Consider the following 142301-nt stretch of genomic DNA (forward strand, 5'->3'; position numbering starts at 1 on the left):
CGGAGTAGGTAGACTGGCTTTGGGGGCGCATTGCAAAACGCCAAACCAGGGAGTACAAGGAGACATGGGATGGGCATCATTTGAGAGCAGGGAAGCGGTGAGCAAGGTAGAATTTGAGGATAGGTTGAGGCTAATGGATGGGGAGCAATGGGCACGAAAGGTTTTCAGCTATTTATACATGAGGAGTGTAGACACAAAGTGGAGACAGCGCACTAGGAAATTAAGAGGAAGGTTTTTGAGCTATAGCGAAGATACGGAAGAGCAAGTCTCAGTTAAGAAGAAAGTTAAGGCCACAGAAAGAGATCGGTGGCTAGAGGGAATGCAGACAAAGACTGCTCTGGAAAGCTATAGATTAAACAAAAGAGTTATTGCCAAAGAAAGCATTTATGACAATTCTAGGGGAAGCTCATTGCTGTTTGAGGCAAGAACGGGTGTTCTGCGAACCAGAACATACAGAGTGAAGTACCAGGAAATTGATACAGTGTGCACTGCTTGTGGAGAGGAGGACGAGACGGCTGAGCACTTGATACTCTACTGTAAAGGGCTTCACCCTATGCTTACCGAAGACAACATAGATTTAATAAAGTCATTGGGTTTTAGAGACAGCGAAGGGAGAGTGGATTTCAAGACTGTAGAGATTACCAAGCAAAGATTAAGTGAATGGTGGCAGAAATCGAGAGAAAACTAGGTATTTTCTTAATCACTGATGGCAAGGGGGTTTCATAGCCTCACTTTCTTTGCACTGCGGAGTGAATATAGATTTCACATTTAAATATTCTAAGCTTAAATGGTAAAACAAAATGGCTAGGTGGCGTAAGCTACCGCCCGATCCAAAGGGCTCAGCCGTATTCATCCATCCATCCATCCATCCGCTTTAGGCGTCCCAACTTCCGGCTGTCCTAACTTCCGTGAACTGTCACAATGGAAAGCGACCTGCAGCAGAACAGGCGTCTGCCGTACTTACCACAACTATTGGGACACCGCCAGGGTCGCAACCGGCGACAGCATGACACTTCTATGACGTCATCAGGCGGAAATCGAGGGACCACTTTTTTGGCCGCGGTAAACACACCAGTCGGAGACGCGTTCCAGGCACCATAGTCCTTCCGACACAAGCGTTTCGGAGCAGTAAAACTGGAAACGCTGATTGGCTGAAAAAAAATGACGTCACTTCCGGTTTTGTTATTTTGTTGATTTTTAGATGACGTTTTAAAGTAAAAATATATAAAAAAGTACTTTTCTTGTTTTTGTTTGTACTTACTTTTTTTTTTTTTTTTTTTTCCTTGCTTGATTTTTTAATTTTGGCTGGTACGGTTCCGTTCTGTTCCGCCTTGGCGCCCTTGGCCGCGGGGGCAATGTTTTTGTTTTCGTTCTACGTTCAGGTGTTAAGTGGCGACGTATTAACCGTCGATAACCAGCTGAAGCAGCTCAAGTTCTCTAGTGGAACGAGGTTGACCGTGCGCAGTGGCAGCCGTTGACAACAAAAACAATGTATGCACTCAGCTTCGCCGGATGAGTGCCGGCGTCGATCGCGAACCGCCAGAGCCGCCAAATACCTCTCGTACATCTCCAAGAACACCAAGAACAGGAGGTATTCATAAAGGTGAGTGTTCACCGCACTTTAGTGCTTCAGTTCCGTTTGGAGTCGTTTGACATAATTTAGTCCGGTGCGTCCGGGAACAAAGGCGCTACCAGAAATGGCGGGAATGGTCGGTCGGTGCTGAATGCTGATGCCATCCAAGCGGATTTGAATTGGGTTTCGTGCGCTCAACGTGTCGATTTGTTTCTTGAGCTGCCTTTACCAACCGCTCGCCCGAAATCGTTCGGTAGAACATGCGGACGTGACGGCTAGCAGAGCCCTCCGCAAAGGCTTAGGAGCGCGCTCACAATTTTGGAAGCTTCCGTATGACCGCAAGTGCTCAATAAGTCGCTATAGCAATGATTGCATGCCATCGACACAGACTTCGATCCAGTTTTTCAACGAGACAGGAAGGCCCAACGAAGCAAGCGTAGAATCTGATGCTTCGCCTGTCACTGTCTGCGCGGGAACACGCCGAGAGGCGCTTAACCTTTTGGGGTCATGTGAGTTTTCCCCTTGTCGGCCCCTCAGGTCAGAATTAGTTTATGCAAAAGTGAAGCAACAAGTGACTTGAAATTTAACGTTTTTATTTTAATATAGTAATATGTTCAATTGAAAATAACTCTGCATTTTCCTGGGTGCTTTCAGTTCTTGAAATGCTAGCGGCACTTGCGCAGCGTGTGGTACTTTTCAAAGCAAGCGCCAGGGTGCAGGCCAGGTTGACAAGTGCAGGTTTTGCAGTAGAACACTGTTTCGCGCCGTTGCCCCTTGGTTTTTCTGTTCTTGCAGATGGCGCAGTCCTTGTTTTTGCTTCCATCGAGTTTATAAATAAAGTGGTTCTTTCCACTCAGTCTCTCTTCACAGTCTCCATCAGAAGAGCGCCCCCGTTTCTTTGGCTGGTTGCGGACATTTCCAACAAGGTCCTTTATCAATGCCTTCCAAAACGTGAGGTGCTGCGGTGCTTGCTCGCCTTGGCTGAGTTTTTCGAGGCAGAAGTGGATGGTAGCTGTTGACTACTCCCACTTCCAGCAACCAAAAAAGTAGGCATGCGCGGTGGCGGCGGCGCATGTCTCCTCATCACTCTCGGTGCTGTCACCATCACTCTCTGAGGACTCATCAGAGACTATCTCAGAGGCCTCCTTTACATCATAGGTGTCTTCTCCACTAAAATCACATTCACTGTCACTTGAGTCACAAGCCTTTCCGTAAAATGCGGACAGAGTAAAGGCTGCCATGATGAACTCGTAAAAGGGCGCGCAACATTCCCGCCCGCGCATTTCGCAAAAAAAAAAAAAAAATGTGTAGCGTCACTTGCAGCACCTTTCGAAGGGCGAAGAAGTCTAGTTTACATTCCCGATGACAGATGGCGCAAGTTGAAATTGTCGGGGCGCGCCCGACACCTGACCGCAAAGGAGAAATGGGCCTGTCGGGGGAGCCCCGACATTTGACCAGAACCTGAATATTTTTTTGTCGGGGGTCACCCGACACATGACTCCAAAGGGTTAAGCGAGCTGCCAGGGCGTAATTAAAAAAAAAAAGAAAATCTAACGCAGGTCTGAACCACGCGAGGATCGTCTCGAAGCATGGTAGCCTCAACAGACGCTTGCCGCCACACGCGAGGAGAAAGCAGGAGGCCCGAAGTTTGAATGTGAAGGTAAAACGTGCTTTAATAATAATGATCTTTATCTGCACGTTCCTTTGTATGACTAAGGTGATCGTGCTGAGACACAATATAGCAGCGATTGCTCTCGAACAAAGGACAGGACAGCAGAAAGGCAATGAGAGGCAGGGAGATAACTGACCTCTCTGTTGTAAAACATTTTTCAGAGGAGGTGCGAAGAGCTGGCCCTCACTTTTTCAAGGCAGCCGCAGAACACTACGAGCCCCGAATCACTGCCACGGCTGACTCACGCGGATGCTGTGCTGCACCCTGCACTGCACATGGTTCGAAGCACACTTCAGGGGACCAGTGCATGCCCCTGATGCATCGTCGCGGTATGTTTTGTACTGCTTTTCCTAGCGGTGCACTGAGCAGTCCAATCTTGAAGGGAGCACGCGAGTGCGTAGCCAGTGCTCCATGCAGCAAGGACCGCAAGCACCCGCGGAAGCTTGGAGCACACGCAGTGACACCAGCAGCCGTGCACGCTGGCGTCGTCTGCTACTGTACCGTCCTTTCGTTCGGTGCGCAGAAAAAAAAAGGAGTGACCGCTCTGTTAAAAGTCTGATGGTGAAGGCATCCTTTACAGAAGCACTGTATGGCTCTCTGCACGCTAGAATGGGGGCTGTCGTTGATGCTCGCAGAGGCGTCGCCCACAACTAAGCAGACGATCAAAGTCCTGAGCAGGTGACTAATCGTTTCATTGTTCTTTGGTAGGGAAAGGTAGATAATGTGCTTCTACTCCCAGCTTTGTTTTTTTTTTTTTGTTTTTATCACCATTTAGTATGTTACCATCAAAACAGCATCCTGGTGTTCACATAAATATGTGTTAACAATACCTATCGTCAAATATGTGACTCAAAGAGCCAACTGCGGCCGAGGATATCTTTTAAGTGTTCTTTTTCTCACAAAGATCCCTGGCATTGACTTTTTAGCCACGTACCTTGAGTCCAGAAAAACAATGTGCTTCAGCTAAATGGTATTCACACAAAATACATCCTGACAAGCTGCTTTCACTCTCGAGCCTCGAAGAAATTTTGCAGTTTGATTTGAACTATGTTGCAGGTTAAGGAGGTAGGGTCAGGGAAAAGAAGGTGGGAGAGCAGGAAGCGGGCACAATGCTGGTCAAACCCTCTCCCTTCGCCGGCGTTGCATCCATCTCGTCCTCTCCCACCTTCCTTTTTTTTCCCCTACCTTCTTGAGTTGTCACCGACCATATAAAAGGCATGCATTGATATCACTTGTTCGTTTTGTGGCCATGGCGCCAGCAAGGTTTGAGAAACGTATCCTGCTTCACAGGAATTCAGCACTCAACATGGAGAAACTATTGGCAGTGCTGCTGTAATGTCTTTGTCCTCGTCTTTTGCAGCCATCTAAAAAAGAGAAATATAATACTAGGAACACAGAGCAACGTCACGCGCCAGTACATAGTGTACTACGAAGGGCAGGTAAATTGACTGCGGAACACGATTTTCTCAATGTCCTCACGGTTCTTTCGGCCAAGTACATACAGATAAGACGATTATTATTAGAAATGTTGAACGCCAATCCGAAATGTTTTTTGGCGGTGTGCCGAGCAAAAGGACATTGCTGCAACAGAAAACATGTGCCATCCTCCGCCTTTGGTGCTTCTGTGTCTGCGCCGAGCTTCCGCAGCCACCAACAGTCAACGCTGCATGGACTGCCCGCCATGCTTTCATGCGTTCCATGTATGATTGGCACGGCATGTGGATGTATCATGCAAGTGACATCAGCGCTGTTGGCAGTGCCATGCTGGTGGTGGTTGAGCTTTGCTAGACTCTGACCATTGACAAGCTGTTTTATGCAATAATCGCTCTTGGAAGTCCCCAAACTGTTTTTAGCAATTCAAGTGTCAGATTTTTTTTTAGCTATGGTTATACAGGTTTTCTTTTTTAACATTTACAGATTTCAAAGAAAAAGTGAAAGTTATGACAGTTATAAGTTATACGGCCAGGCGGACATTAGATTCATGGAAGAATGCAGCTAAAAGTCCGTGTAGATCATGTGTATCATGCTTCTCTACAGTGCAGCTACATACTTGCGTAGGACAACCCCCATGAAGTGGGGTGGGGGGGCTGCATGCGTGTGTTGGGTAGCCCCTCTTGGTTTTACAACTCTACCCTGTTGTAAAATTTTAGATTTTAATGCGAACAAGTTGATAACAAAAAAGAACTTGGTCAACATTGATCTTACAACTAGAGATGTAAAAGGAACAAAAATAGAGAACAGCAAAATGTGGAAGAAGACATCTCGCTTCTTTCATTTTCATTTGACTAAGTGACATTGGTCGGCGACTGTAAGACTTTTAATCACAATAGTTATACACCACAGGTCCCGGGGATCATGGCATCGATGAGCTCGCTTTCGCCTTGTCCAAGGTAGCAGCGGAACACTACGGGCAGGCCCGGAGTCACCGCACCGGCTGGCTCACGGGCGTCGTCCTGTACTCTGCACGGCACTGCGTGTGGCTTAACCGGCCAAGCAGAGGGTCACTGCATGACCTTTATGAGGCGTCGCTAGCCATTGTAAGTATATTTTGGACGCTCGTGTCAGGGGATGTACTTTTGTGTTCTACAACAGAACATGTTTGGTGGCGGTTCAGTCTTGCCAATTCAGCCATTTCGAAACATAATTTTGTGGCGACTCGGCTTAGGTTTTCTGGCTCGGCCGTCTTTTGCACCAGTGTCTAGGCTCGGCGTAAGCCTCTTTGTTCTTTATTGTCAAGGCTAGTGTAATTTCTGCTACGCCGTCGAAGCAACTTCTGCATGCGAACAAGATGCAAGACGAAGCTACATGCTCGTGCACAGTGCATGACCACATGTGAAAACTAATAGCGAGTTTGTTTCGCTGCACTCGTGCGTATGCGCACCCACTCGCAACATGAAGTGAGTTTGTTTCGCCGCCGGCACTCCACACGTGCATGCGCTCGCTGCACCCTGAGAATTAAGTGTGTACCTGAATGCACTCCCGTCATGCATCACTTAGGCAGGGAACAAGAGCAGATGACTGGTTTGTCCACCATGCGGGACAGTAGAACTGCAGAAAAAGTGAACTTTCTGCTAAAAAAATGACGTCCCACGAGCAACAAAATCGGACACGAGCTTGAATTGTGTGTCTGCTATTCTATAAAGCAAGCAATCCACAACCTGTGCTTAACTTGCAAGTTTTCAGTCATTTTGTTGCCGTACAGACGTCCAAATACACCGGTGGATAAAGAAAGGTTCAGAACGAACATCAGCCACCGCGAGATATCTCTCACCATCCGTGCGGGGCTAAAGAGTTGGGACGTTAGTTGACAAAGCTTGCCCGGCAGAAACCTGCGACGCGTCCAATCGGGAGCCGAGAAAGCTAAACTGTTTTTACCCGAGGCTTGGATAAAATCACAGTGTTTAAAAAGGAGCCATGGAATTTATTTTGGGTGGGATAAATTAATTTAGATTCGTATTTTGCTAATACAGTTGAACCTTTCAAGAACGAAATTCTCGCGGCAACGAAGAAATCTGGCGGGCCCCAGCGAACGTCCATAGGGTTCAATGCATTTGCACCCTCTCAACAGCAAAGAGTTTTAAAAAACAGTCCCGCATTAACGAAAGTTTGAGGTAGTGATCTGCCATAGAGTTATTCAATGTGTCTACCAAGTTGGCATTTTCAAATTCCCTGAGTTTTTCAGGTTTCCTCTGAGTACTTTTGTGAAATTCCCTGAGTGACACAGAACTTTGTTTTAGGTCAAGATGGGCGGACACCATGTCGCCAGATGCTGTCACTCTCTAAAAAGCATGTCATAAAATAAAATAACAACACAATACAGTTTTGATGATAGCGAGTAACTTTTATTAGATTTAAAAAGAAAACAGAACGAAGTGGTTAGTAAAATTGATAGCGAATAAAGTATAAAAAAAGGTAAACTGAGGTTTACGTGACCCCCCCAGGTCTGGTCATGTGACCTCGGGGGGGGGGGGGGGGTGTCGAGACCTGAAGGCGACGCCGCTCAAGCCGGAAACGGGAGCAATAACGGGGAAAGGAAAGGGTAAACAAACATAAGGCGTTCAAAGTGCGATTGCTCAACCCTTGTTGTCAAAACACTCCACCTAACAAAATCTTTTTTTTTTTTTTTATTTTGGGGCTAAGGAGGTCGCACAGTGACAGCGGTGTTTGGGAAAATGAGCGCACGCGACCGTTCCAACAGCGGGCACTCCCTGCCCTCCCCACGCGCGCAGGTGCCCTTCCCCTTGCTTTTGCCATCCTCCACTTCTTTTGTTTTTATTGGTTGCTTTTTTTATTTTTTATACAATTGCTTTTTCGCTGCGCATCGCATCCCCGCGTGCGCGTATGCTGGGTTGGCGGTCTGCCAGCCTTGCAACCCGAGCTGTGTGCTCCCGGCCTGCGCAATCCGACCTATAGGGAGAAGCGAAGAACGGCCTTGGTTCGCTACATCGAGTGTCCCCTCCATGGGAGTTATGGGCATTCGATACAGAAAAACAATGCAATTTTCTAGGGGATGTTTGGACTGTTTCATATAAACAATAATTCGAAATACGGGTGTGATATAACCGGGTTCGACAGTATGTTTGGCCGTCTCCCTTAATTTCCAGATACCTTCGTTCGTTTGGCACGTATATCCCCGATGCTAGAAAGCGCCGACGTTGTGTTCGCGCTGAGAGTGTCCGACAGTGCACATAAATACACGTGCGAAGCCGTTTTTGCACCGTTTTTTTTTTTCCCCATAGAAATGCATTACCGGAAGTCAATTTTCGACTGGTTGCTGTCTGCTTCAACTTGCGTCGGCACACTAGCACCACTTGAACCTCTAGCGTACATTACAATAACCCTACGTGATCTGCAACATTTTTTCGTCAAATGAGCCAGTTTGGAACCCAGAATTGTGAAAAATGGAGCAGTACACTCGTCCGACAAGTTGGGCACATACGTTTCCGACAAGCATCGGCGGGGCCATTGCTGTTTACATTCGGTCAAATAATGATGACAATGGCAACTAGATGCTTTTTTTTGGGGGTTGGTGAAAACAGCGTTTTGCTAGCCCATCTGTTGGCAACTACCTAGGTACGTGACGACACCGCCTGCTGCTATTTTGCCGTCCGCCGCGTGCACGCCGAGATCGCTCGCGCCTTGTTTACTACCTTTCGTTTGGCCTGTCGGAAAGATGCCGCCTCCCATTAAAAAGTTTAAGTTTTTTGCACTTCAGGAGAACTCTGCGATCACTGCCAAAGCCAGAAAGAAGTCTGATATTACAGAGGAGTTCAGTATCCTTTGCTTCTCGCTTTCTACGATTCTGAAATCCAAGGACAGCATCATGAAAAGTAATAGGTGTGCTTAGTTGTCCATTTCTGCAGCAGCGAAATTCTCGCGAGAACAAAAAACGTTTCCTTCCCCCGCGGTTTGGTTATTACGGGTGTGATGATGTGACTTAATGTGGAAAAGAAGAAGTGCAAGTCAACCCATGGATCGGCCTGGAGGGAGAAACGAAGAAGAGGGATTTTGGAGTGCGTGCTCAGAGGGCGTGAAAAGGACTGGCCGGGAGATTGTGCAGAGAGCGGAACGACACGATCGGCCAGGGCAATCGGCGGCCAGGGCAATCGGCGGCCTCCTACTGTCTGACCAGCAGCCTGTTCCAGCGAGGGCAGCGAATAGAAACCTACGCTGCCCCCGGCTTCCTACAGCGGGAGCGCTTGGTGCGGTAACTCTGGGGCCGCCGACGGAAGCCAACCGCTCCCGCTCCTGACTTCCAGCCACAACCGTGGGCCGACAACGACAGCACAAGACACACTGCTGCACAGGGACTTAAAGACATGGTGACTGATGCGTTTTCCTTTCTTTCATTTCTTTAACTAAGTTTTCTTTTTTGGTATAAGCATATGAACCCTTCGATTTTTTTTTTGTAAATACAAGTTTTCATGAAAAACGAAGGACATTGTATTTTGTCAATTATTAACCACAAAGAACCCTGTGACAACGGGGTTCAACTGTAACATATTGTTCAGCGGGCCGAGAGTCAAAAGTCTGCTTTTCGGTACGAAAATTTGAAAACATGACGGACTATTTTGTACTTCCTTTCCCTCAAAAGCTTTCCGCATTTTCAGTGCGACACATCCGTGGTACCCAAAGCACGTGAGCCGGCCCTAGCTCACATGTTAGACTCGACCACTGTGTCACCATTGGCGACGAGATGTTTTGCTGGTTTCATCTCGCGGACGCCTTCCTGTAGCGGTGCTGGTAGGATCGAGCAGACGACGCGCTACGTCAAAGCGCCGAGTGGCTAGTTAGTTCGCCTCTATGTCGATTAAAAATGGATTATTAACCCTTTGCAGTCAGATACTCTGACCAACTTAAAGGGCAACTCCGGCCAAAACTCAAAATGAAATAAATTACTGGTATCGTTGTAGACACACAAAATACGACCTCAGCCAAAATATTACGTCCGTGGGACGCCGCATTCTCAACTAATGCCGATAATAAAAATGTGACCTGCCGCAAGCCGCTGCTTCTTAGCGGGCGGCCAGCGGGTTGGCGATCGCTAAAGCAACATTGCGCCGTGACGTCAGTATCTTTCCCTTTTCCTCCGGCCCGGGCGTTGCGCGGAGTGCGTTTCTTCGAGCCGCTACCACCGGTACTTCGGCTTGTGATTGGCGTGTTTAGCCGTTGATTTTATCTGTAGCCCATGTAGCTTCGCTATAGCCTTTTGTTTGTCTGCTTGTGAGGACTCCAAGACTCGTTTTAGCGAGCAACTTGGTGCGCCCAAGACTGCCCAGCTGTTCCTCAAAAGATGCCGAGTACAACTTGTAGCGCTGTGGGCTGCTCAAACAACCCGCTGTGCAACACGGAGGTGCTTTTTCACTAGTTTCCAACGGACCAAAAACTGGAGAAGGTGTGGGTGAACGCTGTTCGACGAGTAGACTTTGGACTTCGGCTTTTAAGCGCCCGAGGAAAAAAAAAAGAACGAAAAAACAGACATGTACAGCCCAGCACACATGTGTTGGGGTGCCGCAGCCCGCGCCGGAGAACCTCAAAGCTTCGTGTCTGGGACTGCCCCGCAGCGCGAAAGCGAGGGGGCCCTCAGGGCGTCGCCCATCCCTCCGTATCCTTTCATCCTCCTCCTCAAGAGCTGCGCTCTAATCCGGCGTTACAAAAAATCGTAAACGGCTTTTTTTTTTTTTTTTTTTTTTTTTTTTTTTTTTTTTTTTTTAAGTTTTGAATATTGCTTATTTTACTGTAGGTAGATGTGGGAGTTGTTTACGAAAATATTTTTGGAGACCGCAGAAGCAGACCACACGAGTCACCCCCCTCGCCCAAGTGAGGGGTGACCTGCAGTCTGTTTGGAAAGATACTGTGTCTGTAGCTTTGATACAAAGATATCTTTCAAAGATACTTTGAAAGATACTGTGTCTGTAGCTGGCTTCAGTTGCTGCGTTCGAATGTGCATCTATTGACATTTGGTGACCGTGGCAGTCAATTTATTGTGCAGGAGGAGACTGGTGGGGCGAGATCAGGAGCACACTTGGGCTCTCTTGCAGTACTTTTCAATGCGGCCGCAGAACATGAACATAGGGTTCTAAATAAGGACTGAACGCAGATGGCCGTTACTCTCTGGCGCCTATTATTTTGACAAGCCTTCCATGAAAGGCACTTTTTTTTTTCTCACCTGGAACATAGGGTTGAAGTATCAAACCGCCCGTGATGTTGCGAGCGAAATAGGATATCACCAGAACATCTCGGTGCTAATAATCGCAGGGAAGATGAGAAATGCAGGGCATGTCTTATAGCTCAGCCTCCAGCGAGCACTCATCGCATTTCCTCATGCTTTGGCTGTGCGTGCATTCTTGAGGTTTGCAAGATGCCTAAGCATTGCTGAATGGAATGCGAATGGCTGGGTGTGTCTTACAAATGTCCCGCCTCTACGCGTTGCCGAAGGTAGGAAGCTCTCTTGCTGGAGGCAGGGCAACTGAGGCTTCTCATAGCCATTCTCATCTTGTGAGGGACTTAGTCATTAAACCATTTTAAAAGTGGCAGTGCTACACCATACAATAAAGGTTTTTACAAAAGCAATTCGTAATTGATCTTGTCAAAAGCTAGTTATAAATAGAAAGAAAAAATATCAACTTGCTTCAGTGAGAAAAACGGATGGTGCCTTGTATTCAAGTTTACAAAAACATTTCTACTGACAACCTAAAAAAATTCCATTGAATGGTGCTGTTTTTAACTGGAGTAAAGAGACCCATGTCTGTGTACAACTATCTATAGTCCGTTGCAACCTAAGGGCGAGGGTAAGATGGGCCGGGGAGGAGGAAGCAGACGGAACGCTGGAGAAGAGAGGGGGAAACCTCCTTCTCTCTTTAGTGTTCCGCCTGCTTCCTCCTCCCCAACACGTCTTACCCACGCCCTTCGTTCTTAGGTTGCAACTGACTATAGACTCTTTCAAAGCTTATATTAAAGACCCAGGCAGTGACTGTCTACCCTAGACATATCACCATCGTCCTTCACTGGTGCTACGAGACCTCTTCCACAACAATGAAAAATCACAACTTCTCGGAGATTAAATGCATGCTTTAAAGGGGCCCTGCAAGGGCTTTTTGACTGGTTTTTCATTTGCACCGAACCTGAGCGCACTGAACGTAGTCAGTGCAACTTAATTAAACTTTTCTTTTCTCGAATTTCGCTTTATTTTAAAAGTTATAGGCACATTAAAGTTACAAGAACAAGCAAAACATAACCTTTTTCATGACGTCCTTGGTCGCTCGAGTGGCCATGAACTAGAAGAGGGCTAAGTGAGCTCAGCGAGCGCTCCGTGTCAACAGCTCGAGAGGGCGCCATATAGCATGTTCTGGAAAGGCTGTATGAAGCGGGCAGCCAGGGGGGCTCGCATTGCATTTGCTGCACGATTAAACACTAATTCGGCATGACACTTCATTGGTCACAAACGACAGCAAACACGGGGTAAAGATCAGTTCAGAACGGGAGCCACTTCGCACTGCCATACCGCCAAAGGGCCAAACCGCAAGCCAAAGCTGCTCGCCGAAGGCCTTTGGAATGCTCGGAACCGGTCGGATTTTCGACTGCAGCGCCGCCGCATACACCCGAGACCTTTCTACGCTTGCCCTCGTCATTGCCTGATCCCACTACACCTTTCTAGTATGCGCCGCCTTTTCCACCGCTTGGGTGGCGGGGCGGGTATGTCGAAGGGTCGTTTCTTGTTTCCGTACTTTATAAACTGCATTTGTTTCTTTTCTGGTCTAAAATACTGAACAAAAACTACTTTCACAAATAATTGAAACGGTTCTTTTAGCTTTTAGCGGCTCCGACCACTAGTAAGCCCAGGACCAAAGACGTCGCATTTCGCGCGCTTTCAGCAATGCGGGTCGCCCCCGTAGGTAAAGGAGGTTTCTGCGTCGGCCGGTTAAAATATGACGCACTGACATTTAGTTACTTTCTCCGTGCCCGCTGGCTTGCCTGAACGCCAAGAGACGTGGAAACCGCAAAAAAGGTAGACGCTTAAATATGGTTGCAGGGCCCCTTTAATGAAGGGGCAAACAAATCAGTGCAGCCCTTAAAATAAAGCAAGATATAAAATCTGCACTCGCAGAACAGCCGGGCTTTAATTTCTTTATTGCTTTTAACATTTCGGTGTTAACTTGTTTGATTGTTGCAATCTTGTTAGTCAATATTACTAAAAAAAAAAGATGTGCTTGCATTGACCAAAGTGTGAACATTGTTCACACTCTAACAATCTCCAGTCCTGCTTGGCAACGGTAGCAATACATGTACCAACGTTCTCAGATCTAGGTCAGTTGACAAACTTCGGAAAACGCCCGACGCCTTTTTGCAGTGTGTCCGCTCAGTGGCGTCTGCCGCAGTATCAGCCTGCCCTTCGGACAGATCCAGTGGAACGTTGGATGCACATTACCTGCAGTGGAAAGTGATTTTTTTGTTGTTGTTGTTCTTATAGTAAACTTAAGGCCTGCACAATACTTAAAACAGAAAGAGCGTTGTTCAAAAAGCGTTTTTCGTTGACCGCAAAGGAATTGGCACTAGGAATGCTATCCGCCCTTACCTGCTTGTGCACCGGCAACAGAGAAAAACTGGTTTAGGGTGCAGCTCCTAGGTGCCCATTTCCACGCTTCATTGCGTCGCCGTCTGCATGATCACCTTGCTGAATTTAGTGAGAAATTGAATTTGTGTTGAGGTCACGCAATGTCAATTTTTCTGCTAAATCTAGCTGAGGAACTGAATTTGTTTGTGAGTGACGTGGCATGAAGTCATGTGCCATTTAGCAGGGTTGTTTCCTGAACACCAATTCAGTTTCCCTGCTAAATATAGCGGGGAAACTGAATTGGTGTTGAGGTTGTGTGACATGAATTTCCCCACAAGATTTAGAGAGGAAACTTAAACCGCTAAATTTAGCGGGGAAATTCTTGCTAAATTTAGCAGGAAATTTAGCGAAAATTGCCTGCTAAATGGGAGGGGGAGGAGAGGGTATGGAGGGATAGGAGAGGCATAACCTCCCCTCCTCCTACTCAAGCGCTGCGCTCTAATTTCATGTTACAAAGAATTGTAAACGTCTCAATTTTTTTTTTTTTTTTTTTTTTTTTTTTTTTTTTTTTTACTGCTGCTCTTTTATGGAGCTTGTCAACCGACAGATCTAAGAAAGTTGATGTGTACGGCCCGAGCAGAGGCATCTATTTTTCCAAGCACAAGTTTTGAAACCCCCTTTTTTATTGAATTCTTTCAAGAAGGCACTCCGTTTAGAGGAAATGGCAACGAATCTCCTTTTAGCAAATTTGTTTTTAGAAAAACAAAATTCACCGAACTTGACTGCTTGCTCTAGCATTTGCTTGTCCTGCCTTGGCTGATGGCAAAGCCGAGCCAGTCAGTCAGTGAGTCGCTCGCTTGGGCGGCCAGCATATTCAGAGCATGATCGACAAGTTTTTATGCATGCCACATCCCTGCTGTTTTCGCAAGAATAATTTTACATTTTGCCTGGTTTACAGCCCAAGAGAGGAGAGTGGGTGCTCAAGCATAGGTCAACATGCCTCAGTGCATCATGCTCTAGTCTTTAGCATCTTCCAGACTTGCTTATGTTAATCGAATGGATTCACTAAACGGTGCTCCTTTGCAACTGATTGTTGTAGGCTGCACCTACAACAAGCGGTTGTAAGTGCAGTACATTCTATTAGCAAAAAAATAAAGGCACACAGCCAAATCACCTCAATGATGCCTAGCAAGTGGCGAAATAAACTTCCCTTTAACAAAGCATGTGTAGCTACCGAGACATCACATTATTCAGAGTGCAGATGCAGAGTAGCTTTCTTTTGGCCTTTGCATCATCTTCCATTGTCCAGGCACAAGTGGCACTGCCGAAAAAGACCAATAAATAAATATTCAACACGGTGTATTATTCACTTTTGTACCTGCAACATTACCGTCCTATTAGATAGTCGACAGCTGCCCCGGCAACTTTCCGGACATGTGGAATCAAAACATCTCATCAACACAAGTGCTATTCGCCACTGCCGTAAGTTAAAGAATATTTTTCAAAAAAATAAAAGTGCATCTTTCAACGCAGTGTCTAGCGTAACCTTACCCCAAGATTTCGAGTTACATCTAAGGTACCCAATATGAAAAATAAAGTTTGGTCCGACGTAACCTAATATGAAAATTAAAGCTATGACAAACAGAACCCGAAATAAAAGTTAGTTACGTCCTATGTAACCTACGCAACGTAAGTTTCGCTTTACGGCCGATGCACGACATAAATACAAAAATGTCATGACTTACTACTGCATAACATCCGATGCAGCATTCATTAGTCAGTTGAAATCTCAACTCTATCCGCACCTCCAGCTTTGTTGAGGGGGCTGGAGTGTTCCTCGCACATTGAAGCTGCTGAAGCTGGGCATCCCCTCCTCTAAAACAATTTACTCAATTGTAGGTACTGGAAACAGAAAATGAACCAGTGTGTGATGGGTCTGGGAGGGAAATAAACGTGGACAAAAGGCAACCAAGCAATTTAGAAGAGACTAGACCCGCCGAGCTAACGTTCTGTACGAACAATCTGAACCTTAAATACTAGTTCTTGTACAAATACAAGATACCCACGACATTCCGCGATAAGTAGCCACCAAAATTAACATACCAATTAGGCAGTTCTGTTCGTAAGTCACGCAAGTCGCCGAACTCTCCTCGCAGAACGTTCGCGAAACAAAAACGGCCATCTTGGAAAAATCAAAATAGTGATGGTGATAGCGATGGGGCTTCTATAAAAACTCGGAGAACAAATGTAATCCCTTTATCCGATATATAAAAGAAAAAAAAAAACTTATGGAAAACATTTACCCTAGCAAAAACTTCTTAAAATAATGGTAAAGTTTAAAATAAAGATCTAAAGTTTAAACATTTAGTTATGTTCAAATACACTTGGTAAAGTCTATAAATCTTGTTTCAGTAATTAAATGCAAACAGAACACAGACTTCGTAACCCTTCTTGCCGATAGCCTTTCCTTGCAAGCGTGAATGGTCAAAAGCCGATGCCATGATAGGCAGAAATACTGCGTAGATAGCACGCTTAGAGTGTCCAGAAAAAATTAATGGGGGATGTATCTTCTTTCCATAAACCTTTTCGGAGTTTACCCTTCCTGCACGTTTCACAGTAATCTGCGGCATGGATTCACCACACTGTTTTTGTGAAGTGTGGCAAAACGTATGCACCACCATAAGAAAAAAATATGACAATTTATTTAAGTACAACAGGAAGCCACGAGAGGGGAAGATGGCAAGATCCGATCCACCAAAAAGGACTGGGGCTAAGAGTGCAGTCTTGAAAGGCTTGGCCCATGAATCAGGACGATTTGAAACCTATGATGAATGCAGAGAACAAAGGGGTCGATCAGGTGAACAGCAACTAATATCTGACCCTAACATGCAGGGCAAGATCTGTTTTGTTTACCTAATATTTGTTATGCCACCAAAAACCAACGTTACTAAAACACTCAGCTAGGAAACTCAACCTTGGAACCTGGACTGCTGGAGTCCACCGAGACCAAACTAAATATGATAACAGTGCCACTCTTTAGCAACAAGTCAAAACATGAAAGTTGCCTTGCATAGCTACTCCAAGATGGCCCTGCGAGATGACACCAGTGGCCCTTCCGAGAATCTACGGAACCAGTCAGTGCAGCAGTGTAGTTCACGGAGTGGCCACCGCGGGAGAAACAGTGGCATTGCGATTGCGTTTAGTTTGATTCTCTCATATGGATTGAAGCCACTTTTTCAAAGGAGGCTCCTATAGCAGTTTTCCAACCGAGTGTACTAGTCACGTTGTCAAAAACTTAATTTCTTCCTAACAAAAGCCGGCATAAGTCCATTTTTTTAGAAAAAGTTAACCTCGAAGGCTTCAAAGGGGGCCGTCCCCCCCCCCCCCCCCCCCTTCCCCCACCCACACAGTTTCCCCTAAAATCTGCCAAGAAACTGAGGGAAAAGTGAGGACGAGAGCAGGTGTGGATGTCAGGACACCCGAGCTCTGGTTCGAATGATTAGTGGGTACACCTAAAGCTAGGTGCCTTTGTCTTTACTGCACTCGTCAAAGACGTTCGAATGCGAGAGCCCAAAGCTGGATACCGGCGTTCTGCATTCGAATGTGTTCGACGAGTGCAGCAGAAACAAAGGCTGCCTTTGTCTCCACTGCACTCGTCGAACGTATTGGGATGCCAATGCCAAAGGCCACCCCCGGCGTTTGGCTCTCGCACTCGAACGTCTTTGACAAGTGCAGTGAAGACAAAGGCACCTAGGTTTAGGTGCCTCTGCGTTCTGATGTCCCTGCACTCTCGTCTCCCCCTCTCCATCAATTTCTCGGCTCATAGAGTTCTGAAAGTTTAACACTGGCAGTGTGCGACTGTAGGCCAGCAGGATGGCATACTCTCCCCTACATGATACGGAATGAGCAGGATCGAAGACAGACAACTCCGGACGGAACGTCCGCAGTTTACAACTCTTTGGCGGCATGCGCTAACTAGCTATCATCATCGTCGTTTTTGACGTTACGGGTAGGGCACACTGGGACAGACTGCGCAGATCTTGGAACCTTCGGCTCGACAGTCAGCGTTATGCGCTGTATCGCGCAGCAAAGCCCATTTCGCGCATTGTTTTTATTTGGTGAAGTTATACTTGAAACCGTGCCACGCGTAGTCATGCTAACAAACACTTTTGGCACTAAGGTGTCGAAATGCTGGGATGGTGATGTACTGTTCTCCACCCCAGTACAAAAAGATGGATTAAAATAGAATATCCAGCGCTTTACCCCACTACAACATTTAGCTAGCATGGCGAATAGGGTGTATTTATTTTATTATTATTCAGACAAAATAAAGCTGAGAAAGAAATGTCTCATTAAATTGAAAATAGGAAAGCGAAATTCGGGAATCTCTAACCTGTGTAGTAAACACTTCAGTGAAAGCGACTCCGTGTATCTTGGTGGTTCCGTTGTGTTTTGTAAGTGCTGATTTCTTATTAGTCCCAAGTTGATTCATTTTTGGTCTTTTTAAACCAGTAAACAAACATTTCCTCAAAACAACTGGCATTGACGGTGGCTGGCTTCCAGAGTCGTCTCAATGAAATCCCTGCTTGTTCACTCGATCGACGTGAAGCATGCGAGACCCCCTCGCGACCGAAGCCTTAAATTTAGTAAGTCGGTGACAATTAGCATCCCAAAAAATTAGGTATACACCTGCTATGAATTCCTATTGTTTGTATGTTTAATTTTTCGGTCCCAATTGCGCATAATGTGTGATGCGCTTTTCAGCGAGCAATTTTACATTTGTAAACAATTCTTAGTAAAAATTGGATAGAACTAATTAATCGATCGCCTGAAATTGCCGCGATGTGACAAACTTCTTTGCCGCGTATTCGATGCGGGAGGAGCTAATCCGTCAGTTGCTGAAGAGCATTAGCTCGTCAGCAACTGCGGTGTCAGCGAAATAGCAGCGGGCGGTGTCGTCACGTGAAACGTCACATACCTTGGTAGTTGCCAACAGATGGGCTTGCAAAACGCTGTTTTCACCAACCAAAAAAAAAAAAAGAATCTAGTTGCTATTGTCATTATTTTTTGACCGAATGTAAACAGCAATGGCCGCGCTGATGCTTGTTGGAAACGCATGTGCCCAACTTGCCGGACGAGTGTACTGCTCCACTTTTCGTAATTCTGGGTTCCAAACTGGCTCATGTGACGAAAAAATGTTGCAGATCACATAGGGTTATTACAATGTACGCTAGAGGTTCAAGTGGCGCTAGTGTGCCGACGCAAGTTGAAGCAGACAGCAACCAGTCGAAAATTGACTTCCGGTAATGCATTTCTATGGGGGAAAAAAAAACTGGTGCAAAAACGGCTTCGCACGTGTATTTATGTGCACTGTCGGACACTCTCAGCGCGAACACGACGTCGGCGCTTTCTAGCATCGGTGATATATGTGCCAAACGAACGAAGGTATCTGGAAATTAAGGGAGACGGCCAAACATACTGTCGAACCCGGTTATATCACACCCGTATTTCGAATTATTGTTTATATGAAACAGTCCAAACATCCCCTAGAAAATTGCATTGTTTTTCTGTATCGAATGCCCATAACTCCCATGGAGGGGACACTCGATGTAGGGAACGAAGACGAAGGCGGTTCTTCGCTTCTCCCTATAGGTCGGATTGCGCCGGCCGGGAGCACATAGCTCGGGTTGCGGGGCTGGCAGACCGCCAAGCCAGCATACGCGCACCCGGGAATGCGCACGCGGGGATGCGCAGCGAAAAAGCAATTGTATAAAAAATGAAAAAAGCAACCAATAAAAACAAAAGAAGTGGAGGATGGCAAAAGCAAGGGGAAGGGCACCTGCGCGCGTGGGGAGGGCAGGGAGTGCTCGCTGTTAGAACGGTCGCGTGCGCTCATTTTCCCAAACACCGCTGTCACTGTGCAACTCCTTAGCCCCCCCCCCCCCCCCCCCCCCAAAAAAAAAAAAAAAAAAAAGATTTTGTCAGGTGGAGTGTTTTGACAACAAGGGTTGAGCAATCACACTTTGAACGCCTTATGTTTGTTTACCCTTTCCTTTCCCCGTTATTGCTCCCGTTTCCGGCTTGAGCGGCGTCACCGTCAGGTCTCGACACCCCCCCCCTGAGGTCACATGACCAGACCTGGGGGGGTCACGTAAACCTCAGTTTACCTTTTTTTATACTTTATTCACTATCAATTTTACTAACCACTTCGCTCTGTTTTCTTTTTAAATCTAATAAAAGTTACTCGCTATCATCAAAACTGTATTGTGTTGTTATTTTATTTTATGACATGCTTTTTAGAGAGTGACAGCATCTGGCGACATGGTGTCCGCCCATCTTGACCTAAAACAAAGTTCTGTGTCACTCAGGGAATTTCACAAAAGTACTCAGAGGAAACCTGAAAAACTCAGGGAATTTGAAAATGCCAACTTGGTAGACACATTGAATAACTCTATGGCAGATCACTACCTCAAACTTTCGTTAATGCGGGACTGCTTTTTAAAAACTCTTTGCTGCTGAGAGGGTGCAAATGCATTGAACCCTATGGACGTTCGCTGGGGCCGCCAGATTTCTTCGTTGCCGCGAGAATTTCGTTCTTGAAAGGTTCAACTGTATTAGCAAAATACGAATCTAAATTAATTTATCCCACCCAAAATAAATTCCATGGCTCCTTTTTAAACACTGTGATTTTATCCAAGCCTCGGGTAAAAGCAGTTTAGCTTTCTCGGCTCTCGATTGGACGCGTCGCAGGTTTCTGCGGGGCAAGCTTTGTCAACTAACGTCCCAACTCTTTAGCCCCGCACGGATGGTGAGAGATATCTCGCAGTGGCTGATGTTCGTTCTGAACCTTTCTTTATCCACCGGTGTATTTGGACGTCTGTACGGCAACAAAATGACTGAAAACTTGCAAATTAAGCACAGGTTGTGGATTGCTTGCTTTATAGAATAGCAGACACACAATTCAAGCTCGTGTCCGATTTTGTTGCTCGTGGGACGTCATTTTTTTAGCAGAAAGTTCACTTTTTCTGCAGTTCTACTGTCCCGCATGGTGGACAAACCAGTCATCTGCTCTTGTTCCCTGCCTAAGTGATGCATGACGGGAGTGCATTCAGGTACACACTTAATTCTCAGGGTGCAGCGAGCGCATGCACGTGTGGAGTGCCGGCGGCGAAACAAACTCACTTCATGTTGCGAGTGGGTGCGCATACGCACGAGTGCAGCGAAACAAACTCGCTATTAGTTTTCACATGTGGTCATGCACTGTGCACGAGCATGTAGCTTCGTCTTGCATCTTGTTCGCATGCAGAAGTTGCTTCGACGGCGTAGCAGAAATTACACTAGCCTTGACAATAAAGAACAAAGAGGCTTACGCCGAGCCTAGACACTGGTGCAAAAGACGGCCGAGCCAGAAAACCTAAGCCGAGTCGCCACAAAATTATGTTTCGAAATGGCTGAATTGGCAAGACTGAACCGCCACCAAACATGTTCTGTTGTAGAACACAAAAGTACATCCCCTGACACGAGCGTCCAAAATATACTTACAATGGCTAGCGACGCCTCATAAAGGTCATGCAGTGACCCTCTGCTTGGCCGGTTAAGCCACACGCAGTGCCGTGCAGAGTACAGGACGACGCCCGTGAGCCAGCCGGTGCGGTGACTCCGGGCCTGCCCGTAGTGTTCCGCTGCTACCTTGGACAAGGCGAAAGCGAGCTCATCGATGCCATGATCCCCGGGACCTGTGGTGTATAACTATTGTGATTAAAAGTCTTACAGTCGCCGACCAATGTCACTTAGTCAAATGAAAATGAAAGAAGCGAGATGTCTTCTTCCACATTTTGCTGTTCTCTATTTTTGTTCCTTTTACATCTCTAGTTGTAAGATCAATGTTGACCAAGTTCTTTTTTGTTATCAACTTGTTCGCATTAAAATCTAAAATTTTACAACAGGGTAGAGTTGTAAAACCAAGAGGGGCTACCCAACACACGCATGCAGCCCCCCCACCCCACTTCATGGGGGTTGTCCTACGCAAGTATGTAGCTGCGCTGTAGAGAAGCATGATACACATGATCTACACGGACTTTTAGCTGCATTCTTCCATGAATCTAATGTCCGCCTGGCCGTATAACTTATAACTGTCATAACTTTCACTTTTTCTTTGAAATCTGTAAATGTTAAAAAAGAAAACCTGTATAACCATAGCTAAAAAAAAATCTGACACTTGAATTGCTAAAAACAGTTTGGGGACTTCCAAGAGCGATTATTGCATAAAACAGCTTGTCAATGGTCAGAGTCTAGCAAAGCTCAACCACCACCAGCATGGCACTGCCAACAGCGCTGATGTCACTTGCATGATACATCCACATGCCGTGCCAATCATACATGGAACGCATGAAAGCATGGCGGGCAGTCCATGCAGCGTTGACTGTTGGTGGCTGCGGAAGCTCGGCGCAGACACAGAAGCACCAAAGGCGGAGGATGGCACATGTTTTCTGTTGCAGCAATGTCCTTTTGCTCGGCACACCGCCAAAAAACATTTCGGATTGGCGTTCAACATTTCTAATAATAATCGTCTTATCTGTATGTACTTGGCCGAAAGAACCGTGAGGACATTGAGAAAATCGTGTTCCGCAGTCAATTTACCTGCCCTTCGTAGTACACTATGTACTGGCGCGTGACGTTGCTCTGTGTTCCTAGTATTATATTTCTCTTTTTTAGATGGCTGCAAAAGACGAGGACAAAGACATTACAGCAGCACTGCCAATAGTTTCTCCATGTTGAGTGCTGAATTCCTGTGAAGCAGGATACGTTTCTCAAACCTTGCTGGCGCCATGGCCACAAAACGAACAAGTGATATCAATGCATGCCTTTTATATGGTCGGTGACAACTCAAGAAGGTAGGGGAAAAAAAAGGAAGGTGGGAGAGGACGAGATGGATGCAACGCCGGCGAAGGGAGAGGGTTTGACCAGCATTGTGCCCGCTTCCTGCTCTCCCACCTTCTTTTCCCTGACCCTACCTCCTTAACCTGCAACATAGTTCAAATCAAACTGCAAAATTTCTTCGAGGCTCGAGAGTGAAAGCAGCTTGTCAGGATGTATTTTGTGTGAATACCATTTAGCTGAAGCACATTGTTTTTCTGGACTCAAGGTACGTGGCTAAAAAGTCAATGCCAGGGATCTTTGTGAGAAAAAGAACACTTAAAAGATATCCTCGGCCGCAGTTGGCTCTTTGAGTCACATATTTGACGATAGGTATTGTTAACACATATTTATGTGAACACCAGGATGCTGTTTTGATGGTAACATACTAAATGGTGATAAAAACAAAAAAAAAAAAAACAAAGCTGGGAGTAGAAGCACATTATCTACCTTTCCCTACCAAAGAACAATGAAACGATTAGTCACCTGCTCAGGACTTTGATCGTCTGCTTAGTTGTGGGCGACGCCTCTGCGAGCATCAACGACAGCCCCCATTCTAGCGTGCAGAGAGCCATACAGTGCTTCTGTAAAGGATGCCTTCACCATCAGACTTTTAACAGAGCGGTCACTCCTTTTTTTTTCTGCGCACCGAACGAAAGGACGGTACAGTAGCAGACGACGCCAGCGTGCACGGCTGCTGGTGTCACTGCGTGTGCTCCAAGCTTCCGCGGGTGCTTGCGGTCCTTGCTGCATGGAGCACTGGCTACGCACTCGCGTGCTCCCTTCAAGATTGGACTGCTCAGTGCACCGCTAGGAAAAGCAGTACAAAACATACCGCGACGATGCATCAGGGGCATGCACTGGTCCCCTGAAGTGTGCTTCGAACCATGTGCAGTGCAGGGTGCAGCACAGCATCCGCGTGAGTCAGCCGTGGCAGTGATTCGGGGCTCGTAGTGTTCTGCGGCTGCCTTGAAAAAGTGAGGGCCAGCTCTTCGCACCTCCTCTGAAAAATGTTTTACAACAGAGAGGTCAGTTATCTCCCTGCCTCTCATTGCCTTTCTGCTGTCCTGTCCTTTGTTCGAGAGCAATCGCTGCTATATTGTGTCTCAGCACGATCACCTTAGTCATACAAAGGAACGTGCAGATAAAGATCATTATTATTAAAGCACGTTTTACCTTCACATTCAAACTTCGGGCCTCCTGCTTTCTCCTCGCGTGTGGCGGCAAGCGTCTGTTGAGGCTACCATGCTTCGAGACGATCCTCGCGTGGTTCAGACCTGCGTTAGATTTTTTTTTTTTTTTTAATTACGCCCTGGCAGCTCGCTTAAGCGCCTCTCGGCGTGTTCCCGCGCAGACAGTGACAGGCGAAGCATCAGATTCTACGCTTGCTTCGTTGGGCCTTCCTGTCTCGTTGAAAAACTGGATCGAAGTCTGTGTCGATGGCATGCAATCATTGCTATAGCGACTTATTGAGCACTTGCGGTCATACGGAAGCTTCCAAAATTGTGAGCGCGCTCCTAAGCCTTTGCGGAGGGCTCTGCTAGCCGTCACGTCCGCATGTTCTACCGAACGATTTCGGGCGAGCGGTTGGTAAAGGCAGCTCAAGAAACAAATCGACACGTTGAGCGCACGAAACCCAATTCAAATCCGCTTGGATGGCATCAGCATTCAGCACCGACCGACCATTCCCGCCATTTCTGGTAGCGCCTTTGTTCCCGGACGCACCGGACTAAATTATGTCAAACGACTCCAAACGGAACTGAAGCACTAAAGTGCGGTGAACACTCACCTTTATGAATACCTCCTGTTCTTGGTGTTCTTGGAGATGTACGAGAGGTATTTGGCGGCTCTGGCGGTTCGCGATCGACGCCGGCACTCATCCGGCGAAGCTGAGTGCATACATTGTTTTTGTTGTCAACGGCTGCCACTGCGCACGGTCAACCTCGTTCCACTAGAGAACTTGAGCTGCTTCAGCTGGTTATCGACGGTTAATACGTCGCCACTCAACACCTGAACGTAGAACGAAAACAAAAACATTGCCCCCGCGGCCAAGGGCGCCAAGGCGGAACAGAACGGAACCGTACCAGCCAAAATTAAAAAATCAAGCAAGAAAAAAAAAAAAAAAAAAAGTAAGAACAAACAAAAACAAGAAAAGTACTTTTTTATATATTTTTACTTTAAAACGTCATCTAAAAATCAACAAAACCGGAAGTGACGTCATTTTTTTTCAGCCAATCGGCGTTTCCAGTTTTACTGCCCCGAAACGCTTGTCTACCGACGACGTCAGAGTTTGAATGGATAGACAAATACAAACCTATCCAATTTTTAGACGGTAGCTTACGCCATCTATACTAATCTTAAAAATGTAAATTTTTCGCTCCCTGTGCAGCAGCGCGCTAGTGTAGTATAACGAAGATAGGTGGCGTCGCTAGAAGTGCTCGTTCGTGGTGATTTTCCTGGAATTATTGCTCTCAGGCGTCCAGACAACCGCGATGGCAAAAACGGCAAGCAGACTGCTTTGTTCCCAGATGCATCACGCGGTATATTTCTGTAAGGAAGGAGGAGAACAATCCCTCACCAGGCCTCCCACTTTCCGAGGACGACGAGCGCCGTCAGGTTCGGCAGCGCTCAATCCCATGAGCGGACAAACCGCCCGCAGATAACTCCGTTGTCCGTGAAGCACATTTCGATGAAAGATTCATTTTCGCAACTGCGCGCAGGTAATCAATTGTGAAACAGTGGAAATTCGCCGGAGTTTCCGTAATCCTTGAAGTCCCGGACGTCGTAGCGTTCGCCGTTTGTCCGCCGTTTGTTCGCCGAGTGGCGAGACTTCGTGTTTTCAGAAGTTACTTTTGTATTGTGTGAAGTTGACACTTCACACTTGTGTGAAGTGTCGACAGCATTGTTGGAGACGGATGTCATGATTCCTCGTGAAGGGTTTCAAACTGTGGCGGGCATTGACAGGAGCGAGTAACGCACGCGATAGTTACTCGCGGAGCAAGAATGCACCGGCCGAATCGCAGCTGACGCGAGCAGACGACACATTATCGATAGCATCGCCTCCGCAGCATCCTGACCTGACCCCCTCTGTTTTATTTTTCAGTTTTCATAGTTATTTTGTTTTTAGCAAATCGGGCACACGGGCATTACCCCTGTCTTTGAGGTGTTTATTCTTCGGTACCAACTTGCCCAACTTTCCATTTTGCCTTTTTTAGGCCAGTGGTAAATAAGCTTACGACTCCCTGCCTGTTCCGAGCGTTGAGCATTGAGCACACATGCACATTTCTTCTGCATTCCCCCTGACAGAGCAAAATGAAGAGTGCAGGCATTTTGTCCTCTGAGGGAGGAGCTGGTCACCTAGCTGTCTTCTTCCCACGGCCACCTTTCTGCATCCATTCTTGTGAAAAAAAAGGCAAGCTCCTTTTTCACATTCTGCAGGCAGTGACGTCACTAGGGCCAGTGGCACCCTGGGCCCCGGGGCGGTGGGCCTCCGCGACCCTCCTTGTTCATTGCCCGCTGCAACACTACCCCCCTCCCCCTTGTGACCCGACCCCCCTCCCCCCACCCCACCCCACCCAAGGTGGTATGTCCCCTGCCCTAGCGACACGACTGTCTGCAGTTCTGGGCGTTGAAGAAGGAGCACAATGCATTTCAGTGCAGCTATCCGTCTTTCAGGTTATTTTCTGAATGCTCCTTGCACAGTTCATTCTGTGGATGAGAAATACAGAAAAGTTAGCTGCCTTGTAACAAAAGGCAGCTAACTTTTCTTTTGGTGGTTCTGTTTTATTGAGCTGTAGTTCAACGTTGTTCTGACTAACGACTATGGGTCTGTTTCTGACTTGACTCAAAACATTTGTGTACTGTCTTTGTCAACAGAACCAGAGGATATACTGCCTACCTCAGCAGATATAGGTGTGCACTCGAATGATTATAGCAAGATGTCCCCATTTCCACAAAAAATGGACGCACATGAAGCTGTTGTCATCAAAAAAGGTAAGTAAAGCCCCTTGAATAAGGCACTTTTTACAAGTCCGCCAATCATTGTTGTGGAAACAAGCAGTGCACGTGGCATGAGCGGGTGCTTTGCCGCCATTCGCATTCCATTTGCTAACATCATGCCATGTTTGCAAATGGACAAACAGCTATTGCAGTAGAAATTTGCAAGTTCTATTTTGTGTATTGCATTCACATTATTTTATTAGAAACTGATCGCTTAAAAATCATATTGTGGCGAACAAAATTCAATATATAATATCCAAAAGTCAAGAAAATATTTTTGACTCAATGCTACATGGCTGGCCCCCAGCAGTTCTTCGTAACATACTTGTGTAATGCATTCACATTATTTGATTAGAAACTGATCGCTTAAAAATTATATTGCGGCAAACAAAATTCAATATATAGTATCCAGAAGTCAAGGAAATATTTTTGACGCAATGCTACATGGCTGGCTTCGAGCAGTTCTTCGTAACGCACTTCTGGTAACGAAAAAACATCTCGCGAAAGTGTATTGGCCATGAGTACTGCGTCGGCGTTCAGCGGGAACTCGTCTTTTCGGTACCGAACACAAGTTCTGGCCGAACGAGGATGCAGCACTCATGCTTAGTCTGTGTCCCACACTGGCCGTTATTTAGGGACAGAAAATTAAGCACTGTTATGGTGCCTGCGTCTCCGACTGGTACATGTTTACCGCTTTCCGAAAAAGTGGTCCCTCGATTTTCGCCTGATGACGTTGTAGAAGCATCATGTTGTCGCGGTCATAACGGCGTCTCAGCAGTGGTGGTGAACATGGCAGACGCCTGTTCTGCTGCAAGTCGCTTTTCACTGTGACAGTCCATGGAAGATACAGCAGTAGGAAGTTGGGACGCCGCGACAACAGGGACACTTGCGTTCGCTTGTGCTTTTCGCCGGCATTTCTACTACCAACCGCCAGGACCGCAACATCCACACCCCGGCTTCAGGGACGTCATTCGTTGCCACTCCGGAACCACTTTTGATGTATGGGCGGGATGGAACGCTAAATGCACTGCGTTTAGCGTCCCATCGCTAAACACAGGACGCACCATGCACAGCAATGATCATTCTTTTGAGGCACAAAACGTGTACAAGTTTATGTGCAACATCACTGCAAAGCAGTTTACACAATGCATTCGGTGTTACTACGACCTTTGCCACAATAGTGCGGGACAGGGCAAGTTTTCTTGTTAGATGCAGGCTACGATTATGAAGGAATGGTGCAATTTTTCGTTTTGACCAGCGACTATGGCTCTGCTTCTGACCTCAGTTGCCGCAACCTTGGTGTCCTGTCTTCTTTGACAGAGCCTGAGGATGCACCTCCTACTTCGACAGATCAAAGCATGGAGCCTGACGATTGCGGCAATATGTCTATGTATCCACTGCAGCTAGAGGAACACGGGAACAATGCCGTCTCAGTCAAGATAGGTGAGCCATCGAGACCCGTGTGGCGAATTTTGCACGTAAAGCATCTGTGTCCAAGGACGCTCTCATAGCCGCAGGCAGTGATGATGGGCAAAATTTCCAGGTCCACCACTACACTTAAAGGGGCCCTGCAAACACTTTTTACTGGTTTTTAATTTGCACCGAACCTGAGCGCGCTGACCGCAGTAACTTAATGCAACTTTTCTTTTCTCGAATTTTGCTTTATTTTAAAAGTTGTAGGCAAATTAAAATTACAAAAACAAGCAAAAAATAACCTCCCTCGTGACGTCCTTGGTTGCTTCCGTGGCCGTGAACTAGAGGAGGGATAGTGAGCTCAGCGAGCGCAAACGGCTGCCGCACTCCGTGTCGACGGCGCGAGAGGGCGCCACTAAAGCGTGTTCTGGATAGGCTGTATACAGCGGGCAGCCAGAGCGGCTCTCATTGCATTTGCTACGTTATTAAACACTAATTCGGCATGACACTTCATTGGCCACAAACAACAGCAAATACGGTGTAAAGATCAGTTCAAAATGGGAGCCACTTCGCGCTGCCCTACCGCAAAACGGCCAAAACGCAAGACAAAGCTGCTCACTGAAGGCCTTTGGAACGCTCGGAGCCGGTCGGATCCTCCAGTCCGTAAACGACCGCAGCGCCGCCGCATACATCCGAGACCTTTCCGTGTTGGCGCGTGATCCCACTACTCCTTTCTAGTATGCGCCCCCTTTTCCACCGCTTGGTGGCGGGTATGTCGACGGGTCATTTCTTGCTTCCGTACTTTAGAAACCGCATTTGCTTCTTTTCTGATCTAAAATACTGAACGGAAACTACTTTTATAAATAATTGAAACGGTTTGCACCACTTATATTTTGTATTTTGACTAAAAAGAAGCTTTTAGCGGCTCTGACCAGTAGTAAGCCCAGGGCCAAAGACGTCACATTTCGCGCGCTTTCGGTACCGCTGGTCGCCCCCGTCGGTGGAGGAGGTTTTCGCGTCGTCTGGTTAAAATATGATGCACTGATTTTTAGTTACTCTCTCCGTGCCCGCTGGCTTGCCCGAACCCCAAGAGACGTGGAAACCGCAAAAAAGGCACACACTTAAAATATGATTGCAGGGCATGTTGACATTGTAAGCTATACCCGCCGTCAATTTTCCTGTGCGACTTTGTCGGTGCAATACGCCGTCTTACTGTAATTTGGCAAATAGTGAAGGCTATGTTTGCAGTGAGCCAATCAGTGCGCTGAAGGGGAAGACATGACCGTACATCATCTTACTGGTTGCACGAAGTGCCGTCGAAGCCACGGACGGAAGAGAAAGGAAAAACAGCTTTCTATGAATTTTGAGTGACAGGCCAATTTCCGACGGAGACAAAAGGGACGTCTGGAACACACAAAGGAGGGACCGGGTAAGAGGGACGTTCCTTCTCCACTTCTCAAACTGCTTGGGTTACACCCTCGCTCCTGTACCTTTGGTAAGGGCTATCATGCAGTTTGTCTTCATCGCTCCGATTGGCTCGAACATTTGCTCTTTGCTAAGTTATGGTGAAACAAATCATAGCATAGTTTCCACACTGCGGCTGCAGTGCGAACACATGGCTTCGCTTACATCACATTCACGTGCAATCCCACGCGAAGAAGAAACCAAATAAGGCCACATGCTCGCGCAGCAGCAGGAATTTGTTCAAGACATACAGTTCTTATGAGACATTTTCAGGACATGACTTGTCCTTGCACAATTTGGGACTGAGTCACCCTTTAGTTCCTTTGAAGTTTTAGAGTACTGGCATATCTGTATGTGAGAGTAAATCAAATGATTCAGCTGGGAATGTATCAAGGAGGGTTTGCTCTGTGCAGGTCAGGTGGCACCACAACTGACTTCATTTTAGTTCTAATGAAGAGTTAAATGGTTTGATGGCGGCGTACGCCTTTCATCTATTGAACCTCATAGTAGTAAAAAGTGACCATGTGACAAGCATCTGCAGGCTGTTGCTTTCATGCTTGTGGTATCCTTGGGGTAGGATGTCAGTCTGCTTGCAGAGGCCTGGCATAGCAGTTGCAGGTCACAAGGTTGAGAAAAGGTGGACAGCAATTGTGAAAGCTAAATCAGGGCATAATGATTCTCCTTACTTACGTTTCAATCCCCTTCTTCAACAGAACCGGGCGAGTCGGCCTTCCTTCAGACCGACGAGGGCTTGTGCTCTGGGGCCTCTGACAATGCGTCGTCGTTGCAAGTTCACCTGGGCGAGCCCTGGAAAGATGGTCATATCGGGATTGAAGGCAAGCTCCTGTGCTCTCTTTATCCGTGTTGATTGTTTCAAGAAGGATAAAAGTCAATTTTTTTTACAGCTTTATGCAGGTTGTGGTACTAATATCAATGAAACCATTGTGCTTGTTTGGCAGGTAACCAAGAGATACTCTTTGTCCCGAGTACTTTCGCTTGTCAGTAGTGTTGGGAATATAGAAATATTTAGCAGGTTTCTTGGTGCGAAACTAGAGATGTCAGACTTAGTGGATGATGGTTTCTAGTAGGCGTTTGAGTCGGCTTGTGCAGATATTGTTCTACCGGGTTTCCCAACTTGCAGCCAGGCTCTTTAAAATTTACTGCAAAATTCGGTTTCTTAGCCTATCGCGCTACGATTTTGTGCAGCGTTGCCCACAGATGGTGCGTCCTTTTTGCAATATTTGCAAAGAGTGAATTTACCTGAGGAAAAAGTAAAGAAAGAAAAAGGTTTAACTCCTATGGAAACACAGCGAAGCCACCGGTCTTTAAACAATAGGGCACCCTATGGTTTGAAGACTGGTGGCTTCGCTGCATTGTTCATAGCAGTTAAGCCTTTTGCTTTCTTTACTTTTTCCTCAGACAAATTCACTCTTTACAAATTTTACAAAAAAAAAAAATGCACCATCTGTGCGCAACACTGCACAAAATCGTAGCGCGATTGGTTAGGAAACTGAATTTTGCGGTCGATTTAAAGAGCCTGGCCGCTATTTCGGACACCCGGTAGATCAATGCTCAGCCTGTTGAAAAATTGTGAATGATATTAGTTGTGCTGTCTTTCATGGTAGGTGGAGAGAAAGGGAATTAAATTATCATATCATGTTTGTGCATGTATCTGCTGGATTTGTTGTTTGGATATACCCTTCATTACTAATTTCTCAAATTTTTTGTTCATATCCGTGTACAGTCAAACCCGTTTATAACGAACAGCAGGAAACGCTGCGATCAGTTCGATATAGCAGGTAGTTTGATATAGCAAAAACCATTTACAACAAACTTTCACGATGCGTTCGTTGTAAGGCGAGTGCTTCTCTTTCTCATCTCTTCGCTTCCACCTTGTAACAAAGCGCTAAAAAGTTTTTTTGCATGCGTGCAATGTTTGTTCTTTTAGCTTATCTCATCTACTGAATCACTTCTCTTCGTGGGCACCCACTTTGGGATGAAGTCTTTTTTTTTTTTTTTTTGTGCTTGGGTGTAGTGTTTTTTTAGCTACTCCCATTCTGAATCGCTTCTCTTTGTAAATTTTTTTGGCGGCTCGAGCTTTTAATTTTTTTTCTTTCCTACTTTATTTTGGGGGGGGGGGGGGGGGGGGAAGGTTAGAAGACGGTTGTTTGCGCATTTTTGGAAGCATTCCCGGGGGAAACGGTTCGATATAGCCAATATCTTGTTCTTTATAAAAAGTACTTTTTACATGCATTTTTATTTAAATATTCCGTGAGTTTGATATTGACAATAGTTCGCTGTACGTGGGTTCGTTCTAAACAGGCTTCACTGTATGTCAGAGTTCCAGTCTATGCATTCATATTTTAAATTGGGTCAAACAATCTTGTTTTACTCAATAAAAATTTTTGCAAAGGACTGCAAAGGACCAGACTCTTTCACTTGGTACTTGTTCACTCCCTGAGCACAATTCCCGTTTTTACTGTGGTGCTCATGCAAACTGCTGTCGCAAGTATTGTTTTTCACACTAGCCAGCAGAAAGAGGCTATGATTTTTTCTAGACGCAACAGGCAATTTTTCGTATGGGTTATGAAAATTGCCCGTGATAAATTCTTCAAAATCATAATACAGCTCCAGGGAACACTAGCTTGATGTGGGTGCAATGTCATTTCCTGTATCATGTGAGTTCTTTGTAGGTACCAGCATGTTTATAGATTGTTCTTGTATAAAATTGTGCTGTCTCATCCTCAAAGATGTCTCACGTGATATTTCCTCCCCCCCTTCCATTGGTCCCTAAACTCTAGGTAAGCATTCATTTGGGATTTTGCAGTACCTTGTTTTCTTTAGTTTTGTCGAGATTAGAACATTCTCAATGAAAGAAAGCACAGCTTTCATTTTACCGCAGCGAACAGATACATGTTTCTCTTTTTCCTGAAATATTGACAAAATTTGTGTCCTTTACCCTCTAACAGTTCCATACAAGATACTGGCCATGCCAGCGAGAGCCGACTTTCGCTCTGAAGACAGCGACAAAGTGTTGCCCTCTCGTCTGGACCTAGAGGGACACTGGAACAACAGCTGTGCGGTGAAAGAAGGCAAGTTCAAATACAGCTGCAGCCTCTGCTTTTTAGACATTTGCAGAAATCCTAATGATCTCAGTTGTCTGGCTCACATAACCCTTTTGTCATCATATGCAAGGATGATGTTAAAAGTTCTGTTCGAGGGAAAATGCAATTGTGGCGAAGCTCCATGTGTAGCCCCGAACAGCATAAACCGGTGCCTGGAAGATGTTTTTTGTTCTGCAGTTTATTATTTTCCTTTATTTAGTTAATCATACAACTAGAAATAATCCAGTCGCCCGTGGCTCAAAGTACAGTGCTGTTGGATGGTCGCAAGCATGGTTGACAGTGTGCCTGTCAATCGTGCTTGTGCGCAACAAGCAAGGCTGGCTTTGCTGCCATTGCAGTCGCTACTTCGGCAGCTCATGCAAGAGCCTTCTCATTTAGTAAAGAGTGGTTTGAAGGACTCCTTTGTTACTCTCATGCCAGAGAAGGACAAAACAAGATTTTTGAGATCATGAAAGGACTCAACAGAGTGAAATGGGAAGCCAACCAGTGGGGGTTGTAATGGGATCGGCCTCCTTGTTTTATATGCTTTTACCTTGCCTGTTTCAAGGATATTTTTCTTTTCACATTTGTTTTGGCAGAGGTGGATGGGGCGAGTGCCACTTCGACCTGTGGGGACTTGGACAGTAAAGACGCTTGCAGGCTTTCCGTTTCCCTCGAGCCTGTGGACGTAGTCCACAGGGCCACTGTCGTTGTAAAGGAAGGCAAGTTTCTCTTGAAGTCCCACTCTATTATTTATTTATTTATTTATTTATTTATTAATACTGCTCACCTCGTGGAGGCGATAGCAGGAGTAAAACTGTACATATTTGAAAAAAAGAAAAAAGAAAAAAGTGCCGTTATACACAGTTCAAAATCTCGGCAGCGCCCTGCTGCAACGCGACACAGACAAGCAAAGTGACTCGCTCATCCAATCCCATCGGAAAACACTCGCGAATATAGAATGCGTAATATACAATCAAGATGCAACTCACACGTACAACAACTATTTACTTTTCTAACCGATTTGGGAAAGGAATGAAGACAAGGTTGAACTATGCACAACGTCAGCTGGCAGGGAATTCCATTCTCTAACAGTGCGTGGAAAAAATGAATAATAAAATACATTGTTTTTAGCAGAAAATTCCCTTATTGACAGTTGATGGGATCGTCTTGTTAATCGTGGCTGAAAAAATGAGATATACTTGTTTTTGTTAATCTTTAGCTGGTCATTAATGATTAGATAGAAGAATTTTAATCGATCTCTCCGTCGTCTATTTTCAAGACTCTCGAAGTTGGCATTTTGCAGGAGCTGGCTGGGAGACACAGACCAGCTATAGGAGTTGTAGATAAACCTTTCCGCCCTCCTTTGTATTTTTTCCAGTTTATTTTTGTTTACTTCGGTGTGCGGATCCCAGACCACTCCGGCATATTCCAGAATAGGTCGCACGTAGGTCTGGAATGCAGTCAGCTTCGCTGAAACACTGGTGCGCCCCAGGGATCGTCTCAGGTACCCTAGCTTTTGGAAAGCACGTCTTGAGATGTAGTCAATGTGATCGTTCCATCGTAGATCCGATGTAATGATCACCCCTAGGTACTTAAATGATTCAACTTTTTGCAGAGGTACGCCGCCTATTGAGTAAGAAAAATGTGAAATGGTTTTTTAGAAACTACGCATGCCGTCTCCAGCAGTCAGCCTCAGCTTAAAGGAGAACAAAGTGCAGTCCCTTCAAGCACGAAGTTGCGCTCAACGTTGTTGTACAACAAACAATAACAATGGTTGTATTGACCAAAACAATACACACAAGCTCAGGCAAGGCAGCAAAATCAAGCACACAGTTGTTTCGAACAGATGCGTGTAGGCTCAGTGTTAACTAAAATAAATGAAAAGAAGAAACGAATTTCAGATAGATGTCACTGTCGCTAAGGCGTGCTCTCCAGAAATTACCAGCGAGAACTTTAGTGTGTGGAGCTCTCCTTCCGTGGGCCTTTCAAACCAGCCAAACAAGTCAGGCTTTTTCTTCATACTCTAATACTAACAAACAAAGGGGATTCCAGTGTCTTCCTTATCAGAATGCCTCTGTCATCTGTACAACTGTCTCTCCTGTAAGGGATATGTATAGGATTTCTTACTCCTGCTCCGGTTCGAGAAAACAAAATTACCTGGTGCGTCTTCCCAACAGAGCCAGCTGATGTGGAATGCCAGAGCTCCGACTCTAAGGAAAACAGAGGCAGCTCGCTCTCTTCCCAAGAGCAATGGGACCAAGCACAGCAGGAGAGACAAGATAGGCACAGGGGCCATGACTGCTCCTTCTGCCCCTTCTCTGGTAGCTCCAAGAGCGAACTCGCCGTGCATGAAAGCACACACACACATAGAAAGAAAGGACGCTACAAATGCCCCGCTTGCTCTCAAGTATTTCGGCAGAAGGACTGCTTGCTTGCTCACAGTAAGTTTCATGCACGTGAAAAGCCCTACAAATGTGACACTTGTGGCAAAAGATTTTCGTGGGAAAGCACCTTCAGTCGTCACCAAAACGTACACGTCGACCTAAAACCCTTCAAGTGCGCCTCATGTCCACGGACATTTAAGCTGAAGCATAACTTGACAAAGCACCTCAGACGCGACGACTGCAATAAGGCAGATGTTTCGGAGAGCACTGACGGAGATGAAAGGCCCTTTAAGTGCCCCTCATGCCCTAAGGCATTTCGAGGATTCCACCATTTGACAGCTCACAAGATAACTCACTCGGATAAGAGGCCCTTTAAATGCTCTACCTGCCCTAAAACATTTCATTTTAGAAATGACTTGTCAGAACATGAAAGGGTTCACAGTGGTGAAAAGCCCTTTAAATGTACTCTCTGCGGTAAAGCCTTTCGAACATCAGGTCACTTAACATCTCACAGACTAGTTCACACAGGTGAAAAACCCTTTAAATGCCCCACCTGCCCTAAGGCCTTTGGAATGCAGTGGCGATTGACTATGCATAAAAAGAATCATCACATAGATGCTCAAACTTCCCTAAGAAATCTCAGAATTTCCAGGTGTCTCTCTCCAGAAATTTCAGGAAAGGGGTCACCTGACTTGTCATATGGAAGCACATTTCTATCAAAAGGCCAGTGGACTGCTCATGCAAGACTGCATGAATGAAGGGCTCTCTATTTCCTACCAGTACAAATGCTTATAAATTAGTCTAGTTTCAGTATTCATCAAGGAATTCAAAACAGCATAACCTGTGACACTGTCTTCACAGAGAGATGGAGCTTCAACAAGCACAACCGTGACTGACATGGGCCTGAAACGATTGATACCTTCTTCCCAAATGTGTTCAGTTTGAAATTGAGCATGAATATTCATAAGGAATTAGAAATGTGGAATGGCCCAGAAATGTGAAAGCTGTGGCATAGCATTCTTTCAAAAATGGGATCTGTGTTAACACCAGAATATTGAAATGGGCCAAAAGCCATTTAAGTACCTCACCTCCCCCAGTATGTTTTAGTATACTTGGATAGTCACAAGACAGTTTACAAAGGTGAAGATGGAAACAGGAAATGAACAGGCAACAAATCGTTCACAGTGGCGAAAGGTCCTTCAAATGTTCATCCTGCCCGAATGCCTTCTCTTCAATAGCTTGAATTCATGACTTCACAAATTTTTAAGTTTGAAGTTTGTTTTTGTCTAGCCCTTAGAGGCACTAGCATGAATGAATATAAAGTTGTTGCTGCCTGAAAAAAAGCAAGGTCTAAAGGATACATATAAGTCTCGATGGGATCAAGACACAATAATTGCCTCTTTTTCTGTCGATTTTCTGTTTTGTTTTGTGGGAGCTTGTATGTTCAGCTGTCGAATAAAGTTTTGTTCATGTCACCTTTGGCAAGTCTCTGGCTTTCTAGGGTGTTGCAGTACCTTACATCTCTTCTTTAGAATATGATTAGAGAGGGAATATAAATATCCCGACGATTTACATAGAGCCCTTTCCCAAAGGTTTGTATAGATGTCACATTTCCACCAATAAACTAGATCATCTCCGAGCTTTCTTCCGTAAGATGTTTGTGGAGTCTACATAAAGACTATCAAGGGACACAGAAAAAAGCAATGGGGAGTGTGTGACAACTAGTGTGTGCGCACCACTCCACCTTTAGGTCCGACAGATTTTTGCGCAACTCTAACAACATTATTTTGGAATACCCAGACTTTACTCTCTCCGAAATGCTATTTATTATCCCTAAATTCAAAATACCTACTGAGAAAACGGCAAACAAGGGTAATGCCAAAACCAACATACAGATGTTCCTGCACTTTTCAGGGGGCAGAACATCATGTTTCTTTTTTTAAGTTTTAATTTCAGTGTTGCCAGTAGAGCTTTTACAACCAAATTGGGAACTCCAGTAACTTTACAAAAAAAAAAAAAAAGGTATTCAACTCGTAATTTGGGTTACTAGTTCAGATGTGCATTAATGTGTTGAACCAAAAGGTTCATTGTGGTTGATCAAACTCCATTCTATCTAAACATGTTTTAGAGACTGGGCACGTTTTATTGAAGCATGGTTTGAAGACAGCGGAGTCTCCATTTAGAGGAATGCCGTTTATTGAAAAAGGAACGCTGTTTAAAGGAGCTGTGCACTGATTTTAACATTAAAAGAATTAGCATCTTCTACTTTTGACATTGTTTATCTTGTCACAAAGGACAGAAAACACATCACCTTCCTTCGAAATGTTGCCATTCCGCCGCGTAATCGCGAGGCGAAAATTAGAATATTCCCCCGACCTGCAGCTGCGAGCAGCGGCATGATAACCACGCGGCACAAAGTCAATGGGGGTCTTGTAGAAAGATAGCAAGTTGTGCGAATACCTGCTCGATAAAATCTAACTTTTCTATAAATCTTGTCGTTCCAACATAAATATAAATGTGTTAAAAACCTGGCATTATCGATAAAACTAGTATTATACGGAGTTTTAGTGGCACCATCAATCCTAGATCCACAAAACCGTCGGCCCTATCTGCTACCGCGAACAGCCGCCAGAAGCCAAAGGGGGAAGGGGACAGGGCTGGACGGGGATGGCAGAATCCGGCTGAGACTTTCCTCCTTTCACCAGCGCCAGCACGTGGTCACGCAGTCATGAGCAAATGAGTTCTTGCTGCTCACTGATGGCTCTAGAGAGACAGCCTCTCTCTCTAGAGCCATACAGACAAGGCAAGCTTTCGACTTTCTCTGTTGGTGCACTTACTGGCGCTGACGGACACGCAGCGCCATGAGGTGGCCGGTTGCTGAAACTGGCGCTGGGCATCAGTTTCAACGACTGACCACCCCATGGCGCTGAGTGTCCGTCGAGTGGGTGCCTGGTCGGCGCTGGCTAGCCAATGGGATCGCAGCAATGTAAAAGGTGCCATTGGCTGTGGACGTGTGCTAGCCAATGGGATCTTACGCTCCATGAAACAGTTAATGCCTTTCGCATTAATATATACACTTCCGCAGACCGCAGACCCCCCGTCTGCTGATCCCGCCGGCAGCGCGGAAAGCAGCGCAAAGTATTTGCAGGCCTCGAGTGACCTGTACGCCTGCACCGTGTCGGCCGGGAACTGGCTTAGCGAAAAAACTAAATAAACGATGACGTGAGCCATCGACGTCGGTGGCAGCAGCTTCATATCAGAACTCAAGCAGTCCTTGTTTACGGCATACAGCTCAACGAAGGCAACGCCGTCCATGCAGTTTGCCTTGATACTGCTGCCGCTCAGGCTCGGGTAGCGAGCTCAAATAGTCTGGCATAACGTATGAGATACGTTGGCAGGAAATACGGTGCACGAATAGATCTAGAAACGTCCGTACAACGTCAACAGCGAGCGCGCACCAAACAATGCAATGGCGAAAACACGGAGAGCCTGGCTGCTTCTGTGCATGCACAGCTTTCTGGCCGTGTTGATAAGCAGAGCCGTGCCGTGTCGGTCTATATGCATACCACTCAATGGACTCGGGTCCACATGCGTAATGTCTGGATCGCAGCAGACGCTACGATGGAGCCAAATGAGCATCGTCATGGCTCCCTTTGTCTGTGCGTTTGCTATCAACGGCCAAACCAATCGCGCACATAGAAAGCACCAGGTCGTGGCGCATTGGCCGTGCATACAGTTAGGTACGACCCAAACAAGAAAAGCGATTCATGTTATTTTCCGGCGAAGAGACAAAATGCACTTGCATTTTCCCATAGGAATCCGCAGGAGTACCGCAAAAGTAGACTGGTTGCCATCTGCTTCAATTTGCACCTTGGAAGTCGCATAGACACTAGCACCTGCAATTGAACCTCTAGCGTACATTATGAAACCATGCTTGCCCCCAAGGGTGTCCTCTCCGTTTGATAGCATCTTTTTGGTTTTGTTTGTTTTTGGCTACCGCGTTAGTTTTTGGGCATTGTTAAGGGTGTATCCCCCAGCTTCACCTCTGGTGGAATCGTGTCGCCTCCAAAAGCTTCCCACCTCCGTGCTTGCTACAGCACGTAAACCGTCGAAGTAAACATGTAAACTTAACGCTTCTAAGGCATTTTAGACAGCCAGTGGCATAGCCAGCAGGGGAGCTTATGGGTCTTCAGAGCCTCCTCCCCCCCGAAATTGAGTCGACCCTAAATATACAGATGCATATTGACCCCCCCCCCCTCCCCTAAGTCATGGACATCCAACCACCTCAGCCCCCCCCCCCCCCCCCCCCCCCAAACCAAAAAAAGGAAGAACAAAATCCTGGTTATGTTTATGTAGATAGCCAGAAAAAGTCAATTACTCAACATATGGCACTGCAATTTACTACAGAGGTGCAAACTGGTGGTGGAAGTTTACTGTGAAAACATCAAGGAATGAACTTGCCACATTCAAAAGAAAAACAACAAAAACTTGTGGGCAACCTATGCCACCAGTTTGCAGACGGTGCATACATAAACAGAAGTGCTGCCGACAAGGGATTGTCTGCTATCAACCGAAATCGGCCGGCACTCGCTCAATGCGGCATACGTCATCTGTTGGCAGCACTTCTCTCAACGCATGCATCGTCGGCAAAGTGGCAGCGTAGATTGTCCAGAACAGGTTTTGTTGTTTTTCTTTTGATAGAGGCAAGTTAATTTCTTGATTTTTTCACTGTAAACTTTCCCGACCTGTTTTGCACCTCCGATACCGATTTTTGCAGGCCGTCTAAAGTGCCTTAGAAGTGTTAGTTTACCTGCTGTATAATAGATTTATTAAAAAAAAAATATTCAACAGAAAACGTGAATGTGATTTGCTAGCTACCAACAGAGCCACATTTCTCAAACCCACAGTGTGGTTCGGCCAACGAGCTCATTGGGTTCGGCCAGTTCCACTTTCGTTATTGTTCAACAAGTTCAGCAGGTTCAACAGCGATACATGCTTTCTGCGCTTTCGCCATGCAGTCTCCGTTTAGCAGACAACCATTGCCTTTTGCCAGGCTGTAGATGCGCGTACGACAAAGTGTTGTAAAAGACGAAAAGCATCTGTCACCAATAATCCAACCTTCGCCAGGTTTTGGAAGGTCATATCATTATATATACATTTCGTGAAAAAATAATTTCTTTCTAATGTCTAACTGAAGAGAACCATGCAATTTGAAAGACTGCAAATTAAATATAGGCCATCTTGGTTCATGCAATGTGGATAAATGAAGGGCATGCACTGCTGTGCATCAGCCTAATAACAAGCCTCGAGTGACAACAGCTCCAGGATGGCACGTGCCATCCTGGTACCGAGATTTGCCAATCGTTAAGCATGTTCCATGTATGACGATTTCGTCAGGTCTAAAATATATGCCACCTTGGTTCATACAGTGTGGATAAATGAAGGACATGCTCTGATGCATCGGCCTAGTAACTATCAAGCCTCGAGTGCCAACTAGTGATGCAAAATTATCGATAGTATCGATAGTTGCCAGAAATTTGACTTTTGATAGTACTATCCATAGTTGACTATCGAAAAACTATCAATGGTACTATCGATAGTCGACTAAAAAAACTATCGATACTCAATTTATCAATAGTTTTGCATCACTAGTGCCAACAGCTTCAGGATGGCACATGCCATTTTGGTACCGAGATTTACCAACCCCAAAACATGTTCAATGCGTGATGATTTCGTCAGGTATAAAATATATGCAGTCCTGGTTCATTGAATGTGCATAAATGAAGGGCACAGCACAATATATGCTTGAGCAGTCAAAAAGAAAAAGAGAGGGTCTGCCCAAGAAACATGTAACTAATAATAATAATAATAATAATAATAATAATAATAAAAAAGCCACACAGAGCATGTGCACAAAACAGACAAGTCAAGAAACAAGGAAATCAATCCCTTTGCTTGTCAGCACAATCAAGGGTCTGCTGACATTCGCAGGGCCTAGTCTTGCTTGCCTCAAGAATTTCCCGTGTCAGCTGTTCTCGCTAACGTTTAATTCTCAAGTAATTTGCCCAAGCTTCAACTTTAGTACCATATTGTGTCCTGCAATCTTTGAGCTGCAAATATTCTTTAACCTTACCTTTTTTATTGCAGCAAACATTTTTTGTTTTTTCAAGTTCAGTTTTAGCAACAAAGTGCATCTGAGAGATAAAATTAAACTGTCAGAGACTAATAAATCATGCTTGAGGTATAAATTCTCGTACAAATAGGGATCAATACTGAACATTTTTTTTCCACTTCCAGATGCCCTTTACAGCAGATAGCTGTAAAAATCTGCAAGAGGCTGTAAAAAAGCGTTCTTAACGAATTCACTCAATCACATCTTGGATTTTTTTAAAGATTACAAAGAATGCAAGGGTAATCCTGACACATGCGAGCACTACACAAATCATGACTACTGATACACATCTATAAAAAAAGTTGTATAAAGTCATTCGAACCTAATCTGTAATGCGGGTACCTAGAAGTTCCAATCTTCAGAACCACATTTATGAAAGGACTGTAAACATGGGTATTGCTCGAGAATTTTCGTTAACAGTTTACAATTGATAAATGATGCCAGAGCAGGTGTTGCCTCGACTGTAACGCACTTATCGACGTCGAACCAACATCCAGAGACGAAATTTCTCACCTCGATGTAAAAACGTAAACACGTTGCTCGTTTTGAATACCCGAAACAAAACAGATTGCCAAAGGACAGGATCGAGATAACAAGCAAAGGGTAACCAACTCAGGTGTACAGAAAACAAGTTGTAACAAAATATCCATTCTCTATGGGCACGTTTACAGAAAACGAACAAAACAAGGAATATATTTTGTAGACAAAAGTAACTATGTGCCAGTAATTGTAAGACTAAATTCTTAAAATTAGAGTGCCGATTCAGTTTTTTTACTTGATATATAATACAGAAAGTGCAACCCGATCTCTCCAAATTCACAATTAAAAAAATGTACTGTTTCCATATCCAGCTCCTTCGAACTTCGCATAGACATTACAAAGGATCTTTTAAGGCAGCATTTACAGTGCCCTTTCTTCACTACTGTCCAAGGCTATAGGAATATCTGGGCCCGAGTCGTAAGACTTGTCCCCTAAACCAGCAAGCGCTCCTTTGTTACCTCTTTGTTACAAGAGTCGCATTCACCTTTGTGACAATGATTACAATTAATTAGACAGACACCCCAGTAAACACTTGGGCCACAAAGGAAATTAGGCAAGCACCGATGGTACAAAATGCCTCGTGCATTCCCGACACTGCGAGATTTTCTCTTGGCACAATTTAGTAGCTTTTGTTTTTGTGAATGACAAATTTCGCATTTGCAGGGCATTTCACCTTTCGTGAAATGTTTAATGATCATTTATGCAAGACCTCCATCGAAACCTTTTTTTTTTAGGGCATGCGGGCTATTTGGATTGGTTCAAGTCTCTAAACACTATCAAGAGAAATACTAGTATTTTCATTCTGAAAACGATTAGGGTAAGCAGGAAATTTTAAAGGGACATTCATTTGTGTGATCTTATGAGCAGTCAATAGAAAATTTGAAGCATTTGAGAGAAGGGGTTTGCTTTTTAAATAACCATTATTATTTTGATCGCTTGCATGAGCAGTCATGAGACACTTTTATTGAAAAATGACAGGGTAGGTGGTGCACTTAGAAAACCTTTTGTTCTTGGGCTCTGCTGCCTTTCAAATGTTTTAGATGATGCAGTAAATTTAAAGGGTATTCCAGCAATGTGAATCTTGTTGTGAACAGATTGTTGAACCTTTGATTGAAACACCATTGGGCAGACAGAATTTAAAGAGAGATTTGCAACTCTGTGTTGTTTCGTGTTCCTTCAAAAGCCACTTTAAATGAAATGCTATAGAGCAGGTGGTGCATTTAAAATTCCCTTCCTCAATGTGGGTTCTTTCGTGCTGAGTAAAAAAAGCTCTGCTTTAAAATGCACTTTGGCAATTCTGGCCTTCTGCTGATGTCAGTGCTTTCGTGAGAAGTTCAGTCAACCTTCATACAGAACGCTCCAAGACAGGGCTGTTTGACACCATCGGTGGTTGTGTTGGCATGAAAACCAGACACACTTGCATCGAAAGAGTGGTTCAAGTCGGGCGTGAAGGATTCAGTTGCAGTGGGGCATTTGGGTGACCTTTAATTTCTGGGCTCTGCTTCCTTTCAAATGATCTAGACGAGGCAGGGAACTTAAAGGGTGGTTCACCAGTGTAAGTCGCTTCATGAACAAATCTTTCACTTTTCCATCGAAACACCTTAAGGGCAGCTGGAGCATTTAAATATAGGTCTGCAATTGTGGGTTTTTTCGTGATGTCTCAAGTGCGATTTCGATTGAAGTGCTTTAGAACATGCGGGGCATCTAAAAGCCCTCTCCTCACTGTGAGTTGTTTCATGCTGAGTCAATTAAGTCCTCGATAAATATGCTTTTGAGCAGATGGGGCACCTAAAGGGTCCTTTGTTTGTGTGTGTTTCCATGAGAGGTTAACTGAACCTTCGTGTAAAATGCTTTAGGACAGATTGAGCATTTAAAGGGCCTTTCAACATCGTCTGTGGTTGCATGGGCATTCAAACCAGATCTAGAGCTAGATGCTTTTTTGCAGACGTTAGTTACAGCACCATTTTCCCACAAGGACTTTGTCTGTGTGAATATCTGCATGTAAATACAAAGCACTCCTGGTGGCGAATGTCATCTAGCAGATATTGCAACTGAAGGGATGTTCTCTGATGTGCGTTCTTTTGTGCCTGGTGGTGGAACTTCTGAAGACACAGGGGAAAGGACAGAAGGAGCAGCTGTCACTATGTCACTAGGCTTGTCCTGTTGACCCTTTTGTCTTGCCAAAGTGTTCTCGGGAAGAGGATGGGTCGGTCTCTTCTTCGTTCCAGCTCTCCTCTGCATCGACCGGCTCTGTTAGAGACATGCCAGAAAAACTTTCTTCTGATCAAATTGGAATGAGTGGGAGCAGTGTCTCTAATGTAAGTTACACCAAAGTTAAAAAAATAGTTTAAACCAACAATTTAAACACTATTTCTTAACGATAAAACAGTGAGCATGCAGGCGAGTGGGGATAATTATACATAATGTAACACCTGAGAGATAGAGTCTTTTGTTGTGCCCCAAAAGTACCATGATGCATTGTAAGAAATCTTGACGAGATAAATGGTAAGTGCCCTTTTGTCAATAATCCTAGATTTATAAGAAAACTGGAGTGGCTTCTTCTCAGGGCCACTGAGCCTGTGCTCTGTGGTCCAAACTAATTAGTGAAATATTGCTGTTTTTTTCTGTTTGTTTTGGCCATCGTGACCTCGAAACAGTTTTCTGAATAAATCTGAATTGACGAAAATTTTACCGCCGAGTGCGTTTTTGATTATTAAGGATTTATACGAAAACACTGAACTCTAATTATACCTTTTTTATGAATAATTTAAAATTTTGATAATTTTTCTTTTTGCACTCTTTATTTGTAGAATATGTAGGCATACTTTTTACTATAGCAATGGATATGGTAATGTAAGACAGTAGTGCAGACAATTTCAGAGTTGTGATTTTTTCTGTAAGTAGTACAAATATAGAAAGGCTCTTTCCAGATAAAAATTACAGATGTAAAAATTGAAACATTATTATTGTTATTATTAAACTGAAATCGGTCTGCCTTTCAGGTACGGCAACACTGGTTTACACTGTAGATGCGAAGAGAAATTTAGCCAGTGCAACGCCACTGCTAGCCAGGGGTCTTTAACGCGCTTCACGCAGTAGTGATACTCGACTGCACGCCGGTACAATATTCGTCCAGATCGAAACAGGCACGGGTGGAGAATGAACACAGGATCCCCAGGTTCTGGAATGTGAGCCTTCGCTCCTTGGTTCTCCGAGCTATGGCGCGTTAACACACTTGGACCTTTAGCCCCGAAAATGCCAAACAACAACTGCAATGGCAACAGAACTTGCCTTGTTTGATGCACACAGTGATGTGCCCCCCTTGCCCAACACATCTGCTCTCCGTGTCATCCAAAACATACGGAATATTCAGATTTATTGCGGACTTGTCAGAAACAGATGGGCTGCCAGCATTCTTAGAGTCTAAGCCCTCGCATATCGAAGCGGCTTCTACATACATTCTCAAAATGGCTTCTTAGGAACCCAGGGGCGATTCGCTAGAGAATGCAGGTATCTCTCCTAGCAACTAAAATACCTGCAAAAGGGATTTTTTGGTCATGGGGACAATAGGTACACCTAAAAGACTCCACATCAACTATTTTCTGAGAGGTTGTCAAGGCTAGCATCACTTCCGCAGAGCTGCAGTTCAGCACTGCTGCGAGAGCATGTGGCTTCGTCTTGCGTCCGATACGCTCTCTCACGCGAAGGGGATGCCAAAAGAAGCGACGTGGTTGCGCAAGTAGCTTTGACAGCGTTGGAGCACCGTGCAAGCTGCGCCAGCCTCGACTATGCGGCACAAAATAGTAGATGCCGAGATGGGCAAAAGTCTTTCGCAAATCTGTCCTCGCTTCCATTACTCAAGTTCACGCGCAGAAAAAGGGTGAACAGGCAGGGCTTATGTCTGCTGAGCGGAATCGGCTGGAATGCTAAGTACTTCCTGTCCTGTGGGCCGGTCCCGTGACCATAAAATCCCCCTCACAGGAATTTTTGCCACCGGGACAGATACCTGCATTCACCAGCAAACCGCCCCTAGCACTTTCCCAAAGTACCCTTCAAGGTTCCTTGACCTTTGGAATTCCCTCCATTGTCCCTGCCCCCAAGTAAAGCATTTTTAGGAGCACAGCTCTTAAGTGCCCGTTTTCGGTTAAGCGGCGTCAGCGTCGGTGTAACCATGTGTTGCATTATGAGACGTTTTCCCACTAAAGTTAGAGGGGAAATTTTCCCGCTAAATTTAGCGGGGAAATTTTTCTGCTAAATCTAGCAGGGAAATTTTCTGCTAAATCTAGCAGGAAAATTTTCTGCTGAATTTAGAGGGAAATTCTCACGCCAAGTTTAGCGTGGAACTTTGCCTGGCGGAAAAATTTCCCCGCTAAATTGAATGAAAACATTTTCCCGCTAAATTAAGCGGGTTAAGTTTCCCCTCTAAGTTTAGCGGAAAAATTGACGTCACGTGACCTCGATACCAATTAAGTTTCCCTGCTAAATTTAGCAAGGAAAATGACACCACGGCATTGTGTCACGTCACCTATGAATGAATTCAGCAGCAGGAGGAGAGGAGGAAAGGATGAGCAGGGGAGAGGAGGAGGGAAGGGTACAGAGGAAGAGGAGGGGCATACCCTCCTCTCCGTACCCTCCCCTCCTCCTCCTCCTCAAGAGCTGCGCTCTAGTTTAGCATTACAGAGATTTGTAAGCGTCTTTACTTTTTTTTTGTGTGCATGCTACTACAGTGGAGTCATCCATTGATGCATAACCATGAGCTAAACACTGCCTAATATATGTGCACCACTGCTTCACAGGGCCCGAGAGCTTTTGAATCGCTTTACAGGATTAGTGCTGAGACTGGGAACGGTTTCGCAGTCATCACAAAGGAAGAGAGGGGAGTTCAACGTTCAAAACGGGCAGTCAGTCGCATGCACATTTCAACATTAAATTAAAGAAACACTAATACCCAAAAAGAATTTTTTTAATTTTTTGCTAGGCGATTTATTGAGGTGCTTGAAGATTACCCAATAAATATTTTGCCACAGCGTCCTGTATATTTTTAATAAAGCCAAAATATGCAACTGCTCGAAACCGAAGGAGGTTACCAAAAATTTACGTGGCTGTGCAACTTTTTTTTTTTTGTTTAATTAACGTATTTGCAGTTTTTAGAAGCCACAAAAAATGGGTATAATATTTTTTTTTTTTTTAGTATTGAGTTGTACCTTTGATGACCCATGGCTTTGGTGGTTGTGTCTAAACCATAGAAAATGGCACATGACCACGGAGAAAAGAGTGAGCACGACTCAAACCAGCCAGTTCTCAATCGGCGGTTTTTGGGTAAAAAGAAAATTAATTTCGAGCTGCCAATTGTGTTCTGGGTGGTTGGGCTCTTATATGTCATGTACAAAGAAAATCCTGGCCACCATAAATACCCAGTCAGTGTCCCTTTAAGCAAAAGAAAAATCTTCCTCTTTCATCTGTCTATTTATTAGTTCCGAGTTTCCTCAAGTATGGCAACATCACCGTTTCCTCCGCTTTCCATTTTGCCAATTCCTATGAAGGTCCCTCGAGCCACTGCAACAGCCCAGACCCTTTTCAAAAGCCCATCGAGCAACAATGGGGGTCACCATTCCTCGGGCACGCAGCGCACGATTGGATCCGAGCTTTCGCCTAATGCCGACGCAGCTCGTTTTTTATACAAGCCGAGCCGAGTTTGTACATAAAACTCTCTTTGCCAATACATGCTCGCAGTATGTGCCTAAAAAATGGCGGATTCGGGTAATTCGTGCAGCAGCCACTAGATGGCGTGCACTTTTGAAGAGGGTCTATGCACCGAGAAACTGAGGAAGAGCAGGCGACGAGAGGGTGCAGAGATTTCAGAACGCCGAGCTTTGGTTGGAACGATTAGTGCATAAACCTAAAGCTAGCAGCCTTTCTCCACTGCACTCATCGAACCCGCTACGCTGGCACTTGGAGCTTGGCTTTCACATTTGAATGCGTTCGACGACTGCAATGGAGATAAAGGCAGCTAGCTTTAGGTCCACCCACCAATCGTTCTATGTGGAGCTCGGCATTCTGATGTCCCCCCGTACTCTCGCCTCCTCCTCTCCTGCAGTTTCTTTGTGCATTGCCGTTGCAATTGCCCTTGCAATTGAGTCTCCTGGATAGATAACGGTAATTGTGACAAAAACGTATGGCGAGCTTACCTTCTTTAACTGCAGGGGTGTCGCTCCACTGCCCTCCTGTATGCAGGCTGGGAGGAGGCATTCTGCCTTTCTCCTCAAACTGTGCATTTTCATCCATTAAAGTGGGTAGTATCTCCTCTGGTTCTGTTAAGCGAGGCAGCACAGAGAGACGTTGCCCGAGCGGTTCGGTGGAAGTTTTCGCAATAGCTTCGCCACAAAATCTAGTGCTTTGCACGAAAAGACAGTTTCTACGACAGCTTGAGCCATACGATTGCAATAAAGCCTTCTAGATTACAGTGACTGCGACAAAAATGTTTGACGAGCTTACCTTTTTTAACTGTGGGAGTGTCGCTCCACTGCCCTCCTGTATACAGGTTGGAAGGGGGCATTCTGCCATCGTCCTCGAACCGTGCACTCTCATTCACTGAAGTGGGTAGTATCTCTTCTGGTTCTGTTAAGTGAGGCAGCACAGAGGCATTTACAAAAGCATCTTAGTGGGAAATTTTTTGTGGAGGTTTCACAGCAAAATTTAGTACTTCATATGAAAATAATTTATTATTTTTATAGTATTAGTCTCAACTTACCTCCATCTATGAATATTTATCTGACTAAATATGGTTGCTTGCAAGTTGCATGCTTTTAGTTTTTTTTTTTTTTTTCCAATTCGAAGTTCACGAAAATTTTGACAAGAGTGACTGACAATTATATCGTGGCGAAGCGCAACTACGAGTAAAATACTTTGCTATCACGCTCAGTCAAGCCCGACTATAGTGAATAGTACTGTCAGTGCAGACTCTTTAGATTGCGACAACATCTGATGGCAGCCTTTTAATCCTAAGAAAAGAACGGAGGAAAAAAACTGTGACCGCTTGCCAGTACTAATACTGTCTCGCTTTATACAGACAAAGAAACAAATGCGACTCCCTCGCCAAATTGTACAACTAAAATTTCTAAGATATGCTTCTTGCAAATTACTCTCTCCTGGAGGCTAAACTGGTGTCATGGCTAAATACCTAAAGACTTTTGCATAGGCCAACTCTGGACCTAAATAAACCCACCCCCCAAAATCTGACCAATTTTTTTTTTTTTTTTTTGCAACAATATTTTTTTTTTAATTTCTTTTTGAGATATTCTAATTTGAGGACCTATTTCTGGGTAAAAAGAGGTAGACTTAAATGGAGCAATATACAAAGTAAGTTTTGACGATTGCCGCCATCTGTGACTTGAAGAGGACTTTGGGCACCGACAACTTAAAGAATCAAGCTTGGCGCAGTATGGCCATAGTAGCTTTGCGCCATAAAGCCCGTATTCAACAACAACTTAAAGAATGATTATTTTTTTTGTGGCTTTTGGATAGACAGTGAGCATTGATGATCATCACACTCAAATCAAACATTTTTACTCATATATCAGAAACTCTGTATTCATGATGATAGCGTCCCATCTCCATGGCCACGGCCGTACCTACGTCTGCAATTATGTCATGCACAATGCATCACGAAAAAAGATCTATGAAACCGATCAACACTAAGTGCAATATTGCAAATAAATATTCATGCTGGTTCGATAAAACTGCACCTCCAAGTACCTAAGAAATATTTAACAAGTATATAATTCACTGCTGATTTGTTCACCAAAATAAACTGCTTCACTTCTGATGCTGAAAAGCTTTTTTGCGTGAATTACGGGTCACGTCTTTGCTGTTAAAGCAGAACTTGGCAGGAAATGTTCTTTAAGTTTGCCTTTTTTGACTGCAGCAGCATTGTCCCATCCTCTCTCCAGGTACAGCGAAGCAACGAACACTCTTCCACAGTCGTTGGAGTGAACACTTTCGCCCATTGAAGTAGGTAGTGTATCCTCTGGTTCTGTGTCATTGGAATGCATGGTCTCCCCAATTGGAGTTGGCAGTATCTCCTCGGGTTCTGTTGAGGAAGACAGCACACAAATGTTGCTATAAGTCAGGTCAGAAACAAAGCCACAGTGAACTGTGAAAATGAGAAATGACTTGTAATTATTCAGATGAATGAACTGTACTGACCGAATGGAGCAAAAGTTACAAAGCTGTCGAAAGGCAAAATCCCCGGCGGTGCTGAGATTCAAACTCCAGGACTCTCAATTACTGGACAGACATGCTAACTGCTACACCACACCGCCTTTACTTTTCGGCGCTTCCTATCTGTCTTATTAATGCACCAAAATGAAATGTATCCAATCAGAGGTGTTCAGGAAGAGCATGCCGTTGCGTGAAATGTGGTAAGGTTCTTGCTGGCATGTGGTATGTGCTTCTGCTCTAGAATGCCTCTTACTGTTTGTACCATCACTGCATATGTAGTGTTTAGCATGCCCGTCCGGAAATTGGGAGACCCGAAGTTTGAATGCTAGCACTACCAAGGATTTTCATTCCGCAGCATTGAAACCTTTGTTTGATTTGATTAGTATAGATCATTCATTGTGTCCGACCATAAATTCGGAGGTCCAGAATTCGAATCCGAGCACCGCCAAAGCTTTTGTCTTTTGGCAGCTTCGTAACCTTTGTTCTATTGGAACAGTGTTGTTCATTCATCTGTATATTTTCAAACATTTCCTCTTTGGAAAGAGCTAAAGATGAAAGTGCTCCGTGATAAAATAAAAAACTTATGCTGCAGATTGGTCACCATAGCACGTATCTACAAAAAGGCAAAACTCAAAACTTTAAGACGAGACAGCTGAGGGCCTGCGTTCTTTGCCAAGCTGTATTTGGGACAGAAATAAGAGCGTGGGTCATCAGAAAATGATTTGGAAGGGGAGAGCAGCACTATATTCTGTTGAAGGAATATATAAAAAAAAGCCCCCCCCCCCCCCCCTTTCCCTCAAAGCTCCACGTCATGATTAGTGGTTTCCCCCTCTCCAGCGTTCACTCTGCTAACGTGGAAAGAGTCTACGCTTTCTGGGAGGAGCTTACCCTGCTATCCTTAACCCACAACAGACCATAAAGTAGACTATTGCTTCCTGGTTTTCCAAGTGTCCAGCTGTTACACTGTGGGTTATTTAGAAATTAAATAAATCAATGTGTCACAGGACCGAAAAGAATGGGATACGAGCTGCTGCGTCAGTGAGCCAGTTGCCAGCAGAAACAGGAACGGTGCATAGGGTGTGGACCAAACTAATGTTGCGGGTCTCAGCACTTTTAATAAAAGGTGATCAAGTCCAATTGGAACAGAGTGGTTATTTGGGCAAGGTGGTTCATATTCAAAGGTTTAAAAGCTCCAAAAATATGCAAGCACCGAGACAAGGGTAAATAAAAAGAAGGAGCAGAAAGAAGCCTGTAGTACAAGAAATGAACTGAAGCAAAATGGTCATTTGTTTTCCATCGTCTGGGTGGTTGTGTATTTTGGGCGTATTTGAACACTCAATAGGGACACCAGCCTACTGCCGTTCATTGTCAATGCAACCTGCACGGCAGAAAGAATGCCATTGCAAGTGGAGCTTGCCTTCCTTTAGAGTGATGGAAACTACTTGGTATGCATCCAGGAGCTTATCGGAAGAGGACACGGCACCAGCGTCTCCACAACGCGGGCCCTCGGAAGTGGCAAAGACAGGTTCTTTCTCGTGCCCCGTTGGGGGACATTACAGAAACTTGCCAGTCAGCTCGACACTCTCAACATGAGCCAACGCACAGAGTTCATATTTTCTTTTCATGCAGAACTACATTCTAAAAAAAGCTATAGCTGTAAAGTACCAGCTTTGCTATCAGAACAATGCGTCCTCTCTTAGGCCTTGGTCAGGCAACAAGTGCCCTAGCTCTCTTTTGCACACTATCTCTGGAAGCTTGCGGCAGCAAATGTATAGTCCTCCTCACTGGCAGCGTGAGGTACATAACACTAACTGAAATTTTGTGACCACATGAGGTGCATATCACATGGCATAGTAGAGAGCAGCACAGTTGGCCAGCTGCCAAGAGCTTTCAGAAACAACAGCCAAAAGGAAAAGGCAGGCAAAGAGTTAGAAGAGATGTTTCAGAAAGATGCCACCCGCCCCGAAACTACATGAAAATGTCGGTTGCGCTCCTCATCTAACAGATTCTGCATATGACTGTTTGACTGACGGATCGAAATGCAGCCAGTGGAGTCACAAGGGGGGGAGGAGGGGGGGGGGGGGGGGGGGGGGAGGACCGCCCCGGGTGCAGGGCTCAGGGGGGTGTCGCAGTGAGTCACGCGAGAGCAGGGGAAGGGGGGGGGGGGGGGGGGGGGGGGGGGGGTCGCGGCGGACTATCGCCCCGGGTGCCGCTGACCCTTGTGACGCCACTGAATGCAGCTGCAAATTTTTTGTTTCAATCCCCAAAACACACCATCATAGAGCTTTCCCAACTTTCCATCCTGTCAGTGCCAATGAAGGTTCCGTGAGCCAAGCTATTGCAATTAGAAGGTCCTCTGGATAAGTTGCAGCGGTTGTGAAAAAACTCTTAAATCGGCTTACCTATTTTAATTGTAACATTCCTGTTCCACTCTCTCTTGAGATACTGTACAGACTGGAGACCACTACAATTGGTAGCATCTCCTCTGGCATTGTAGAGCAAAACCACACAAGGAAGCTGCCCAGCAATTAGGTGAGGAACAAATGTTTCTTTGTCCGACAGTAGAAACAAATCATGTTATAGCCTTAAAAATATCTACAAACAAGATTGCGCAATGCCGTGTTAGACAATAAGACAAAAAAAACACTTCGTATTGCTTGGTAGGCCAAACACCATAGAAGTAACAGCCAACAAAGCGAGGAAGGGCTGTGAAAGAGATTGAAAATCAGCAGAAAACAGGGATGGTGCTCTCTTATCTATCTGAGGAAAAACAATTATCTGGTGCTGTGTTGCACGAGGCATTGATGGAGTTCTTAAACTGCAATTCCCCAGCGAATCAATTGTTCGAAATATCCTGGTTCTCGTTTGACTCACTTAAATTATGAGTACATAACCTGTGCTTCCAAGTGGAGGATTTTGAAATCCTTACAAATTAGTCGGATTCGTGTAAGAAAGCAGAACTCCAGCAAAAAATGCATTGATTGTTTTAGCAGTTTCCAAATTTGGTTACCTACACTTGCAACGTAAAAAAAACAAAAAACCATTGGCTTGTATAAGAAGGGACGTAAAAGTTACAGCGCAGCTCTGTGGTAACGCGCCAGCTTCACAAGGTGCGGACCCAGGATCGAATCCTGAGGGCTGCGGGCATTTAAGTTTTTCTCGTTTTTATTCCGAGCATTTGGCAATACTGACAATAGACGCCCTACACTATTGACAACATATATTTAAAACAAGTTGTCAAAGAAATTGTGCAGGACGATAGGGAGCCGAAATCCACCACTTAATGGACTAAATAGTGTGAGCTCTCTGCCCTGTGTGTATAGCATTACTCTTAGGCAAAAGTTTGAGTGATGGAAGCGGCATTTGTTCTTTTGAAGCAGGTTCTGAAGCAGGCAAAATATGGGTTTGGAGCAGCCACTGATGCTTGTGAAGCAGATACCAACATCTGTTAACACATCTGTTGTGCTAGTCATTGCATCACTAAATGAGCTCATCTTTGACCATGACTGAGGGTGTCTCTTTGACACTGGAGCATATTACTTATTACCTTTTGTAATAAGAACAGATGGGGCACAAAAGGAACACAGAGTCTTCTTTTTAGAAATAAGGCTCTGGTCAGAAAGGACTCCATTTACAATGGGTACTAAACAAATGCGCAGCCCATCAGTTGGGATAAAGCTTCTCTCCCCTCCCACTTTTACAGCCGGTAGTTCATTTAGCCTGTAAACATATTTTCTGTAAAATGCAAGCAAAAACCAGCAGACCAACACGTCTACCTATGAAAAATCGTTCCTCAAATTTTATGAACCTACCAAACTCGAGAATTGAATATTATGAAGTGCGAAAACCACCACCCACAAATATTAGGGAAACATACACTTTTGCTTTAAAAGTAACACTGCTCCTTAGCGGTTTTGGAACCAGTGTGAAGTCAAAGTTTGCTGCCCTTTTGACCGACAGCTGCACGTAGACTACCTTGACTTAGTCGGCTACCGTATTCATTCAAATATATATACTCGCATTTCTTCCTCTTTCTTGGTGCAGCTTTTTAAAATCAGATATCAACCTACAATCAAGACAAAAACTACAGACCTGTACTAATAGTACCGGACATAATTTTGGAGCCCATCGCGGTGGCGCAAGCACTCACCCACGTCAGCCGCCACTCCTAGAACTCCCGTGCAAAGCGGTGAAGCTCGAAAAGCATGCGCTGGTGAGAGCTGGCACGAAGCTATGTGGTTGACATGATAATAAAGTGGTCTTATCAGGAGAACAAGACCCTGATTTAGTCTCATCACAGTACCTGTTATTCTACTACTTTGAAATGTTTTCTCGCGATTTTTAGCTCCTGACATCACCCATATCCTCTGAAACTTTAGACACCGTTGACGATCAAGCTGACAGCGCATTAAGCGGCCAACGCAGTTGCCGAGCATTATCAATACTTTTTTTCACCTCACATTAAAGCGCAGCTGTTGCTATGAGCCAATGGACCAACCAAACAGTGCAAAGGTGCGACATCATGACAATGGGCCTTTTCTGCAAATGTTGGGCGCCATCTATCAGCAAGCAGGAGAGGCGTTTTTGATGGCCTTCCTTGCTTCCGGTTCTGCCTTCTCCGAGCTATGTTGGCTGTCTGAACGCGTTCGGGAAATGCGCTCACTGCTCAGCGTTTGTTTTTCCTCTATCCAACACAATCGACGAGCAGATTTGTTTTCAATTAATGCGTTAACTATGGACGACTTCGTCCGTTTGTACATTTTTTTTCCCGAATGAATGGACGACTGACTTCGCCGTGGCGCCCATTGTGACTGACGACACAGTTGAAGGTCTCTTTGACCTATGACTGAGAAAGTACAAACGGTTACATTAAACTATGATCCATGCTATATGCAGTACCGGCAGTCAATTCAGAAAATATTCCAGACCAAGTTACAGTTAAGGAAAGCCTTTTTTTTTTTAATTGCAAGCTATTTGTTTAATTTGCTCGAAAATTTTAATTGGCAAGATGTATTCTCATAAATGTGAAAGCTTACTCTAAACTTCCGAAAAACACCGGCGTCTGAACGTACCAATGTAATTCTCATCAAAGGTGGATTTTAGTGGTGGATTTCACCTTGTGAAATTTCAACGCATAGCTCCATTTCTATTATAAAATGAGACCAACAAACTTAGCCGGGTCAACGGCAGACTTGTTCAGCAACTATACTAAATGTTGTTTGAAAGCGCCGCTGACCCTGGCAAGTCTGTTGGTTTCGTGTTTTACTGGAAAGAAGCACCACTTTGAAATTTCACAAGGTCAAATTCACCACTAAAATACATGTTTAATAAATATCTAAGATTAATACGTGCAGCCACCGATTTCTGAGTGAGCCTCATCATAGATGTCACCCCACTTCAGGCTACAGCTGAGTGTGACTGTAGGTCCTGAAGAAAAACAAAAAATCGGTCGTACCTGTTTGCTCTTTTTTCTTCATTTTTAGTTTAGCGCCTGTAGACAATGTTGCAAACTTATTTTTTGTTTACTCTATACATACACGAGGACAACACATCAAGATGATTCTTTCCTCTTTCTTATTTAACCACAAGACCAGCAGATGCGGTCGTGGTAGCGATAGATCTGCCCCCATTTCACTTTCTGGGTGTGCACATAGCAACAAACTGCAGCATAGCCACTTTACCTCAATGATTTATAAATATTTGAAAACTGTGGGTTATTCCAATGTTTAAGACAACCAAAAAGCAGACAGGCAGTTTGCGTAGCAACGCGAGACCGTCACATTTGTAAACAAAAAAGTGTGCCAGTGAAACGCACTATCCTAGAAACGCCAACTCCGAGGCGCTCGCTCTGCGTGGCACATAAACGACACGACAGCATACCTAACCAATCTGCTGACTTGTATTCACACACAAATAAAAAATGAAGGAACAAAAACATGAACCTTCCTTCAAATGGCAACTGCAAACGCGGGAGTGCTTTGAAGGCTGCCATTACGAGCTGTCCGCATTGTTTCGCTGGATCGCCCGAATCCAGAGCTGCCGCTTCGTCGAATGCTGGCTAGTAGAAGGAAACCCAAAGAAGCTTAAACCGCAACAATGCTTGCTGTCATTACTGCAGTTAACAACGAAGCAGTGCTAGGGCCTATCGGAAAGCTTCGAAACGCGCGACCACTGCAGCCTCCTGCAGTCCCGAGCCGGACGTAGCACGGCACCAAAAATGGCGGACTCCTGTCTGCTGCTGCCGCGCATGCGCCGTAGAAACCCCGCAAAAGGCCCATTGTCCATCTTCCTGTATGTGTTCTTTCATCGGCTAAACCAATGAAGGGCAGCGAATGTCTAGGGACTTTTCTTTTTTTGCATGTGTTAGAGCCTTCAAATGTGCTCCGACCTGAAATTAAAAAAGCTATTGGGATCCGGTGAGTAGAGGTGCTGTGAAATACATATTTGTACCAATTTTATTTTTTCCCACTTCCCTAAACACTAAAGTTGACTCAAAATAATTTTTTTTTTTTTGTTTTGCCTAGAGGTTGAAGTACAACCTCGGTTTTCTGTAGGGGAGCCAAGTTGGGGCAAGGGAAAAAGTAGAGAGGACATAAGAAAGAGAAGGTGGGCAAAAGTGGAAAGTGTACGTCGGCAATGGGCGCAGGTGTGGCGCAATTTCGAGAAAAAATTGCACTTCGGCGCAATATGTTTGGCACAGCACTTCAATCACTCTTAATTCAATTAGTCGACCGGGTTAATTAGACTATTTTTTTACGCTTCATAGACTCGATCTTGCCGAGAATTGTGCACCATACTCCCTGAATAAACTTCTGGGTTTGAGAAAAGGGAAACACGAACGATCGCAAACCGTACCAGACGCTGAAGCGTCACGGATTCCGGCTCTTGCAGGCTCCAATCGCGGACGTGATCGCGCACGTTTCCCGTCGGCCGAGCGATCAGGCAAGCATTTAGTTGGAACAGTGCCAGGTGCCAGCCATCGCCTCTTCCAACCTGCATTGTTTCGGGAGAAACATTTCTTTACTCGTTCTGTGAAGGCACACACGTACTCACTCACTGTCACTGCACTCACCAAACACTGTGTGGCCTAGAGGATAGACGAAGTCGCTCTCAGTGAAATGTTTGCTACACACGCGAGAGCTCCTCGAGTTCGGTTTGCCCATTTTGAGCTTGATGAGCCATTCTTTTCTTAGTTTCTCGTCGGTTGGATAGTAATAGAAGCTCACACCTTGTTCACCATGGTAGGTGTTACATTGGGGAACGGAACAGTATGTTACCATCTTGGGCCCCTCGAGCAGCGCGCGCTTGGCGCCTCCCAGGCCGTCAAGCTGCGATGAAGTGACTAACCACAAATAAAGCACTGTTGCGTTGCCAAATAACGCACGAAACGATTCGAGATGCAGCTGACAACCTAGCGTAAACACTGAGCAACTTTAAAACCGACAGAAACAATCACATATCCTACCGACGACGTCATTACGTCAGACAGTTGGAATCGCTAGACATGTGCTTGTGCTAACGGCTACACGGGCATTTGGATGTTAGATTGCGCCATCTACAACAATTTTGATACGCGCTCATCGGCTCAGAGACGATGAGTCATGGTGCCTGGCTTGACTTTTGGAAACGCAGTGCTATGCTTGATATCCGAAGTGCATGCAAGACCAGAAATAAAACAGCGCGGAGTAGGTAGGCTGGCTCTGGGGGCGCATTGCAAAACGCCAAACCAAGGAGTACAAGGAGACATGGGATGAGCGTCTTTTGAGAGCAGGGAAGCGGTGAGCAAGATAGAATTTGAGGATCGGTTGAGGCAAATGGATGGGGACCAATGGGCACGAGTTTTCAGCTATTCATACATGAGGAGTATAGACAGTATAGACACAAAGTGGAGACAGCGCACTACGAAATTAAGAGGAAAGTTGAGCGGTCTCAGTTAAGAAAGGGATCGGTGGCTAGACGGAATGCAGACAAAGATGGCTCTGGAAAGCTATACATTAAACAAAACAGTTATTGCCAAAGAAAGCATTTATGACAATTCCAGGGGAAGCTCATTGTTGTTTGGGGCGAGGACGGGTGTTCTGCGGACCAGAACATACAGAGTGAAGTACCAGGAAATGGATACAGTGTGCACCAGTGGTGTGCACTGCTTGTAGAGGGGAAGACGAGACGGTTGAGCACTTGATACTCTACTGTAAAGGGCTTCACTGGCTTCACCCTATGCCCACCGAAGACAACACAGATTTAATAAAGTCATTGGATTTTAGAGACAGCGAAGGGAGAGTGGATTTCAAGACTAAAGATTACCAAGCAAAGATTAAGTGAATGGTGGCAGAAAGCGAGAGAAAACTAGGTATTTTCTTATTAACTGATGGTAAGGGGGTTTTGTAGCCTCATTGTCTTTTCAATTAATTCCGCATCTTCCTCTTTAGTCTCAAACGTTAGGAAGAAGATAGCACTATTGAAGGAGACACCAGTAAATGTGTGTTGCTAGTTGAAAGAACTGTGCTGTCTGTCCTTGTCCTTAAGTGTTTTTATTCTTTCTTTGACTCCCGTATTTTCACCAACACGCTCTTTCATCTTTGTCTTTTCAAGGCGGAGTGAATATAGATTCTAAACTTAAATGATAAAACAAAATGGTTAGGTGGCGCAAGCTACCGCCCGATCCAAATGGCTCAGCCGGATTCATCCATTCATCCAGACGACGCCGCGCCGCCGCGCTTCCGCGCGCTTGTTCGCGTCGCTAGAAGCCTAGAAGTGCTCGTTTGTTGTGATCACGGTGGTGGTGATCTTCCTGTGGGAAGATTGTGCCCTTGCGTCCAGACTACCGCGATGTCAAAACGTCAGACACAGTGCCGACACTGCTTTGTTCCCGGCTGCACCACGGGGTACGTCTCTGTGAGAAAGAACGAGAGGAAAGCCTCCCTCTTCGCCGTTCCCGACGACGACGAGCGTCGTCAGGTTTGGCAGCGCTCAATCCCACAAGCGGACAAGCCACTCGCAAAGAACTCCGTAGTCTGTGAAGCCCATTTCGATGAAAGATTCATTGTTCGCAACTACACGCACGTAATCAATCGTGAAACAGTGGAAATTCCCCGGGGACGCCCTTACCTGACTGCCGATGCGATCCCAACTTTGTTTCCGAATGTCCTCGGGTATCTCTCGAAGAAACTGCCATCAAAAGGAGGGTCGACTACGTCGAACAGCGGCGTGCCGCGCGAACGAAAACGGAATCTCAATCAGGAAGACGACCACACTGTTTCAACTCCGCCAGTGACGCAGTGCGACAGCCACGAAACATTGGAGAGCATGGGCGAAGGTAATCTCCCAAGCAAGTAATGAGAAATGCACGTAGTCCCGAACGTCGTAGCGTTCGCTGTCTGTGCGCCGAGTGTCGAAACTCTGTGATTTCAGAAGTTACTTTTGTGTGAAGGCCGTAAATGTCAACAGCATTCTTAGAGACGGATGCCACCGCTGCATCCTGACCTGACCCTCTCAGCTTTATTTTTCAGTTTTTCTAGTATTTTTGTTTCTGGCAAATCGGGCACACGGTCATGACGATAATAATTTCTGAAAAGGGGAACGAGGAAGACAAAGGACAAACACAAATCTCCAAACACAAATAGGTGACTGGTGCGCGACCGAAAAAAATCTGCCTGGTCCTGGTATCGAAATGGGGACATCTCCATTTCCAGTTGAGCAAATGGGTTTTATCAGCTGCCACCATTCTAACACCAACTAGGATGAACGGCTTTAATTTTTTAAGGTTATGATGATAATGGCAAAGGTGCAAGCGAGCTGGACAAGAATGACGATAATAATCCCTGGAAAAGGGCGACAAAGGACAAACACAAATCTCTAAATACAGCTTATTACCAGGTCCAGGCGGATCTTTTTAGGTTGTGCACCAGTTGGCCTGGCTGTGTTTGGAGATTTGTGTTCTTTGTTCCCGCTCTCCAGGGATTATTATCGTCATTCTTATCAAGCTCGCTTGCAGCTTTGCATTAATTGCATTATCAACATGGGTATTGTCCCTGTCTTTGAGGCGCTTGTTCTTTGGTACCAACCAGTCCAACTTTCCATTTTGCCTTTGCTTAGGCCAGTGGTAAATAAGCTTATGGTTCCCTGCTTGTTCCGAGTGTTGAGCATTGAGCACACATGCGCATTTCTTTTGCATACACCCTGACAGAAAAAAATGAAGAGTCTGCCATTTTGCCCTCTGAGGAGGGTGCTGGTCATCTGTATTCTTCCCACGGCTACCTTTATGCTTCCATTCTTCTGAAGAAAGGCAAGCTCCCTCAGCACCACCTGCAGGCACTGGTGTCACTAGGGTCAGCGACACCCAGGGTAAAGGGCTGCCGCGACCAGGGCCGGCCCTAGAGGTGGGCGACCTGTGCCCACCTCTAGGGCCGGCCATCAATAGGAAGCGGCGCCCCCTATTGATGGTCCAGGGCACCATCAATAGGGGGCGCCGCCACACCCCCTTTTGAAATTATTTTAACTTTTTTATTGATTTGAACACAGTGCCCTTTCTTTTTGGAATGTGGTTATCGTCTGACGAAACGCTCGTGTTGGGCCATTACTCGCGTGTTTGCTAACAACGTGATTTCGCACCTAGTAGATAGGGGCGTATAAAAAGGGGGGGGGGGGGGGGGGGCACGACGGCCAAAGTTTGTCCAGAGCGCGACCCCTCTTTTTCGGGCCCCGCAGCAACACTCCCCTCCGCCTTCCCCTCTTAACCCGCCGCCACACCCCCCTGAGCACAGCACCCGGGGCAACCTGCACTCCTCCCCCTAGTGATGCACTGCCTGCATGTTTGGACATTGAGGAAGGAGCATGGTGCGTGTTAGTGCAGCAATCTATCTTTCAGGTTATTTTCTGAATGCCCCTTGAACAGTTCATTCTGTGTCTTGCCTAGGAATACAAAACAGTTAGCTGCCTTGTAATACAAAAGGGGTATTTTACTTTTTTTGGTAGTTGCGTTTTAGTGAGCTGTAGTTCAACGGTGCAATGCTTTGTTTTGACTGATGTTTCTGACTTGACTCAAAACATTTGTGCGCTGTCTTTGTCAACAGAACCAGAGGATATACTGCCCACCTCAGCAGATGAAGGCGTGCACTCGGATGATTATGGCAAGATGTCCCCATTTCCACTAAAACTGGACGGACACGAAGCTGTTGTCATCAAAGAAGGTAGGTAAAGCCCCTTGATTAATGCACTTTTTACAAGTACCGCCAACCATTGTTGTGGAAACGAACAATACACATGCCACGAGCGGGTGCTTTGCCTCCATTCGGTGACCTTGTGTACTGGCGTATTTGATGCTATTTGCAAGACAAATGCAAACACGTCGAAGGGCTTCATGCTCAAGTTTTGAGCAGCGCCCGAGGCGAGCAAAATAGAATATTTGTGGCTCTCCTTTCAAACCTGCATTATTACGCTTCGCCACATTTTTTTATACTCCGTTCCATTGTAAGTGCCAGCGTAGCAAAGACTACAAAAGAGTACTCCAAGCCTTCAGTGTCCCTGTCAAGCACACGCGCTCATTCAGTTGAGCATCGTTCAGAGGAACATGCTTTTGCAAGTGGGTTGGGCTTCACTATTACGTAAAGTATAACTAGGGTGTGTACTTTCCGGTGTTTATTTGTGAGAAAAATCGGCGGATGTTTTTCGGTGTTTATTTATTTTCAAAACACCGGTGTATTTCGATGGAACGTCTCATGACGAGGCTAAAATCGGTGATTATCGGTGAAAAAAAGCGATTGATCACAGACAGAGAGTTCCAATTTTATTCACATAGTTCATACACTTCTTCTCTAGGAAGCAACTATTTCTCACACTTGGTTATTATAGTAGATGCAAGCATACTTTCATGCTTGCATCTACACGCAAGGAACGTGCTGCCATCATGGCAGCACGTTCCTTGCGGTTCGCAACCCGCAATTATGAAAACGCACGCTCTTGTACGACACGGGCGTTGGCATTCTCTTCCAGGAACCACAGCAACCTCTGAATACATGGCTTGCACCGACATCACTTGGCCAGACACAATGAGAAAAAGGCACGTGAGAGCCTACCCTCCACTGCGTTAATTTTTCCCCAAAAGGGGCCATGGGAGACACAATGGGGGAAAGGCGTTTGAGAGCTTAGCTTCTACTGCGTTCACCAGACGCTTTTGACCCCCAGAAAGGAGGGCGGACTTACGCCACCTGCAAGCCATGTATAAACACTGGAAGAATGCAGGATCCACGAGATAACACGTTTCACGAACCTCTACGGGGAAAGGGTTTCGCTAGGTCGGAAACTAGCAATGACCGGTGTTTTTCGGTTTTAACCAGGGCGAAAATATCCAACCACCGGTGTTTTTCGGTTTTAACCGATTTTATATTTTCGTCACCGACGGATGTTTATCGGTGTTTTTCGGTTAAAACCGGAAAATGCACACCCTAAGTATAACATACCTGCTCAATAAAGCTCAGAGGAATGTTTATTGGGACGTTGCGAGATACATATATATTTTTTGTTTCCCTACGTCTTGGTGTTGCGCATTTACAGATGTTGACAGATGCTTGTATTCGAACGTGGCACGTGCATAATCGAGCGCTACAGTGCCGCTCTTATGGTCGCATCGCATGGATGGTGCAGCCATTGTAACATGGTCACATCCACTGAATTCAATGACAAAAGTCTTATTCCTAAACTTGAAGCACCTCATGGCCTGCGTAATGTCGCTTTATGCATTGTGGAAATCAGTGAGCAGCAAAATCCATACGCGCTGTGCACCTGGGCCACAGGTTCCCAGAATGCAATGAGTGCAGTGTCGGATTTATGGAAGTTCTGTAAAACCCCGAGAGATAGCCCACCTAACCTCAACAACAAATCGGCTGAAAATATGGAGTGGGCTAACTTAGAATGAACAATCAAAAAAAGGGTTTTTCAAAAATTGTGATTTTTAGGTTGTGTCCCTTCCAAGCTTGTTATGGTGGCAAGGGTCAACAAAGGAAAGGTGACTTCACTTCCAAGTCAGCAACGTTCGCTTATATTCCGTCATAGCAAACTAGCCGTATTTATGCCAATGCCATCATTAATCCCAACACTACTATTACTTGGAGTGAGCTATCTTTCAGTGTTTAAAAAAAGTATAGCAAATCAAGCCAAAAATAGGGTGGGCTATCTTTCGGGGGTAGAGCATCTCAGGATTTTACGGTAGCCTATTGCGGGATCACGCTTCCCCGCTCTCCGAATGCGGCCACCGGATGGACATCTTACGCCATCCCGAAGTCAGCCTATTGGAGCATTGCAGAGGCTGGGCGACAGCGTGCTGAAGACACGTTTTCTGTTTGTTTGCTGTCATTCACCAAAGAAGTTTCTTTAAAACCTTGTGTAAACGGTTGTAATTGTCTTTGAGAACACGTGGAAGTTTTTACGAAAGCGCAACGCCGCAGGAAAGAGGTGCAACTCGTCGAACGCAGTTCTGGCCAGTCTCATGGCGAGATCAAAGCTTCCTTGGCAACGCGAAGTGCTGCGTCTCTGTGCCTTCGGATGCTTGAATAACTAACAAGAATATATGCCGTGGCAGAGTTCTGAAGGTGTGGCGAGTGTAGACGTCTTTGCATCAGTGGCGTCACTAGGGTCAGCAGCACCCGGAGCGGTGGCCTGCTGCGATCCCCCCCCCCCCCCCCCCCCCTCTCGCTTTCACTGCCTAGCTGCATTCCCCTGAGCGGTGCACCTGGTGCGATCCCCCCCCCCCCCCCCCCCCCCCCCAGCTTCTTTTCTAGTGACAGCTGTTCCAGCAAATTGCTATCAATAAAGAAGGTATGCACAGTTGACCATTTCAGCTCACTGTGCTTGCACCCCATTGCATTGCACGTATATGCAGAGCATCAGTATGCACTCCCTTACATTCGCACCTTTTTCGAAGGACCTAACGGCCTTGATGTCATCTTAGGGGTCCTCCCAAACGTCGTCCTTGAGCTCATCCGAGAGGTCGTCCTTGAGATCATCCTGGAGGTTGTTCTAGACGTTGTCCTAGAGGTCTTCCTAAAGGTCGTCCTTAACCCTTTAACCACCAAGTGATTTTCGAAAAAAATGAACAAACTTTCCCAAATTTTTTTATTTGCACATATTTTTTCTTTATTCGTTCTGATTTTGCAAATACATTACTTGATTGGTTTCTGATCGGTATTAACACAAAACTTTTAAAAGAAAAAGTTGATTTTTATGGATGCTTTCCCTCAGTGCATGTAAGAGTAATAGAATAACACGTGCTGAAATGCGCAGTATTTATTTGAACATACCGTAACAAAAGATCAAGTGCCTAGACTTTTCTCCGTACTAGCTCAAACAAAGTTCCGTAAGTTTAGAAGTCAACTTTTGTGTGGTAGATTTCAAAGCAGGGCGTCGCACAAAGTCCTACTTTGCAGTCCTTGCACCATGTCCTGTTTCTTTCCGTGGCTTCTTTCCAGAGTTTTTAAATAGGCATGTATGCACACAACGCATCTTCATGTCACCTCCTGCTTTTTTGGAGTTGGCGGGATTCTTCTAGGGAATAGACAGCCCTTGAGTCTCGTCAGGGCGCAGTCAGATCTGCGGCCTGGTCTTGGTTGTCCTTCATTGTCGAGGTATAGCGTTGAGGCAGTAACTCTACAAGTCGGACGCGGAAATCCAGATGGCTCAATGTTCCACCTTGCATTTTGTATAGGCAAAAGGCATTGAAGATGGAAATGTCAAGAAGGTGGCAAAACAGTTTCTTGTCTTAAACCTTTTGCCCTTTGCGTGGTGATGGATAGTAAGACATGTTCTGGTCTGAGCGGTTGACGCCAGTTATTCTGTTGTTGTAGTCTAGAGCGATTGTAAACTTTGAAACTTGCTCATTCTTTGAGTTGACAACATTTTGCATTGTGGGTGAGTGAACCGTGCTTAGAAAGGTTACAAGCTTTTTGTCTCTCCATTGCATAGCGAGACATTTCCCGCGTTGAAAGGCGGCAACCTTCCCTTTGTTCAACTTTATCTTTTTGAACTTGGGCATTTCCTTTCTTCCAGAACGAGCTGTTCCATTGACATTAGTCTTTTTTGTTTGACGAGCATGTCGGCTAGCTCGGGCGAGTTGTAGTAATTGTCAATCGTCAAGGTGTACCCCTTGTCAAGAAAGGGCTTCATGGGTTACCACCATTACCACCTTAGTGTCCATCGCTTCTTTGCCATCCACATCTACCGTCCCCTTTCCAGTGTAGAGAATCAAATTGCAGACGTAACCGCTGCAGGATTTGCACAGTAGGAAGAATTTCAGACCAAACCTTGCACGTTTGAGTGGTACATATTGCTTCCACGCCAGTCTTCCTTTGAATAGCAGGAGACTCTCATCGACAGCCACATCCTGCTCCGGCGCATAGGTTGCAAGGAAGGCCTCATTCAGCCTTGAAAGCACAGGCCATAGCTTTCACAGCTTCGGGTTTGGGTGGATTGCTTTGTCCATAGTCTTCATGCTGGTAAAGTGAAGGCGGTGCATCAGAGCCTGAAAGCGGTTCCTGCTCATCGCTCTGCTAAACACCAGCGTCGCCAAGACTTCTTTTGTTGACCAATACATCTCAACTTGCGGTTTGCCAACGATTCCTTGCAAAATTATTAGCGCAAGGGACACCATTATCTCTTCGCTGTCCACCGGTTTCGATGAAGAACCCCGCGCTGCGAAATGCGGGACCGCGTAGTGGTTTGTCTCTGTCACAATGAGGTCGACAAGGTGCCAATAAAAAAAAAAACCTCGAATCAGCCGAGAATATCTTTTTCGTCAGTGGGTTGCCGCAGAATCCTAGGCACTGCACAAAACGGAAACCTCAGAGGCGCGGGTGGCGGGTTTTCAGTGTTTACGCTTTGCCACACTTAAACACTACCCAGCCCGTCGTCTTCTTCGTCACTGTGGTCGTCGTCTTAGTCCATTTCATATTCAAAAATCCATGTCCGACTCACCTTTGGAGACAAATTAGATGTCTTTATCGTCGCTACTGTTCGAACTGCCGCAAGAGAGAGCCTGTTTTTGGGGGCCGTCACCTGCATCACTCAAGCATGCTGCCATTTCTGATCACTGTTGCAAGGCTAGATACGTGCCAAAGGCCAAAACACGCTATATTTGTGCAACCTTTCCTGCCCTTTAGCGTTAAAAACTGAAACTAATGCAGATGGACAAACCTGTCTCGTGTTTGGCAGTGAAAGCAAACCATCATTTTGGCTGGACGAGTGTGACTCGTCATCGGCGATATTGGTACAACCTTCCATGACGAGTACAGCTCGGGCCGGGAGGTTAAAGGGTTAAGGTTGCCCTAAAGGTTCTAGATGTTGTCCTAGATGGTGTCTAGGACGACGCTTTAAAGTATGACGTTAATGGCATCTAGGGCGATCTCTAGGGTGATCTTAAGGACAACAAGGATTTAGCGTCGTCCTAGAGGACGACAAAAAATTTAGTGGTGAGTTTCCCCGTTAAATGTAGCAGATAAATTGACGTCGCAACCTATGCACCAATTCAGTTTCCTCACTAAATTTGGTGGCGTGCAACGATAAATGCTATCGCATTCATAGATAATCACCCCTGTGGTTTCTACAAATTTGACTGAACCATCAATTTGTTGCCCTGAGATTATGCGCTATTAGGTAACCATAGCTATGTTCCAAATCTACCCGAATGGAGCACATGGCAGGGCAACTAAAGCACGGCGGGATGGGACATTTTTGAAACGCGGCCCATATGATGGTTTGCAATCTGTCACTACCACTGTACCCCCTCTTTCTTCTCCGTCACCACTGGATCAAGCTCGTTGGGGTCGTGAGTGCTGCAAACTTAGTCGTCAAGGTAAAGTAAGACACCGCTCCAGAGACCCATACGTTTTCATGCACGTTGTGCTCTCGAAACACATCCCCACGGCGCCGATTTGACAGGTATCCAACTGTGCGAAGGCGCAGAGACGTAGCTCTTCGGCATGCCAAGGAAGTTTTGATCACGCCGCGAGCCCGGCGAGACTTGCGTTCGACAAGCTGCGCGTTTTTCGTGCGGCGCTGCTCTTCCGTAAAAATTTCCACGTGTTCTCAAAGGCAATTACCATCCTTTACACAAGGTTTTAAAAAAATCTTTCGGCAAATGATGACAAGCAAGTAGAAAATGTGTCTTCAGCACGCTGCAGCCCAGCCTCTGCAATGCTCCAAAAGGTCGATTTCAGGAGGGCACAAGATGGCAATTGGGTGGCTGCAGCTACCAAGCGGAGATGTGCGATCCAGCAAATTGTCAGGGATCAGTGGTTGCGTCTTACACATGCACTTGCGCCCCCTGCTTGAGAACAACGGACAATTGAAATATGTGCTGTATAAGCATTTTTTTAGCTTTCTTTATTAGTCTAATCTTTATTGCGAATAATTAACTCAGTGCCAATCCATACTGTGTTTTATTTTTTATTCTTTCTTACGCAGTGCACACTTCATGCGGTGTTTGCAAACGGACAAACAGCTACCGCAGTAGAAATTTGGAATTTCTATTTTGAATAACGAATTCACATTATTTTATTGGAAACTGAACGTGCTGTTGAGGCACAAAATGTGTACAAGCTTATGTGCAACATCACTGCGAAGCGTTTTACACAATGCATTCTGTGTTACTACGACTATTGCCACGATGGCACGGGACAAAGCAAGTTTTTTTGTTAGATGCAGGCTACGATTATGAAGGAATGGTGCAATTTTTCGTTTTGACCAGCGACCGTGGCTCTGCTTCTGACCTCAGTCGCCGCAACCTTTGTTTGCCGTCTTCTTCGACAGAGCCTGAGGATGCACCTCCTACTCTGACAGATCAAAGCGTGCAGTCTGACCATTCCGGCAACATGTCCATGTATCCACTGCACCTAGAGGGACACGAGGACAATGCCGTCTCAGTCAAGATAGGTGAGCTATTAAAACCTGTGTGGAAAAATATGACAGTGCAGGAAAAGGCTAAATTTTGCATGTAAAGCATCTGTGTCTAAGGAAGCTCTCATAGCCACAGGCAGTGATGATGGGCCAAATTTCCTGGTCTGCCACTACACTTAAAGGCATGTTGGCAGTGTAAACTATACCCGCCATCAACTTTCCTCTGCAACTTCATCGGGGCTATGTTCCGTCCTACCGTAATTTGGCAAATGCTGAAGGCTACAATTGCAAACTGCCAGTCAGTGCGTCGAAGGGAGAGACATGACTGTACTTCATCTTACTAGTTGCACGAAGTGCCGTCGAAGCGACAGGTGGAGGAAAGAGGCAAGCCGCCTTTGTACGAATTTTGAGTGACAGGCTAATCTCCGAGGGCGACAAAAGTGACTTCTGGAACACACAAAGCAGGGACTGGGTAAGAGGGACATTCTTTCTACTCCACTTCTCGAACTGCGTGGGTTACGTCCTCGCCCCTGTACCTTTGGTAAGGGCTGTCAGGCGGTTCGTCTTCGTCACTCTGATTGACTCCAGGGGTCATAGGATTTGCTCCTTGCTAAGTTACGATGAAACAAAGCATAGCATGGTTTCCACACTGCCGCTGCTACACGCGGGCACACGACTTTGCCTACCTACATCACAGCCACCTGCACTCCCACGCGAAGGAGACATCAAACAGAGCCACACGCTCGCGCAAACAGCTTCGACAGTGCTGTGGAAACTATGCTGGCCTTGACATATTGCCATGTGGAGCACCTTTTGTAGACGTGTGGGCTTCTGAAACATTCGGCCTAGAACATTCAGCGCGTAGAACATTCGTAACTCGATTAGGCGAGAAGGTTCTCGAACTTACGAGAACGCCAAGCTGAAAGAAGAATTAAAAGAACATTCTGCACACTGGAATGAAACTTGGATCCTCCACGCGAGAGCCAAGCACAGTAACCATTCGGCCAGGCACGCGCTTGCTTGGCGACACGCGTGGCAATATCACCTCAGCAGTTGGTGTAGGGTATGAAGTTTATAAAAATTTGCTCAAAACATACATCTCTTATGAGACATTTTCAGGGCCTCACTTGTTTTTGCACAATTTGGGACCGAGTCACTCTTCGCTTCTTTTGGATTCTCGGTACTGGCATCTCTGTATGTGAGAGTAAATCAAGTGCTTCAACTGGGAATGTGTCAAGAAGGGTTTGCTCTGTGTGGCTCAGGTGGCACCATATCTGGCTTCATTTTAGTTCTAATGGAGAGGGAAATGGTTCTATGGCGCCGTACGCTCTCATTTGTTGAGCCTCGTAGTAGTAGAAAGCGACCATGTGACAAGCATCTGCAGGATGTCGCTTTCATGCTTGTGGTATCCTTGGGGTAGGATGTCAGTCTGCTTGCAGAGGCCTGGCATAGCAGTTGCAGGTGACAAGGTTGAGAAAAGGTGGACAGCAATTGTGAAAGCTAAATCAGGACATAGTGATTCTCCTTATTTAGATTTCAATCCTCTTCTTTAACAGAACCAGGCTTGTCGGCCTTCCTTCAGACCGACGAGGGCTTGTGCTCTGGGGCCTCCGACAGCGCGTCATCAGTGCAAGTTCACCTGGGTGAGCCCTGGAAAGATGGTCATCTCCTTGGGATTGAAGGCAAGCTCTTGTGCTCTCTTTATCCCTGTTGATTGTCCCAAGAAGGATAAAAGTCAATTTTTCTTACAGCTTTATGCAGGTTGTGGTACTAATATCAATGAAACAATTGTGCTTGTTTGGCAAGTAACCAAGAGATGCTCTTTGTCCTGAGCACTTCTGCTTGTCAATAGTGTTGGGAATATAGAGATATTTTGCAGGTTTCTTGGTGCAAAACTGGGGATGCCAAACTTAGTGGATGATAGTTTTTAGTTGGCGTTTGAGTCGGCTTGTGCACATATTGTTCTAGGTCAATGCTCTGCCTGCTGAAAAATCTGCTTATTTGTTGTTTAGTTATACATACCATTACTAATTTCTCAAATTTTTTGTTCTAGTTCGTTCATATCTATGTATGTCAGAGTTTCAGTCTATGCATTCATATTTTAAATTGGGTCAAACAATCTTGTTTTACTCAATAAAAATTATTGCATTCGGCTGTTGCGTCATTTGGAGCTTTCTTCGAAGGACCAGACTCTTTCGCTTGGTAGGTACTTGTTCACCCCCTGAGCACAATTCCTGTTTTTACTGTGGTGCTCATGCAAACTGCTGTCGCAAGTATTGTTTTTCACACTAGCCAGCAGAAAGAGGCTGTGATTTCTTCTAGATGCAACAGACAATTTTTTGTATGGGTTATGAAAATTGCCTGTGATAAATTCTTCAAATCATAATACAGCTCCAGGGAACACTTGCTTGATGTGGGTGCAATGTCAGTTCCTGTATCATGCGAGTTCTCAGCAGGTACCGGCATGTTTACAGGTCATCCTTATATAAAATTGTGCTGTCTCATTCTAGAAGAGCACCCCATTGATCCCTTTACCCTTGGTAGGCATTAGTTATGGGTTTTACAGCACTTCTTTTTTTTTATTTTTGTAGAGATTAGAAGATCCTCATTAAAAAAACACACTACATCTACAAATTACTACATTTTCCCTATTTCATGTTTTGCCCTTTTCACACCTAAGTTCTCATTTTACATAGCAAACAGACATATGCTCCTCTTTTTCCTAAAATATCGACAGAATTTCTGTCCTTTACCCTCCAACAGTGCCGTACGAGAAACTGGCCATGCCAGCGAGAGCCGACTTTCGCTCTGAAGACAGCGACAGAGTGTTGCCCTCTCGTCTGGACCTTGAGGGACACTGGAACAACAGCTGTGCGGTGAAAGAAGGCAAGCTCAAATACAGCTGCAGCCTCTGCTTTTTAGACATTTGCAGAAATCCTAATGATCTCAGTTGTCTGGCTCACATAACCCTTCTGTCATCATATGCGAGGTTGATGTTAAAAGTTGTGTTCAAGGGAAGGTGCAATTGTGGCAAAGCTCCATGTGTAGCCCTGAACAGCATAAACCAGTGCCTGGAAGATGTTTTAGAGCGCAACTCTTAGGTGCCCGTTTCTGGATTGAGGGGCGGCGCCGTTGGAGTACCACAGGTTGCATTATGGGACGTTTTCCCGCTAAAGTTAGCAAGGAAAATTTCTCTGCTAAATTTAGCGGGAAAACTGAACCCACTAAATTTAGCGGGAAAATTTTCCTGCTAAATATAGCGGAAAATTTCCCAGCTAAATTTAGTGGGAAAATATAGCAGGAAGTTTCCGTGCAAATTTAGTGGAAAAATTTCCCTACTAAATTTAGCGGAAAAATTTCTCTGATAAATTTAGCAGAAGAAATTCCCTCTAAATTAGTGGAAAAAAATTATTTGCTAAATTTACTGAAAAAAAAGAAATTAGCAGAAAAAATCCCCCTCTAAATTCAGCGGGAAAATTTCCCCGCTAAATTTAGCGGAACCAATTCCCTGTAAATTTAGTGGAAAAATTTTCCCGCTAAATTTAGCGGAAAGATTTTCCCTCTCAGTTTAGGGAATGAAATTACCTGCTAAATTTAGCAAGAAAATTGACCTCAAACTTTAGCAGAAAAAATTCCCCGCTAAATTTAGCAAAAACATTTCCCCACAAAACTTAGCGGAAACATGTCCCCGCTAAATTTAGCGGAAAAAATTCTCTGCTAAATTTCGTGGAAAATTGTCCGGCTCAATTTAGCGAAAAAAAATTCCCTGCTAGATTTGAGCGGAAAAATTCCCTGCTAAATTTAGAGGGACAAATGCCCGTTAAATTTAGCGGGAAAAAATCCCTGCTACATTTAGCAGAAAAATGCCCCGCGAAATATAGTGGAAATAATTTCTCACTGAATTTAGTGGAAAAAAAATTGTGCTAAATTTACTGGGGAAGTTTAGCGAAAATTTCAAGCTAAATTGGGGGGGTGAAGGTACAGAGAGGGAGGGAGGGGCATACCTTCCCTTTCTCCTCCTCCTCAGAAGCTGCACTCTAATTCAGCATTACAGAAAATCTTAAACATCTTTCATTTTTTTTATGTGCACTTTAATATTTTACTTTATTGAGTCATCTGTGGCTCAAAGAACAAAGCTGTTGGATGGTGGTAATTTTTAATTTACTATACTTTATTCCCCGTCTGGTAGCAGGGCGGTCGCTTCTAAAGAAATGTCGCAAGCATGGTTAACAGTGTGCCTGTCAATCATGCTTGTGCTCATCTAACAAGGCTAGCTTTGCTGCCATTGCAGTCGCTACTGTGACAGCTCGTGCAGGAGCCCTTTCAATTAGTGAAGAATGGCTTAAAGGACCCCTTTATTACTCTCTTAACAGTGAAGGAGAAAAGAAGAACTTTGAGATAATGAAAGGGCTCAACAGAGGGAAATGGGAAGCCAACCAGTGAGGGTGGTAATGGGATCAGCCTCCTTGTTTTATACGCTTTTTACCTTGCCTGTTTCAAGGATATTTTTCTTTTCCCATTTGTTTCGGCAGAGGCGGATGAGGCGAGTGCCACTTCGACCTGTGGGGACTTGGATGGTAAAGACGCTCGCAGGCTTTCCGTTTCCCTCGAGCCTGTGGACGTAGTCCACAGGGCCACGGTTGTCGTAAAGGAAGGCAAGTTTCTCTTGAAGCCCCACTCTAGAAACTATGCATGTCGTCTTCAGTAGTCTGCCTCAGCTTAAAGGAGAACAAAGTGCAGTCCCTTCAGGCACGAAGTTGCGCTCAACGTTGTTGTAACACAAAACAATGATTGCATTTAGCAAAACAATATACGGTATTTGCATGAATATAACGTAACCGCAAATATAACACAAAAACAAGTTTTAATACCCCCCCCCCCCCCAAAAAAAAATTATTACTATTATAATGCAAGCTGAGGCTGTGTAAATTTACTGCACTTGGGTGCATAGCAGAAGTGAAAAGGCAATGGAAATCAAAGAAATATTGGTTTATGCTTTCACTGCACTCATCCTCACTGCTCAGGTCCTTCCATTAGCAACCCGCTCGGCGACTTCACAGATATGCAGCAGCACGGTGCCGCTTGTCTCGTAGTTTATTTTCTTCCACGTGAACTCCTCGGCAGCCCACAAGCAAAGCAAGCCACTAAGCAGAAGCACCAACACACAAATACCGCAACACTCTGGGGCAGAAACTAAAAATTGCGCAGGCAGGAAAAAGACTGCTGGACTCGATGCACGATAATGTGCATTCTTGTTCTGGCCCGACCACAGACCGTGTTTATGCATGATTGCATAAACACGGTCTGTGGTCTTGGCTTGGCTTGTGTTGACTTGACTTGGCTTGAATTGGCCAGTGCCCGCATGGCGCGCTACATTTCTGCGGCATGCTTTTCGCCATGCGTTGTACGAACACATAAGCGGTAAAATGCTTTTTATGTTCTCTGTTCCTCCCTTCACGTGGCCCAATAGCTAATAAATTCCCTCCCAGACCCCCACTTCTTTTCCCACCCGGTCCCCTGCATTGAGCCGGGGAGATGGCTTTCTCCAGATTCGCGCACCTCGTGGCTGAACTCAATTCTGAATATAACGCGGTGTGTGTTTTGTAGCACGCAATTTCGATACAAATCTTGCGTTATATTCGTGCAACTATGGTACACGACTGTGGACAAGGCAGAACGACCGAGCACACAGTTCCTTCTAATAGATGCATAGATTCAGCCTGAACTAACCTACCATAAAGTTCGGAAAGAACGCAAAGAAGAAGCTAATTTCAGATGTTGCTGTTACTAAGGCCTGCTCTCCACAAATTACCAGCAAGGACTTAAGTGTGTGGAGCTCTCCTTCCGTGGCCCCTCCAAACCTGCCAAACAAGTCATGCTTGCTTTCTCTTCATACTCTTGTACCATATTTTCCGGTGTATAGACCTTTTCATCTCAGTAGTTACCCGACCGGCGGATAGAGGGCGTTGGCGCACTCGCCACCATTGGGTGGCTTCAATTTGATTGGTTTTGGTTTCAGCGCGCTCGTGGCTGTGTTTGTGTTATGTCAGTTTCTCATAATTTTGTGATACAAATGTGCCAGTTATAGCACACAATTAATAAAACTGCGGTACTGAGCCAATTTAAGAACCACGAAGTGGTTTCGGGTCATATTCACGGACTTTTCTAGGGACACTTTACAATGCGTCGTTAATTTCGATCAAGTTCGGCGGCGAAACGACTATGATGCACAAGGAAGATTATAATTGTTTATGGCCGTACCCACTGACCCTAGTTTTCATAAAAATGAACTAATAAAGAGACTATCGAGTAGATGTATAGTAAAAATGCAGGTCCAAAATCTGATTGAAAACCTCCTGAATCGCGAAAAACACACGAAGTCGCCAGTTCACTGCTCACTGTGTGATTTTCGCGAGCACCAACTTTTTGTGAACTCTAGAGACTTGAAATGTATCCTATAATAACGCAGATAATCTTAAAAAAAAAAAAAAAAAGAAGTGATATTGTCCTGTGCTGTTTCCTCTAAAGAAATTAAGTACTCAAGAAATATTTCGATAGTTCGTCCTAGGTCGGGTGGGAAATTCCCTTAGCTAATGACCCTGCTAAAGTACTTCTTAACATCATTTCACAATGTTCGTGTTAGAAAATGAGCTATTTGTTTTACTGACATTTGATTGCGACATGCTTGGCACATGAGATAAGTGACAAACCCATCAATTGAAGTCTGAAATGTTGTCTTTGTATAAACTTTGCCGAATAAAATTCAAGGGTCTGAAAGAAGTGATCTCCCGTACGTTTGGCTGAAGTGGAATGCAAGGCACGACTTCATGAGCCTGTATAGACAGATCTCCATTGAAAATGATGCGATTTAAAATCAAGAACGCTGAAATCGGGCTATTTCTATATAGATAGCTTCTTTTCGGCATAACATAATGTGAGCCCTAGGCACTCCCAAACTGCCTGTGACATTTTTTTACAGGGGTTTTTGTGTTAAAATAATTAAAATAAATAAATTATAGTTTGTGTTTAAAAATAAATGTCAACACCCTTTAATGACTGCAGATAGGGGACCGAACATACTGTACAGTTTGTCTAAATTCTTGAATAAATCAAGCAAATTTAGGTGTAATGACGTGAACAAGCAAATCACCTGATGTGGACGTTACCATTGTCCCGAGCATCAGATGAAATGTGAAGTAAACATTTGTTACTTATATATCTTATATATCCTATATAATCAAAAGCAACTGGTTTAAATTTGTTTCGAAGGCAAGGCAGGAAACTTTCAGGAAACACACGTAGCTTCATATGCTGAGTGTTTTGGTCACATCCCTTAAGATCCTAAATGCGTGGCTATACATATACATTGCACTATACTTATTTCGAAGATTCCGCCACTATCACTGAGCAAACTTCAGTTGTCATAAATAGTTCGGCTCAATATGCACCAGGGCTGACGCCTGGTTCCTGTACCTCCTCCCTTCTCACACGTATCCGGTACGCGTGCGGTTAAAATAGTACAAATATGTAAAATTAATTGTAGATGTTGTCGTGCACATTATTAGGGCATGCAGTTAAGTTGTAAATGTAAGCATCAGGCAGATATTTACAATAAGGCGAGAAACGCGGTGAAAAGCGACGAAAAACGCGAATGCAACGCCTTCGGCAAGGCGCGGAGGGTAGAGTGGAGCAACGAGTTGAAGCCACCTTATGGCAGCCGCGTCACGTGATTCCAAGATGGCAGCGCCCATGAGACAGAGGCTGAAAAGGTCTATAGTTTGCGGGCTGTACATGTTTAAAAGTTGAAATTTTACCGTTTGCGGACTATCTACAGGAATTGTTGTTTTTTTTCTAGATTGTTCACTGTACCAAGACGTGAAGGCTTTTATGAATAACAGAATATATTAATGTTGACTTACGTATGACCCAAATTTGGTTTTCCGGACAATGCGCGGGTACGAACTATAGTCCGGAAAATACTCTACTAACAAAAATGTTTCCAGTGAGTATCTTCCTCCTCAAAATGCCTGTCATCTATACAACTGTCTCTCCTGTAAGGGGTATGTGATTTCTTGCCACTGCTCCAGTTCGAGAAAACAAAATTACCTGGTGCGTCTTCCCAACAGAGCCAGCTGATGTGGAATGGCAGAGCTCAGACTCCGAGGAAAGCAGCAGCTCGCTCTCTTCCCAGGAGCCTGTAAGGGGTATGTGATTTCTTGCCACTGCTTCAGTTCGAGAAAACAAAATTACCTGGTGCGTCTTCCCAACAGAGCCAGCTGATGTGGAATGCCAGAGCTCAGACTCCGAGGAAAGCAGCAGCTCGCTCTCTTCCCAGGAGGGATGGGACCAGGGACAGCAGGCGAGACAAGATGGGCACAGGGGCCATGACTGCTCCTTCTGCCCCTTTTCTGGTAGCTCCAAGAGGGAACTCGCCATGCACGAAAAAACGCACACAGACAGGGACAAAGGACGCTACAAATGCCCCACTTGCTCTCAAGTATTTCAGCGGAGGGACGGCTTGCTTGCTCACAAAAAGTCTCATGCACATGAAAAGCCCTACAAATGCAACACTTGTGGCAAAAGATTTTCGTCGGAAAGCACCTTTAGTCGTCACGAAAATGTACACGTCGACCTTAAACCCTTTAAGTGTGCCACATGTCCACGGTCGTTTAAGCAGAAACATTCCTTGATGAAGCACCTCAGCCGCAACGACTGCGATAAGGCAGATGTTTTGGAGAGCACTGACGGAGATGAAAGGCTTTTTAGGTGCCCCATATGCCTTAAGGCTTATAGAAAATTCCGCCATTTGTCAGATCATAAGTTAACTCACTCAAATAAAAGGCCCTTTAAATGCTCTACCTGCTCTAAAACATTTCATTTTAGATCTGTCTTGTCAGAACATGAAAGGATTCACAGTGGTGAAAAGCCCTTTAAATGTACCCTCTGCGATAAAGCCTGTCGAAGAAAGTCTGACCTGAACACTCATAGAAGAGTTCACACCGGTGAAAAACCCTTTAAATGCCCCGGCTGTCCTAAAGCCTTTAGAACGCAGTGGCAATTGACTATGCATAAAAAGAGAATTCACATACAAGCCCAACCCTCCCTAAGAAATTTCAGAATTTTCAGGCCTCTCCAGAAGTTTGAGGAAAGGGGTCACGTAAATGATTGTGGAAGCGCTCGCGTGGTTTTAAGACCCTTTAAAATATCCCCCTTTCCCTAACACATTTCTATCAAAAAGTGCTGTGAACTGCTCATGAAGGCTTTGTATGAATGAAGGGTTCTTTATTTCCTACCTGTTCAAAAGCTTATAAGTTAGTCTAACTTCTGGATCCACGAAAGAATTCAAAACAGCGTAATAACCTATAAGTAAAGCCCTGCATATCCCCAGTTAACTGGTGGATTCAGATAAAAATGAATTGGATTTGGCGGATTGCGGATCGGATGCGGATATCCACGGGTCCGGATCCTTTTTTGTCGAGGCAACGCATAAACGTGTGCGACCGCGCAGTGTAGAGTGAATAAGTGAGTACAACTATAGAGGTGCATCATTGAATGTGTTGTGGGAGCAAACTACTCTCTTAGATAAAAGGTGCCAATGGGGAAGAAAATTGTTTTTTTACATCAATAAAGATTTGATTCTTACCAAAGATCGCTTTAGAACGTTCTATCTTGCCAAAAATGCTGTACCTGGAAAAAAGTAAAGACTGCAGAGGCATCGGTCGTCCCGGGAAGCATGTTGTTGTTTGGCAGGGAAAGAGCAAAAACGTTCTTTGGGCAAAGAAAACCCCAAAACTTACCGCCACAAGAAAGTAAAAGAAGTTTGCAAGTAGCGTCTTCGCCTACAAGTATATATTCAGGATACTGAATTCGATCTTCTGGGGTGGAATTTCCGTCGGCATGAGTTCCCATACCTCATTCTTTTAGCGCAGTTCTTGTATCAAGTGATCCAATGTAGAGAGACTTCTCATTAATGGGTATTAATTTAATAGAGGCGAACCAGTCTGAATCCTTCTGTGTTAACAATATTCTGTTCCTTCTACACAGCAATCCACCTCGAAGAGTGAAACATTGCGTATGTTTGAGTTCTTTTTTTTCTCGACAGTTGGCACTGAGTTGTTTTTAAGTATATGGTTCCCGGCATGCAGTTGAGGGTTTGTGTTTAAAACTGAAACCAGTAGTAGATTTTGCCAATATTGAATATTGCTATATTTTCCCAGTGGTGCACTCGTGCCTTATCACATATACATGAGTATTTTGCTGCATTGAGTAGGTGCCTTTCCTCCCACTCTTTTGTTTGGCCAAAATAAAATGACACAATGTTCTTAGTCTATCCCTTCTAAATTTTAATGTTTATAAAATATGCATCTGCTTGAACTAAGTTTTATAAAGCAAAAAGGAAAATAAATGTAAATTTCCTTCTTTTTGAGCGCATCTTTTAAACAGAGTGTAAGTGTTGCGGACTCCCAAGACGATCTCATAATTGGGATCATCTTTCGAGCGATGCGAAGTGTTTCTGGGAGGATGATCGCTTATTTTATAAGTACAATAAAACAAATACGATAAACTAACATTTATCGTGTTCTGACACTGAGAGTTCTTTGTAGAAAGGTATCCAGACGGTTTCTAGGATACCATCCAAATGCTTTTTCTATTAATTTTTATTCATGCTAGCTTTTAATTTTTTAAATACCGTAAATGCACATCTCGTTGAAAATTTCCAAAAATAGTTTTAACTTTTGAGTCAGGTAATTAGGGTTGGATGCGGTCCCGAATTTTGCGGATGCAATTCGGATGTGGATACAAAGTGTGCGGACGCGGATACAATTATTTAAGAACATGCGGACGCAGTTACGAAATCTCCGGATGCGGGTCCGATACGGATGATCAAACTGTTACCCGCGCAGTGCTCTACCTACAAGTGTGAAACAAGCGACACTCTTCACAGAATGATGGAGCTTCAACAAGCACAACCACTACTGACATGTGCCTGAAGCCATTTAGATACCTTATGCCCAAAAGTTTGAAATTGAGCATGAATATTCACAAAAGACTAGAAATCTGAAAGCTGTGGCAATACATTCTTACAAATATGGGATCTGTGTTCCCACCGGACCATTGACATGGGCCAGAAACCATTTTTAATTTTGTCACTTCCCCCAGTGTGTTTTAGTAGCTTGAATAGTCACAAGACAGTTTACAAAAGTGAAGATGGAAACGTGAAATGAACAGGCAGCAGGTAATTTGCAGTGGTGAAAGGTCCTTTAAATGTGCAGCCTTCCCAAACAGCTTTTCTTTGGTAGCTGGAATATTAATGAGAGTTCACAAATTTTGAAGTCTGTTTTTGTCGAGCCATTAGAGGCACTGGCATGAATGAAAGAATATAATTTGAAGTTGATGGCTTGAAAGGAGCAAGATTAAAAGGACATGTACAAGTCTCGATGGGATCAAAACAATAATTCCCTGTTCCTGTGGATTTTATACTTTTTTGTTCTCCGACAGCTTGTATGCTCAACCATCGAATAAATTCTTGTTCATGCCACCCCTGGCAGGTCCCTGGTGATCTTGCATCTCTTCTTTGGAATATGATTAGAGAATATAAATATCTTGATGATTCACATTGGGCCATTTTTGAAGCTCTGTATTGTATGTCCCATTGTCCTGCAATATACTGGATTATCTCGGAAGCTTTCTTCTATAAGATGTTTGTGGAGTCTACGTAGAGGCTAGCAGGGGACCATACAAAGAGCAACGGGAAAGTGTGTGACAGCTAGAGTGTGTGCCACTCTGCTCTTTAGGTCCGACAGATTTTTGAGCTACTCAAACTAAACATATTTTTGAAATACCCAGACTTTACTCTTTTTGGTATGCTATTTATTATGCCTAAATTCCAAGTGGCTATTGAGAAAATGGCAAACGAAGGTTAATGACAAAACCAAGATTAAAATCTTCCCATGCTCTCTAGTGGGGAAAACGTAGGCAGTTGGAAAAAAAAAATACGAAATAATATTTTGTGCATTATTTCTTTTTTTATTGTTGCTGTTGCTGGCGTGAGCTTCTCCCGCATTCAATGTTACATTGGAAGTTCTAATTTCAGTGTCGATCAAATTTAAAACTAACAACTTTGCGAAAACAAAATGCACTTTCTCATAATTTGGGTTACTAGTTCAGATATGTCTATTAAAGTGTTGAACCAAATTTGAGGCAAATGATTGACTCAAGATAGAACACATTTGTGCCATTTCTCTCCCTGTGCCCTTTTTATGGCGTGTTGTTTGATAACATGCTTTCCCACATCTTAAGGTTTTTCCTTAAATAAACAGTTTTAGTAGATCGCCCCGACGCCCCTGATAACGATGCGATGCATGAACAGAGTCGGCGGCGAAAGGAAGGCAACTTGAGAAAATACTTGAAAACACCCAAACTGTGTGTCAAGAAGGCCAGCAAAAGCCCAAAATACTTCAATATTCTAACCAAAAATCTTTGAAAGCCACAGACATATAGCCGTAAATAAGCTCGCTGATGAAAAGCTCTGTGAGGATAAATAAGCAGAGGTCCCTCGTTTTCTTATTGTATCATTCACATCTTGCCAAGTATTTGTTGAGCTTACAGTTTGTCGTAAAGTCTGGATGACGAGTGAGCGAAGCATGTGGGAATAGTGAGGTAAACCAGGGCACCAACTGCAGTTCTTGGCTACCTACTTACAACTCCCTGTAATGCGCAGCTCTTGAGGAGGACAAGGGGAGGGCACGTCCCTCCTTTCCTCCTCCTGCTGCCCCTCTCTTGAGGTATTTCGATTTTGCGATATACCATGCTAAAATATCTGAGAAAGGTATATTGCCGTGCGCGCAGCTGGCCGAGTAGGCAGTGCGCGCGTGGCCTAACGGTTATTGTACCTGGCTCCCACGCGAAAAGCTAGGGTTCGATTCCTGGGAGCGGCGCATCTTTTCGTTTCTTCCTGCAGACTAGTATTCTGGTAAATTCGAGAATCCTGTTGCCTGTTTGAGGTCCGAATGTTCTGCGCGTCAAACTTTCTACGCCGATTATTCCAGAAGCCCACGCATGTACATAAGGGGCTCCGCGTGGCGAGCCACAGTCGGTTTTCGCCTCAGCGTTCGATTCTGCTGTTACGCCGACTTCGACGCCCGCAACGTTAAACGTTCGCCACATTAAACGTTTATTTCTTTCTGTTTATTTATTGTTCTTTTGGTCACAACCCCGTGACAATATATAGGGAGGTCCAAGTCACCAGGCTCGATCTAAAATGGACCGTAAATATCGACGCCTGCACGTAACAATCTAAACTTTTCTGTCAAAGGTGTATTTCGCAGGTCAGTTTTTTCTTGTAAAATTACAAAGCATAGCTCCCTTTCTGTAAAAAATAAGGCCAAGAAACTTGCTGGGGTCTATGGCGGGCAGCAACACAGACGTTGGGTCCAGTAGCGGGGTGTGTTTGGCATTCATACTGATAGATGGCACTACCTCATTATCGCGACCCCCGTGGTTTATTAAAATTAATATAATCTTGCTGAAATGTACCACTATAAGAAATAAATGCGAGCAATGAAAGCAAAAAGTAAAAAAACACGCCTGCATAATGGCTGCGCTTTTACTGCCAACGGTTTTCGTCTGCGTGTCGTCTGCTATCTTTCGCTGGTCGGCTGCACCTTCAGACGTAGAGTTCTTGTATATAGCTCCCTACGGTAGCAGAGTTGCGCACTCAGCCTCGGCGAGTGGCCGTAGCGCCGGCTTTCCTGCACGCCCTGGATGCTTCGCTCCTCATGTGACTAAATTTGGCAAATAGCGGCGCCGTGCGTGCCACCGTGCATGGAAAACAGGAAAGAAGGAGAAGGAGGGCGAAAGCAAGGGAACATGCGCCGGGGCTGAGCAGCGTCGGCGGAGCGACCGTAAAGATGGCTTTCTTGCACGGCGCCGGATGCTTTGCTCCTCACGTGATGGGTCTCAGCGAATAGCGGCGTGGCGGCGCAGGGAAAACAAATGCGCAACTCTGCTCCCCCTTTGGGGGAGCACATCAAGGAACTCTATTTAGATGCTGCTCCCAACGCCATCTATCGATACAAATGCCAAACACACCCCGGTTCTGGACTTGGTCGTCTGGGTCGCCGCCCGCCGTAGACCCTGGCAAGTTTCTTGGCCCTATTTTTTACTAAAAGAGAACTACGCTTTGTAATTTTATAAGAAAAAACCGACCTGTGAAGTATGCCTTCGACGAAAAGTTTAGATGGCTACGTGCAGGTGTCGATTTTTACGGTCCATTTTAGATCTAGCCTGGTGACTTGAACCACCCTATATATATATATATATATATATATATATATATATATATATATATATATATATATATATACACACACACACACACACACACACACCACACACACACACACACACACACACACACACACACACACACACACACACACACACACACACACACACACACACACACACACACACACACACACACACACACAAATATTCTCGCTCGCTGCTTGTCGGGAGAAAGGAAATGTAGTTCTCAGATCTCGAAGCTCCACTCTGTCTAAATTCTGCCGTTGCCAGGAAACAGGGCAGCAGGATCAAAGCAGGAAAATGGGACAGCGTTAGAGTCAACACTTTGGCAAAGCACGTCATACTCTCGATGTCATCTTACTTGCTGTCGCCTCTGTCGAAGCCTGTTCGGCGTTTTTGATTTCCTCAACATTAGTCTTGAGCGTGCTCCCCCGAGATGGCACAGCAGAACAGCGAGTGCACGTCCCTCGGGGCCAATGGGATGTTTCCTGCATGACTGGTATGAAGTTCCCGCTTGTGTTGCACGAAATATTGGGCGAGTGCTGTAGCCAAGAGATACAGAGCTACCACGAGCAAGCTGTTGTGGACCTTGGCGGCACACAATTTACCAACTTTGTCTGACGTGCCTCAGAGATTGATGGGTACAGCACAGACATGTACCCACGTGCCACCTGGATAACCAGTACACCACGTTTTCATACGTGCCTCTCTGTGATTTATGAATGATGATATCCCTTGCCTACACGTGGGTAGCTGGTGTCTCCCCTCCTCATCTCCCTCCCCTCCCCCTCCCAAAAAGGAGGCGGAGGAGGTTTCAAGGGTTACATGTTGAAATGGCCAATGCTCCGCTTTCCGTTGGATTATGGGACATTTACCATAACGCATCGCGCGGGACGCTCGTGACGTCATGGTAACATCATTATGGCAAACGTCCCATAATGCAACGCGGGGGTTACGAGTGAGGCCCAGACGTTGCATCATGGGACGTTTCCCATAATGCAATGCACAGGACCAGGCATGTAGCCAGGATATTGATTCGGCGGGCGTGCCCGCCCATGACAAAATGCTGTATGAGGGTGACGGGGAGAGGAAGCCGCAGCAAAATGGAAGATCTGGGGGGGGGGGGGGGGGCGGGATTTATGGGCTCCCCCTTGGCTACATACGTGCGCAGGACCCTTGTGACGTCGCATGTGACGTCATTGTGGGAAACGTCCCATAATGCCACGCGCGGATCACGAGTGAGACCCGCGCGTTGTATTATGGGACGTTTCCCATAATGCACTGCGCGATTACGGCGACGCCGCTGAAGCCGGAAACGGGCACCTAAGAGCTGTGCTCTGTAACGAGCGCGACGCCGTTACCCCGTAATGTTTGATTATTGAATTACACAGTCATCGTATGTGCACACTGCTCAATGAAGTTGGCTGTGCACGCGTGATGTCCGGATTGCAGCCAACACTACGATTGGATGGAGCCAACCGAGCAGTGCCGAAGGTGCATCGTCATGGTCCTCTTCATGTTTGTGCGTTTGCTATCGATGGCCGAACCAATCGCGTACAAAGGAAGAGCCGGGTCGCGGCACATTGGCTGTGCATACTGGTCGGTAGGACCCAAACATCAAAAGTCATTCAGGTTATTCTCTAGCAAAAAGACAAAATGCACCCGCATTTTTTTATAGGAATGCGCAGGAGCACCACAAAAGTAGACTGGTTGCCGTCTGCTTCAATTTGAACTTTGGAAGTCGCATGGACACTAGCGCCTGCAGTTGAACCTCTATCGTACATTACGATAACCTTATGCTTGCCCCCAAGGGTGTCCCCTCCGTTTGATAGCCTCTTTTGGTCATTGTTAGGGGTGTCCCTTCAAACCGGAAATACCGTCCGGCTTCACCTCTGGTGGCGTCGTGTCGCCTGCAGAAGTTTCCTACCTCCGTGCTTGCTACACCATGTAAACACACTCGGGCGATTAAGACAAACTGCAAAAGTCAGTTTCTTAACATATCGTGCTGCAATTTACTACAGGGGTGCAAGCAGGTGGTGGAAGTTAATGGGGGAAAAAATTAAGGAATCGATAACTTACCTCGTTCAAAAGAAAAGCAAGAAAAACCTGTTCTGGGCAACCTACGCCGCCAGTTCGCACATGGTGCGCGCATAGAGAGAAGTACTGCCGACGGATGGCGTCCGCTGCATTGAAGGAGCACTGGCCGATTTGGGCTCTTTTGCGAGATTGTTTGCTATCAACCTGAATCAGGCGATGCTCCCTCGATGTGGTGTACGCCATCTGTTGGCAGTACTTTTCTCTATGCGTGCATCATCTGCGAACTGGCAGCATAGGTTGCCCAGAACAGGTTTTTTTTGGTTTTCTTTTGAACGAGCAAGTTCATTCCTTGATCTTTTTCACTATAAACTTCCACCACCTGCCTGTACCTCTAGTAAATTGCAGCGCAATATGTTCAGAAGCAGATTTTTGCAGGCTGTCTAAAGTGTCTTAGAAGCGTTAGTTTACATGCTGTATAAAAGTTTTACTAAAAAAAAAGGTACATTCAACAGAAAACGTTAACATAATTTGCTAGCTACCGACAGAAACACATTTCTCGGGGTTCGGCCAATGAGCTCATTGGTTTGGCCAGTTCCACTTTTGTCATCGCTCAACAGGTTCGGCAGCGGCATGCACTTTCGGCGCTTTTGCCGTGCAGTCTCCGTTTACCACATGCCGAGTGCCTTCTGCTGGGCTGTAGATGCGCGTACGACAAACTGTTGTCAAAGACAAGAAGTATTAGTCAGCAACAATCCAACGTTTGCCAGATTCCGGAAGGTCATATCATACTATCATACACATCCTGTGAAAAAATAACTTCTTTCTAATTATTTGTATAACTGACGAGACCCATGCAATATGATAGACTGCAAATTACATACATGCCATCTTGGTTCATGCAATCTGGATAAATGATGGTATGATGGTATGTGCCATTCTGATACGAGATTTAATAACCCCAAAATGTTCAATGTTGGACGATTTTAACTCTATAGCGTTTAGGAGGTCGTGCCCCAGAAAACCTGGCGTCAACGGGACCAAGTATTCCGATATCGCCATGCACGCGGAAACGTGCAACGTCACACGTGGCTGTGATGTCGTGACCTAGACCCACTAGATTTGGCGGGAAAATTTCCCCGCCAAATTTAGCAGAACATTTTCCCGCCAAATATAGTGGAAAGTTTTCCCGACAAATTTAGCGAAAAGTTTTTCCGCTAAATTTAGTGCATCGATAGGGTCATGGCAATTCGGTCACGTGCAACGTAACGTGACACTATGCCACACTTGAGGTCATGCGACGTCACGTAACACGCAACGCTACCGACTAGACCACGCACACGCGCTTGGGGCCCAATAACGCCATTGCGTTCCACTCTTAAAGGCGAAGCTTAAGCCAGGTATGAGTATGACCTACTCAGTGACTCTGACTTCTAGGTTTGACCAGAGTATTGCCACAGCCTAGACGAGTGGTAGCTTCCGAACTCCTAGTGATCCTGGCGGCTGAAGGTTTCGTGAAGTATCAAGCAGCGGTGCAACCCGCTGTAGAGCAGGCGTTGGCTGCATCCACCTCCGTTCTTGTGACACCATCGGCGTCGGAGCAGGCAACAGCAAGTCACTTCCTTGACGACATCGGGTAAAAATCGAGGTACCAAATTCGAGGACGTGGTAAGCACACCAATCCGAGATGCGTTCCAGGCAGCATACTAGTGTTCTAGACTGTAACCGCATCCATACGGATGAACCATGTGCCAGTCACACTTGCACGATCTCTGTCTGGACGTAGTGATTGCAACTGAAAAGGAATGAGCATGAAAAAATATTTTCTAGGCATACTGACTTCATATTAAGAAAAAGATGCAACTGTTAGAAAGGTACCTTATTGTTTGGGAATTAAAACGGTGCAAAGAATGAGGCCGGATGAAGGAAGATGCAGACAGCGCTTACTCAACAACTAAATTCGATTGATTGTAATGGCGCAATGCATGCTTGAGCGGCCGAGAACAAAAAAAAAAAAAAAGAATCTGCCTAAAAAACGCGTAACTTAAAAAAAGAAAGTGCCAGTAAAGAGCTATATTCAGCATGCACACAAGTCTTCACTTGACAGCAATCCAAGGACTGGTGACACGCAGCACCTAATTCTGCTATCTCTAAGGCCTCAAGAATTTCCCAGTGACGTCTAATTCTCGTGTATGTACCAACTCGCCAGAGTTCATACCTTATTGTGTCCTGCAATCCTCCAGCTGAAACTATCCTTTAATTCTACCTTTTTTATTGCAGCAACGTTTTTTCAGCTGTTTTAGCAATGTACCGTAATATCCCGAGTCATCGCCCACCCCCCTACCACCTGAAATTCATTAAAAAAGTGGGGTGGGCCATGTCTCGGTGGGTGAGCACAAACACTTGAAAAAAAGCGGAAAAAACCGCCTATTTTTCTCTGCGTATCTAGCGCTGATGCACAAGAGATACATCAAACTCAAAACTCGATTTAGTTTCATTGTTTTATAGAAAAAAATGCTCGCGAAAGAATATTTTACTATAGCGAAGTCCGTTGCTTGCATACGCGCTAGAAACACCGCCGATCTGCATATAGCGCAAACGTTTGTTCCGTGAGAGAATGTCACCACTAGGTTCTCCTAGTTAGTAAAAAAAGAAAAGTCTACAAGAAAATAGAAAAACCGACCAGGCGCAACGAGCGAGCGAGCGGACCAAAGAAGCGACCAAGAGCAATGCTGGGAAAGCGGGAAAGCCGGCGGTCGCGTTGGCAAATACTTAGGCGTTGGGCCAAGTCGGGCGCCTTGTCAATTGCAAGCTCTTGCGCAACTTTCTTGTTTGGTGCGTACATACGTGCGTCCGTGCACGGCGGGCTATCAATGCACGGTTGGGACGCTCTGCAAACGTCTGTGTAGGGCGTTCCAGCAAAGCTTTATTTACGCGTTGGCTTTGCCTAAAATATTGCACAACCGCGGTCGCGACGGGAGGGAGGAAGGAGCGGGTTCGCGGTGACCTTACTTCAGCGGAGACAGAGTTTGACCTAACACTTTGCGGTTACATTAACAAACTCTTATTTTGTTATCTCCATCGTTTTCTTTTCGGATACACGACCACTTTGGGGTCGCTCAAGGAGGTAAACAAAAATAAGTGTCTTTCCCTCCTTTGTTTTACTTTTTCACGGACGTCCTCGAACTGTAAGGTCCGCGGCCGCGTCATTCGGGTGGGATGAGTGTTCGCGGATCGCAGAGTCCGCGCTGGGGTATATGAGGGGGTGGGCGATGACTCGGTGTTTTTTCGGAAATCGATATTGGCCCAAAAAATGGGGTGGGCTATGGCTCGGGGATGGGCGATGACTCGGGATATTACGGTAGTGTATCCCAAAGCTAAAACAAAACTTCCAGACTATAACGAATTGTGTTCAATTTATTAACACCGATTATTTTAAAAACTTTCTTTGTTAAATACTGGAAGTGCCTGCCAACAAACGTAAGTAGTGTGAATATGTCTGATTTTTTTTTTTGTATGTGATGCTATGCCAGTCTGCATGATTATAAGTGTTTGAGTGTGCTATAATACTCTACGGTTCCCCCTCCAGCTTTGGCCTCGCGGCTGGCAGCATTTTTAAATAAATAAATACATTCTTGTACAAATGGGGATCAATGCTGAACACTTTTTGCCGATTGCAGATGCCTAATCTTTGCAGCAGATATCTATACAAGCTTTAGTAGTGGTAAAAATTTGCAAAAGGCTGTAGAACAAGTTGACTAATTTATTCAGTGAATCACGACACATATACATTTTATTCACAGAAGTAAAACCATTGGTATCCAGTCTGGTACATCTTGGATTTTTTTTTTTTTAAAGATTACCTAGAATACAAGGGTAACCTGACACATGCAAGCACTACACATATGACTACTGATACATGTCTATAAAAAGTTGTATGAAGACATTCATAGCCTAACCTCTAAAGTGGATACCTAAGAAGCTCAAATCTTCAAAACCATATTTATTAAAGAGCTGTAAACATGGGTATTTCTCGAAAAGTTTCGCTAACAATTTACAATCGATGAATGATGCCAGAGCAGGTGCCATCTTGACAGTAACGCACTTATCGACGTTGAACTAACATTCAAAGATGAAAGTTCTCACCTCGATGTAAGAATGCAAACAGTGTTGCTTGTTTTGAATGATCGAAACTACACAGATTTCCAAAGGACAAAATAGCAATAACAGGCGAAAGGGTAACTCTGGTGTATACGAAAGGGTAACTCGGGTGTACGTGTCTACAGAAAAAGAACAAAACAAAAACCATATTTTGCAGACAAGTAACTAGTATGGTGTCAGTAATTGTAAAACTAAATTCTTAAGCTTTAAGTGCCGATTCACTGTTTTTTTAGTTGGATAATATACAGAAAGAAGTGCAACTTGATCTCTACAAAATCACCGCATGAAGAACTTTATCCATATCCAGCTCCTTTGAATTTTGCATATACAATACAAAGGACCTTTTGAGGCAGCCTTTACAATGTCCTTTCTTCCATTAATGGCCATCCAAGGCCATAGGAATATATCTGCTTGCTAGTGGGCCCAAGTTGTGCAACTCATCTGCTGAACCAACAAGCACTCCTCTGTTCACTCCTTGTTTCAAGAGTCACGTTCATTAGACAGACTCCCAAGTAAACACTTCGACCACAAAAAAAGATTAGACTAGTGGCTCCGATTGTCCGAAGTGCCTGGTGCACTCCAGACAATGTGGGATTTTGTCTTGACACAGTTTAGTAGCTTTCATTTCTGTGAATGACAGATTTCATATGTGCAGCATTTCACCTTTTGTGAAATGTTTTATGGTCATGCAAAACTTCCATCAAAATTTTTTTAGGGCCTGTGGGCAATTCAATGAGTTTTAAATCTCTAATCCCTTTGAAAAGGAGTGAAATATCAATTGCATTAAAAAAGATTAGGGTAAGCAGGGCATTTAAAAGGACATTCATTTGTGTGATTTTATGACCAGTCAATCAAAACTTTGAAGCAGTTGAGAGGAGGTGTTGCAGAAGTAGCCATCATTATTTTGATCGCTTGCATGAGCAGCCACGGGACACTTTTATCGAAAAACCCTAGGGTAGGTGGTACATTTAGAGGACCTTCCAATTTTTGGCTTTGCTGCCTTTCAGGTGTTTTAGATGAGGCAGTGAATTTAAAGGGTGTTCCACCGATGTGAATCTCTTCGTGAACAGAGTGCTGAACCTTCCATTGGAACACCACTGGGCAGGCAGAGAATTTAGAAAGACGTTTGCCACTGCGGGTTTCGTGTTCCTTCAAAAGAGACTGAATGAATTGCTCTAGACCAGGTGATGCATTTGAAACCCCCTCCTTCAATGTGGGTTCTTTCATGCCGAGCAAAAACAAGCCCTGCTTTAAAATGCACTCTGGCAGGTGTGGCCTTTTGTCTAAGTCAGCGCTTTCGTGAGAAGTCAACCTTGATACAAAACACTCCAGGACAGGGCCCTTTGGCCCCGTCAATGGCTGCGACAGCATTCAAACCAGATACACTTTCGTCAAAAAGTGGTTGAAGTCGGACACAAAGGGTTCAGTTAAAGTGGGGCATTTGGGTGACCTTTCATTTCTGGACTCTGCTTCCTTTCAAATGATCTAGACGGGGCAGGGAACTTAAAGGGCGTTTCACCTATGTGAACCGCTTCATGAACAGACCTTTCACTCTTCCATCGAAACACTTTAGGGCAGCTCAAGCATTTAAACATAGGTCTGCGATTGTGGGTTTTTTCGTGATTCCTCAAGTACCACTTCGATTTAAATGCTTTAGAGCATGTGGGGCACTTAAAAGCCCTCTCCTCACTGTGAGTTGTTTCATGCTGAGTCAAGTGAGTCCTCAATCGATATGCTTTAGAGCAGACGGGGCACGTAAAAGGCTTTTTGTTTGTGTGGGTGTTTTTGTGAGAGGTTAACTGAACCCTGGTGTCAAATGCTTTAGGACAAACTGAGCATTTAAAGGGCCTTTCAACATTGTGAGTGATTGCATGGGCATTCAAACCGGATCTAGAGCTAAATGCTTGCTTGCAGATGTTGCAGCTATAGGGCTGATCTCCTACAAGGACTTTGTCTCTGTGAGTGACTGCATGTAAATACAAAGCACTCCTGGTGGCAAATGTCATCTGGCAAACATTGCAGCTGAAGGGCTGTTCTCTGATGTGCGTTCTTTCGTGCCTGACTATGGAATTTCTGAAGGCACTGGAGAAAGGACAGAAGGAGCAGCTGTAACTGGACTTCTGTTCACCCTCTTGCCTCTCGCCCAATTGTTCTTGAGAGGAGGATGGGTCAGTGTCTTCTTCGTGCCAGCTTTCTTCTGCATCGACCAGCTCTATTGGAGACATGCCAAAACAAATTTCTTCTGATCAATTGGTACAGGCTGGACAAGTGGGAGCAGTGACTAACATCAGTTACACCAATGTTAAAAAAAACATTGGTCTTAAAAAATATTTTAATACTATTTTTTAATGATTAAACTGAACACACAGGCTCGCTGGTGAAAAAAAATTTAACACCTGAGAGAACAGTGGCTTTTATTGTGACCCAAAAATACAATGACCCATTGTTTATAGCTAGGATTCCGTGTTTTCGGAGTTTATTTTTCGTCATATTCGGAAAGCGTTTTTCGGAGTTTATTTTTCGTCATATTCGGAAAGCGTTTTTCGGAGTTTATTTTTTTTCCGAAAATTCGGAGTTTATAGGAGTTTATTTTTGTTTGATTCCAAAATCTCCGGAATTTAAAGCTTAATTTCACAGTGTTTCCTATGAAAAATAAATAATATCCTGGTATAAACATATGCTAGATAAAGAAAAAATAAAATGTGCTTATATCAATTAATATTTCTTCGGCTGGATTTGGCATTAGTGTCATTGCCATTAGCAATACTAATTTGTCCCACCATAAAAGTTACACACATGTGTGGCTTCAATAAACGTCAATACCTTAAAAATAAATTCCTGGAGGTAGTCGCTGGGAGGTACATATTCATCCCATCCTATTCCATGCCACCCCGTGGCCGCGCGGAGTGGAGTGGTAAAGGATGAAATAGGGAAGTTTCAACTGGCCCTCTTCCCAATTTTATGCAATCACTATGGTCCATAGTTTTCACTGTTACAAAAACACAACCTCTCTTTCCTCTTAAAACACATATAGTATAACATAAACTGGAAATAAAAATGGAAATCAATACAGATCTCCTCCTGAACCCTGACGAGATAAGTGGTAAAAAGTCTTTTGTCAATGATCCGAGATTTGAAAAATAACTGTGATGGCATTTTCCCGGGACCATTGACCATGCACGCTGATCAAACTTAATTGTAAAATACCGTCTTTATTTAATTTTTTTTCTTTGGGGGGGGGGGGGGGGGGGGGGATAAATCTGAAATGACCAAAATTTTACCAGCGGGTGTTTTTCGAAGCTTTAGGATTTATCCGAAAACACGGAACCCTATTTAAAACAAATCTTGGCGGGATAAGCGGTAGGTGCTCTTTTGACAATCCTAAATTTACAAGGAAACTGGGGTGGCGTCACAAAACTACTGAGCCTGTGCTCTGACCAAACTAATTAGATAAATAATGCCTTTTTGTTTCTTTTTGCCATTGTGACCTCAAACGGTCTTTTCTGGATAGATCTGTAGTGACAGAAATTAACCGCCGAGTGTGCTTCAGATTATTTAGGATTTATGCAAAAACGCAGAACCCCAGTTATAACCTTTTTATGAATACAATAAAATTCTGATCATGTTTTTTTGCACTCTTTATTTGTAGAATATGTAGCATACTTTTTACTATAGCATTGAATATGGTATTGTAAAACGGTAGGGCAGAAACGATTTCCAAGTTGTGATTTTCTCTGAAAGTAGTACAAACAAAAAAAGCACGAGGTACACCTAAGCACTTCTTATGAGTTGTGAATGCGAAAGCATGAAGCCGCTCGTCCGCTCCCTTTCTCGTCTGCTGCGTACTTTTCGTTGCCGGTCAGCACGTATGCTCCCCTGGGCACGCTGACCTTGGACGCTCCGCGTTAACGGCGCGCTGATGGACACACAGCGCCATGGGGTGAGCGGTCGTGGAAACTGACAAGCGCAGCGGCCAATGGGAGCCCCGTCGACGCGCGCCAGCCAATGGAACTGAAGGCGAAATCCATCAGCTTTACTTCGCTCCTCTAGGATCAGGGAAACTAGGTGCCGTTTACGTAAAACCGCAAAAAAGGTAGACGCTTAAATATGATTGCAGGGCCCCTTTAACGTAGTAGCAATGTGAAACTTCTGCTTTACATTGCAATAGATCAGGGTCGCCTTCATAACTTGCAGAGCAGATCTGCGAGAACTTGCCTTGCTTGACGACAACAGTGGCTCCATGGGCTTCATTAGCGGTCTCATGGAAAGTGGACGGGCCGTGAGCATCTCCATACTCTTGGCCGTCCCGGGACGAAGTGGTCTGCGCTTCATCTTCTGTAGGAGAAATTATATGCAAGACATGCTTAAAGGGAAACTCTGGTCAATAACGAAACCATAATAAATGACGGGTATCGCTTTAGTGACACGAAATATGATCACAGCCGAAATATTACGTCAAAGTGAAGCCGCATACTCCACCAAAAACCAATTTTAAGTATGCGAGCAGCTGCTCTTTAGCGGGTGGCAAGGTTGTTAGCTTTTACATAAGGAACACTGGTGCAGCAGCCCTATGACATCACGTTGCGGTGGAGCTGTGGCTGATTGGTTGTACCACGTACCGCAGCACCCACTCCGAAGTCTGAAGCCTAAAGCACCCTTATGATGCCACGTCGCAGTAGTACGGCTGATGATCAGTCTTGCCATCCCCTAGTCGATAGTTTTGGTTTTGCCGCAGACGGTCGAAACCAAAATGAGTTGTGATGATTATAAAACTACACATAATATCGAAGAAAAAATTATACCTTGTAATTCAGGGACACTGGCTTAGCTAAAAACAGTCGTAATCCCAAATTAAAAAATATCTACCGGAGTTGCCCATTAAGACATGCTAGGTATGAATTATGGAAGCCTAGCCAACACAACCCCTAGCCTCTTTGCTTCCGATTTCTTGCCTTAAGTTCTGTTGCGTCTCATATGAGGATATACACCCTCCCTCCTTTTCTGTCGTGACAACACAAATGAAAGTCCCTTGTACCTCGTGTCAACACAAACTGTCAAAGAAAAGCAATTGACATTCACACTTAGACAATCTGACGCCGGCCTGCCTTTGAGGTATGGCAACACTGGTTTGAGAAATGTAGCCAGTAAATTACCACTGCTAGCCTGGGGTCTTTAACGTGCTTCACGCTGTTGCGATACGCAACTACTCGCCGGTACAATACTGTATTCATCCAGATTGAAACAGGTACGGGTGGAGATCGAAGGTTCTGCAGCGTGGCAAAACACGGGCCCTTTGCTGCAAAGCGGAATGTGCGCAAATATGCACCTGCTCCTCTACACCGTTGCGATGGACCGTCGTGAATGATACGGGCCAGCGCAACCAATCTGGCATGGAGTAGCGCGGAGAAGATAGCACGTGGTCGGGCACGGAGACAGCGCGGTACGCGCGCACGCTCTCGAAGCACTTTTTGTAGCATCGTGTGCGGTCCATCTTGCGCGCCAAAAAGCACGGGTTCTTTTTTCTCTTTTTTCGTTTGTTATTTTTCTCTTTCGCCGACAGTCTGGCTGCCCGGTGCCAAAGTCTGCTCGTAAAGCTTTCACAGCGCACGCTCTCACAGCGCTTTTCTGTAGCATCGTCTGCAGTCCATCTTGCGCGCCCGAAAGCGCGGGTTCTTCTTCCTTTTTTCTCGTTATTTTTCTCTGTCGCTGACGATCTGGCTGCCCGGGGCCAAAGTCGGGTAAAAAAAAACTTTCTTTATTTGTCTATTTTTTTTTATTTTCTTTTTGTGCGCGAATTTTGGGGGACGTGACATTTAGTTACTTTGCTCTCTGGAGCATGCTTTTGGACACTTGTTTTAAGTGCAGACGGCAGCAGACCATCCGTGAGTACTTTAGACAATAAAAGAAAGTTTAATTTTAGCCGTTTTTCTGTCCTTTTTTTTAATTCGATCATTCGGATAATTCAACCAAATGTCAAAATCCCGTCGAGGTCGAATTAACGAATGTTTACTGTACAGATTTATTCCTGATCAACATTTGATCATTTACGTTTATCTAGGCTAAAGTTTGTCTCCTGCTGAGCCCTCTGTATAGTTTCTTTCTCACCGCCATACGCACAAAAACTAAAAATATATTACTGTCTAATTATCGGATGAACATGATGCATTCATTGTGATTATAGGATTAAAATCCAAATGGAATAAAAGCCTTATAATTAATGTACATTAGATAAAACCAAATAATCTGGATAACCGGTTTGCAAAACCAGTTATTCGTATCTGAAAATCCAAAAAACTGGATAATCGTCTTTAAAAACCTTATTTGCTTTCTTCCGATTTAACTAGATACCCGGTTTGACAGATATTTGCAAGCTCTACAAAGAATGTTTCATGTTAAAAGATACAGGCGAGCTGGTAAACTTTCACGGAGCTTTACATGTTTTTGGTCGAGATCAAATCTTAAAGTGCAGTAACGAACACATGAACTGTTCAACAACATCCTGTTTCCTCTCGAATGCACTTTGCCACAGCCTTGCCTATTACTATGACAAAAAAATTGAATACTTCTTACAGATCTTGCAAGCTTTCAGAGGTGTTCATTGCAGCTAAGGACAACCAAACCAAAAATGACTGCAACATACTTCGGTGTTTCGGCAGAAACTTAAATTGTGCAGATATCTAGGGTGGGCTATATTTTTCAGAGACGGTGCGTCATGAACCCTGAATGTTTGTTATCTAGGTGCCTTCCCTCGAAGTACAGAAACATAGTAACAATTACTCGCGATCGCTCGAGGTGACGTGAGCCTTGCGGCTGGTACGAGTACAACTTCAGAGTATGTCGGAGAGGTAGGAGCAGCGGTCGCATTTGAGCTTGCCTTCCTTCACGATACCAATGGTGTTCCAGTGTCCCTCTGGGTCAGGCCGATGTAGACATGCTCTGTCGCGGCCCTCGGAGTAGAAGCTTCCGCCTATCGAAGTGAGCAGTACGTCGTTCGGCTCTGTTGGAGAGAAGGGCACATGAATGTCAATATCCCGGGATAAAGAGTGATGTGTGACTGCACTGTACACGACTATAGTCGGTTACAGGTTAAGAAGGTAGCGGCAAATGCCCCTCAAAAGGAATCATATATCCCTCCGCCACCTCCGTATCCAATAGCGTCCCATCGTTTCCGTGATGTCGTGGCCAAAGCGCGAGGAGGGTCTTGCCTTTTGTACATATTTGCTTTATCTTTCGACTTTGACTTAGCATTGTGGAAGCCACAAGAGGGAGATCAGAGTTTTCCCCCTCCAATGGAAACAAATAAGCCTTTCGGGGATTAGCTTCCACCTCCGATGGATACAAAGGCTGCTTTCAGGGGCTCGGTTCCCCCTCCAATGAATACAAAGGTCGCTTTTTTAGAAAGTGGGATCGGAGACAAGTTGTAATCCATTGAAACGGAACAAGGAGCGTTTCCAGTGAACTTTTCTTTCGACTGCGGAGAGATTTGAAACGGGCGCATCACGCTGGTGGGTGGAGCTTTTCCTACCTTCTGGACTTGTAACCAACTATAGACAGCGAGCAGAAACAAAGTATAAAGCCGAACCCTGGCTATGATGAATTCAAGAAATATGTTTGTCTATCCATACATCTGGACTTCACAAAGCACTGACTTTTACGCACATGGCATGTCAGTCATGCAGCACATATAAAAAAAGCTTGCATACACTCTCCCGTCTTTTGTATGTTGTGCGAAGTGGCCGCAATAAAGCCACATTAATGTTTATGCAAAACCTCATGCACACGTGTGCATATTAAAGGGGTAGGGAAACAAAACTTTAGAACCTATTTTACCGTTCAATGTTGAAGCACCGCGGCGACACCAACTTTTTTTTTTTTTTTTTTTTTCAGACATACGAAACGTTCATTTGATAAAATCAAACGATTACCAGATTCCACCTGGTGGGTGTTCCCAAAGCTTCTTAGAATTCCGTTACGTCAATTGTCCCATTAAAGCAGTGCCACCACAGGGAAGTATGGCACCAAGTTAAATCCGCGAGCTTTGCCTGTTGAACTTGGTCGAGTCTGATTTCCCTTCTCTCCTGCACGTGAGAATTCAGCTTATGTGGCTGGGGAATAGACAGGAAGGCGGGGAGAGGTGGTGCAACCGAGAGGAAGTTGAGAGTTTTGGGACACACGCCCCAAAACTCCACTGACTTCCTTTCAGTTTATGTGTGTCCAAAAAAACTGTAAGGATTCATAAATTTCATCCCGTACTTCTCGGTTTAATGCGTGGTTTGTCAGGGGATGTCTTACTTGGTCCACAGTTAAGTATGAACTACATGCGAGTGATACTTACAAGTGACGTGACAGGGCCTACTGTCGCTCAGTCTGTCAAAACCCCATGCAAGTGATGCACGTCACAATAAAAAAACAGCGACAATCATCACACGCACGTGCGTGCAGCGGGAGCGCCATCACAAAACGTTTTGTTCCATTGGCGCTCGCTCACACCCTGCTCTCAACCCGACCCACCTCCGCACAACACGTGAAAACAAAGCAATGTTTTCTGGAAACCTAGAAACAAGAGAGGGAAACCTAGAAACAAGAGAGGCGACAGGTGACAGCAAGGGACAATGGCAAATTTTGTTGCCGTTGCTTGTTCTGTCACTCGCCAAATTGCTTACACGTGGTTCAGGCTTTTTACTGTTGCGGAATGCCTTTCTAGTAGCTCGTCTGCTTCTTGGATCACCCCCCAAACGACCGTCTGTCAACGTCTTTCCAGTGTTGTCCATTAACAAAATTGAGATTCTCCATAAAGTACTGAGATACAAAGAACTGCATACTTATGCAACTTAGTAATCTTGTAAGATTTGTGTCGTGTTTCCATTTCCGGTTTCTACTATCAGCGCCCCTGAGAAGAGGCGCAGCGAGCTGCCGCGCCGCGAGGAAGTTGTTCGTCAGTCGCATAATAAAGATCAGTCTAGAAGGGTGCAAACTCGCCTTCTTCTGGACACCCGCATGCACACAACAACTGGCGACAAGTGACTGGGTACTTTTCTTCTGCCACTGCAAGAAAGTCTCACCGACGGAATCACCATGGCTCATATCGGGCAAGCGGAAGCTTTTGATGAATCTTTAAGTGATTGGCCATCATACAAGGAACGTCTTTTGTCACATTTTGGCGTGAACAAGAGAGCAGAAGCCGACAGAGTGCAAGCGTTTCTTAGTGTCATTGGACCGGAAACATATGGATTGCTAAAGGCACTAACGGCCCCGCAAGTTCTACCAACAAAGACTTTTGAGGAACTAACAGCTCCTTTGAGGGAGCATCCCACCGCTTGCGTGTCAATCATCGGGGAACAAGCCAAATTTCATTGCCGTTCGCAGCACGAAAATGAGTCCATTTCGAAGTTTGTGGCGGAGCTTCGAAGAATATCACAGTGATGCGAGTTCGGCAATTTCCTGGACGAGTCCCCACGTGACCGTTTTGTATGTGGTCTGTCCCGCATCAACATTCAATGTTACTTGTTCACAGAAGACAAGACTCATACTTTTCAAAAAGCGGTCTAGCGAGTGCTTGCCCTCGAAGTGGCTACTCGGAACACAGAAAATGTGCATGCGCCGGATGCGAATCAAGTGAGCAGCCGTTGGAGCAGTGACATTCACGAAGTGTGAGCAGACGCCTCACCACAAGTGCAATCTACAGCCGAATGTTATCGTTGCGGTTTGCCGAAGTATTTCGCCAACTCATGCCCGCACGTTGCCGCTATGTGTTAGCTGCAGAAAAAAAGGCAACCTGCAGCGAGTCTGCCCTAGTAAAATAAAGAAAACTTCGCAAGAGTTTTAGAAATCTGCTCTTTGCAATGGATGTCGGGTTCTTTTGGGACCACTTTACCAGTACACTGTAACAGAATATTAGTACTGCATACAAAGTAGCATACTACCTCATACAGTGGGCAAAGTTTTTCCCAAACTTTTATGAGAAAAAACAATGCTTTGGCATTTTGATCGTGTATGCTTTGACTAAAACAACAAAACCCTGATCTTAAGTTTACACACCTCTGACTTCACTACATATAGAGAGGGAAATTAGTCAAGCTCCACAAGAAAACATTTTTTGCTATTGTTCTCAAGTTGAAAACACGCTTAAGGCTCTGTTATACTCCGACGTAACGCGCGCGCAAGCGAACGCTGGCCGAAGTCGGCTACGTCACGTCAGTCACGCCGCGCGCGTCAAAACTTCGACCTCTCTATACTCCGGCGGCCCTGGCGACTCCCGCGGCGCGCGTCGGTGGGTCGCCAGCGCAGCGCATGCGCAGAATCTGGCTACGAGGGCGCGCTTCCCGCGAGAGTGCGCCATTTCCGGTTCCTTTTCGTTTCGAATAGCAGACGAGGCAGACGACGCCTCTTGAGCGCCAAGTCAGCCAAGTTCGAGCGATGGCGTGGACGTACCTTGCCCGACAAAAACTCGCACTTGCATTGTTGGTGCCCCGCCTGCGCCGCAAGCGTATGCGGTCAATGTGCATACGGTACATCTTTGACAAGCGCACGGTCTACGGTACTCAAGCTTCCTCTGTCGTAGACACACGGGTGAGGACGAATTCCCTCGATCAGCTTCTCGACGACAGAGTCCAATTCTTCAAACATGACGCCGTACGGAGTGGTGCTCCTGTCGTCTGCTTTGCTCGTATTCGCCGCGCTTCCCGCGTGAGGGTTGCCGGGAGCCAGCGCGTGATGCATCCTGGTCCGGCGTCGCTGGCGCGGCCGGCGCGGAATACGGCATGCTCCATTTTGGCGTCGAGGCGGTCAGGCTGCGTCGAACGCCGCCTGTCGCGTTCGACACGACGCCGGAGTATTGGGGAGGAGGACAGACCGTGACGCCCCAAGCGGTTAACTTAACAACTACACGGATGGGGACAACAAATACAATGACGCAGCGCTCGGCCGACATAACCGAACGCGCCGTCAGCGTTCGTCTAGAGTTCGTGCTCTCCGGCGAGGGGGAGGAGGGTTTTTTTTTTTCCCCACTACGGGCTGCATGAACAATGCAGCATGCACGATCCCAGTTCAGCACAAAAGCCGAAGTGGGTCAAGCTCGCATTCTCTGAGGATAGATCCGGCACTTAACGTCGCTCCGTCGATTGTTAGTATTTTTTACATTAAACTGTGCCCCGCGCTCTATTGTAGAAGATGACATGGCTATGCCCATAGGGCCTGTCGGCATGTGCACAGGCCTTGTGTTGAGTAAACACCGAGCGTGGGGAAAACAAACGGGTCAGAGCGCCCCCTATAGTTCGATCTCCTGCCCAATAGAGCGTCGGGTTTTCGCTGACGTGACGTCGCTGTGACGCGCTCGCACGCGCGCACGCGTTACGTCGGAGTATAACAGAGCCTTTAGTCTTAACCTCCCAGAGGCTTCTTTTCGACAAGATTGGCCATTGCACACCTCTTACGGCAAACTTCCACCTTCGGCACACCCAGGATCAAACTTATTTAGCTGGGCTCTTCCTGTACTTTCTAGCTTTAAACAGGGGCAACTGTCCCGTTTTTTAGCGGTCATTCTGAACACCATATCAACAAGGTTTCATTGTATATGGAAAAAAAAGCCAACCCAAAACACCATCCCAGTGGTTCTTTTCACTTGCCCAGATCCGACGGAGTTGCGATGTCCACCGCATTCGTCGTGCTGGCAACCCTCTCCCCCATGTGTCTCCTCTTCTGGTGGGCCTTTAAATAGCCTTTTCGCGTAAACGTCTCTCCACACGCATCACACATGAACGGCCTCTCCCCCGTGTGTGGTAACAGCTGAGTCCTCAGGTTGCCTTTGTCATTGAGACGCTTCACACATGTGCTGCACTCGTAAGGCTTTTCACCCCTGTGAATCCTTTCGGGGTCCCTCAGTTTGTCCTTGAGTGAAAACGCTTTCTGGCAGGTCAGGCACTGAAACGGCCTCTTGCCCGTGTGCACCCTCTGATGGGTAGACAGGTTGGACATCTGGGCAAACGTCTGCTGGCAGATGCCACACACAAAAGGTTTCTCGCCCGTGTGCGTTCTCTCGTGTTTTGTCACGTCGCTTGTCCTGATGCGGGTGTAGGAGCAGAAGCGGCACTGCGTCTTGCTGCCTTCCTGCAACTGCCTGTTGCTGATCTCCTCGCAGTCGAAGCTTCTGCCCTCGTCATCGGAGGCTCGATGGTCGCCCAGTTCTGAAGGAGAGACATAGTCCAAATCAATAACTTTTTCCAAATGAGACACAAATTAGTAAGTGGCCAGCATTTGCCTAGCAATGTCTGGCAGATGTGGAGGTTACGCAATTTACATGAACTTGAGCATATTGGATGACAGAATTCGAAATACAGAAAGAATGTTTGAGGACAGGAGAAACTGCAATAAAGGAACCAACCGGTCACATTTTTTGCCCTTTGTGCTGCCCGAACATTAGTATAAGAAATTATTCAAAGAAACCTTTCACTGCAAGAAAAAGCATAGTTTGCATTCCATTAGATATGAGAGCTTTAGGTTTGAATCGGAGCTGGGAAGCTATGAAAGCCTCAACCATGTGTGTTCACAAAATGGGCATACATGATACTCTGCTTTAGTTAAGGTACCATACTAGCAGTGAAAAGGCTCTGGGCATGTGATCATAGCTCTGAACGGTCTCTCATTCCTGCAATCGTGATTTTATTCTAGTCAAGGCAGTGACACTGCACTTTTGGCTCTAGGAGCATTAAAAAAAAATCAAGTTACAGTAAAACCTCGTTATAACAAAGTTGAAGGAGCGGTCGTAATTATTTCGTTATAACCATTAGTTTGTTATAGCCAATGTCCATTTCTTCCCACTATTAGCAAGCAAGGGGAATTATGATTGCTTTGTTATATCCATTAGTTAGTTATATCCCATTTTGTTATAACGAGGTTTTACTGTATATCATTGAGCACACTACTTTTTTATGCATTACTCAGAAAATCTGCATTGTCAGTTCGTTCTTTGGCAGCACAAGAATTATTTAAAGTAGAATAAAGTGGCACATCCTTCTACATGACAGTCACCAAAATATTAAGCCATTATTACTTTAAAATAGACTTCCAAGGTGAAGCATGGAATCCAGAATGAGGCACAGGAGTGCCATAAAACAGGGGTAATAAAATATTTTACAAGAGGCAATATGCTAACACTTCGCAGTATTACTTGCGCAAGAAGGGTAATATTACATGCAACAATTAAAAAAAGTGAGGTGCAAAAAGAGCAGCCGAAGAAAACTAGAGCTGGACAATGCCATTAAAGGAAAGGAGCTCAAAGCCTCGAATTGGAAACACAAATGCATTTAATTATTCAAGAGGGAAATATTGCCTGAAAGACAATCCATAATGTATTCATTTCAGATGACCCTTCGCATAAATACTGCTTAAAATGTACTTGTGTAGTACAATCACAATATTTAAAAAGAAGTCAATACTCCATAAAAAAACACCCACGGCTCGAGTTTTCTTTTCTTTTGAATTAAGTTCTTAATTTGAAGCATTTCAACTGTCAACTCTGAATTGTCAAAAGTCGACTGCACTGTCAGTGTGACTAAACTGCACAAAGCAGTATACAGAACCAAGACAAACAATGTATGAGAAACACTACATAAACACGAATGTAATTGTTTACATTGCCTAGGTACCTACATGGACAAAATCAACAGCGTGTTCACACTTGAAATCTTCTGTGCAACTAGGACATGATGAAGGTATTACACAAACTAATTGTCCTGGGTATGTACATCAAAATACTCACAAACAGCAATTAAGATAACATCTGTACTATTAAAGTGTTTTAAAAAGACATGTTACAGGTGCTTTTATGTCATAGATATTATCATGCAGACTCAATTGCTTGGATGAAAGTGCAGCAAACTTGACCAGCAGAGCCTGTACCAAATCCCCCAAAAATCCAAGCATCAAAAACAAATAATATGTTCACATGCACTATGTTGACAGTCTGTAGACGTCTTTGCAACATATATAATGTCTTGTCAAGATGCATACAGGCCATCTTGCTGCATCACTGCAATGTGCCTTTGTTGGGAGAATGTTACAAATTTCCAATATTGGGCCATTTTAAAAAATTGCCCGTTTAGGAGGCTTTGGCATGAAAATATGAGAACATGTGCTCAAGTGACCGCTGGTACTCCCTCGACCAAGGAAGCAAGATACTGCTGGCTCGATTGAGCTGTAGTGACCTAGATTGGGCTCTCCCGTCTCCTTTGTTCATATTGTGGCTTATCTTTCTTCCCCCAAGTTCATTCTAATACGCCTCTTCACTCTCCTTCCTAATCCGCACGTTGTTTCATCTTCAGAATCTTCGAACCCGATTTTCTGCCAGGTAGCACCAGTTATTTCTAAAATAGTGGATTGGAGATGAACTCTGGCCCATCAGAATCGGCCTAGTGCATGTACATAGTGCAACACTGTTAGCACAAACAAGGGATCACAGATTTTTCCTGTTTCGTTTTTCTTAGAATTAAACAGCTGCCATAAAATCTACCTGCAGGGCAGAAACTTCTCATTTGGGGAACTAACTTGAGTGGTTAATACTCTTGTGAGCAAAAAGCCACAAAGTGGCAATGTCATGTTTGTGTTAACAGTGTTTCGGAGTGTACATAGCAGCACAATGTGTTCAAATGTCACTGCAACAAAAAGGTGGTGAAAAAGATCGTCAAAACACAAAAGGGCCAATGGGATTTAAAAAAAAAAAAGAAACTGACTGTTTGGCTCGCATAAGCTCACTGAAAATACATGCACAACGGATTTATAAAATATTGACCCTTTAGCCATTTTCTGTACAGCATGAACTAAAACAGCATTTGCAAGCGCATAGAGCAGTGCACTACTATGTTCAATATAACCTAAATCACAATTTTAAGTGCAAGTAATAGCTTATGGGATTTTGTACTCATTGCATGGAATGTCTTTCATGACTGCACAATTCAATGTTAGCAATAGAGAAACTTTGATCACTTTTTTGAAATACAAGAGCCTATGTGAATTTGGGATGTAATGTGTGAAAAAAGTGTGAATTTGGAATGTAATGTGTGAACAGTACAAATTTTTACTGGATAAACCAGTTGTGTGGAAACCCTCTACTAATTACATTATTTCGAGAATGTTATGATATTTGTTTTTGTGAGATTCATTTGCACATTATAACGAATGGTCATTTATTTAGGTACTTGAAATATATGCTCACATATGTTTTGCATATTTGCACCATCTGTAGAGAATGTGCAGACATTCAATGCCAATATCACCCCTGCATCTTGAAGGTCTTGTCACGGAAGTCACAGCAAATGCTGACTACTGGTGCCGCTGCGGTGTTGCTCCGAGCTGAGGTAGCACCCTTGGCCGTTATACCGATGTACAGTATGTCGGTAAAAAAGTTGCATCGACGGATGGGACACTTTGTCGCAGTCATCAGAATCATGCTTTCATCCGCTGGAACCTCCTCCGGCTTTGCTGAAGAAGATGGCACAAGTGTATGTCAGTGACTAAGGCCGGAAACAATGCCGCCAGCTTCTTCATGAGGTTAACGTTTGGAGGCGAATCTGCAGACTTTTCATCTTGCTTTAAAACTCGCATAGTTTCATGATCGATGATACATACATTTTAAATGCTATTACTAAAAAAAAGATAGTCATAGGTGACTACCCTTGAGGTGGTCAATTGTGGATTGGAGTCGTCTTTTTCACCCCTGGGGTGAAGATGACAACTTTAATCCTGGTTTTAATCCCCACCCCTGCCCGTTTCAATCTGGATGAACATTGTACCCGCATGCGGTCGTGTATAACTGCTGCGTGATGCATGCTAAAAACCCAGGCTAGCGGTTGTACTGCACTTACTAAATTGCTCATCTACAGCTGAGAGACAAGCCGCCCGTTGAGGCACACTGAGTTCAGGCAGTATGAACATACACACACAATTTTTTTTTTGACAACCCCACTCGTAGTTAATCATCTGGTAGTCAAAAGTGACTACTCCATAAACAACATGCCGGTCAATGAGTAACTGGCAAGCCCCTTGGCAAGTTCTAGCAAACACCATGGCTTTTCAGCTGATTGAGACAACATGGCACACACGCCTATTCTACGTCTTCCACGTGCCATCAGACACTAATCATCCGTCTCCAGACACCAGTAACAAACCTATATCCAGAAAGAGTGTATGCCGGAATTGCTGTGATTGCCCCCGACAGCATCTCGCTAGATGGACAGTATTTGTAACTCAGGCGGAGAACACTCAAAAAAGAAATGGTTACATGAGGAATGGGAATGCTGACTTCATCAAACACAATGTATGCTTGCTGCAAGCGACAACGAATAGCTGGGAACCTTCGTTGACACCGACTAGAGGCGTTCAACTATCACTAACACTACCTTTTTTTTTTAAATCGCTTTTTGTCAGTGCTTATTTCAACCAATAAGGTTATTCATTTGTGTGTGCGTGTGCCTGCACTTTGCACCTCTTGGACACACATATCTCTACTATAGAGGGCTGGATGGCATTTAGCCAGCTTAGCTGTGCTCCAAGCTCAGGGCTGTACAAATACGGATCAATACTGAACACTTTTTGCCGATTGCAGATGTCTAATCTTTGCAGCAGATAGGTACAAGCTTTAGTAGTGGTAAAAATCTGCGAACGGTTGCAAAAAAGTGTGCTAATTTATTCACAGAATCATGACACATACACACTTTATCCACATAAGTAAAACCATTGTCTCTTGTACATCCTGGATTTTTTAAAGATTACAAAGAAAACAAGGGTAACCCTGACACACATGACTACTTTTTACATTTTTCCTGACACATATGACTACTACAGTCGAATCTCATTAATTCAAACTCGAGGGGGCCGAAAATTTGTTTGAATACAGCGAAGTTTGAATTACCGGGAGTTCCCTCCCGGTAATTCAAACTTCACACACAGACACACATAGGACGGGACCTTTGTGTTAGTTTGAATTGTCTGCAAGTTTGAATTAAGAGAGTTGGAATTTATCAGAGTCGACTGTAATACAAGTCTATAAAAAAGTTGTATAAAATCACTTACAGCCTAATCTGTAATGCGGATACCTAAGGGGCCCCAATCTTCAGAAGGGAGTGGAAACATGGGTATTTATGAAAGGAGTGGAAACATGGGTATTTCTCGAAAATTTTCGTTAACAGTTTCTTATTGTCAAGGCAGCACCTGCTCTGGCATCAATCTTCAATTGTACACTTATCGACGTCGAACCAATATCCGAAAACAAAAAATTCCGGTCCTCGTGACTCTTGGTAAGGATGGCCATTTTTCCATGTAAACAGTGTTGCTCGTTTTGAATACCCGAAACAAAACAGATAGCCGAAGGACAGAATAGCGAAAGCAGGCAAAAAGGTAACTAACTCGTCTACATGAAATAAGTTGTAACAAAATACCCATTCTTTACAGGTGTGTTTACAGAAAAGGAACAAAATGAGGAACATATTTCATAAACAAACTTAAACTAATATGCCAGTAATTGTAAAACTAAATTCTTAAAATAATAGTGCCAATTCAGTTTTTTTTTTACTTGGATACAATACAGAAAGAAGTGTAACTTGATCCCTACCAAATCACAGCATCAAAAAATTTACTGTATCCATATCCAGCTCCCTAGAATTTCGCATGTACATTACAAAGGACCTTTTGAGGCAGCCTTTACAATGTCCTTTCTTCCATTAATGGCCATCCAAGGCCATAGGAATATATCTGCTTGCTAGTAGGCCCGAGTCGTGCGACTCGTCTGCTGAACCAACAAACACTCCTGTGTTCACTCCTTGTTCCAAGAGTCACATTCATTAGACAGACTCCCAAGTAAACACTTCGGCCACAGACGAGATTAGACAGGCTCTGGTTGTCCGAAATGCCTGGTGCACTCCAGACCATGTGGGGTTTTGTCTTGACACAGTTTAGTAGCCTTCATTTCAGTGAATGACAGATTTCACATGTGCAGGGAATTTCACCTTTTGTGAAATGTTTCATGGTCATTCATGCAAAACTTCCATTGAAAATTTTTTAGGGCATGTGGGCGATCAATGAGTTCTAGTCTCTAATCCCTTTGACTTTAAAGAGGAGTAAAATATAATTTTCTTTAAGCAAGATATTAGGGTAAGTCGGGCATTTAAAGGGAGATTCATCTGTGCGATCTTATGAGCAGTCGGTCGAAACTTGGAAGCACTTGAGAGAATGTGTTGCATCTAAAGCAGCCGTCATTATTTTGATTGCTTGCATGAGCACCCAGGAGACACTTTTATAGAAAAAGTTTAGGGTAAATGGTGCATTTAGGACCTTTCACTCTTGGGCTTCACTTCCTTTCAAATGTTTGAACTGTTGAACCTTCTATCAAAGCACCATTGGGCAGGCAGAGAATTTAAAGAGAGGTTTGCAACTGCAGGTTATTTCGTGTTCCTTCAAAAGCTACTTCGAATAAAGCAGTGAGAGAGTGCAGGCGAGCTGGTAATCAATCGTCATCTTGTAAACCCTGAGATGGGGAACGATAAAAAAACGGACGTTTTTTTATCGTTCCCCATCTCAGGGTTTACAAGACGTTTGAATAAATTCTCTAGAGCAGGTGGTAAATTTAAAATCCCCTTCCTCAATGTGGGTTCTTTCATGCTGAGTAAGAAAAGCCCTGCTTCAAAATTCACTCTGGTAAGAATGGCCATTTTTCCACGTCAGTGCTTTTGCAAGAAGTTAAGCAAGCCTTGATACAAAACGATCCGGGACAGGAGCCTCGACTCCGTCAGTGGTTGCATCAGCATTCAAACCAGGTACACTTTCATCGAAAGAGTGGTTCAAGTGGGTCATTTAGAGGGCCTTTGATATTGGGGTCGTCTCATTTTAATTAGAAGAACCCTGTTGAAGCGGGGCATTAGGCTGACCTTTCATATTCGAGCTCCGCTTCCTTTCAAACGATCTAGACGGGGCAGGGAACTTAAAGGGCGTTTCACCTATGTGAATCGCTTCATGAAGGGACCTTTCACTTTTCCATCGAAACATCTCGGGGCAGCTGGAGCATTTAAGCGTGGGTCTGTGACTGTGGGTTTTTTCGTGTCGAATCAAGTGCCACTTTGATGTAAGTACTTTTGAGCATGTGGCGCATTTAAAAGCCCCGAAGGGCTGTTCTCTGGTATGGGTCCTTCCCTGCCTGATGGTGGAACTTCTGGGGACACTGGAGAAAGGACTGAAGGAGCAGCTGTGACTGGGCTTCTCTTGTTCACCCTCTTGTCTCTCGCCAAATTGTTCTTGGGAAAATGATGGGCTGGTGTCTTCTTCGTGCCAGTTCTCCTCTGCCTCAACTGGCTCTGTTGGAGACAAGTCATAAAATAACACCTAATGTAACACCTGCGAGGACAGTGGCTTTCACTGTGATAAAAAAGTACAATGACCTACTGTTTATAACGAATCTTGACGGGATTAAATGGTACGTGCCATTTTGTCAATAATCCTAGATTTGCAAGGAGATAGGTGGCTTCCCCAAACCACTTAGCCTGTGCTCTGACCAAACTAAGTAGTTAAATCTGCCTTGTTTTTGTGTTTCTTTTTGCCATCATGACCTGTAAACCGTGTTTTCTGGAGAAATCTAAACTGACAAAAAATTTTACCGCCAAGTGTGTTTCATATTTAGGATTTATGTGAAAACAGAAAACCCTTTTTACAACTTTTTATGAATAAGTTAACATTGTTTTTTTTTTTTTTACATTCTATATTTGTAGAATATGTAGGCTTACTTTTTACTATATCATTGGATATGGTATTGTAAAACAGTAGGGCAGACATGATTACCAAGTTGTGATTTTCTCTGAAAGTAGTACAGATTAATAAAAGGCTCTTTGCACAAATTATACATGCGATGATTTAAACATTATTATTATTATTAAATATTATCATTATTATTAAATTAAAATAAAAATGACAGTAAAATAGTCAAGACCTGAGTCCCCCCTTAACACAGTAGAGCAACACGAAATGTCTGCTTTATGTTGCAATAGATCAGGTTCGCCTTCATAACTTGCAGAGCAGGTTTGCGAGAACTTGCCTTGCTTGACGACAACAGTGGCTCCATGGGCTTCATTAGCGGTCTCATGGGAAGTAGACGGGCCGTGAGCATCTCCATACACTAAGCAGTCGCGGGACGAAGTGGTGTGTGCTTCATCTTCTGTAGCAGAAAATGTGTGCAATACATGCTTAAATGGCAACTCTGGGCAAAAACGAAACCATAATAAATGACTGGTATCGCTTTAGTGACACAAATGATAATCACAGCTGAAATATTACGTCAAAATGAAGCCGCATACTCCACTAAAACGAATTTTCAGGATGCGAGCAGCTGCTCTTTAGCGGGTGGCGAACGGGTTAGCTTTTAGTCAAGGAACACTGGTGCAGCACCCCTACGATGTCACGTTACGGTGAAGCTGCGGTTGATTGGTTGTACTGCAGCACCCACACTGAAGTCTGAAGCACCCTTTGACGTCACGTTGCAGCCATTCCCCTAGTAAATAGTTTTGGTTTTGCCGTAGAGGCCCGAAACCAAACTCTGAGTCGTGATAATAATAAAACTGCAAACAATATTGAGAAAAAAATTTTATACCTTGTAATTCAGGTACACTGCCTTAGCTGAAAACATTCATAATCCCAAATTAATAAATATTTACCGGAGTTGCCCATTAAGACACGCAAAATATGAATTACGGAAGCCAAGCCAACACAACCCCTAGTTTCTTTGCTTCCAATTTCTTGTGTCTCAAATTGAGGGTACACACCCTCTGTTCCTTCTTTGTCGTGACAACAGGAATTAAAGTCCTTTGAACCTCCTATCAACACAAACTGTCAAAGAAACTGACATTCAGATTTAGACAGTGTGACGTTGTTCTGCTTTTGAGGTATGGCAACACTGGTTTGAGAAATGTAACCAGACCGTTACCACTGCTAGCCTGGGGTCCTTAACGTGCTTCACGCAATATTTCTCCAGATTGAAACAGGCATGGCTGGAGATTTTTCAAGTCATTCTGAAAAACATCAACAAAGTTTCATTGCATATGGAAGAAAAATCCGACCCTAAACACCATTTCAGTGGTTCCCTTCTCTTGCCCAGATACGACGGAGACCTGCTGCGTACGCTTTTGGTGGCGATGTCCATCACAGGTGTCATGCTGGCAACTCTTTGTCTCACGTGACTCTTCTTCTGGTGGGCGTTTAAATAGTTTTTCCTGTAAACGCCTTTTCGCACGCATCACACTTGAGCGGCCACTCCCCCGTGTCAAGCAACAGCTGAGTCCTCAGGTTGCCCTTGTCATTGAACAACTTCTCACATGTACTGCACTGGTAAGGTTTTTCGCCCGTGTGAATCCTTTCATGATTCCAGTTTGACTTTGAGCAAAACTGCTTTCTGGCAGATGAACATGAAAGGTTTCTCGCCCGTGTGCATTCTCTCGTGCTTTGTCACATCGCTCGTCCTGATGCAGGTGTAGGAGCAGAAGTGGCACCGCGTCTTGCTGCCTTCCTGCAGTTGCCTGTTGCTGATGTCCTCACAGTTGAAGCTTCTGCTCTCGTCATTAGAGGCTCGATGGTCGCCAAGTTCTGAAGGAGGGACGTAATCCAAATTAATAGCTTGTTTCAAATGACACAAATTAGTAAGCTCGACAAAAGGGGCCAGCATTCACCTAACAATGTCTGGCAGATGAGGAGGTTACACAATTTACATGAACTTGAGCATATTAGATGACACAATTTGAAATACAAAAAGAATGCCTGGAGACAAGATAAGTTGCAATAAATTAACCAACCGGTGACATTTTTATGCCCATTGTCATGCACGAACATTAATATAAGAAATAACTAAAAAAAACTTTCAATGCAATGAAAAGCATAGTTTGTCTGCATTCCATTAGAAATGAGAGCTTTAGGTGTGAATCAGAGCTAGGAAGCTATGAAAGAAGATGTGACTGTGTGTGTTCATAACATGGGCATGTGTGATACTCTGCAATAGTTAAGCTACCATACTAGCAGTGAAAAGGGCTCTGGACATGTGCTCATAGCTCTGAACGGTCTCTCATTCCTGCAATTATGATTTTTTTTTAGGCGAGGCACTGACAGTGTACTCTTGGCTCTAACAACACAAAACAAAAAAATTAAGTCATTATGCACACTACTTTCTTAAGCGTTACTAAGAAAGTCTGCATTGTGAGTTTGCTCTCTGGCAGCATAAGCATTATTTAAGGCAGAATAAAGTGGCACATCCTTCTGCATGACAGTCCTAGATATATTGAGCCATTATTACTTTAAAATGGAGGCTTTGAAGATGTATAAAGCATGGAATCCAGAATGGGACACAGGACCATCATAAAACAGGGGACACAAAATATTTTACAAGATGCAATATGCTAGACACTTGACAGTATTACTTGCACAAGAGTGGTGGGATTACATGCAACAATTAAAAAGTGAGGTACAAAAAGAGCAATTCAAGAAAACCAAGGCTGGACAATGCCATTGAAGGAAATGAGCTTTTGTGGTATCTGCATGTTGTTTACCGCTCTATTGGACAGTTAACAAAGCCTCAAATCGGAAACACAAATGCATTCAATTATTCAAGAGGGGAATATTGCCTGAAAGAAAGACAATTCATACAATGCATTCATTTGAGATGACCTTTTGCATAAATACTAAAATGCACTTATACATAGGGTGTGTATTTTCCGGTTTTAACCGAAAAACACCGATAAACATCCGTCGGTGACAAAAATACAAAATCGGTTAAAACCGAAAAACACCGGTGGTTGGATATTTTCACCCTGGTTAGAACCGAAACACACCGGTCGTTGCACGTTTCCGACCTAGCGAAACCCTTTCCCCGTAGAGGTTCGTCAAACGTGTTATCTCGTGGATCCTGCATTCTTCCAGTGTCTATACTTGGCCTGTACGTGGCGTCAGTCCGCCCTCCTTTCTGGGGGTGAAAAGCGTCTAGTTAACGCAGTGAAAGCTAAGCTCTCACACGCCTTTCCCCAATTGTGTCTGGCCAAGTAATGTCGGTGCAAGCCATGTATTGAGAGGTTGCTGTGGTTCCTGGAAGACACTGCCAACATCCGTGTCGTACAGGGCTACTGACCTTTCAGAACTGAGATGCGTTCCTTGTTATCTGTTTAGTTTCCATGGGCTTTTGGGGAAACGGAAAAAGGGTTTTGTTGGCGGGGGAGTTTTTCGCTGTATATAAAAGGACCGTTCTGTAAAAAAAATTGCAGACGTGTTTGAGAAGGCGCGTCCGTCCCGCGTCTGCGGGTTTTCTCAACCTGAGACTTGCTTCCCTTCGTCGTAACGCGGAGTAGAAGGCCACCAGGATGGGAAGTAAGCGGAAAGCTCAGGATGACTACGCTACAGATTTCATGGATGAATCGTCGTTCTCGTTCCGCGTGTCATTTGTTAATCCGTGCATAAACGTGGAGCTGCCTGAGGGATTTGTGCCTTATGAAGGTATCTATCGGCTGGCCCTCCGAGACGAGAGCTAGCTGAGTGACCTAGAATCAGATTTTCTTTGTTACCGCCAGTATGCTGTGACTAGCACCGTTGATCCAGTGTTATTTTGGAAACTTCATTTACCTGACTGGGCACTACTGTCCCAAGCCTGGCTGGACATTTTGGGATTTCCTGTGTCCAGCGAAAATGTGGAGCGTGTCTTTTCAAAATTGCGGGTTGTGAACCGCAAGGAACGTGCTGCCATGACGGATGCAAGCCTCTCGAAGTATGCTTGCATCCACTATAATAACCAAGTGTGAGAAATATATGCTTCTTCGAGAAGTGTATGAAATGTGCGAATGAAATTAGGACTCTCTGTCTGTGATGAATCGCATTTTTTTCCACCGATAATCACCGATTTTAGCCTCGTCGTGAGACGTTCCACCGAAATACACCGGTGTTTCGAAAATAAGTAAACACCGAAAAACATCCGACGATTTTTCTCACAAATAAACACCGGAAAGTACACAGCCTACTTATACAGTACAATCACAATAATTATGAATAAGTCGATACCCTCTACCAAAAAATAAAACTTGTGGCTTAAGAATTTTTTTCTTTTTTTTACTATGAATTAAGTTCTTAATTTGAAGTATTTTGCCTGTCAACTCTAGATTACCAAGTCGACTATAGTGTCGAAGTGTGACTAAACTCCACAAAGCAATATGTAAAACCCAGACATACAATGTCTGAGAGACACCACATAAACAAGTGAGATGGTAATATTTACATTGCCTAAGTACCTACATAGACAAAATCAATTGTGTGTTCACTCTTGAAATCTTGTGTGCAACTAGGACATGATGGTTTTACACCAACTAATTGTCCTGGGTATGCACATCAAAACACACACAAAGAGCAATTAAGATAACATCTGTACTATTAAAGTGTTTTAAAAAGACATGTTACACGCGCTTCGATGGCATAGATATCATCATGCAGACTGAATTACTTGGATAAAAGTGCAGCAAACTTGACCAGCAGAGCCTGCACCAAATTAAATCCCCCAAAAACCCAAGAACCAAAAACAAATAATTAGAACACAACGACTCAGTAAATATGTTCAGATGCACTATGTTCACAGTCTGTAGATGTCTTTGCAAGATATATAATGTCTTGTCAAGATGCATACGGGCCATCTTGCTGCATCACTGCAACGTGCCTGTGTTGGGAGAATGTTGGAAATTTCCAATATTGGGCCATTTTAGAAAATCAATAGTTTAGGAGGCTCTATTATTTAAATATGTGAACACATGCTAAAGCGAGCACTGGTGTTCCCTCCATCAAGGAAGCAAGATACTGCTGGCTCGAATGAGCTGTAGTAACCTAGGTTGGGCTCTCTTGTCTTATCTTTTTGCCCCCAAGTTCGTTCTAAGACTCTCCCCTTTCCTTTCTAATCTGTGCATTGTTTCATTTTCAGAATCCTTGAACCCCATTTTTTGCCAGGTGGCACCAGCCATTTCTAAAATGGTAGATTGGAGATGAACCCTGGCCCATCAGAATTGGCCTCAGGCATGTACATAGTGCAACACTGTTAGTACAAAGGATCACAGGTCTTATTAAACAGCTGCCATAAAATATACTTGCAGGGCGGAAACTTCTAATTTGAGAAACTAACTTGAGTGGTTAATACTCTTGTGAGCAAAATGCAAAACGAAGTGGAAATGTCATGATTCTGCTAACAGCATCCTGCAGTGTACATTTCAGCATAATGTGTTCAAATGTTACTGCATCAAAAGGGTGGTAAAAGAGATTGTCAAAACACAAAAAAGAATGAGAATTAAAAAAAAAAAAAAAAAACTGGAGTGTTTGGTTTGCATCAGTTCACTGAAAATACATGCCTGACAGATTTATAAAATATTGACTGTTTCATCATTTTCTCTGAAACATGAACTAAAACAAACAGCATTTGCAAGCACATACAGTGGTGTAGTACTATGTTCAATTTAACCTAAGTAACAATGTTAAGTGCCAGTAATAGCTTAAGGGATTTGGTACTCATTGCATGGAATGTCTCACAACTGTACAATTCAATGTTAGCATAAAGAAACTGTGATCACTTTCTTGAAATACAAGAGCTTGTGCGAATTCGGGATGAAATGTTTGAAGTGTACAAACTCTTACTGGCTAACCCAGTCATGTAGAAGCCCTCCACTCAATTACATTATTTCAAGAATGTTATGATACTTGTTTTGTCACAATCATTTGCATATTATAATGAATGGTAATTTACCTAGGTGCCTGAAATATGTGTTCACATATGTTTTGCATATGTGGCATCTGTAGAGCAAGTGCAGACCTTTAATGCCGATATCACCCCTGTGTCTTAAGTCTTGTCATGGTCACAGCACATGTTGACTGCTGGTGCCACTGCAGAGTTGATCTAAGCTGAAATAGCACCCTTTGCCGTCATACTGCTGTACATTATGTCGGTAGGAGTCACAGCGACTCAGGAGACACTTTGTCGCAGTCGTCGGAGTCGTGCTTTCATTACATGGAATCTCCTTCGGCTCTGCTGCAGAAGATGGCAAAAGTGTATGTCAGTGGACAAGGCCAGAAACAATGTTGTCAGTGTCCTAATAAGGCCAACTTTCGGAGGGCAAATCCGCACTCTTCATCTTGCTTTTAAACTCGCATGGTTTGATGCTTAATGGTCGAGGATACACACATTTTAAACACTACAGTCAAAGACAAAAATGTAGTCACGGGTGACTACCCTTGGAGTGGTCAAAAGTTGCCATAGATGTAATGACCCCTAGGGTAAAAATGACAACCCACACATTGTCAAACAGCCAGTGGTCAAAACTGACCACCCCAAAAAACAACATGGTGGCCAATAAGTGACTGGCAAAACCTTTGGTAAGGCCTAGTGAATAGCGCAGCTTTCCAGCTGATTGAAAGAAGAATCGACCAAAAAGCGTGTGGAAGACGTCAAATAGGGGCACATGCCTATTTGACGTCTTCCACGTGCCATCAGACACTAATCATTCGTCTCCAGACACCGGTAACATACCTATATCCACGACAGTGCCGTGTATTGTGTGCGTGTTTGCCACGCATAGCGAACACGACCTTTAGCCCAGGCAACGGCGGGCTTAAGCAGCCAGAGACGCCGGCGGGGGAGAGGGAGCCATGAAGAAGGACGTGGTGCTTGGAAAAGAACAGACTGGGTGCGGTTGCAGACCAAACAAGATGCTTCTCAACCGATTATGACCTAACAGTTAAATAAATATATCCTGCATTATCTCAAATTAATCAGTCCATCAGACAGCATATGTGCCGGAATCGCTGCGATTGCGCCCGACGGCATCTCGCTAGATTGACAGTGTTTTAAATGCAGGCGGAGAACAGTCAAAAAAGAAATCGTTATGCAACGAATGGGCATGCTGACGTCATTGAACACGACGTATGCTTGCCGTAAGTGACAACGAATCGCTGAGCACCTTTGCCGACACCGACCAGAGGCGTTCAGCTCGAACCAATTCTACCACTATTTTTATTTTTTTCAATGGCGTTTTGTTTACGTTGACCTTCTCCGACCTGGTTATCCATTCATGTGCGCATGTGCCTACAGTTCACAGCTCGTGGACATCACTGATCTATACTATAGGAAGCTGGATGGCACTAAGTCACAATCCGAGCAGGATGTGGGTGAAGCCACCGGAAGTTCAATGTTTGTCCTGGAAGTCGAGTGTCTGCTGGGCTTTATCATCATCATCATTTATTAATTACACAAGGTATGGGTACCTGCTGAAAAAAACATTATATAAAGGAACAGACAAAATATGGGTTACATGCTGGAGAACATTGTTATATAAAGCAACAAAAACAAAAATAAACACTGAAAACATTTTTAAGAAAAAACAGCTGATTCCCTTCTCCAGGGATTATTTTCGTCATTCTTGTCCAGCTCGCTTGCACCTTTGCGTTTAATTGCATTATAATCATACACAAATAAAACATTTCTATAAACACAAATTGACTTTGCTATTAGTGCAAATGCAGATGGATCGTCAGTTGGGATATGAATGTGTTATGATCTGTCTGGGTCACAATACTATTAGGCAAGCTATAGGTTGTATTCACTGGCCATCATAGCTGAGCTCACAGCTGCTTTCGAACCACTGGGGAGGAGAGAGAGGGGCAAGCTGCTTTTGTATGAATTTTGAGTGAAAGTTAATCTTCTATAATCTTCAAGAGGGAGAATAGCGATGTCTGGGAAAGCCTGGGATATACAAAGAAAAGTCCCGGTGAGAAGAGAGTTTCTCCTTCCCTTCTTCTCTTGTGATTGTCCAAAGCTGACGGGAAACTCCTCCCGAGCATGCGCTGTCAGCAGTTACCTCAAATATGGCGTCCAGTGAATACCCCCTATTCCAGTCTGTTATTGTCAATGGCAAGGTACGAAAACTGACAAAATTAACTAAGTGCACTTTATAGTGCACTTAGTTAATGTTTTGCGTCATGCTTTCTTGCATTTTTATGTGGGTTTTAACCCTTTCATTGGCAGAGGGATATATACTTCTCACCTATGCTTGATGTTTACTGGGCTCATGGGAAGGCGAATTCCCACCATTGTACTGTGCCATCATCTAGCGGAAGACGTGTCAAGCAAGAAAAATATATACTGGTATCACTGGGCGATGCGAAACAAAGCTGTACTTTTCCAAAATGTTCCCCTGCACAGCGTTCACAGGCTTTTGCACTTGTGAGGCTGGCTTCTGGTATCTGCTGATGATCGGAGCTTTACAATGTATATAACCTTCAAAACTTACTAATCATGCGCTCTGAGCAATCAAATATGAATCGAATAGTTTGAAAGCACATGTGCCACAAGCAACATTCTCAGTATTTGTCAAAACGGGAAGTATAGTCGCCGTGGCCTAGGAGCAATCTTCTCCCACGCAGGTGTCAGAGCTTTAGTTCTTGAAAGAAGCAATGATTTTCGTTTCTAGATGGCTTCGAAAAAGAAGAGAGTACACTGAGTTGCAGAAAAGTGAGTTTCAACTCACGCATTTCCTCTTTTCAGCTATAAAATAATTGCTTGACTATTCCTTCAGCAGCTGCTGGGCCATGGGAAGCATATTTCCCACCCTGGTATATTTTTTGTGCTTTGTGGAAAAAAGATTAACTTGGCACAGATCTCTTATTAAAATAATTTCATGTGAAAGAGAAAAAAAAAGTTCACCACGGGGCCTAAAAAAAAGTCGCCCATGAAAGGGTTAAGAATTCTTTTTAACGTTTGATGTTGAGAATGCGACATTTAAAAACGGGGCATGTACATTTGATCCAACTAGAATGCTGAATTTCTCGCACATCAAATGGCTTCCCAGAAGACTTCTCGGGCCTGAATGAACTCTTACTGCACAACCAGCAGGCCCTCTTCAGATAAAAGCAAATTCAGAGCCTTGGGCACTGTTTCTATCAACACTCGTAACACTTGGAGAGCCTGTCAAGCGCTCACTTCCAGGACAAGCCGCTTACTTCCAGTGGCTTCATATATTATGATTGTTATTGAACTGAGAGGTAGGGAGTCTAGTAGGCCAGATGTTTGTAAATCAATAGATACATGACAGCTGGACGCTCAGCTTCTTGAATCAGGCCGCAGCTTGCACCACCTACAAAGTAGAGCAAAAATTGCCAAATAGTGCTAAAAAAAGGCTTTTTTAATTTGGGGCTTTTCAAGGTTGCACATTCATACATCAGCACATGTACCATACATACACAACACAAACACCTACCAACATACCATACACTGGTAAAGGCATATACATGTAAGTAGGACAGCAACGCACAAACAACTCCGACACAACAGCTCCACGATTCAGTTCTAACCACCTACAGACTTGAATCATATATGGCCTGCCATTTTCGGCCACTGCTTACTAGATGAATACAAAGAGTATTTGCAATATTATTTGTATACAAGCACTGTGTATTTAAATTGGCAGGCTAGACATTTCTTTTAATCCAATGCTTTGATTGGCAATATGATATGAAAGTAATCTATTAAAGTAACACCACACGGCATGCACCCGATCAGTTTCAGTACGAGATTCATGCAGTGATAAGCTTACTCAAGCCATGTTGCCTCCATGCTCGTTCCGCAAGTGTAATAGCAGCACAAATTACAATAATCTCTGCAATCCTAGTCTGATAAACCTTTGTCCCATGTTGTTCAATTAATTCTTTTTTCCCTTAAATTCAGTGCCTGAGAATAAGTGGCCGAGGTCGGTGCACGAGCAATTCATCTTGTCCAAGGGAGTCTGCACGATATGTAGCTTCTGCTCTTTTTTCATTCTCTGACTACACTTCCTCAGCACGTACCATAAGTTAATTGCAGCAAACCAGCACTGGCAGCACACTTTCCTGTGTTGGCCAAGTGACCGAGCTCACCAATGATACACGCGCCGTCCAAAAAGAAGCGACCCTAATGGCATAAGCTCTCCACGCAGCGCGTATACACCAACTCACGTTTACAAACAAACCGGAGCGCCCCTAGCGGACGTCACCGGCGCCGCGCATGCGCGAGGGGGGTGTGGGCAAGAAGCTCGCCGTCGCCCATAGACAAACCATTGAAATGCGATGTTATCGGCGTCGGTGTGAGTCCCCCTGCTCTTTTTCGTGTTCGAATTGTTGATTTTACGTCTTCCTGGCGATGTCTGACTACTTGAGCGGCATCAGCGAAATTACCGAGGCTTGTTACACCGCGAAACTTCGCGTGAATAATGTGACATGTGGCGATTCATTCCGCGTGGACGCCGCAGTATGTACGCTAAAACCTGATTCGCATGATGAGATTTCGCTCGCAATTTTCAGTCGCGAAGCCGCTCGGGCTACAAAAGCGTGAACTGCAGCTGAGATGGTCGGCGTCGATACTGAAAATCGCAAGCAGAATCGGACCAAGTCATTTAGGCATAGATAGTCAGTGATAGTCACTGGTAACAATGATCAACATCTTGTATTTACTGTTTACATCGAGCCTGCTTACCAACCTTCAAACGTAAGTCTTTTGAGGCCTGCACTTACTTCTTATCGCAAGTACCGGGCCAACATATACGGGCCGGCGTAGTCTAAGAGAGCAGACGACAAGCAGAAACGTTTGAGAGAGCAGACGACAGCTCGAACGATCAGGCGGCCGTTTGAACCTGAAGACGCACTGAACGTAGTCCGCAGGTGGTCCGCACAACTTGATGGCTTTCTGGCGTTTATGTTGCAACAACACAAATAAATCTGATGACCCCAAGTATCTGTGAATTCAACCCAAAGTGCTTCCCGCCCAAGCAATCGTTGTCCGAAGGCGTCTGCTTTTCCCTTTTTACGGCACATATCCTGATTCTCGGACGAACCGAGCACCTGAAAACTGACCTTCAAACCTTCTCGACACTTTTGGTACGGCCCCAGTCGCGGCGTTTTGACGAGAAGACAGGTTTTTGTCTGGTTCTTTTCAAAACAACACAGGAATACACGTCTGGCATGGGGACTTCTGCCCACAGCCCCAGACCGGAAGTGCGACCGACGCGCCACCACCGCGCCGTGACGTCACGGAGATGAGTTGGTGTATAGCCTTTTCCGGTGGAGGTGCACCTAGTTCTCTCAGCGTGTAAGGTACCGTGGAAACAGCACTCCGGCACCGGCAAGTCCATATGGAACTATGGTACTTCGCGAGGTTAGAATGAGCTGTTTCGACCGGTGAAAAGAGCGACAGACAGTAGCTATACTTACCGGCTCGGTTGTGGTGCTGTATTTCGTAGCCTTTCGTCGTCAGAGTTTCTTAAAACTGCATCGCTGAATAGGCGTCTTGTATGTGCCCCGTTAATCGCCCGTACCCGTCACACATCGTCGACGTGACAAGCACCACATTTGTAGGCGCGGAATTTCATCTCTGCACTCCCGCAAACACTGCACCACGCAAAAGGCTGTAGAAAATACACGGGGTACGATCTGCTCGTTGTTTACCCTACAGCCGTGCGGGCTGCGATGAACGAAGGGATGCCACCTGCGTTAGGTGTGGACCCGCGGCAGCAAAGCAACTATCGATGAATTGGTTTCCACCCCCTGGTATTCCCATCCATTTCACGGTATCCATGGGCTCAAAAAAATCGCCACATTCCCTGATTAGTGGCCACTTAGCCAAGGACTTGCACATTTGCACAGAGCACGCATAAACAAAAACAAAGCTCGACAAGGTCACAAGGTGGATTGGATTGTCTTGTTTACGTGCCTATAGAATTGTAGTGATTGTAGTGAATTCACAGTTTCGGCTCTAAAAGTGTAAGTCCTTAAAACTCGTGGTACTTCCCAACACTGGCTGCAGCAGGCTATTCCAAAGACCCTTCTACCTGTGTTTTACGCATTTGCCAATTATGCCGTCTTTATGCGGACATCACATCTAATCAAATCAGTTCATTGTGCATATTTGGATAGAAACCATACTCTCAGCGTGTAAGGTACCGTGGAAACAGCACTCCGGCACCGGCAAGTCCATATGGAACTATGGTACTTCGCGAGGTTAGAATGAGCTGTTTCGACCGGTGAAAAGAGCGACAGACAGTAGCTATACTTACCGGCTTGGTTGTGGTGCTGCATTTCGTAGACTTTCGTCGTCAGAGTTTCTTAAAACTGCATCGCTGAATAGGCGTCTTGTATGTGCCCCGTTAATCGCCCGTACCCGTCACACATCGTCGACGTGACAAGCACCACATTTGTAGGCGCGGAATTTCATCTCTGCACTCCCGCAAACACTGCACCACGCAAAAGGCTGTAGAAAATACACGGGGTACGATCTGCTCGTTGTTTACCCTACAGTCGTGCGGGCTGCGATGAACGAAGGGATGCCACCTGCGTTAGGTGTGGACCCGCGGCAGCAAAGCAACTATCGATGAATTGGTTTCCACCCCCTGGTATTCCCATCCATTTCACGGTATCCATGGGCTCAAAAAAATCGCCACATTCCCTGATTAGTGGCCACTTAGCCAAGGACTTGCACATTTGCACAGAGCACGCATAAACAAAAACAAAGCTCGACAAGGTCACAAGGTGGATTGGATTGTCGTGTTTACGTGCCTATAGAATTGTAGTGATTGTAGTGAATTCACAGTTTCGGCTCTAAAAGTGTAAGTCCTTTTTCTTGCTGCCAAATAAGTTTGAACTTATTTCACATAAGATAATTTCATTTTTTTCTTAGAAAAAGATTTGTTATCAAAGAATAGGTCATATTTGCGTTCCAGGATGAGGATTTATCAAACAAGACAATCCAATCCAGCGTGCCCAGCTGTTAGTTTTGTTAATTGGTGTCACTTTGGTTCGCTGTTGCGTGCTGGAGTGTCTGCGGGGGAACGCAGTGAAAGGTGCGTTTGATCCGTCCGGTTCCCAAGACGTACCCTAGAGGCATTTCGTAGAAGGACTGCAAAAACAGAAAGCGCGCCTAACCACCACTGCGCCGAATGACGCTTCCAAGCAACTCCGACTGCTGAGGGTGACGCTGGTAACATTTGCCGTGCTAACATTTGTCGTGCTAACATTTGCCGTGCAATCGTGTCGGTTAGTATACCACTGATTAAATCCCCCCCCCCCCCCCCCCCCCCCCCCGGGCCAACAATCTCCTCTTTAATTTCCTTCACAAAGTACACAAAATAACCTATAATGTAAGAATAAAGCTATACGCACTCCGGAGTGCATTTCGGTCGAAATGGCTATACGCACTCCGCTAAACTCGTATAAAACGAATGGAAACAGGTTGTCAAACCTAGCTGGATAAACCCCTGAAGCAGACTCTGGCGATCACACCTTATCGGTTCAGACATAGCACCAATACATATCCTCTGAAAGGTATTTATGATAATGGTGTTGGAGAATGGACGCAGATAGTGTTTGTGCATGATTGAAGCCGTCCTGTTGAAGTTGCTGAGTGAGTGTATGGAATTTCCTGGCGGCGGAGACAAGCTCACCGGAGAAAAGCTCCCCAGAGATAAGCTCACCGCAAAACTGGCTGATGAGAAGAAAAGCTCACCGGCCTCTTGACGGACGCGGAGAAAAGCTTATCTACGATAAGAATCGAGAATTCACTCAAGTGAAATATGTTCACTCAACTGAAGTATGCTGAGATGCCTTATGCACATGTGGTCATTCTGCACGTCAGTATACTGTTCACCCTTAAAGGCCAACGTACACTTCGCGCTTTCCACTTTTCCTCGCCTCCTCCTTCCTTATGTCCTCTCCACTTTTTACCTTGCCCCAAGTTGCCTCCCCTCGTGGCTTAGGAGAGGAGAGCGCTATGGGAGTTATCTTCCCTGCAGAAAACCGAGGTTGTGCGTCAGCGTTTAAAGGGGCACTGACACATCAAGATCATATTTGTTTTTGTTATCCGAAACCGGTTCGGATAACAACCGGTGAAAAACCGGTTTTTTCATCTGGTTCCCCGACCCACCGATCATCTTCTTCTGCTGGAGCACCGCCAAGTTTTCCGAGGGAGGATACAAATCCAAGAAGCGACATCACACCGTACTCTGATTTTTGGTATTTCAAATAGAAGGGCCGTAGTGCGTTTGCACTTGCTTTAAGAAACATGTTTTACGATTGCCGCTATTAAATGTTATAGAAATGTCGTCTACAAAGCTTTTAAATTTCATGATTTTTGATGTCACCAATCAAACGAAGCGAGGAGGTGAGGAGCGGGAGGGAAGGGCGGAAAAATGGCGCGTGCAGTGAGATGTTTTTTCGAGATGTTTTTTTTTTTGCGTGTTTACAACTACAACTTGCATCGTTTTAAAGAATAAAAAAAAAAAAAAAGACCTTTGGGGTGTCAGTGCCCCTTTAAGCTGAGACTGCAGCCAAAGCTACAAGCGCGAGCTAGCTTGTGCTCTTGGCTTTGAGGCATGCATTTCTAGCGCTAGTCCTTCTGCAGGAGACCGCTTTAGAACAGTGACCTCGAGCTCTTAAGCTTGTGGCATTGGCTGCAGTCTCTTCCTGGTGGTGAACGGAGTATAGCAGAATTTTTTTTTAAAATATAAAAACGTCCTATAACATATTAGGCGTTGCCCGACGAAAATAAAACAAAATTTTCGATAGAATGCTAATTAAAAAAAATAATCTGGGGAAACATAGCCGGTGTAGAGGGCTGCAGGTTCAGTAGTTTCTGTATATTTATTTATAAAATGACATTTCATTGCCAGATCTCTACATTTCACCTTTTGTTTACAAGAGCAGTGTTTTCAATTCTTAGCTTATTCGAACAAAAAATGAAAAAGAGGCCGCATTTCCTTCATCCTGGCTACATCAGAATTAAATATGGTAAATCTTGCGCTAAATGGGTTGGCATAGAAGCGGAACAAGGGCTATAGCCAGGGTTGAGAATAAAAATCAAGATGACTTAAATTGGGATTTAAATCGGACCGGTTTTACTAGGATGATTTCAATCAAATAATTCCCAAAATACATTTTTTTAATGTACCGTCCGTAAATGCTTTCATTATGTGCATATGTTCTGTATTTAAATTTTAAAAAATCATCACACAAGAAAGATATCGGACTGAACACAAGCAAAAAGCAGTGGTCTTCAGGGCAAATCGACAAATTTATCTTTATTTCTACCCCCGAATCGACTTTGTTCATCGTCACAACTTTTTGCAGTCGAATCAGTACACAACATATAGAAACGAAAACTAGGAAAGTAATGTAGGATTGCAAGAAAAACAGATCTCGAAAAAGAAAAGCCAGTACGGCTTTTTCGTTAACAAAAAACTACTAAGCTGTTTTTATTCTTGTACTATGTTTTTAAATTATTGTTAAAATTGCATTGATCAAATTGATCAAGCAACCTTCAGTGTCTAGAAATGCATATAGTGATAAATAATCAATATTTTCTAGCTACGGAGATAATAGTCTGATTTAAATCAAATAAATTTAACTAATTAAAAAAAATTATATATATATATATTTTTTTTTTTATTTTTTTTTCCCCATAACAGAGTGATTTGATGCAGAGTGTATACACTGTGTGAGACTGTCAACATGAACAATAAGCTTTTTTTTTTTCTTGCGTGTTTGCAAAGAAAATTACTTCTGCGGTGGAAATTGCTTATTCAGGGCACAAACTTATGCGATAAAAGTTTGATGCCCCTTTTCTAAGTAAAATACAAAAAATTGCTTGATGCAATTTTTTGCATCAAGCAATTTTGCACAGTATAACACCTGCTTGAAACGCTCCAAGAACCGTGGTAGTGCTACTGTTACTCAAAGATAATGACCACTTTGCATAATAATTTAATTTGAGTTGAGCTTTTCTTTGGGTCTGTCAAAAAACTGGTGCTTTTGTCCGGATCCGCACAAAAGTAAGTGAGCTTTTCTCCGGTGAGCATTTTTCCAGGAAAGTGGCAGCCCTTGCATTGCAGCATTTGTGATGATCAAGCTTGGCAAAAGGACTGGGACAATACATCTGCGAGCTGGAGTCATGCATGTTTTCTGCCAAAATATGTTTGAAGTGGTTTTTAAATCACCCACTCTGGAAGCACATTTAATGTGTTCTTCGAATGTCTGCATGGTTAGTGAGATGAGCAAGAAGCAGAATACTTCTAGTATTGGCAGATCTCTGTTTCTGTTAGCTACTACCCACCATTTTTCCGAGATTTTGTGTGTGTAGGCACCATTGAATAACTTTGTAAGCATTTAATAGACCAGAAAGCATGCCCTTTACAAACAGCCCTCGCTTTCTTTGCTTGTCCTCTGCAACATGGGAGCCATCAAATCATAAAAAGTGTTTTTCTGTCTTATTGTATTACTTCTTTTGCATAATGGATTTTCCCCCAGCAGGCAAAGAAGGATGCATTTCTCTTCACACTGGTGGGTAACATTTTCGTGCTCTCTGGCTCTGCAGTGCCCTGGGAGGTTCTCCCACCCTGATGGATGAACGTGCAGAGTTCGAAGATGGTGGCAGGATGCCCCCTTCCAATCTTCATCTCGAGGGGCAGTGGTACAGCACTATTGCAGTTAAAGAAGGTGAGCTGGCCTAACATTTTTGTCTTAACTGAAGCAACTCTTTCAGAAGGCCTTTCAAATCTTATCATGTTTTGGAAAAGCACAGGGCAAAGTGTACGAAGAAAACAAGAAAATATGTGGTCTCTGCTTATGGCAGCGCTTCTCAAACTCTGCTACCCTGCAACCTACCAAAAATAAAAAAAATAATGCATAGCGATTTCCCCCCCCCTCCCACTGGAAAAAGGTCGCTGCGAGTTTTTTTCTTTCTGATTGTGCTTGCACACTCCGTTTTGTATATGGCTGACCAAGGAATACAGACAGTTAGCTGCCTCGTTAAACAAGTAGGGTATTTTCGCTTTTTTGTAGATTTATGCTGTTATTACGGAGGTGGGCATGTTTTTGATCAAAAAGCATTACCTGTCTCATGGAGCGAGCCGTCATCATGCAAGATGGCACCTTAATGAAACCACACACAAAGCTAGCCAATGGCACCTTTTACACTTCGGTCCCAATGGCTGGCGAGCGTCGACATGGCTCCCATTGGCCACTGCGCGTCAGTTTGTGTGGTGTCATCCTGGCTGTGTTATCACACTGTTGTGTTATCACTGATCACCGCGTTCGCTCGCCTCTTATCGGTTGTACGGCGCCTGGCAATATATACGGCGCATGGGATAAACCAAGGGGTTTGTTCTGCTGGGAACTACTTTGCTGTCTGTTCCCTGCTCGCGTGGCAAGGCACACGACAGTTTGAACGATCACTCTCGATGGCGCTGCGTGTCCACGAGGCAGCGGCTCCACCATTCCGCGCCCAAGGTCGGTGCGTTGTATGCCGCAGATTAAAGGGAGCGAAGAGCGGCGTGCATGCTTTTACATTCACAACTCATAAGAAGTGCTTAGGTGTACCTCGAGCCTTCTATTTTGGCACATGAACAAGGCTTTCCTTCTGACACGACTTGCACTAACGTTTGTGCATTGTCATCCTCAACAGAGCCCCAAGAGACACCGCCTTCTCCACCGAGCGAAAACATGCATTTGGACGACTATGGTTGTGCATCGACCGCTCCGCCACATCTGGAGGAACACGGGGACAGTGCTGTTTCAGTTAAAACAGGCAAGCTTTATAGACCCCGGTGGCTGGTTCTGTTTCAAAGCAAAAGCACAACTCGGCATGTTTCATGCTGCGAGGCTTTGATAAATTGATAAAACTTAAGATAAATTGTTTTGTGAGAAGATAAGTTAGTAATTTTGCGTGAAAGAAGTGCCACTCGTGCCCTCTAGGCGACTGGTGTATTGCAGCAACAAAAAATCCACCTGGTCCGGGATTTGACATAAGCACGCGCAAAGGAGACGCGGGATGGAAGCCATGTGCTCTTGTAACAGTCCAGGGCTGCAGCACCGTGCAAGCCGCGCTAGCCTTGGCAATGTGACACGAAATAGTTGATGCCGGGCATAAATAACTGCAAATTCTAGAACGTTTGTCGAGATGAGTGAATCTGTTTCATTTGTTTTAATGTTTTTGCATAAGGATGTGTTCTGCTTTTTCTAAAGAGCAAATTGACTGGGCTGCTCCTGAAACCTCCGAGGCCTCATGGTATGCGCCCTCAGGCTCCGAGTCTTTACTGCAAGTGCACATGGAGAGACGCTGTGAGAGCAGCCCCGCGGACATCAAGCGAGGCAAGCTATGCTGCGATTGCAGTCATTCCATTCAGGGGCTCTTCCACTTGATGATGCCTTCCACTGTCGTGACAAGGACAGAGCATAGTGTGATGGTGTGTGTTCTCTTGCTTTGAAACAACCTACAATCTTGAAGAAAGAGCTGGAATCAAACAAAGTCAACATAGTGTAAAATATTTCAATTAAACACCCAACCATGGTCAACAGATAAAGGGTGAAAATTATGGCGTAGGCGATCCTTGGGGATGCAACAACAAAAGTTTATCAGAAATGAGTGATAAACATGGGGGGGGCACCTGCTATCAGCCACGTGACACGGTAACCGATACTGCAGATTGCGGACACGACAAAGTTGGGTTCCGTGGTGTGATAAACATGCGGTAGTTTGCTGGGAACTCCCTTGTCGTGGGAACTGATACGGCAGATCAGGGACGCAGCAGATTCGCCATGCGATAAACACGTTTGTCACGGAAACTGGTAACTGAGAATGCGCCATAGATGTAATTCTCGTCGGACGTCGCATGATGTTCGACGGAAATTGAGGGTGGTCAATGTTTTGGAGTGGTTAGCCTATAGCCAGAAAAACGAGATGGGCGATCTCTCGGGGGACGGCATTCATACTGGATTTTATGGTAGTGGTTAGGTTTCTGTGTTTTATGTGCCTTGCACCTTGCCTGTTTCAGATAAATATTTTGTACGCATTTGTTCCCGTAGAGGCAGATGATGCAGGTGCCACTTTGGCCCAGAGGGATTTTGACTGTGAAGATTGTCATGACCCGTCTGCTTCACACGAGCCCACAAATGAAGTCCAGACATCACCCGTTGTCGTAAAGCAAGGTAAGTTGCTCTTGCTGCCCTACTCCTCTGCCGCGACGTTCAGCAGAGGAAAATGCGGGTCTTTTAAGTGCGACTACATATTGCGCAACCACATCACCTTTTCTTGCCCTGAACTAATTGGAAGTTTGTTGAGTGCTCTTCTGTTACGCCGGACTTCCCCTCTGGAGGTCCTAACCCAGTACGACCTGGGGGTGTTGGCTTGGTGAGGAACTTCCCCTGAGCACTTGAGGTCCTTCACCCACACAACCACTCCAGGATGCTGTCTCGGTAGCCATCATGCTGCGTGGCGGCAACTGAGGCGCAACCTTTGGCGCTCTTTGACGAGGCAGTCGTGTCTAGTTGCAAGCTCATTATTGACTTGACCCGGAGCCAGGAGCGCTGGGTACACTGGGATCTGCGTGTGCAGTTGTCGTCCCACGATGAGCTCTGCTGGACTTGGTCCTGTAGGTCCTGGAGTGTCGCGGTAGACAAGCGGAGCTAAATACGGACCTTCCGCCTTCTTGAGTAGTCGTCCCTCTCCGTTCGCCCGAGGATGATGGGGGCTGCCGGTTGTGTGCTGGAAACTGTGGTTCTGGGTGAAGTCTGCGGAAGCTTCACATGAGAATTGTGAACGATTGTCTCTCAATACTATCACCGGTATGCCATGGCAAGCATATATGCTCTTGGGCATTCGATGACAGCCTCCGCTTTTGTTCATGACAAGTATGCAATCTGGAAAGCGAGACCCGTGGTCAACATGGAGCAAATGCTACAAATGCTCCTTGCCCCATAGCTGGAACAAATCCAGTCCCTCCATTTGCCGTTTGCAGAGAAGACGTCACCGATGGCACAAGAGGCTTGGCGTTTTGTTTGCGACTCTTCGAGCATACTGAGCAGTTATTGACCACTCTTGTCAGCTTGGACGACAAGCCTGGCCGCCAGACGGCTTCTTTTGCTTGTTACGTGCAGCATCTTCTTTAATGTTCCTTGTAAAGTCAGTTCAACATTTCCTGTTGAGGGGAACTGGGGATGACCAGGCAACTTCCACAAAGCAAAGGGTCTTTGCAGTAAGACAGGTTTCCCCTCTACTGCCAAAAAGGTGACAAGTTGACTGAAAGTCTTGGTTTTGCTGGCCTTTCGTTTTTCCAGTACTCCAGTAGTACTATCTGGCACACCTGGTCTTTCTCTTGGGCTTCTTTCACCGGATTAAGAGTGCAGCTTCGGAATCCCATCATTGCTCCAATGGTGAAAGATTGGACTTCAGTGCAGCTCAGCATTTCTGCAGGCTCCTCCTCATTCACCGAAGCGCTTTAAAGACTATTGGCCATCATATGCTCTTGTCGGGTACATACTGCATTTTGTAGATGAAGTGCATCAGACGCATGTGAAAGCACTGAATTCAAGGCATCAGTGAGATCCTTGATGCTTTGTAGAGCGGCTTTCTGTGGTGGACCCCAGACCAACTCGGAAATTTTGAAGCAGTTCTCGGAGGGGAGTTGTCTTCTGTGCCGAGTTGAGGAGAAACCTTGCCAAGTGATTCGCCATTCCCAGGATTTGACGGACACCGGCCGGATCCTCAGGAGCTGGAAGCTCTTGGATAGCCTTGACCTTTCATGGGTCCGGTCGAATGTTGTGGCGGGAGATGACACATCCAAGGAAGGTAACTTTGTTGGTGCTTAACACGCACTTGGCTTTGTTAAGGTTGACTCCAGCTTTTTCGAGCTGCTCGAGTGTCTCGTGAAGGACTGAGTCTTGTTTAGCTTGACCCTTGCCGAAGACAAGCACGTCATCTATGAGGTTGAGTACACCTGGCAGCCCGCTCAAGATCTCTGACATGCGTTTTGAAAAGTATTCCAGAGTTGACGTTATCCCAAAAGAAAGTCGTGTGAAGCAAAAATGACCAATTAGAGTAATGAGGCTGGTCAGCTCTTGGCACGATAGACGGAAATGGATCTGGTAAAACCCGGAATAGCATCCACTTTGGAAAACAGACTTGCCACCCCCAGCTGACCAAGTATTTCTTCCACGATTTGAAGAATATACCACACTCTTAAGACAGAGTTGTTAAGGTGTGTAAAGTCTCCAGAAAGTTTCTGGACACGAGCAACCCAGCACACCGGCCCGTTGGGCCTTCAACTGGATGGATGATTTTCTGATCTGCCATCTTTTGCAGCTCCTGGACGACAAAACCTCTCGTAATACACTCAGCGAGAATGGTACCGTGGCAGAGTCCAAACGGTTAATGTGCTCGCCTAGAAGGGCCCCTAGGTCGTTGAACAGATGGGCAAAGCGCATGTTGGGGTCTTCGGTGTTGCAGAGAAACTTGACAAGTTCCACATCTTTGAGTCTTGACAAACCGAGAAGAGCAGAACGAAGCTGTTTAACAACGTAGACAATCTACCTTGAGGGCTTGTCTTTCCACCTCATTGCAGCATCAAACTTTCCCAACACTTGCAGCGCATGTCCGCTCGTTCCGAAAAGGACCTCGGTTGAGTGCAGACCAGAGGAGGGTATTTCCAGAAAGGAGGCTGGAACAGCTGAGACCTTTGCGCCGGTGTTGATCTTGGCAGTCAGGGGAACATTGTTCACGGCTACTGTCACAAACCTGGCCTCTTGCTGCCCACTCAGCTGTTCGATTTCACTGAGGAGAGCTGCTGGTGCCTGTGCTTGAACCAGCGAGGAGATGCCTTTCGTTTCTTCAGGCATTTTTGAGTAGACGCGTGCGTAGTGACCCTTGGTCTTGCACCAAATCGCTCGGAATGATTGTGAAACGACCCTCTACAGAAACTGCACGTGCCATTCGATTGCATTGTTTTTGGCATTCGTTTCGCCTTGAAAGAAAATTGAAAGCTGCTTTGTTTGTTTAACGAACATTTGCTGCAAGCCACTGCGTCCAGGCCGGCATCTTCAGTCTTGAGAGACGCTTGTGTTTTGGTATCTTTCAACAGCTACTGCTGTTGGCAAACGCTCTTTCTGTCGTGCCGTTGCAAGTGCTGACGTGAGGGTGAGAGCAATGTCCAACTGCAGAGCTTCCGAGAATGCCTTGTCTCTCAGTCCAAGAATAAAGTGGTCGCAAATCAGACAGTCACGAAGGCTTCCGTACCTGTTCACCGTGTTGTACTTCTTGGTGACATATTGGTTCCCGGTTTCCGTGGATCCCAATACCCGTCTGTTGAGGGACGCAGACCTGTAAGCCACTTTCTTGGAGAAAGTGTACGTCGAATCTCCCCTTCACGGTGCCATAATCTTTGTTGTCGGCCTCCAACAATCCAAAATTGCTGAAGACTCGCTTAGCCTGGCGGCCCATGACGTAGTGGAAGAATGCACACCTGGGTTTCTTCCTGCCGAGCCACGAGTCCGGATCCATAACAGTATAGTCATTAAATTCCAGGATCCATGCCGGACATTCTGAAGTGTTCTGAAATTTGAAAGCTCAGGCGTCCTGAGCAGGACCCTGGTGACGTCGGTTGCCCGACGTCACCAGGGTCATCGGACACGAGTTCTCTATCAGCTTTTAGTGCACTCTGGTGTTAATCTATTCAACACGGGTGCTGCATCGGCGCTTGGCGCAGATTCAGTTACACTCTTCACGCAAGAAGCAATGCCCCACCAGTGTTGTTTGGTGGACTTTTGGAAAGTGTCTATTACAAAACAAATCGCTGAAAATCTTGCTCGTTAATTTTTTTTGGGCGGTGGGGAGGGACGTGTTGCAAAATTGTCTCATAATTTCGGGTTAACATTTTTTTAACAGCATGCCTGGAAAAAAATATAGTTTAAGGTTGTTTTGACATGCTATTCCACCACCTCACATAGTTTGTTTTGTGCACTGTCAGAGGTTTCGTGTGAAGCATTTCACATTCTTCTTGAATTTGCAAATTATTGGCATGTGGCTGTAGCTTTTGATGTCAAGTCGTTCAGTACCCAATCAGTTGTATTCACAGTGAGAGGTGTGTGACGTTTTTCCTGCCCCCACTTCAGTTCGAGGAACTGTAATTCATCTGATGTGTGTCTCCTGCAGAGCCGGTTGACGTGTCATGGGAGAGCTCCAATACTACCGAGAAAAGTGGCTCATCCTCTTCCCGAGAACTATTGAACCAGGGATGGCATGGTCGACAGGAGGAGGAGATTGTGTACGACTGCCGCTTTTGCCCTTACTCCAGTTTCTTCAAAAGCAACGTGGCCAGGCACGAAATGACACACACGGGAGAGCGACTCTTCCACTGCCACCTCTGTCCAAAGGCATTCAAAAGCAATTATGCTTTGGATGCTCATGCACATGCTCACAGGACCAAGGGACTTTTCGTATGCTCTGCTTGCCAAAAAGTGTTTCCACAGAAGGCAAGCTTGGTTGCTCACGAAAAGATTCACATGCCTAACGAATGTAACACTTGTGGCAAAAGTTTCCTGTCACGACGCTCCCTCGGGTGTCACCAAGCGGTGCATAGGAGCAAAGAGTGCTTTAAATGTCCTGCATGCCATAAAACATTTAAGTGGAAGATTAATCTGAAGAAGCACACCCGTTTCAATCTTTGCACTTCTATGAATGAAAAACCTTTCACGTGCCCCGTCTGCCCAAAAGCATTTAAAAAAAAAAAGCTGTTGACTGCTCATAAAATGGTTCACATGGATGAAAGGCCCTTCAAATGCCCTACCTGCCCTAGAGCATTTAAAATGAAGTACCTCTTGACTTTTCATGAAAAGAGTGCCCACGCAGATGAAAAACCCTTTAAATGCCCAACCTGCCCTAAAGCATTTCGAATGAAGTTCCAATTGACTTCTCATGAAAAGATGACCCATACAGACGAAAGGCCCTTGAAATGTCACTCGAACGAAAGACCCTTTAAGTGCCCCACCTGCTCTAAAGCATTTTTAAGAAAGTGGGATTTAACTGCTCACGTAAGAACTCACAGAGATGAATGCATCTTTAAATGCCCAACCTGCCATGAAACGTTTAGAAAAAAGTGGCGGTTATATGCTGATCGAGTGGATCACACTGATTTAAAGCTCTTTAAATGTCCCGCTTGCCCTAAAATATTCCTGACAAAGGGTCACTTAACTAATCACGAAAGCACTCACACCAATAAATTTCCCTTTGAGAGTCTCGGCAGCCCCAATACACTTCGAACAGAGAGTCACCTTTTAGATCACGAATACACACTCATGAATGGAATTTCCTTTAAATGTCCCACCTGCCATAAAGAATTTTATACGAAGGGTCAGTTGACTTCTCATGTCTCAAATCACAAAAGTAAAAACTTTTTTATATGCCCCACCTGCCCTAAAGTACAAAAAGTTGCATTTTCATAGATGTGGGCTCACAGTTATGAAAGGCTCTTGAAATGCCCCATCTGCACTCAAATATTTTTAACACAGAGTATCTTAACTGATCAAGAAAGGACTCGCACAAGGGACACTGTTTTGTGAAGCATTGTGTACGTATTTATATTTATGAAGTACAAGGGATGTACTGCTACATCAGTTAGTGACGCACGTTGGTCTGAGGCCACGCACTCACTACCTGTGGGGCGGTGCACAGAGCAGAGCTCTACAATTCCAGCAACTAGAAGACATATTACAAGCTCTAGGGGTTCCCCAGCATCGGTCAGCAAGGAAGAGATGGCATTCTTTTTTTCCAAATCGTTTACACTTCTGCATAACCGCCTGATAGATGCAAGTTATTGAATTGTGATTGCCTTTGAAAGGCATTTTGTGAAACCTGTACAAAACTGAAAGATGGAAAGAAACAATACACTCTTATCAAGCGCGCTGTGGTGTCTGATTCTCGTCTTTTTGTCCTTGTTTTTGAGTGCTAAAATGTATTCCAAGTTCCAAAACCAACTAGCCCAACAATCTACTCTTATCGAGCCCCCAGTTTTACAAACATCGTAAAGCTTTTTTACGGCAATTGTTTTAGCTACCCCAACTAACTATATTTCCGGAATCGCCGGCCTTTAGCCTATCCGGTCTGCTATTCAGTGTTGCAAAATTTAGGATAGTTATTATGAAAGCAAAAAGCGCCGAGAAAATACAGGGACACAGACGAAGGGAAACAGGACAAGGCGCACTCTCAACTGATGTTTATTGAAAATTCACACGTTATAGCCACACACACACACACACACACACACACAAAAGAAAAAAATTTTCTTTTCTATCTACTCAGCCCGCGTTTCAAAAATTCAAACTCATTTGTAGATAAGAATACCGACGTGTCACTTATACAATTCTTGTCTCTGGTCCTAATTGCATACGCCTCGTGTAATTCCCGCGACACTTTATCTTTGTATCTAGCCAAAATCTTGGTGTCATTGAAGGCCGGGGTGCAAGAGCATCTATTGCAATGAATTGCAAGGTGCCCCGAAGGCGTCGTTCTTGTAGAGGCAGCGTGCTCTCGGGTGCGATCATTAACGCACCTGCCCGTCTGGCCCACGTATGTCATCCCACACGTCATGGGGATTTCATAACGACGCCAGTGGCACATTCAACGTACTTATTTCGATGTTTGGTAGTGCAGGGATCTGAAGATGGCTGTGGTGAATTGATCTGGCGAAAAAGTCGCGCCATCTTATTGGTACATTGTAGCGTTGGGCTACCTTTTTCAGATTGTGCGTTACATTGTGCATATATGGAATGACAACAGGCCTCGTGGTCGGTCTATCGCTGTTTGATTTCCGATTACCTTTAATCTTTTTGATTAAGCTTTCTGCCACTTCAACCAAAGCTCTCAACGGAAAACCAGCCCTCTGCAGGCGTTCTATCTGACCCTCGAAGCTGCCTTGCGCACTGTGCAAACATGACTTTCTGAGAGAAGCCCCCAGGCACGAACTGGCTATGCCCTTTCTCTCAGAAAGTCATGTTTGCACAGTGCGCAAGGCAGCTTCGAGGGTCAGATAGAACGCCTGCAGAGGGCTGGTTTTCCGTTGAGAGCTTTGGTTGAAGTGGCAGAAAGCTTAATCAAAAAGATTAAAGGTAATCGGAAATCAAATAGCGATAGACCGACCACGAGGCCTGTTGTCATTCCATATATATGTAACGCACAATCTGAAAAAGGTAGCCCAGCGCTACAATGTACAGGTAGCTTTTTCAGCGCCCAATAAGATGGCGCGACTTTGTCGCCAGATCAATTCACCACAGCCATCTTCAGATCCCTGCACTACCAAACATCGAAATAAGTACGTTGAATGTGCCACTGGCGTCGTCTGAAATCCCCATGACGTGTGGGATGACATACGTGGGCCAGACGGGCAGGCGCGTTAATGATCGCACCCGAGAGCACGCTGCCTCTACAAGAACGACGCCTTCGGGGCACCTTGCAATTCATTGCAATAGATGCTCTTGCACCCCGGCCTTCAATGACACCAAGATTTTGGCTAGATACAAAGATAAAGTGTCGCGGGAATTACACGAGACGTATGCAATTAGGACCAGAGACAAGAATTGTATAAGTGACACGTCGGTATCCTTATCTACAAATGAGTTTGAATTTTTGAAACGCGAGCTGAGTAGATAGAAAAGAAAAAAAAAAATTTTTTTGTGTGTGTGTGTGTGTGTGGTTATATAACGTGTGAATTTTCAATAAACATCAGTTGAGAGTGCGCCTTGTCCTGTTTCCCTTCGTCTGTGTCCCTGTATTTTTTCGGCGCTTTTTGCTTGCAATGAACCAACTGGCCCAAATCTCCACTTTACTGCATGTTATGAAATCGCCAAATGTGGAAGGCAGGTTTGCAGGTCGAGAAGGCAGTCCTAAAATGGACTGTGCCGAGCATTTGTTCCGTGCTGCTTCGCGATGTGTTGAAGCGTGCTTCCAAAGCATTCATTCGACACCATGAAACTGCTTGTAATCAGTTGGGAACGAAGTCTACAGCCCAAAGTATGGTGTACTAGAACTGGGCAGTGTGTCGTCCGCGCCGAGAAGCAACGGAGGGAGGAGGTCGGCGCAGCGATGACGGCGCGCAAGGTCGCCAGGGGGCGCTGCGGGTAACAGGCGTGCTCCTCCCCGCTCGGATTGCCGTGTGGTCGTACTGCTTGTGATCGCGTGGTTCGCGTCGTCGCCTTGTTTTGCTGCAGTTTTTTTTTTTTTTTTTTTTAATGGTTGAGTGAAATGGATTGTGATCGGTGCCGTTCAGTGGGATGTAGACAACGCGTACAAGGGGGAGTGCACCCCTCTACGGGGGTGTACTCCCCCTTGTTTTTCGGAAAGCACCCCTTTAATTCGCAACGACTCTTATATTCTCAATGCCCCCCGAACCCCCCCCCCCCCCCCCCCCCCTCCCTCCCTAACATCAATTCCTGGGGCCCGTGCCGGGTTGCAACAGTGGCTACCGGTCCTGCAAAAAAGCCCGTTCCCTTTTTCGTGCCCCTCTCGCGTTCGATCGGCGTGAGTCGTGATCCCGCAACATTAAAAGGAGTGACAGGGAGACTCTGCTTCATGTAATGCAGGCAGTCATGACAGTCGTCCTCTACATTTTTTTTTTCAGACTTTTTTCACTATAGTCTAAAGTATATCTGATGAATCGGTTTTATAGACACTGGTTTGGACACATCGAAGGGTCCTGTGCACGCTGACTGCATTAGAAAGGCTTGGAGAAGTGACTCTGAAAATGTGACGTTAAAGGTTATGGCCTCACATCAGCTAATTATTTTTTTTTTCCTAACGGCTTTAAAGGGATACTTCAACGAAATTTGAAATATTCCCGTCGTGTTGATCCACAATATCCGTAAATGACAATCGCACGTTTGTATTTTGATCCTGGTGGCTGTATTTTTCGTTATAAACGGCCCACTCTGGCAAGCGCTCGGAGAAGGCCCAGCTTAGAGCACGTGACATCCAACGCAATCGTGACGTAGGTCGTCTCAAGACGAGCAAAGCTACGGCGAGGCTGACGTCGAGAGGATGGCCTAGTCGTTCCAGCCACCGAAGCGGCTGCTTTTGTACGAATTTTGAGTGACGGGTTAATCTTCTATAATCTTCTAGGGGGACAATAGCGACTTCTGCGACACACAAAAGTTATTCTCGGGAAGAGGGGAGTTCCTCCTTCCCTTCTTCTCTCGTCGTGGCCGGAGACGAGACAACCTCCGTCACTAGCTGTCAAGGTTCCTAGACGAGCATTACAAACGATGCGTTAGCGACATCCACCAGGTGCTCTTTGCTAATCGTTTAATTCGTTTTAAAATTCCTTTTCGAGACTTTTTTAACAAGATATTGGTATGTTCCACGTGATACTGCTCTTTTGAACACATATAGACCAAAAAATGAGTGCCGATATTTCGTTGTAGTATCCCTTTAAAAAGATGTGGGTTGGCACAGCACTCCGTCTCTTCAATGAAGAGGTGCTAAGATGCCTCTTTTTTTACCGCAAGAAAATTGAAGGGTCTTATGGCCCAGCGGAAGATACTGAGTCATTTATCCTGAAGATGTCGAAGCTCATCAAGATCATGACCTCACGTTGGAGAATGTAGAGGTACAAAACGCCATAGGCGCCGACTACGGGGGAGCTCGGGAGCCCCCTCTCCCGAGCTCTTGGGAAAAGCAAGTACCATCGCCTCCGGAATCCTTGGGTCTGTGCGCTGGCGCCCAGTGTATAATTAAAAATTTATCTGTCTGTCCTGGTGCCCGCACATATCAATATAGCTGGTGCTCAGTGGATAAATAAAAATTTATCTACTGTGGTTACTACCAGAGCTGGTGAGTGGATACATTTTTCTAACTATTCGCTCAGTCCTGTTTGAAGACCCTACGTAGTAACAGCAAACACGATAAAGGCTAGTGCTGGAAATTCCTTCGATAGCCCGTGGAAGTAGTTGCGAGAGTCGACAGTGACACCTCCATGCAGCCTACGGAAGTAGAAGATATAATCCGTTTTGTAAGCCCCATTTTGTTTTCCCAAACGTTAAAACAATTCATTAGGGTAGTGCGCTTCAACCACGGAATTCATTGATCACAACTACAGTGACAGCGAAATTATAGGGTCACAAAAGCACACATTTGTTTAGGTATCATGCCATCAGCATGCTTATCCTACGTTATCTAGGGAATTACACACGTTTGGGACGTCTCCTTCAAGAGACTTCCCGAACTTTTTTCTGGGGGATGGATTTCCCGCCTACTCAGAACGCAACATTGTTAGCGCGAACATGCGATCGCCGGTTTTTCTATGAGAAACCAAAGGATCTCAGCAAAGTTCTAATTGCTGGGGAAAAAGCTCATTCGGGTCTATAATGCGGGTGATAAAAGTTCGTCCTCACTAATACTCTTTCGAAGTAAATGCGAGAAAGCGCCAATGTCTTTTTCGCGCTAGCAGTGTCGCGATGTGTACTGTGGCGTCCTGCCCGAAGATGCACGTCTCAAGCAAAGCATTTGGCAACGAATTAGTGCGATAAATAATATGTGAAACAGCAGAACTAAAGAATACCGTAAAGAGTTAGCCAAACAATACGAAACAACCGAACCCGTGCGGAACGCCAAGCCAGCCAGGCGCTACCGCTGCCTGCGCTCCGCACTCCGACAGAACGCTACAGCACGCCTACTACACGTTGCGCCCTCTCGCGGCCACCGATCCGGTCATCGCTGAAAGAGCCCCCCCTCCGCCGGCGCTCGCTACACTGCCCAGTCTTCTGGGCAGTGTAGCAGATACGACTCTGGTAGGGGTCGGTAGGACACAGATACGACTCTGGTAGGGGTAGGACATGTTTGCATCTGTCGGTATCAAGGTTGGTCAGTACGCTACGTTAGCTACGTTAGGGAGTTTTCGTAGACCGCGTTGCCCCCTCCGCTAAACGTTCCGCAACGAAGAAGTTGCTACTGCGCCTGCGCGCCGATAGCCTTGACTGTGGAGTTCCCGCTATCGTAGCGGATTGCGGAGGGCCTTGCGGGACGGCGAAAACGATCTACGAAAACTCCCTATTGCTTCTAGGGGTGTCGCGAACCGGTCGCGGTTCGAGTTCGACCAGGTTCGACTTTTTCGAACTTTTAGTTGAAAGTTCGACGAACCTTGTATTGAGGTTCGACTCGTGTGCGCATGCGCGACAGGCTGGCCACATGGCTTCGGATTGGATGGTAATGGCTAAGAGATGAATTAAGTGCAGCGCTAATTGGCTATTTCAGTCAATACAGTACTAAAAATTAAGTTATTAACTTCTTCAGTGATTAGAATTAGTTTCTTCTAATTGCAGCTGTTCACAAAATAAAATAATCCCTTGCATAAAAAAAAAATCTCCAAACCTAGACATGCTTGTATTAAGGTCTGGCCACACTGTCCACAAAGTCGAACCGGTCGAATCTGGTGAAAAGTTCGAAGGTTCGTCGAACCGGTTCGACTCAGTCGAACCCCGGAAGTTCGACCGAAAAATCTGGTTCGACAAAAGTTCGCGACACCCCTAATTGCTTCTATACTTCGTTTCAGCTTCGGTCCGAGCGCGGCCGATGTTATGAGCCGAAGGGCCAATCAAACAGCGAAAGAGGCACAACGTCATGGCGTGCTCTCTGCAGTTGATAGGACCAGCCGGAATTCGCGTCTCTCTGTGCGTGCTCCTCCGCCGCCTAGTCTTATCAAGCGCATAGAGCACGCCATGACGCTGCGCTTTTTGCGGTGTTTGATTGGCCCTTCGGCTCATAACATCGGCCACGCTCGGACCGAAGCTGAAACGAAGTATAGTACACCATACCCAAAGAGTACACCCTGCCCTCCCCTGACGTCACTCTTTCATTGTTGCCAGTAGAGACTTTCACTTTGAAAAACGAGGTGAGGACCGAAAAAAAAAAAGTTATTTTATCTTAATATTTGGGTTTCTATTTCAGTGATGTTTGTTGGCGTGCTTTGCAGATTTTCAGACAAATTGGGGACTATAAAAAAAACGAAGTAGTGTGTAAAAAAAAAAAAAAAATATGCCTGTTAGGGACAGGGTCTCCATTATGACTGATTTGCTAATTACTTACAGTTTACCTATTATCTTGCTATCGCCCGTATTGGCATTCTGTTTTGGGCAGCATCTTTCATTTTGATTCAAAATGAAAGATGCTGCTTACCTTTAGAAGACAGGCAAGAAATGTTGTCTTTGGAGGTGTACGCGGTGTACGTATCTGATGCCAGTCAGTGCATCGCACTCGGTATGTCACATATTTTTGCACCACGTGTTATTTGCACATGTTGCGTGCATTTTTTTAACGCAGTGGCGTTTAGGAGTTAGTCGCAGAAACTCCGGCATCGGTGGGACCAAAAAAATCCCATAATGCAACGCGCGCAGCCACGTGTGACGTCGCACGTGACATGACGTGACACGTGACGCTACCAACTACACGCTTTCTCGGCTTGGGAACGCGCGCGGGTTTATATAAAATCTCTTTATATCTTATGTACAAAGGGTGTAGATAGGGCAGAAAGGGCGGCGGAGAAAAGCTCACCGGAGAAAAGCTCACCGGAGATAAGCTCACCGGAGAAAAGCTCACCGGAGATAACCTCACCGGAGAAAAGCTCACCGCAAAACCGGCAGATGCGGAGAAAAGCTCACAGGCCTTTGAGCAAATGCGAAGAAAAGCTCGCCGATTTTTTTTTTTTTTAACTTAGCGGATTTTGCGTGAAACGTGGCGCCTCTTTTTTGTAATATTCTTGAAGTTCATTGGAAATATTTACTAATTCCTCAGAAATTAGTAATCACCCATTCTGTATATTAATGGAGCCGCAAGTATGAGATCAGAACGTCGTACTCCGGTAAAAAAATAGGCAACAATTTATTGATAGCTGACAGTGCGCCGTCGGTAGCGCTGCCAGATAAAGAGGTTTGTTTTTCGCGGGCTAATATGGATAGCGGTGTGGTGACCAGTTTCAGCTCCAAATATTTTGTTGTTCCTAATACATAAGTAGGTATTTGTTGATGTAGTCAGGGTCGCCTACACTGTTTTCTTTTTGTTATTTCACTAACAAATCTTTAGCAAGAACAGCTTCGTCCTGTCGCGTTTGGTGCCCCCCACTGATTGGCTGGCAGAGCGCAGCGCTTTTTTTTTGTGCGCGTTCAGAAAAAGTTGAAATCATCCAACATACAACACGCCCAGAAGGCGCAAGAAATCAGCACGACGTCATGAAATACGCAGTCTCGGGGAGCGCACGGCCTACGCGCGCACAAAAAGGTGTTGGTTTGGATCACGCTTTACGCTATCGCGTTCCACTAAAAGCAAACCCCCATTTTTTTTTTATTTTTTTTTTCTGTGAAACTTTTTAATGCATCCAAAGGGATTTGCTCCTTTATGGATGAATGCATCCAAGGGGCTGGAGAGGCTATGAGTTTCCGATTCTATCACGACTTGTGTGCATTACACAAATAAATAAATGCAGTGTTTTTTTTTTTTTCGTTTTCTTTTTCTTTTTGTCACTCCGTCTTTTATATATCTGCCTTCCAACTTGCTATCTGCTCTCATTGTTCACAATATTTGTCACTGATTCCCGTTGCTTGGAGGATTCGCCACCAGGTTGATTTAATGTAGCTTGCAATCAGTTTAGGTTTAGCCCTTGGGTACAAGTGGAAGAATGTTGAGTGCAAGTTCGTCTGCTTCTTTCGCATGGGGTTGGGATGACGTCGGAACGCCAAGCTGTGATTGACCCTGATCGGGGGATAGTGGGTACACCTCAAGGCAGCTTGCTCTTAGGTCTACCCACTATTCTTCAGTCGGAGCCAATCGGAGCTCGGCGTTCTGACGTCATACAACCACCTGCAAAAGAAGCAGACGAACTTGCGCTGCGCATAGAATGTGAAATTGGTGATCCAGTAGATGGTGGAAGGTTGAAACGATAGGTGCAAGTTGCGATCCCAGCTTAATAATATCGCAGCAGGGGGCAGTTGGCTTCTCTTTTTAATTCTGTGATATTGTCCTATTTTCTACTTTTTGTTCAGAAAGGTGAATCCTCGTTCACGTGGCCGCTAACGGTTCTTCGGGTTGCGTCAATGCATTTCATCCCCGAGCTTATCATAAGAGAAAACCAAAGCTATCCTGATGAAACACTTGGGGAATTCCTTGACCCTTCGGCACAGTCTTTGTCAATCTTTCATCTGCTGTCTTCACTAGGATCTTTACGTTGTAAGACTTGAGTAGCATGTCCAAAGACCGTAACAGGAAGCCATGTAAAAAGCAACACAGATTAGGCGTAACGTTGTGCACATAGAGACATGGGCGCGTGCGTACCAACCGGGGGGGCAAGGGAGGCGCTTGCCCGCCCCCCCCCCCCCCCCCCCCCCCCCCCCACAGTTCTCAGAGCGGGGGGCAAGGCATGATTTTGCCCCCCTGAAACAGCCGCCACTGGGCAGGGCAAACACTACATGGCCGGCGGCGCCCAAGGGATACCAAGGGCACCGCTCCCCGGCCCAGGGGGGCTGGGGTCTGGTTTGCCCCCCCCCCCCCCCCCCCCCACACACACACACACACACACACTCAAAAGCAAGTTGGTACGCCACTGCATAGAGACGATGGGAGTTGTAACGAATTTATGGGTTTTTCTTGTGTTTGTTGCGCCCGAGTTTATTGTCAACGAAATCAGGAAGGTCTTTTTAAAGCATCAATTCCACAAAATAAGAGAAGCTGCGACAGGTGCACACTTTCTAAACTATAACGGCGCTGCCAAAAACAGAAAAAAAAAAAAAAACTATAAATTAGATAGGCTAGTAAATGCCTGTAACAGCTTTAGATAGCAATTACAAACATAATTTTGTTAGACGCACATATTATATAGCAGCATAATTTTGGCCTTGTAGTCTCTAAAATCTCAGGGTCAAGTTTGAATTGACGAAGGCTTCTTGCGGCGAGTATTGTTCACCGAAATGAAAGTGCAAATTGTAAATTGGATTTTAGCTGACAGGGCTGTTCAATGCCTATGTGATATGTGTTTGGGGTTTACCCCCAAACCATCTCACATAGGCGCTTTTCTATGTTTTGTTAATTGTCGTAGAAAATCTTAAATTTCGTATTTCGACTCATCATTTGTCTCGTCCTGTTGTCCTTTTGCTGTTGTTTTTCCTTGCAAAACAACTATGTTTTGAAACAAACAATATTATGGACTTTGTTCCAGTGGCGTCACTAGCGTGAGCGGCACTCGGGGCGATTAGAACCCCCCCCCCCCCTCCCTTTTCTCTGCCCACCTGCACCCCCCTGAGCGCTGCACCTCTAGTGACGCTACTACTTTGTTCTAGTATCAACACCACAAGGTCCAGAACTAACTGATATACTACTGAGCTTTTGTTATGTACCTCGGAGCGACGTAGCAATTAAATATTACGCTTTTCAATCGCCACAGAACGTCTTTCGGGCAGTTGGATTGAACTATAAACCAGAGGTTGGCATTTTTGGTTGAACTCACAGCTGTAGCTCAAAACAAAAAGTTAAAAACTCACTCACTCTCACGGCCGCAC

General features: G+C 45.0%; 6 protein-coding genes, 1 long non-coding RNA gene and 1 pseudogene across 17 annotated transcripts; 4 read left to right on the plus strand and 4 right to left on the minus strand.

Annotated features, from left to right (window-relative positions):
* The first annotated feature begins 1314 nt into the window (after positions 1-1314).
* Positions 1315-7368, plus strand: LOC120841740. Of its 4 annotated transcripts, none has more exons than XM_040212709.3 (4): positions 1315-1603; positions 3133-3233; positions 3400-3574; positions 5589-7368. In XM_040212709.3, the coding sequence occupies exons 1-4, from the start codon at positions 1513-1515 to the stop codon at positions 5945-5947; spliced, it is 726 nt and encodes a 241-aa protein (XP_040068643.1). In that variant the 5' UTR covers positions 1315-1512; the 3' UTR covers positions 5948-7368. The 4 variants fall into 4 exon arrangements, 1 of the variants encoding a protein (XP_040068643.1); XR_005798380.2 differs by having other exon boundaries at positions 1318-1603; positions 3407-3574; XR_005715805.3 differs by having other exon boundaries at positions 1319-1603; positions 3407-3574; positions 3826-7368.
* A 5345-nt stretch (positions 7369-12713) lies between these two features.
* On the minus strand, positions 12714-15613 carry LOC115316565. 3 transcript variants are annotated; one of them, XR_006077323.1, is made up of 5 exons: positions 15403-15576; positions 15045-15201; positions 14474-14620; positions 13321-13419; positions 12714-13173 (listed from the first exon to the last, which is right to left on the minus strand). It is a non-coding gene; the product is annotated as an uncharacterized LOC115316565 (long non-coding RNA). The 3 variants fall into 3 exon arrangements; XR_003917903.4 differs by having other exon boundaries at positions 12714-13419; positions 15403-15575; XR_003917904.4 differs by lacking the exon at positions 14474-14620 and having other exon boundaries at positions 12714-13419; positions 15403-15613.
* Positions 15614-15672: 59 nt separating this feature from the next.
* On the minus strand, positions 15673-24316 carry LOC115316562. Of its 6 annotated transcripts, XM_040212700.3 has the most exons (5): positions 24005-24312; positions 23392-23492; positions 23051-23225; positions 20842-21035; positions 15673-16121 (listed from the first exon to the last, which is right to left on the minus strand). In XM_040212700.3, the coding sequence occupies exons 1-5, from the start codon at positions 24093-24095 to the stop codon at positions 15708-15710; spliced, it is 975 nt and encodes a 324-aa protein (XP_040068634.1). In that variant the 5' UTR covers positions 24096-24312; the 3' UTR covers positions 15673-15707. The 6 variants fall into 6 exon arrangements, 3 of the variants coding, with proteins under 3 accessions (XP_040068634.1, XP_040068636.1, XP_042144409.1); XM_040212702.3 differs by lacking the exon at positions 23392-23492 and having other exon boundaries at positions 23051-23218; positions 24005-24314; XR_005798375.2 differs by having other exon boundaries at positions 15681-16121; positions 20842-23218; positions 24005-24316.
* Positions 24317-24797: 481 nt separating this feature from the next.
* On the plus strand, positions 24798-50597 carry LOC115327909. Its single transcript, XM_040212719.3, has 8 exons — positions 24798-24935; positions 26092-26208; positions 27535-27657; positions 29805-29927; positions 32061-32183; positions 32795-32917; positions 49244-49308; positions 50519-50597. Exons 1-7 carry the CDS (start codon positions 24905-24907, stop codon positions 49306-49308), a joined length of 705 nt encoding a protein of 234 aa, XP_040068653.1. The 5' UTR covers positions 24798-24904; the 3' UTR covers positions 50519-50597.
* On the minus strand, positions 40483-44229 carry LOC120841738 (annotated as a pseudogene).
* A 7618-nt stretch (positions 50598-58215) lies between the features above and the next one.
* LOC115327900 lies at positions 58216-78957 on the plus strand. Its single transcript, XM_042288474.1, has 8 exons — positions 58216-58830; positions 60587-60703; positions 67311-67433; positions 68954-69079; positions 70161-70283; positions 71930-72052; positions 75524-75594; positions 75668-78957. The coding sequence occupies exons 1-8, from the start codon at positions 58344-58346 to the stop codon at positions 76085-76087; spliced, it is 1590 nt and encodes a 529-aa protein (XP_042144408.1). The 5' UTR covers positions 58216-58343; the 3' UTR covers positions 76088-78957.
* An 8533-nt stretch (positions 78958-87490) lies between these two features.
* On the minus strand, positions 87491-107257 carry LOC115327877 (zinc finger protein 845). The gene is made up of 5 exons (XM_040501764.2): positions 107083-107257; positions 99527-100084; positions 94777-94899; positions 92118-92237; positions 87491-90114 (listed from the first exon to the last, which is right to left on the minus strand). The coding sequence occupies exons 1-5, from the start codon at positions 107255-107257 to the stop codon at positions 89330-89332; spliced, it is 1761 nt and encodes a 586-aa protein (XP_040357698.2). The 3' UTR covers positions 87491-89329.
* Positions 107258-120721: 13464 nt separating this feature from the next.
* Positions 120722-132674, plus strand: LOC8033290 (zinc finger protein 708). Its single transcript, XM_040501779.1, has 6 exons — positions 120722-120793; positions 124318-124439; positions 125407-125529; positions 125967-126092; positions 126807-126929; positions 130927-132674. The coding sequence occupies exons 2-6, from the start codon at positions 124343-124345 to the stop codon at positions 132213-132215; spliced, it is 1758 nt and encodes a 585-aa protein (XP_040357713.1). The 5' UTR covers positions 120722-120793; positions 124318-124342; the 3' UTR covers positions 132216-132674.
* The last annotated feature ends 9627 nt before the right edge of the window (positions 132675-142301 follow it).

This window comes from Ixodes scapularis, unplaced genomic scaffold, assembly GCF_016920785.2.
Source record: "Ixodes scapularis isolate PalLabHiFi unplaced genomic scaffold, ASM1692078v2 PGA_scaffold10__122_contigs__length_95168666, whole genome shotgun sequence".
In the NCBI taxonomy this organism is placed as follows: Eukaryota; Metazoa; Arthropoda; class Arachnida; order Ixodida; family Ixodidae; genus Ixodes; species Ixodes scapularis.

Bases quoted from the DNA above. Each gene is read 5' to 3' on its own strand.
- LOC120841740 (XM_040212709.3), top strand. From the start codon at position 1,513: ATGAGTGCCGGCGTCGATCGCGAACCGCCAGAGCCGCCAAATACCTCT. The intron at 3,234-3,399 runs GTAAAACGTGCT...GTTGTAAAACAT, and splicing joins CCCGAAGTTTGAATGTGAAG to TTTTCAGAGGAGGTGCGAAG. The intron at 3,575-5,588 runs GTATGTTTTGTA...TATACACCACAG, and splicing joins GCCCCTGATGCATCGTCGCG to GTCCCGGGGATCATGGCATC.
- LOC115316562 (XM_040212700.3), bottom strand. From the start codon at position 24,095: ATGAGTGCCGGCGTCGATCGCGAACCGCCAGAGCCGCCAAATACCTCT. The intron at 23,493-24,004 runs GTGAGTGTTCAC...AATCTAACGCAG, and splicing joins AACAGGAGGTATTCATAAAG to GTCTGAACCACGCGAGGATC. The intron at 16,122-20,841 runs GTAAGTATATTT...CATTCATCATAG, and splicing joins ATGAGGCGTCGCTAGCCATT to GTTTCAAATCGTCCTGATTC.
- LOC115327909 (XM_040212719.3), top strand. From the start codon at position 24,905: ATGAAAGATTCATTTTCGCAACTGCGCGCAG. The intron at 27,658-29,804 runs GTGAGCCATCGA...CTTCTTCAACAG, and splicing joins TGCCGTCTCAGTCAAGATAG to AACCGGGCGAGTCGGCCTTC. The intron at 32,918-49,243 runs GCAAGTTTCTCT...TCCTCTCTCCAG, and splicing joins CACTGTCGTTGTAAAGGAAG to GTACAGCGAAGCAACGAACA.
- LOC115327900 (XM_042288474.1), top strand. From the start codon at position 58,344: ATGTCAAAACGTCAGACACAGTGCCGACACTGCTTTGTTCCCGGCTGC. The intron at 69,080-70,160 runs GCAAGCTCTTGT...ACCCTCCAACAG, and splicing joins TCATCTCCTTGGGATTGAAG to TGCCGTACGAGAAACTGGCC. The intron at 70,284-71,929 runs GCAAGCTCAAAT...TTGTTTCGGCAG, and splicing joins CAGCTGTGCGGTGAAAGAAG to AGGCGGATGAGGCGAGTGCC.
- LOC115327877 (XM_040501764.2), bottom strand. From the start codon at position 107,257: ATGACTTGTCTCCAACAGAGCCAGTTGAGGCAGAGGAGAACTGGCACG. The intron at 100,085-107,082 runs GCAGGGAAGGAC...TCTCTCCTTCAG, and splicing joins CCCAGAAGTTCCACCATCAG to AACTGGGCGACCATCGAGCC. The intron at 94,900-99,526 runs GCAAGTGAAAAG...TCTCTCCAACAG, and splicing joins CGCAACTCCGTCGGATCTGG to AGCCGAACGACGTACTGCTC.
- LOC8033290 (XM_040501779.1), top strand. From the start codon at position 124,343: ATGGATGAACGTGCAGAGTTCGAAGATGGTGGCAGGATGCCCCCTTCC. The intron at 125,530-125,966 runs GCAAGCTTTATA...CTTTTTCTAAAG, and splicing joins TGCTGTTTCAGTTAAAACAG to AGCAAATTGACTGGGCTGCT. The intron at 126,093-126,806 runs GCAAGCTATGCT...TTGTTCCCGTAG, and splicing joins CCCCGCGGACATCAAGCGAG to AGGCAGATGATGCAGGTGCC.